This window comes from Uloborus diversus, chromosome 2 (genome assembly GCF_026930045.1).
Source record: "Uloborus diversus isolate 005 chromosome 2, Udiv.v.3.1, whole genome shotgun sequence".
NCBI lineage: Eukaryota > Metazoa > Arthropoda > Arachnida > Araneae > Uloboridae > Uloborus > Uloborus diversus.
In genome coordinates, this window is record NC_072732.1 from 185,860,685 (window position 1) to 186,004,863 (window position 144,179).

The 144,179-nt window shown below is 32.1% G+C and overlaps 2 protein-coding genes across 2 annotated transcripts; both read left to right on the forward strand.

The window, feature by feature from the left end:
- Window positions 1-8,620: 8,620 nt before the first annotated feature.
- Window positions 8,621-50,079, forward strand: LOC129217561 (RUN domain-containing protein 1-like). Its single transcript, XM_054851886.1, has 17 exons — window positions 8,621-8,773; window positions 11,306-11,442; window positions 13,337-13,481; window positions 17,900-17,989; window positions 20,132-20,239; window positions 21,311-21,463; window positions 23,728-23,818; window positions 26,017-26,075; window positions 27,480-27,554; window positions 27,647-27,783; window positions 31,164-31,269; window positions 32,618-32,713; window positions 34,338-34,448; window positions 38,354-38,446; window positions 41,807-41,904; window positions 44,663-44,757; window positions 46,723-50,079. Exons 2-17 carry the CDS (start codon window positions 11,318-11,320, stop codon window positions 46,827-46,829), a joined length of 1,689 nt encoding a protein of 562 aa, XP_054707861.1. The 5' UTR covers window positions 8,621-8,773; window positions 11,306-11,317; the 3' UTR covers window positions 46,830-50,079.
- Window positions 50,080-52,660: 2,581 nt separating this feature from the next.
- Window positions 52,661-108,116, forward strand: LOC129216708 (oxysterol-binding protein-related protein 11-like). The gene is made up of 21 exons (XM_054850924.1): window positions 52,661-52,768; window positions 59,672-59,703; window positions 59,907-60,012; window positions 63,099-63,146; window positions 66,328-66,409; window positions 70,723-70,802; window positions 72,547-72,840; window positions 73,275-73,316; window positions 74,558-74,638; window positions 75,311-75,387; window positions 80,075-80,115; window positions 82,388-82,512; window positions 85,981-86,066; window positions 88,248-88,329; window positions 91,838-91,982; window positions 95,684-95,794; window positions 95,894-96,054; window positions 97,028-97,141; window positions 99,502-99,663; window positions 102,583-102,648; window positions 108,066-108,116. The coding sequence occupies exons 1-21, from the start codon at window positions 52,661-52,663 to the stop codon at window positions 108,114-108,116; spliced, it is 2,094 nt and encodes a 697-aa protein (XP_054706899.1).
- Window positions 108,117-144,179: the final 36,063 nt, after the last annotated feature.

Genomic DNA, 144,179 nt, shown 5'->3' on the forward strand with positions numbered 1-144,179 from the left:
AACTTGCAACTTTTTATTTCTTTATTTTTTCAACTTTGTACACGCATTTATTCGAAATGGATTTTCCAAGCTGACAATATACATATGTCAAAATTTTCTGCAAATATACTTGTTTCTATCAGAAGCAACGTAACTTGGTGTTGATATTCAGTTAATATGTAAACAAGTTTATTGAAACAGGCTTTTAACTGAACTAATCTTATATTTTCCGTTTCGATTAAATTGTTTCATACGCTAGGATGTGTTATTTTGATCAAAAAACATTCCTTGATGGGCTTCCGTAGTTCTGAGATAGAAGATTAGATTTGAACGCCGGAAGTCGTGGGTTCGATACTCAAACATTTCCCCCCAACTACGCCCCTGCAATGTTATTCAAACAAGCTGGTTCTATGCGTAAATGAAAAAATATATATATGTTTTTTTTTTTTTTTTCAGTTGTCTTTAAGTTTTATGATATTTATGCACACATTGTGGTTAAGTTAACGGTATTTATAATTTCTGGGCTTGCGAAAGATTAATTTTGAGCAGTGGATACACAACGTGCTTTTGCCAAATGCTCTGTGCTTCTTTGTTTATGCTTAAAAAGGGCAACATATCTTGAACTACATATTTTTTGAACTCCTTGGGTTTTCTGTTAATAAGCTTTCAGGAACTCTGAAACTGTAACATAAATTGAATTAAGGGGCTGTCTATAAAATATTATGCAAACTTTTGAACACATTCCCCCCCCCCCCTCCTCCTTGTTACATGGAACGCTGATCAACATGAGCATATTGTTATAAACAACACGTGATGTCACACTTCTTGTTATCCCCTCCCTTCCCCCTGTCACAAAACTGTCACATTGATTTCCTAAAAGAGCATACTCAGCAAAGTGTTGATCTAAATTTAACATATATGAGGTTTTAAGTATTAAAGAAAGTTGGTAAAATGGTCATTCTATGAAAAGTTTTTTGAAAAAGGTTACTTTGTCATCAATTAATGCTTTTTAAAATAATTTTTCAAAAGCCTAAAATGATGAACTATTAAAGCCCCCCCCCCCCACACACACAAGAATTATTAGCAGCAGAAAAAGCTGAAAATGGAAAAGTAGCCGAATTCCAAAAAAAAAAGGCTGTTTAGATATTGAATACATTTTTTTGATGTACAACATACAGTATTCATGATGTTGTATATTAATCATTCTTTAATTAACGTTTTTCAAGTTGAATTCCTGTGTAATTTTTCGAGAGTGCCCACCGAAAGGGGGGGGGGGGGTTCGGAATCATAGTCTCATAGTAATGATAGCTTTTCATCGGCTGTAGTTATAAATAACTGTGCCCTTGAAATTTTAAGGGAGATGGAGATTTTTTTTTTTTTTTTGAAGTTTTCATAATTGAAGGGGGTAGGGCACCGTCTACTTTGGGGGATGGCACCCAAGCATTCATGTCTTTTTAAAAGCATAAATTTGCTCAGCTAAGTTAACATTAATAATCTGGTATTATGTACTTTAATTTGATGTTATGTCTTTGAAACATATTGCAGTCATGTTTCCCGTTTTCTTAAGTAAAAATGTTTATTTATTTTTTAAAATTTCATTTAATTCTTATTCAAATACAATAGTAATATTATTTTTTGTTTCGATGTAATTGTAAAATGAAAGTTCATTTATTTATTTGAATACATCTTAAGAGTTAATGTTTCAATACAATATACGAATAGTTAAAATGCGATTAGTTAAAAAACAATTTCTAATGAAAAATAAAACTGTTTATTTATCACTTTGTTTTAACATGATTGTAAAATAAAATCGTGTTTAGTTATTTGAATACTTTGTAAGACTTATAAATGTTTTTATGTTAAATACTATGAATTAAGCGCAGTGTATTTTTTAATGTATGATTATCGGTTCCTTTTTATGTTTTCAAATGAAAAAGTAGAACTTGTAATGCTACTAAAATAACAGAAGTCAATAATAAATAAACCAAATAGTTTTATTTAACCAAAATATTAATCGAAGTGCTCACTTCCCAATATCATTGTGGATCGACAAACGATGACGTCATTTGCTAGTTGGATGGCCTTCCTGTCTCGAAGGCCTCGTCTGGATCCACAAAAAATCGATTGAAAAATTCCCCGTTTCCATGCAAAAAGAGGTTCTCCCATTGTATCAGAGAAAGCGGTTTGTACCCAGCATCCTTAGCGGCTAGTAGACGAACTTGTTTGGCGTAATGTTCTGGGTAAAAACACCGCTTTCACTCCAGAAGCTAGCAGGAGTTGAAAGATACAAATACAAATACAAATACAAATACAAAAGTGACGACCAGCAACAGGCTCTGGGTCCAGCTAGACTGGTCCTAGTCAATTTACAATCCCCAGTGAAGATCAATGGCCCTCTTAAAACTGTCTACTCCTTTGCTCATTACCACCTCTTCCGGTAAGCTGTTCCAAGGTTCCACTACCCTGCTAAAATAATAATTTTTCCTAATATCCATGCTAGCCTGAGATTTAAATAGCTTAAAACAATGACCCCTTGTCCTATTTTCAGTGCTAAACTTTAGCCCCGTAACATCTTTCGTTTTAATAAATTTAAACAGCTGAATCATGTCCCCTCGGTCTCTTCTTTGCTCAAGACTGTACATTTTTAGCCTTCTAAGCCTGGAATCATAATCTAAGTGGGAAAGTCCACTTATTAGCCTTGTAGCCCGCCTTTGAACCCTTCCCAATACATTAATGTCTTTCTTAAGATAAGGAGACCAAAACTGAACACCATACTCTAAATGGGGTCTTACCAAACTTCTATATAAGGGCAGAAGAGCTTCTTTAGATTTATTTGAAATAGATCTATCGATAAACCCAAGCATCTTATTGGCTCTGTTGCTAGCAATGCTGCACTGTTGGCTAAACTTTAAATCCTGACTTATTAGGACCCCCAGATCAGTAACTTTGTCTGCCTGACTAATGACTGAACCTTGCAAATAATAACTTGTACACTTATTTCCATGCCCTAAATGTAGCACTTGACATTTCCCAACATTAACAGCCATACCCCATTTATCAGCCCACTCCGTAATATGATCTAGATCCTCTTGCAGCTGATTTGCTTGTTCTTTATTTTCTACAGTCCCCATAACTTTGACATCATCAGCAAAACAATTCATGTTCCCAGAAATATTTTTGTGAATATCGTTCATAAAGACAATGAACAAAACAGGCCCTAACACTGATCCTTGAGGAACCCCGCTTAAGACCTCACTCCAATGGACAGTATTCACCTGACGTCACTGCGGGTAAAAACCCCTCACTGCAGTGCATTGTGGGAACTGTAGCAGACGAAAATCCGGCACTACAGCGTATAATAACACTTGCTTTTGTGTGGCTTATAAACTCTTCTTTCTATTTAAAAATGGCTGGTTTTTTACGTTTTTAACTAAGAAACGTTGTAAAAGAATGATGAACGATTCATTTGATACGAAATACTCTCTTTATTATCGTATTTTCATGGGTTTAAGCCTCTTTGGTTCCTTATCAGAAACATGGTGAAAACTCGAATTCTATTTTTATTTTCCCAGTTTCTCGCCATTTTTCATGCATTCGTAAGTCTTTTTAAGCCCTAAACATGTTCATTATGCGCATGAAGTCCAGTAATCCTTAAATAAAACGAGTTTCTTTAGCACTACTGACACTACGTAATTGGTCAAAATACCCGCAGACGGACAGCTGATGGGAGCGTTGCCAAACCGTGAATAAGGTCCATTAGAATAATTTCCCCTTACAACTACTCTTTGTTTCCTTCCGGTCAGCCAATTTTTTACCCAAATGAAAGTTTTCCCTCCTATTCCTATATAAGCTAATTTGCTAAGTAGAGCAACATGCGGTACCTTATCGAAAGCTTTTTGAAAATCAATGTAAACAACATCTACAGGCTTCTTATTGTCCAAAGCCATGGTAACTTTGTCATAGAAATGTAATAAATTAGTTGCACAAGATTTACCTTTCCTAAAACCGTACTGAAAACTAGTCAATAGATTATTAGTCTCTAGAAAATTTACTATCTTAATTTTCATCAATGTTTCAAAAATTTTGCAAACCACCGAAGTTAGACTCACAGGTCTATAATTTCCCGCACTCCCTTTAGATCCTTTCTTGAAGAGCGGTGTAATGTTAGCCAGCTTCCAGTCCTCTGGCACTGTCCCCGAATTATAAGAAGCATTGAAAATGTTTGCGATTACATCTGCTAATTCCTCCGCACATTCAACTAAAATTTTCGGATAAATATTATCTGGCCCCGGAGCCTTAGTCTCTTTAATTTTTTTCAAATGAAGTAAAACGTCATCCCTGGAAAATACAAAGTCCTCAAGCTGTACTATAGCTTGTGTCTTGTTGGTGTCAACTGTTGAGATACAGTTATCGTTAAAAACACTCGAAAAAAAGTTATTAAGAACATTAGCAATATCACAATCGTCCTGAATTAAAATTCCGTGCTCATCAACCAGTGGCCCAATATGACTATTTCGAACTTTCCCCGAATTAGCGTATGCAAAAAACCTCTTGGGATTCCTGTTTATGTTATCTGCCAGTCTTTGCTCCAACTCTCTTTTCTGAATCCGTACCAAATACTTAAATTTACGCCTTGCCTTACAATTTAGAGCGTGTTTAGTTTCCCTGGAGAACCACATTGGCCAAATTTTAGCGTTGACACCCTTTCTCCTAAAAGGAACATGATCCCTAACCGTATTCGCTAGATTTTCCTTAAACTCTGCCCACTGAAGATTCACATCGCTATTGTCCAATCCAGAAGAAAAAACTGCTTTCAAACTCTGCCGAATTTGAATTCTACATAAACCCCGCAAATAATCGCAATGCGGTGAAAAGCAGGATTTTTCGGGGTTAATTGTCCATGGAAACGGCCCTAGTTTCGGCACCCAAAGTGCTCGGCCCCTAAAATGCTCGGCGCCCAATGTTCAAGGCGCCTTAAAGTCCCTATATATATGGACCCTTGTCCTTGTCCTACATGGGGACTCCGCCCCTGCTTAGCTCCTCATCAGAAACATGGTAAAAATTTATTCTCTTTTTATTTTCCCCTTGTCTCGGCAGTTTTCATGCAGTCAGTAATTTCATGATGCATAAAAAGTCAAGTGATTATTAAATATAACGAAGATAAAAAGTTGAAGTTTAAAAACAGATTATTCCAGTCATTTTTGTAGAATACACCTTTGTTTTATACATTGTCCATTAGGGTGGGGCGAAAAATGAAAAGTTTTTCCGATCAACTAGTAATAGTTGCCAAAAGTTGTCTTATGTGATAGTTATCTAATGTGCAAAATTTGACGAAAATCGGTTAATATCTTCAGGGGGCGCTGCGATCGCAAAGTTTTAACATTGTTTTTTTCCTATAATATCATGGTTTCAATGTAAAAATCATGCTTTTTTCTAACTTTAATTTCACCTTTTTTAATTCTAAACGACATGTATGTATTAAGAACATATAGAATAGCTTCCAAAAGAAATTTGGTCACTAAACGTTAGCATTAAAAGAAAGCAATGCATGGTTTTGTTGTAAAAACTCCGTAATTTGAAGAGACACTGCCGTCGAGCTCTTAGAATCATGTGAAATGCCATTTAAATACGTCATACAACCTTGAACTCTAACCGAGAAAAGTTCCAGACGCATTTCTACACCATCGAGTGCACAGCACAGTGTATGTTTATATTTTCAGTGCATTGAAACGCCATCTCTAACACCATAATGAGCGGAAAACATTCGAAGGATTATTGTGCTAGATCGAAAGTAAAAACAAGGAAAATGTTAAAAGATTCCATTTTCGGAACACCAAAAAATTTGTCTGATTCTGTGTTACCTACGTATGAAGATGTATTTAAGTATTATTTATTTCTTGCACACGAAAAGAAACAGTTTAGTTCTTCCAAAGAGCCCACAGTGACTGAGATAGCAGAAGATGTAGCCACGAAGTTAGAAGAGATATGGCATCGTTCCTCTATTCCTATAGTTTCACATAAACGAACCGTTCAAATGATTCAACATTTTCACGGCAAGTATAAAAACCTGAAGAAAACTATGAACAAAAAATCTGTTAAAACAAATGCGTTTAACGCAAAGATGCAGTTATTTTCATCCGAAGCTCGAGAAAAACTTTTCGACATCGCTTGTTGTAAATGCCATTTCAGTGCGTGTAACTGCGACAAGACTCGCAAAGTTCCTTCCAAAGAACAACTTTTTATTTTTAATCAGCGTGGTGATAGAAAAATGTTTATTGGAAACATTGATATTCAAACCACAAGAAAATTAAAACTGAGTTTTGAACGAAAAAAGAAAGAAGAATCAAGAGCGAAGAGGGAAAGTATAGTTAATACCCGTGAAGAAGGTTCTGAAGAAACAGAAATTGATAAAGAATATTCAATAGAAGGTACGGACGAAAAGGATCCTGAATTTATAGTTATAAATTATAAAGCAAGCACTTCGCAAGCAAGAGTCAGTTTGAACAAATGTTCTAAAACGTGTGACCGATACGGTGTTTCGAATAGATCAGCGGCCGGGTCGGCATCATCCATATTAGAAGACGTGGGCTTAATTTCTCATGAAACATCTTCAAATATAATCGATCCAAGCAAAGTGAAACGAGAGCGTAAAAAAGTGAGAAAAAATCTGCAAGCTCATCACCAAGGGTCAAAATGTGCTGATGTACAAGGTCTGTTCTTTGATGGCCGAAAGGATAGTACATTGTTCTTGGAACAATCTGTGTCCGGCAGTTATCATCGAAAAATAATTATTGAAGAACATGTAACACTGCTTATGCTGCCAGATAATAAATACTTAGGACATATTTCGCCAAATCGATCAAACGCAGAAGGAATTGCAAACGGCATACTGGATTTCATTGTCGAAAACAAAATTGATATTACTCAGTTGTGCGCCGTCGGATGTGACGGTACTGCAGTAAATACCGGAAGAAAAAGTGGCGTGATTTTACGCCTTGAAACATTCTTTCACCGACCATTGCATTGGTTAATATGCCAGCTTCATGGCAACGAATTGCTGCTTCGCCATTTAGTAGAATACTTGGATGAACCAAGTACTAATCCCCGAGGATTCAGCGGTCCTATTGGCAAAATGTTGATAGGCTGCGAATCACTACCGATAGTGAAATATAAAGCCGTTGAGTGCAATATTTAAAACATGCCAACTATCGACCGAGGGGACCTAAGTACTGACCAGAAATATCTACTGGAAATATTTGAAGCCGTTATTAGTGGCAACTGCTCCGTACACCTTTCTGAAAGAGTACCTGGTTCCTTGAGTCATTCTAGATGGCTCACGACAGCCAGTCGGATTTTGCGTTTGTACATCGGCACAGAATATCCAACAGCAAATTTAAAAATGCTTGTTTCATTCGTTATTAAAGTTTATACACCTTGCTGGTTTCTTATTAAGTGCAACTCAGCATGCAAGGATGGTGCACGAAACTTGTGGCACGTTATTCATCTCTCGCGTTATTTGCCAGACGACCTGTTACATGTCATCGATCCAGTCATTCAGCGGAGCGCCTTTTTTGCACATCCTGAAAATATCTTGCTGGCGATGTTAAATGATGATCGAAGGCATGTACGGCAGTTAGCTGCTCGTCGGATTTTGAGAGTACGAGACACTAATTCTGTGAACAATAATGATATCCGTACTTTTACCATCCCTGAGCTTAACTTTTCTTCTTCCGACTATGTCGACTTGATCAATTGGCAGTGTGAAGAAGTGCTTATAACAAAACCTCCTATAACAAATATACTAACTGAGGACGAGCTATATGACTTAGTGAAAACCGGAGATGTTCCTCATTTTCTTCAAAACATGTGCAAATTTCCTTGTCATACTCAATCTGTGGAGCGCTGCGTAAAGTTGGTGACGGATGCATCTCTGGCCGTAAGTGGAATAGAAGCCAGGGATGGTGTCATTCGTGCACGTTTAGAGGCTCGAAAGGAACTGCCTTTCTTTGAAAGTAAAAAAGACTATTTTCGTAAAAGCTCTAACTGTGACACATAAATTTGTATCACGTATGTAGTGTAAATTTTTACAGATTTTTAAAATTGTTTATTATTGTTTGATGCTGGAAATATAAATAAATAACATAAAAGAACTTTTATGGGTTATTTCATATGCTTTCAGTGCATGAATAAATCTTATGAGTAAAAAAATGCAATGATATAAGTTAACAGCATTATTTTTCGTATTTTAACCATGAAATCCGGGAAAAAATCTATAATAAAACTGTGTGACCACAGCGCCCCCCGAAGATATTATCCGATCTTCATCAAATTTTGCACTTTTGCTAACTATCACCATTCACCAAAGACAACTTTTGGCAACTATTACTAGTTGATCGGAAACACTTTTTATTTTTCGCCCCACCCTATTGTCCATTGCTGGTAATATAAATATTTAAAAGTTCATTTCAACATTTACAGTTTTAGAGTAGTTCAGAAACTTTTCGCTAAAAAATTGTATGCATTTACTTTTCACGTAAGTGGCAATGTTTGAAATCTTCGCTGATCTTTAAAAATCGCTTCTTTCAGTTTCGTGACGTACGATTGTTGATGTTTTAAACAGCTGGCATGGGTAATTAGAGTATTGTAAGATCCATTATTTCAAGCTGTGGTTATTCAAAATATATAATTATCCGCCACTCCAATGACCTATTTCGAAATATTTCATAGTAATTTATGTAAAGGTAAATGCGAATAAACTATGGAGTGCCAAACGTATGTCGATCTCTAAAAATATGTTAGTATATTTTCGTGTTTAATTTCAATTTTATTTATGCTACCTACATTATTTCCTGCATATTTTACTTTGAATATTGTCATTTTTTCGCATATTCCAATAGCAGACTCCTGAACAATGTTTATCAAACTATCGTTCTTACACATGTATTTTGTAAAACATAAAGTGTCAAAAAAATCAAAATACGAATGCATTTCATTGTAATAATAATGGCTCCTAGCTTCCGTTTCATTCTTCTTTTTGTTAAATTCACTGTGAAATTTGAGCAGATTGTGTTGGAGAAATTACAGTATCTATCCAAGTGTGTAGGCGTTAAATGTCAAATGGACTTACGATGCTACATTAAAGTTTTGAACGTATGGCATTGAGTAATTTCATGATCTGTCTTTAAAACTGATCAAGTATGATGTTTATTGTTTCATAATTTGTGTAAGTTAAGAGTTAAATGTATTTATTTACCTAAATCAATCCATTTTCTTAATTACAACTCTATTTTCTGTTTGTAGCTTGTGTTAGTGTGTGCAAAATGTGCTATTAAATTGTTCTCTCTGACTTTTCTGAAATTGGGAGTCTTCTAAAAGCAAACAAACTTCTATCAATTGAATACATTTTTCATTTATTCTTTATTTCGTTTAAGAAAGTTTATAGAATGTTTTCATACAGAATTAAATCTGGTAAAATGCTTAACTTAGGGAAAGCTAACCACTTTTCTTGAAAGTCAACTATTAATCCTCATTAACCCCACATGACAGTGTAAAATTTTAGAATTATAAGAATTCAAACCAGTATGTTGACCCCACATCATAGTGTAATACATTTGAACTCTCAATACAATCATGTTTAATTATGAAATTCGGGCAAAAATCAACATATTGTTCGTTAAGTTTGGTTTTCTATCTAATTACATTAAAAATTTCATGCATAATAAGTACATTAAATTGAAGTGTCGTGAGGGATCGTTCGCAAGTTTCCAACATTTGCTTGCAATCATTCAGTGTGATTCATTATATAAACAGATTATTTGTGAACGACCCCTCACGACTCGTTGCCTATCAAAGAATTGTTGAAATTCGACTCATTAGGTCGCTGATAACTTTCTGAATTTTTCAGATATTGAGCTGGATCTTTATTATGAGTTGAAGAAACTAGCTGTGTTTTAGATTGTGAAAGTTATAAATTGCTATCGTGTATGTGCAGTGAGAAATTAATTGCTTTAAATGTCCATATTTAAATAAATTTTCAGCATTTTAACTTCAAATTTTAGTATTATGCTTCTTTTGTATGCTGTCAAGTTTTCTAAAAGTTTTGCAATATTTGATGGAAAACTTTGCACGTCAAAACCTTCAAATAAGCCAAAAACCTTCAAATAAAATTCGTAGTTTTGAAAGAAATGCTCATATGTTCGTAAATATCAGTGGTACTTGCTCAAAAATATGTAAAATAATTGTACATAGTAAGCTAACTAATTGCTGAAGTTTACAGCTTATTCTCAGCTCTTTAGGATAAATGATGATCAAAAACCACTTTTGTTTTCCTCAATTTGTTACTGATCCCCTAAACACAAGAGTAATGTAATTTTTATTGAAAAATGACAGCTGAAGCATACCTTTTACGTGACTAAAGTTTCAAAGCAATTGAACTTTTATTTCTTGAGAAATCCTTTAAAATGTGAATTTTTGAAAGTGTCCTTAATAATTTGGCCACCCACTGTACTAATAGTTACATTACAATGTGTTCATTAGTAATAATACTTCATAAATATTGATAAGCATTCCTTCGTTTTTTCAGAGTATTGCTCCTTCATGGTTATTACAAGTAAGGGTTAATACAAAAATATTTCGATTTTTCATATTTTGTATAATTAAGTTCAACCGTATTTTGGAATTTTAGAATTCAATCCAATATGTTCTACCTAACCAAGTTGGTAGGGTCATAGAGGGTAGTCATGCGAGTTCTAAAGCCCCCCTCTCCCCTTAAGCTACTGAATGAACTAAAACTGCATTTTGTTGACTGAAATTTTGATAATCTTATTCTAAACTCCCTTTTGTGCTCGAATATTACCTTTAACTTAAATGGGTCCCCTCCAAAACCGGAGGCCTGGTCGGCCCGTTTATTTAAGAAGGCTTAATTTATAGTGTTATACTTTTATACTATATCTGCTACTGCGAGTATTTCTGGCATTACTTAAAAGTATCTTTTAAAATCAAAATGTTAATGAGTACTACAAAAACTTTTCATTGCATTATTTTACACAAAAAGTCTTCTCATTAGACCTAATACATCAAACTTGACAGCTTTTTTTTTTTTATATATTACGTCTGCTGTCGTCTTTTCACACATGAGGCGTCTTGCAGAATTGAAATGGCTCCAGAGGGCGTGAGGGCTCAAAAGTCATGACTTGACATTGTAATACAATTAGTTTGATTTTTTTTTTTTTCATTTTCAGATGTTTTTTTTATCTTGTTTGTATTTAATTTAAAATGAAAAAAAAAACTTTCTTTCAGTGTTATTCTTTTATCCTTTATATTTTAGAATTGTATTGAAATGGATGAAAACTCAACCAAGACCGATCTATCATGCAGCGACTGTGAGCATTTCAACCCTCATGATGAAATGCCTTCTTCAGAAGAAAGTTTGAATTATCCTCTATGTAAAGAGTATGAAGAAAAGTAAACATTTTCAACTTTTTAAAAATGTAGAGTTATCCTAAAACTAAATCAGTCCAATCAAATAAGTTGTTAAAAAAATGTAATTGTACTGCCGTGCTAAGCACAACTGTTGTATCTGCAGTGGAACTGAAAATGATCATCAAAGTTTCACAACTCGCTTCTTTGATTTGTGGTTTAATATATTGTTCAACTCATTGCAGTCACTTTGTAAACAACTGGTTCAATCTATGCGAGTGGTTGCTTTTGTTAAAACTTTTGTTTCAAATTAAAGATTCAAGCAAATTTGCTTTTAAATAACCCTTTCCTATACTAGGTTCTTTTCGCTGTCAGTAACTATTTCTAGTCATGTTTAGGGGCATCTGCACAGATACGACAAAAATAGGGTTGTGAAACGCATTAAATGTGTGTGTATTGCTAAATAATACTGCCAACATCTTCTTTATTTGGGCTAAAAGACTCAGCTATCGCTTTATGTAGTGAATGCAAATCTAGCAGAATCTGCCTTATGAAAAATGTCATCTTCAAAATTTCAGACATTTAGAACTGTGTAAACTATAATAATTTTCTGTTCTCTATATTCATTAACTGAGCGTGTTTGTTAGTTTTGACAGCAGATGATGCCTAATAATTTTAAATCAAACATGGATAAATAGAATTAGTTGAATTTTTATATGATCATTTACATTTGTGACAATAACATTTTATTTTCTAAATTCATTTACTGAGCATGAAAACAATTTTGACAGCAGACAATTCGAAAAACAAAAATATAATTGGCTGTGGAATGAAATGCTTTTTTTTTTTTTGAAAAGAATCAAATATGAATATTTTACATGCATTTTATTTGTAAGAATTTGCATTTTAAATACCCACCTATAAAGAAAAATTTGAATATTTACGTGAACATTTTTGCTAGGTCGACGAGTGACAGTAATTCAATTTTGATAAAATATGTTGTGGATACCACATTTATGTTTAGCAGGGCAGTACACAGGTCTGCTTATGCCAGTTGTGCTAGACCTTCTGCCTGTGGGCCACATGCAGAGCCAGATAATACAGAAAAATGCATGAATTCTGTTTGCAGAAAATTTTCAATTTGCAGACAATTTTGATTTATATAAATATTTTTTTTTTATTTATATCTTCTTTTTTTCTTTTCTTTTTTTTGAGGGGGGGGGGCAAGAAACAAATGTCGGTTGTCATTTTTGGGATCCCCAATTAATGATCCTGAAAAACTAATGTAAATATAACTGAAAAACCATGCAGGTTAAGAAATTGAGTATGCAGACAGTTTTAAATTTTATCTAAATCTTCCCGCATGCAGCCTGACAAGTTGATTCGTATGGCCCACTTTGTTCAATGTTAGAAATCAAAAACTATGTTTAGTCACAATTTAAAATTTGAAGCCAAATATACAGAAATTGGTTTCTGGAAAATAGATGCATACTTTACATTTATAAAATAAGTGACTAAAATGTGACTAAAGTGAAGCAAGAAGTATTGTGAAGCAAAGGTGACTATGGCAACTATTTTTGCCAAAATATGGACAAGAATGACTTACTATCAATTTAAAAAAACTATTCAAGTGAAAAAAAATTAAAATACATAGGCTTTTTTTTTTCTTTTTTGTAGAAAAAAATGTAAAAAGGAAAATAATTGTAACCTTGAGACACGTGTCTGTAGTTCTCTGCAAATTTGTGTGATTCAACATTGTAATATTTTCATATCAACATTGTAATTTTTTTAATAATAATTTTTTAAGCATAGATGGTTTGAACTGAAACATTACACTCTTAACTGTGGCAGTTTTTTGTTTTGGCATTTGTTGTCAAAACTAGTAAGAGGTAAGATTGTGTCTTTTCTCTCAGCAGTAATTTTTCATTTGAAATTTTAGTGTTTTGAGTGAAGCAGAGAGATTGAGAAGATTAGAAGAAGAGCAAGAACAGTTAAACTCCTCACTCATTGCCTTAACGACTCATTTTGCTCAAGTGCAGCTGCGACTGAAACAAATTGTGGATGCCTCTCAAGAAGAGAAAGAGGTGAATATGAATCATTGCTTTCTGTATTTTTGTATTTTATCCATGCACTAATTTTTATTTTTAACATTTAATTGAAGTTTTTTGCATTTTTAGAAGTGTTACATTTTTTTTCATCTGCATATTCTTTTAAATGAAATATATTATTTCAATTATTAACATTTAAATAGTATATTATATATTTTCTGTGTAATTTACCAATATGTATAATTTTTCCCTGGTTGTTTTTTTTTTTGTAGTTTTTGTTTCAGTTCAGCTTATTCAGGCCGTTGCCTGAATAAGCTGAGCAAAGCAGCTGTAGCAAAGCTGCTCTGAGCCTGCTTTAGAGCGCATAAAACTTACGACAATTTAAATAGGTTTTGAACATAGCTAGAGCCTACACATAAAACACCACCCTTAGCCACCGTTATATTTGTATTACTTAATATATTTCACAAAATATTAGAAAATGAGACATATTAGACGTAATAGATAACAAATTGTTTAATAATGGGAAATAAACTACACACACATACAGTTCTTAACGCTACTACTAATCTATGAAAGTAGCTCAACTTGTTAGATGGTTAATTAATTACCAGTTAGCATGGGCGCCCATATCCAAAGTTGCAAGGGGGGGGGCTCAAATATTTTCCCCGTGGTTTAGCTGAATATTTACCCCGTGGAAACTGATTTCAAGACAGATTAGGGTCATTAAAATTTGACATTTTTGATAAGTTAATCATTAATGGCTGGAGAAGAAATGTTTTTACATTTTTGCAAAGAAAAAAGTACTAAAAGCAAGGAAGTTCTAAATTTCAAAGGAGGGCTCAAGCCCCCCCCCCCCCCCCTTGCTTCCCTATATGGGCGCCCTTGCCAGTTAGTGACTGTATGTTCCCCCATTCTTCCTCTACATTTATCCTCAAATATCCTCCTATCATTTATCCTGCCCTCGTAAAAGTATTATACGCATACAACTTAAAAAGCTAGTACATTGTTGAACACCATTTATAGATGTATTTATCCCTTAGTAATAATACAATGATTTATACTCTCCAGTTTCTGCTTAATGGTTAAAATGAGATAGCAATTCCCAACACTTTCTTTGGTGATTTTATGCCTCCACTTCCTCAACTAGTACAACTACAGCCCCTTAGAAGAGCTTACCTTACTCAAAAGAGATATTCTGTTATTCTTTTGTAGGAAAAAATTACACTAGCAGATAAAAAAAGCTTATTGCTATATTTGAAAAAAAAAAAAAAAACGTGATGTAGTTAAGCCGCGAAAGTCGAAGAGCAAAGTAGTGAGGGACTACTGTAATTGGTTTTGTATATAATACCAAACTATCCAAGGAGAAAGTATGAACATAATAAACTCCTGATTATCAGGGAGGAGGGGGTATCCGCTTTGGTTTATTCATGGTCTTTCAGGCTTCAAAAAGTTTTTTTTTTGTGTGATGAAAAAATTTTGAATGTAGAAAAATGCACCAATTTTAACAAGTGAAAAATCTATTTTAATATGTCATTCCTGTTTGTTTCTTTTCTTTCCAATGACATCAAACCTCTTAGGTCAAAGAAACCTGAATTTTACTTACATCTACACACTTTGTGTGTAAACGAGTAACTAAACCAGCTTTGTAAAAAAAAAATCTTCTCCCCTTCCACCTACATGTTTTTGGTCATCCTAACTTGATATGTTTTAGTAGATCTATTTCCACAATTTTCTGCGTATGTATGTAATATGTCTACTTCTTTTTTCTTTTTTTACTTGCAATGTTATTGCTTTTAGCTGCAGTTTAATTGCATGCAGCAGTGTTATTGATTTTTTTTATCTCTTGTATACACTAGTATAGTTTCTCCCTTATTTAGCTGATTATCCGGGAAATTTTGAAGCTGACCTGAGGTTGCTGTGCCACGCTAACTGCAAATAATCAAAGGGATACTTTAGTGACAAATCGGCAATAATATTTTTTTTTTTTTGTTTTTTTTTTGTTTTATTTCCAAGACTTTGCACTTGAAAAAAGATTTGAATACTAAATAAATGTATGATGTGGACAAAGTGGATTTTATTGGAAGTGTTTTCCACAAAAACATTAGCATGTAAAACTGGAAAAAAATGTGTTGGGACATGCAGTGCAGAATTAAAGTATATCAATATTGTGTCATGATAATGTTTCTGGGGCATGATCAAAAGCAAAAACTAATGAATATTTTTTTAAAATTCAGTTTCTAAATATTGATGCTGTATAGAAATTAATCAAAGGACCAATAGTTAAAAAATGATTATAGATGGCAGCTTTACTTGAAGAAAAACCGACATTGCTGCAAAAGATAACGAAAAATGTTTAAAGACTTGTACTGTTTCGAATTAATCAATGAAGAAACAGTGCAAGAAAGGATAAACAAAGATTGAATGTTGGAATGCTCTCAAATTTTGCAAGGATGTCACAATGAACATCACTTATTTTTTAAAGTTCAATGAATATTCTTTTGACATTGAAAAAATTCAAATAAAAAGCTTTTATCTTCTCTTTTTGAGCTGAAACAATGTCATGTTTAGGGATCTCTGTGTATTAAAATATTTTTAGCTGCCAGTGTGAAGATATACTCAGTTTCTCTATGAAGTTATTTTTCCAGCAACTTGGTTATGGCTATTCAGACTGATAAGCCTGAAACAAGGCCGAAACTGTAGTCTCCAGATTATGCTGCTGTGGGAAGGTGAAGCAGCAGAAATGAGTCCTTGAAATATTCGAAGAAACGTATTTTGGACTCCATACTAACAATAGGGATACATTGGAGTTTGACACTTTATTTTTCGTGCTTTATTTTGAACAGAAACCAAAAAAGCAAGCTTCTGAAACAAAGTACAAATGATAAAAAAATGCAAAATGTAAAATTCGCAATAGCTGCTTTTAACCTTCCCCACAATAATATGTGACTATGTTGTTCAAAATTTTCTTGCAATTCTGCCTTAGCTCTGCCTAAAAAATGGCTATTTGTAACTTTATATATAAACTAGAGTGAAAGAAATTAAGAAGAGCTAAAACAATATTTTTTGTGAAATGTTTTTTTTTTAATGAGCTAAAACTTGAGCAGATGCTTTTCAAAAAATGAAATTACAGTCGAACCCTGACTTACGCGAGGGATGCGTTCCAAGACCCCCTTGCGTAAGTCGAAACTTCTCATTGTGGAAGAGGGTATGCCATAAAATATTTCATAAACATGCCTAATTATTTTGGATGCTTGTTAGCATCACCTCAAACTGTTTTAAACCATTCCTTAATAGTACATTACCGTTTCTTACATAAAGAACTGAATTTTTATATGTATTAAAAAGCTGTTTAATCAACATAAAATACTGTTACGATGCACAAAATCAGTGATCATGGGGAAAGAAAGACATAAAATAAACCAGTACGGTACGTACAGTATATAGTTATAATAACATGATGTACTATAATAACACTGTACAGTAGATCCAGTAATGATATTTGTAACTTTAATAAAATAAGATATTGATGGTTTATGCTGCATGATCAAATCGTTATTCTAATATATTTTTTAATTCAGTTGCTTCGCTAGTACTTTTATAACGTTTCCATCTATGCCAATGCCCCTCTTCCCGGTTTCTTTAATTCTCAATACAATAGCAGCTTCCATTTTCATAATTTTTGATTTTCGCTTAGACACTACTCGGCGAACTTTTATTGATTTTCTTTTCTTAGCTTTTAATTGTACATATGGAAGATTCACTCACACCTAATTGTCGTGCAACCTTCGACGCATTTTATAGTTGTTCAAGTACTTCAAGAACCTATAGCTTGTCTTTAATGTTAGAAACTTTCTCTTTTTCTTTCTGTCTTTACAAACTTTGCATGAAACTTCCCTTAGGCGACATTATATTTCATCAACTTTCGCATTTAGAATGAAATAAATAAATGGTAAATGAGGAGTAGATATTTGTATACACACACAAAGCTATGTTCAGATCAGTACCATGTTTGAACTCCTGCTGCCAGTGATGCTAAAGGAATGAAGGTCCATTCACGAAAAAAATCTTTTAAGTAGCCAATAACGAAGCCGATACTTTCACACCGCGACTCCCTTCTGAAAATTTTCGTGTTGCGGGTGAGGAATTTGCTTTAGGTCTAAAATTATTTACTGGGGAAAAAAATTGCGTTATAGCCATTTTACGTAAGTCAAATCGCCTTGTAGCGGGAGTCCACTGTAGATAAAAGAGAAAGACAAAAAAAAATTATTTCAAAATGAAGATCACAATAGTTGTGTAAGCATGTCTGTATATATAGTGTAAACTTAAAACATTATTTTGTTTTGTATATTATCCATTTTACTTTCATTCCTGTTAGGTATTTATTTTATTTCTGTTTGATTATTGACTTTCTGCTATTGTTATTCTTTTCATTAAATTGTGCCTACTTTCAGAATTTACTAAAAGAATTGGAAGAATTTGCTTTTCGAGGAATACCAGACATCAGGGAATATGAAAATGGATTGGATCTTACACAAATTATTGTAAGATTTGATGTTTGATTTTAAACTTATAGTATTTAATGGGCTAACAACATGCATCTACGTGAAATACACCGCCAGCTCAGTCATTTCCAGCCAAAGACTGCAGTTTCGTGCTTATTAGCACTCATCAGCCCGGCATAGGAAAGTGACTGTAGGTTTTCCATCGCCAGCTCAGTCACTTTCCTATGCCGGGCTGATGAGTGCTAATAAGCACGAAACTGCAGTCCTTGGCTGGAAATGACTGAGCTGGCGGTGTATTTCACGTATTTCTGATTTAGCCCTGGCTAATGGGCGGTAGTTTATTGAACATGCATCTATTTTTTAAAAATATCTTTAAAATGTAGAAATTATGCCTTTCTAATATTAAACTTTTAACCTGAACAGTTTGAACTGCCCCACCAAAGCATTTAAGTAGAACACATGTGGTAATGGTAACATCAGGGGTGCCCCGTAGAGGGATCATGGCGCAGAGTGCGCCATTGAAATTTTTAGGGGGTGTTTTGAGGAATATTTTTCTCTTTTAGGAGGGCTCTTGCCTTTTGGGAGGGGGGGTTGCTTCGCCTTATTTAGGGGAGTGCCTCCTTGGTCTTGGTGGGGAGGCACCCCTCTCTCTCTTTTGAACGTTCATATTAATCACGTTTATTGAATACCACTCCCACTAAAAGGGTATTTGAAATTGTTACTTTTTATTTTTTAGAAATGTTTAAAAATGTATAAAATACAAACATAGTTCAAATGCAAAAGTGACAACCAGCAACAGACTAAGCTCTGAGCCCCGTTGGTTCTAGTTGCTTTATCAGGAGACTGAAGAATAATAGCTCTCTTAAAGCTATCTACCCTGCTTGTTACAGCTTCTTCCAGAGGCGAATACAGAAATAGGTTTCGTGGGTGGCAATCATCGGAGAATGGAAAGTGGCTCACTCTCATTCAATTTTTCATAGAAAGTTCTCATGAGGTCATTTTTATTTATTTACTTTTTGTGTTCTTTGCATGCAGTTACTTAAAAGTACAGAAACATGATGTAATATTTTTTTTCACATCTGGATGTAAAATCTAGTTTCACAATTAGCTTCATTGATTGAAATGTCATGTGGTCTTACACACATGTACACACATTCAATTTTGTTAACGACAACTTCAGCAGCGACAACAATTCAACAAACGTACACACATTCAATTCAAGTTTTTTTTTCAATAATATTAATTACTGATTCTATTAATGAAAATGTAATGGGCAGTATGAGAGTTGCGGCACCTTTGAATTCGAAATTAATATTCGAGTGAATTCGAAAATATATTATTTCTCACTCACCTCCAACTCCAAATCACTCCAATTGCAAACAACAGAGATTTTATTGAAATATGCTTTTTGTTTTTTTATAAATATAATTATAGTTTTAAAAAATTTATTTATATTTGGGACAAATGAGTAAAAAAATATTCAATGGGATAGTTAAAATTAATTTTATCCCCTGCTACTGGCTTCTTACTCTTATAGTAATCTTTTCCAAGTGCCTACAACCATTTTGAGGTGGTAGTTTTGCCTCATTTCTAGATTATCTTGAGATTGGAATATTGTTTGACTTGCTTTATTATACGCAAATCGATCTTTAATGTTTCACAAATAAATCTTTAACTGAATCTTCATAAATGAAAGTTTCATTTTGTGACAGAATGCTGCTACCCTCTGTTCATCGAATCTCATGAAAGATTTGATTTTAGAAATGCTATTTCGAACAGCAACAGCTTCTCTTAATAGCTTCATCAATTGTAACATTAGATTAGTTTTTGTCTTTATTATTCAACTATATTTATTGGAGTAAATTTTATAACTTTAAAAGTGTTAAATAGTAACTATAGTTAGGACAATCCTAATCTGGCAGCATTGTGAAGGCTATGCAGAGCCGAATCACAGCCTTACAATGCTGTCAGGTTAGGTTTGCCTCAACTATGATTTAATGGATGTATATGGAGAAATTTGCAAAAATTCGAATTCAGGTGTTCATCAATTCTGTATCTGCACTGACAAAATATGATTGTATGCATACAACTAAAACTGAATGATAAAAATCAAGGTTTGGTCATATATGTCACAATAAAGCTTAAATAAGGTTAAATGTATAATTTCCTTTTTTAAATTAGAATGAACAAACTCAAGAAGTTAAATTAGAACAGCAAAGAACAAGACAAAAGGAACTAATAAACAAGTTGAAAGAACAGCTTGAAGACTTGGAGCACTATGCCTATGAAGTACTTTGATATTTTTTTACTTTCTTCTCTTCTTATTGTAAAACTTTAGAAACATAATTATTTTTACTATGGTATATTTGCATTTCAAGTAAACTGTATAAAAAGTGAATGTATTGTCCCAACTCCATAGGTAAGATTCGACCTAATCTTCCTACAGTTCCTAATTGTTTTTAAAGTGCCTTAAAATTTTCGAATTTTCTCTAAGTATCCGAAAATTTTCATTGTTGTATGCCTCTTTTTTTTTTTTTTTTTATAGTTTGCAGATAACGAAATTTCCATTTCAATTGTACAGTTGTATATGTTAGAAATCATTCGTCTGTCAATGAACTGCACCTGGTAGTATGTCAAATCAGATGCCAAGATAGAGTTAGGTTATCTGCTTTAGCACAAGTCAAATTAACTTCTATTAAAATCACTGTTCAGGAGGGGGGGACTCAGTCAAATTTGTTTTTATGCATTTGTAAAGTTAAGTTCAAAATCATTTTATCCCAACATTTGAAGTGCTCTATTAAGTTCTAAATTGCAGAATTTGGGTGTAATTAAAAAACACCATGTATGTTTGCATTTTTCACTCTGCAAAAAACATATTTTTGCTTGCTTATTATATTTTTCGATAAATGAGGCAGTGAAAAGCGAAGAGATGTAAGTGGTCATTTTCCAGCTATGAGCAAAACGCATTTAAGTTCCGGTCTTAGGTGGGCTATCGTTGATTTTTTTTCTAAATATTGCTGTATAGTGGCACCTACCGGAGCAATTAGTATAATCTCTTGCCCCAAGACAGAAGAGAGATTCACCTACCATTTGTACTGGTTATTTCCAAATTTTTAATTTGCCACTTACATCCCTTTGCTACTTGCTGCCTCAAATGCTTTTAATCGAGAGTTTAAATTTGCATTTTGCTCAATGTTCATCTTTAATTATTATTTTTAAACTATTAAATGTTGATCATTTTCACATTTTTAAGCTTCAATGTGTAGTTGTGAAATGTTGTGTACCAAGAAAAAAACTGCATGACATACATAATACCTGAGCATTAAAGAGTTGTTTATGTATTATTCTTTTTCTTGCTAGACTGGTGAAGCTGGTATGCCACAAAGCATGTTGCTTGAGCGTCAGTCAGTCATCATTGAGCAGTTGAAAGGAAAGTTACTGCTAAATCTGGATGAATTAGAAAAACTGAGTCCAGATGAATTGCGTTCCCATGTAGATTCTGCAATTAAAGAGGTAGGTGAAATAAAAAGTTTAGTTTTAGTTTTTAGAGAGAAATTGAATAGCATTTCAAAATAAAAATTGCTTGAAAAGTTGAGAAATAAAACTGATTTCTGTACTAATGTGTTTTTTCAAATATTTATCTAGCTTTACTAATTATTTAACCCTAGATATTTAATAAGTTCAAAACATTTATTAATGTTATTAAAAATCAAAACCTTCCAATTTGTCTGCTTAACATATTCATGGTACTGTATAAAATTTCATTATTTTTAAATATCTTAACTATTGCAAACTTAGAATTCATATTAAAATTTAAAAGTTATTAAAATGTAAAAGTTAAAAGCTAAGAAGTTGGATTTAAAAGGAAAAATCTCTTGATTTGTTTATTTCTTTATGCAATACATTACTTAAATTAACCAATAACTTACAATTGCCTCAACAATATAAAATTGTACCAATTTAACTCAATGTTAAGAGTCAATTGATTGCTCTGTTACATTTTGAATCAATATAATTGTATGATTGAACTGCGTTAAATGGATTAATACTGGGTTTCAACTAAAATTCTTTTAACTACACCACTGTTTTTTTACTTCATTTTATCAGAAAGTTTCTCTTTTCCTTTCAACAGCTCAAAATACAAAAATACTTTTGAAAATATTGTTTCAAAATTCCTGTAGTGCATAAAATGTCTTCAAGTATTAACACAAATGACTTAAGGTATCAGATAAAATTTATGGTATTAGTTTTCACTTTTGTCTTATCTTTACTACTAATAAAGCTGGATGTCCGTGACATGCATAGCGCCTAGACTGTTCGGCCGATTTTGATGAAATTTGGCACAAGATTAGTTTGTAGCATAGGGCTGTGCACCTCGATGCAATTTCTCAAAAATTTGATTTTGTTCTTTTTTTATTCCAATTTTTTAAACCCATTTTTCACATTAATTTGAATAGAGAAATATTTTATTCACATTTTTAAGTTTTAGCTTGAAATTTTGTGCATCAAATGAAGTTTGTTCGAATTTTCTACAAGCATTTGTACAGCTGCAGGAATCGTTTAAGAAAATCGACATCCAAGGCTAACCTCAAGCACGCCAAACAATTTTAAATAATTAAGCTGAAGAATAAAATCAAAAATTAAAGATAATTTCTGTTTTGAAAGTAAATTCCATTTAACTTTTGTTTGTTACTATGGTTACGTCTTTTACTCACGTTGATTGTTTCATTATTATTACTTTTTTTAACATTTTCAGAAACGTACTCATTTTTGAAATCAAAATCCTTTTCTTTTATTGACAAAAAAAATAACTTGAACCATTTAAACAGTTGAGAAAAAGTCGTCTGCTTTTATTTTCTTAGTTTTTATGTAATTAAATTATTAAGTAAATTATTAAAATATTGTTATTATAATGTTCTTTTTATTGTATTTAATTTTGGAACTATATCTTATTCTGTATTTTAAGCAAGGAAGGGCAACTTCTTTCCCCTTTAAGAATATTTCTAAGGCTGGTTCCTGTTAAGTTACATGCAAAATTTTTAAATTTGCCAAAAATATGAAGATCTTGAAAAAAAATTACTTAATGCCCAGTAGACATTAACTGTAAATGTACAGGTGAACCAAATGACCCTATAATTTTCTAGTACAGGCAAAGCTGTGCAGGTACCGCAAATATCGTATAGAAACATTGAAAAACAAGGGAATGTTAGTCATCTCAATGTTCTCGAATTTTCTTTTGTCATCAAATGAATATGAGAAGTAGATGCATGAGAAATAGAATATTGTCTTAACACATTTTATTTAGTTCTCTATGTATGATTGTAGGCTGATACTAATGTTGTAATTTTTAATGCACCTTTTCACTAGGCATGTCTTTTTTTATGTTTATAACTTCATTTGTATTTTATTTCTGTCAGATGTTTCTAACAGACTCTGCTAATAGTACTAAACTCTATTTTTTATTCTTTTAATATCTTTCAATTAGAGCTGTATTTAATTTTATAAGAAGTTGTTTATTATGTTATTAAAAAATTAAGTGAACTTTGCGTAATATGTAATTGAATGGGCTGATAACTCTATCATAGCTTCCAAGTGCATAATGTTGCCTAGTTAAGGTAGAGTTTGCTGTGTGTTATATTCCACCCTTTCATTTACATTTCTATTTAACATTTACATGCATGAAAATTCGACACTTTTTTCTCATATTAACATTTCTTTGTTCTCACTACCTGTTTCTTTACTAACATCTAACTTTTGTCCTGAACTTTTGCCTGAAGCTTGTGAATCCAGCAAAGATGAAAGAACAATTGGTTTGCCAACTTAAAACCCAAATTTCTGATCTTGAAAGATTCATTGAATTTTTGCAAGGTATTATGCTCTACTGTATTATATTGTGTTTCATACTACTATCTAACTATTTTGTGGTTATTATTATTATTTTTCTTTTGTTGTTGTTGCAGTATTTAAAAAAAAGGTTCCCCCCCCCCCCGGCACTAAAAAAATCTTATACAGGCCTCCCTTGTATAACCCGGTACTTGTAAACACAATTTCAATATACAGTGAAGCACCGTTTATAGGTTTTTGAAGGGACTGTATGAAAAAGCGTATAAATGAAAGAACATATAATAGTTATAGGTCAATGTGTATTAGACTTTGCAGGGACAAATTTTTAAAACGTATAATTGATTAAAAGGTATAAAAGAGAAACGTTTAAACGGTGCTTCACTGTAACATGGTACGAAATTTGTGACTATTTTAGCAGGCATGGAAGATTGATTTTACAAGCTTTGGAAGATTGAATTTTATTTTTATTCTATACACTTAAAGAAATGGATGATATTAACTCTAAAAAGGTTTTTACTTCGTTTTTATAAAATTAATACAAAAAATTGGGTCTGTCTCTGGCTTGGAAGTTTAGCAAACTTGTCTAACACTAACTTTTAATTTTTTTTAAATTTATTTTTCTCATCAGGATTCTAAAGTAAAAAGATGAAAATTATTTTGTTTTGAATACATTGTAAGAAAAGAACATTAGAATTAAACGTAAGCTAAATTTTGCAAAGGATGAATAAAAAGAAATGTAACTGAAACAAAATATAAAATTAAAATAAATAGAATAATTCTATTTATTTTATTTGATATTTTGTTTCGCTGCTGTTGCTCCGAGGAACTTTATTAATACAAAAAGCTCAGATTTTCTTTGATAATATGCATTTTGTTTTTAGTAAGGAAAGTTTTCTAGCTGTGCATAGTACTTTTAATTTGTGGGACGTAAAAGGATTATGTATTGTTTATAGCTAATCTAGTTGTGGGGCAGTTGTATGTTTTGGTTCTTAGTTTTTGTTTGAACGTTTTAATGAACCGAAATTTTAGCAATTACAAAATCTGCACCTTAAACTGGGTTTTGATATAACATGGTGCATATTGCTTGATTTGCTTTATTTCAGGGTCTCGTATAACACAGTTTCAATATGAAACGAAACAAGTTTCAATGCAACATGATACATATTGGCCTGATTCATGTTATGTACATGCTTAATTAGTTTAAAAAATAAGTTTTGAAAAAGTTATTTAAAGTATAACGCAGTTTTGATAGTACACTGCATGAGTTAATCGTGTCATCCAAGGCACACCTGTAATTAGTTCTTTTCATGTTCAAAGAATGGACTCTTTTTCTTGTTCAAGTACTGTATTTAATGTAGTAGGATTCTGTTATTTAAGATTTAATGAACAAAGCTTCATGCTAGCAGGTTATATGTTTGCAATCACAAACTAGATGTTTTAATGTAATTTTAAAATTTTAAAATATAATGATATTAATAGTATTATTTACTGATGCAACATGATTACATTCTTTTTGCTAGAATCACATACAGGAAGCTGAAGTTCGGCTTAAAAACCAAGGATAGTTTGTACAAGGATTGAAATTTTTTGTTTCATTTCCCACCTCTTCAAATTCAAGTTTAGAAAAATACAATGGAAGCTGCACTTACTCAAAGAAGAGTCGCATTTGCTCACCATTGTAATGTTTAGTCAGGGCTTAATTTCTTATAAATAGAGTGCCCCCATGTTATTTAGAACTCAATTCATGAATTAATAATCCAAAATTCTGTTTCATTTGAAAAAAATAAGAAAAGAAGAACATAAGCTGAGTATTGTCATCAAAGTACCAATGCTTTGCGTTTTGCTCAGTTTCTTAAATGAAAGTTTATTTTCCTTAAAAATAATTCTATTTCACTTGCTTAAATTTAAAAAACATTGAAAGAAACAAGCACAAAACTAGTTCAGAAATATTCTCTGTTGCAAAGTTTTAGCTTTCCTTTTAAAACATTTTTTTTATAGCAATAACCATCATTATTTTGTTTTAATAAATGAAAAATAAAACCTTGCATGTGCACTTAAATTTTAGATGCTGATGTATTTCACCTTATCAAATTAAATGTAGTTAGGCTTGAAATATAATTTTCGTTTTTGAGGTCTAATAAATTGTGCTGAAAAATAGAGTGAACTTAATTTCAGATTTAAATTTATTAATAATTCATTTACTATTTTTCTTTTTAACTTAGGTGAAGCTGTATCTAATGGTAAACCTAGATGTACTTGTAACTGTCCAGTTCATAGAAAAGTGAGCTATTTTGAAAAGAATTTATCATAAATTTGTTAATAGTTTTAATGTAATTTGATTTGATTGTACAAGATTGGTATGAACTGCTTTTCTATCTTAGAAAGTACAATTTATGCATCATATTGTTTTTATGTTCTTTTTTGCATAGTTATAATTTGCTCAACGTATTTGCAAAAATGAGACACTTTTTGGCATGTATTGACACCTGGAATGTTAAACTTTCTCTTTCAATTGTGATACAAATGAATATAAAGAACAATCATGTATCATAATATAAAGTGTTAACTTTCTTAAATTTTTTCTTGTATTTAAAAAATAATTCGTACTTGTTCCCCAACTGGTACAAACTTTTTCTTTCTTTCTTTCTTTTTTTTTGTGTGTGTGTCTGTGTGTGCATGATTTTTTTTAGAAAGTTGATACCTCATATTATGATACATAATGGTTGCTTACACTCAAAAATATCACAATTATCACAGCCCAAGTTTAAAGTTCATTGAATAAAGTGGAAATATATAGGTAAAAATGTCACATAGGTGAAAATGGATTGAACAAGTTGTAAATAGAGATGTGATATCTATGATAAGGCATCGAAATGTTTTAAAACAAGTTTTTTTTTTTTTTTTTTTTTTTTTTTTCCCCCCCACGGAACTCTTTTCTGGCGCTTGTAAATAGTTTTCTTAATTTTAAAAATGATTCCAATTAAAGATAATCCAAATACCATATTTTGCGAGCATTGAATATTCGATTAAGATCACAACAGAATATTCTAGGGAATACCAAGTATTTAGTTCCTGCCCCATAATTTACTGTTATTAAACTTTGATAATAATAATTTATTTATTTTTGAACAATATTTAGTGTTTCATATATGCTGTAAAACTTCGGAAACTCAAATACTGCAAAATGAAATATCCAAGTGTTTGCTTTTAATATTATTAATTACTTTTTTAAATAATTGAAATGTCATTGTTTTCTTTTTAACTGCATGTTTTATTTTAAGAATTAGCAGCTGACTGACTTTAAACTTTTATGAACACTTAATATTATAAGGGTTTTTTGTAATTTCTGTTTCATATTTAAATGAGTAATAGTAATGTTTATGTAATTAATGTATCGTAAGATTTAAAAAAAAATAAAAAGCAAAAACATTTAACTTTAACATTGGAAGATTTTTTCTTGCACTAAAAATACTTTGAACATGATGATATTAGTAAGTAACAATTTGAATTTTTTTTTTTTTTTTTTTACCATGGTACTGTTCTATAACTTTCATTCATTGTATAAAAATATGATTGTTTACCAATTGTCGAATATTTAAATTTGTTGACTTTTCGGTTGCCAAATATTAAAGTATTTGGCTCTACCGAATATTTGTACATCCCTAACTTCATTGTATATTTTTAGAATCATAAATGTCATTCAGACTCGGATGCACAAAGTGATAATTATTCAGCAGGAAATAACTCGATGAAAAATACAGTAAGTAATTTGCTTTTTGAACAGTATTTTCCATGGCCAGTGTATCAAAAATGTGATCTCCATTAACTAACTGATTGGTTGGTGAATTTCAGAAAGATAGTGGCACAGCTTATCATATTATGCAGAGAGTTCTTACTTTGTTGCAAGTTTTCACTTTTGCTCAATTTGGATGTGGTAGACACAATTTCCAGAAAAATAATTTGAAGAGATCAAAAGTAAATCATTATGGGTAAGTTTTGATGTTGTTGTACTCTTAATAGTGTTTTGGATTATATTGCTTTTTCAAGCAGGAAGGGAGAACATAATTTGTTCTAAAATGTACCATATAACTTGAGCTCTTCGGATTGTATCACATCATTTCATGCCCATTAATGTTCCAATAGCAGGGGTGCCCACTCACCCCTAAGAGCAAGGGAGCACCTCCCTTATTATCGTGAAATTCCCTCCAAAAAAAACAAGAGCCCCCCCCCCCCAATAAAAGGAAAAACTACCCCTTAACCCCCCCCCCCCCCAATTTCAATGGCACAGTCTGCGCGATGCCCATTTTGAACTCTGATGTTATTTATCAGTCTTAATGAAAATGAGTGTTTATGTGGTTCTTGCAACAAGGCCCTCAATTGTATTTTCCAGACCTAAATATCGAAAAATTAAAAAACAAAGTCTTTGACCCTTTCTGGCATTAAAGATGGCTTAAAATTTCGCTCATAGGAATTTCCATGGGAGAGCTTCCTAACCCTTTTATCTGCACTATAGCATAAAATTGATTTCAGTTTCAGAAAAAAAAAAATGCCCCAGACAAAAAAAGGGCAGTGTGCTTTTAGTTAAAAAGGCACTTTTTGACAGAAGTTTTGTGGTATAAAAATGGTGATTTTTTAAAACTTTTTGGTATACTAGGTGCCTACAACGTCCAACTGTTTTCAATAGGAATTATTTTTAAAATATTTAAATATAGTGCTAAAAACATTCAGATATATTCTAACCCGATTCATGTGGATTAGTGTTTAAAAGAAAGGAGTTACGTTTCAAGGATAGGCTTGTGTGAATCTTTATCTTAAAAAAAAAATTTGCTTTTATAAAATTTTGTTGAAACTTTTGAGAGGCAAGAAAGGTTTCATAAGTTAAGGGTCAAAGGTGGTTAGCTTTCAAGCGGAAGGGAACAGTGCCTTCCTGAAAAATCTTTGGGGAAAACTCTATAAGGAACCCACTTGCCTTTCTTTTTAATGTTTCCTAACATATTATAAGAATATGTTTTAAAAATGTCAAAAAATTCCAAAGGAGTGTCGCCAGATTCCCTATGGTAACTAAAAGTAGTTTAAAATTGGGTCGAGTAGGCTTCTGTTTTGAAATGCATCCGAATGTGCTGAGCCTCCTTCTCTCTCTAACAAGACCAAAGATAGTTTTGCATTTTTAAATAGTTCAATGTCGACACAATTTTGTAGACAGGCCCCAATGCTACCCTGTTCCATTGATTTTACCATGGCTAGCTAGCTTAAAATTGCATTTCTAATACTTAACATTTTGGAGAATTTCCGGGAAGAACCCCTGACTGTCTATTGTGCAGAAAGATACACTAAAATGGACTTCAATGTTGAAAAAAACAAAAAGGTAAGAAAACAAAATTTCGGGGGAACTCCTTCTTTTCCCTCCTTCCTATGTTGTCAGTATAGAAGCATAAAGATGTGCCTTTTAAGACTTGTAACCATTAGTATCCTTCTTTCAAGGCATATAAAAAATAAGTCATTAGCTTTATTTTACATTTCATAATTTTCTTTTTTAAGAACTTTGAAACTTGATTAATAAACTTAAAGGAGAAAAGGAACTAGCGGTAGTTTAATGTCTTTGCTCGACCTCGGACGAATCGAGATCCGGCACTGTTTAATTAACCTATTTAATTTACAAAAGTGGGCCAAAATATTCTTTTGCCGACTGGGCCAAAGTCAGCTAGTCCGCCCCTAGCTGACTTATGACTTTACGTCATCTGTTATTTCCAAGTAAAAACTATAATCCAAATAATTCATTAAAATAATAACAAATGTTAGATTTTTTCCCAGTATTAGAAAATTGAAATTACTTCTTTAAAAACTAGAGATAGTGCTAATAAAATTAAAATTGAATTAATTAAGTGAACTTTTTATTTTCTCGAATTAAAAAAGAAGTAAACATGCAGGAACTTGGCCATTCCCTACTTTTCTTCTCCCACTTCTATCACAGGAAGTTGTAAAGGAACTCCACAGCATAAGGGTGCTGTAGGAGATCTGCAAACATGTGAATGAATTCTTTTACTTAGCTCTGCTCAAATGTAAGCATTAATATTGCATTGTCTCCAGAAGTGATTTGGAAAACCTTTTTAAAATATACTGTAATGACATGGATGGGGAGCTCGATGCTTTTAAGAGGCTGTTCAATATTTTCATGTTTTCTAAACGTTTTGATAAAGACAAATTTAACTATTTATACCTTGGATTTAAAAAGAAAAAAAAAAGCCTTATAAAGAAGTAACTATTCAAAATAGAAGATATAAATTGAATAACACTAAGCTAAACAAAAACATTCCCAGTCTCCTAAAATGTCCCTTAATAATACTTTATACTTTGTGTGTCTCATATCCTTTCAATAGTGATTCTGTTTAAGATTTAATCAATACCTTTCAGGTGCCTTTCATAATTTGAATTCCAAGAAATGATAGTTTGTATGGTATAAGATGTTTGTTTTCATGATTTTGTAAATATACAGCTGAACTCATTTAATACAAAATGCCAAAAACTGGCCAGTGTTTTCGTTTTAGCTGTTATATGTAACTGTGACCAAGTAAACTGGCAAGAGTTATCATTTTTTTCAAAAAGAAGAATTATAACCAACAATAGACAACAAGTAATAACCCACAATGGCAGGTACAGTTTTTTCTCCAAGAAAACTGAAGCATCCATGAGTTAACAAGCTTCAAGACTTTATTCTCTATTTAGAAAGATCAACATATGAGGTAGTGAGAAGCAAAGGGATGCAAGTGGCGAAATTAAAAATTTGGGGATAACCAGCACACATGGTAGCTGAACCTCTCCTCTGTCATGGGGCAAGAGATTGTTCTAGTAGCCCTGGTAGGTTGCTGCTGTACAGCATGATTTAGAAAAAAAATTCAATGAAAGCCTACCTAGGATTTGATCTTTACACGCGTTTTACTCGAAACTTAAAATAGTCCACTTGCATCCCTTTGCTTTTCACTGCCTCATATGTTTCTTGATGCATGGCTGTTTTTCTGCTTTCAACAAAATAGTGAAAATTGTCATCAAAGAGGTGACAAATTTTTCTTCATCTTAGCAGAAAGTTTTATTTTGATGCTCATAATATGCATGAGATTTTCAACATAATTAAATAACAAACCAAACTTTCCTAACAAAATGTTCATTTTAGCCGAGATTTCAATTTTGTGTTAACTGTGGTCATACTAAGAAAGTTCAAATGTATTTTATTATATTCAGGTGAAATGTTTTCACATATTGCCTATTCTTTTATATATGACGTTTACTTACAAGACGAACGTCATAACAATCATATGCATTTGGTACCATATATATATTTAGCCCTTAAATGTTGCTTATTTTGTGATTACAGTGATTTACGAGCTCGACTGGAAATTGCTATAAATGAAGTAGAAAAATGTGCTTCTGAGCAAGAAACACCATGTGAAGATAGTGATTATACAAGTGATTCTGAAGATGTGAGAAATTTTCTTTTTTAAAGCTTAATATTACAAAATAGGCTCAAAACATTGTATGAAGCATACCATTTTTTAGCGTCACTAAAAGATTTTTCTGTTTAAATGTTGGGATTTTGAAATTAAATGGCAAAAATGTTTGAATTATTAGAAATGCCACTAACTGCGAGTTGTAGTCGGTATATTCTGATAATTCATAATGGTTTAAACTCTTCTAAAGCACTTAATTATCTAAAGGTTCTGTTAAAGAATAGGTACCTCATTTACTTTCTACTTGGAGACAATAGAAAAAATGCTTAAAGTAATTGACAATTTCTACAAGTTTTTAACAACTCTGGAATTTAGAAATTGACGTTGTTGAATGTTGCCAATTACAAAATATTTAGTTTGCAATAGCGATAAATTAATTAAAATTTCCAAAAAATAAGAAATGAGGCAAGACACCTTTAACGGAAAAGAACGAAGAATAGATGCTCTATTTGGACAACTCAATATGTATTTCTAAAAACAGATATGGTTCATATAATCACTTTTCTATGCTTACTTTGGAAAAAAAAATTAATTCCTTTAAAATATTTTTCATGTTTTTATTTATTTTATTTTAGTTTTTAATGCATTAAAAGTCTTTATTTAAGTTTATGTGTATGTGGATAAAACATTTTTTTTTTCATTCATTAAGTTTGAGTGTTAGAAGCTGTACTCGTATTGTGGGTTCAAACATATATAAATTATATTGCTACATTTCCAAGTCGAAATTTTTGTTGGATGCTCCACATCCATAAACGCTTTTTGTGTGTGTGTGTGTTTTAAATGCTCTTTACTATTTTTATTTAAACTTCTACGGGTTAAGAAACTCACGAAGACTTAGTTTTTCTGCTTCATGCAATGAAAATGTCGAGTCAAACAGTAGTTTTACCTTTCAAAAATTAATATTTTAAAATTAAATGTAATTATCTAGAACAAGAACTTCTATCTGGAAAAAAAAATTAGTTGCAATGAGAGTCACATTTCCCTTGCAGTGTGAGTAACATTAATAGTTGTTTTCTTCATTGTTTAAAAACATTGCTTTCTCTGCTTCAGCGCAATCCAAAATTTGATTGTTGATGAACCATAACTGCATTTAAAAACACAAACTCATGAACTGAAAAAAGAAATGTACATAAAAACTAAGTATAAAAACTTCTTTTTCAATGTAATGTGAGTCACACTTGTGTGCAACATGCTTGTATTGCAAACTATAACTAGTGCAAAATAGTTATCTATCAATTAAAGTGCAATCTCACTGGTGTATTTATATATTTGCACATATATAGGTGTGTTTATGTATTTTTATCATTTGTTTCTTTATTAGACTCCTATTGTTCAGTGCAATGAGAAATTAACTACAGCTGTACGTAAAGACCTGTCATCAGCTATCAGAGAATTGATGCAACATGGTCTTATGCCAGTAAGGAGATTTTTTCTTCATTCCTCTACCTCCTTTCCCCCCAACTTTCCTGAGTAATAAGACTTTTTAGTAAATGATCTAAAAATGTATTATGATTAGGATAGAACAATGCACTATTTACTGTAAATAAAGGAAAATAAAAGATTTATCTAAGGATAGCATGCTGTTTTTACGGTATTCCAATTAAGCAGTGTTAACAAGTGCTTTTTCCTTTAAAAATATGGGAAAATAATAAGAAGAAAAATAATAAAACAATAATTTTCAGTTAATTACTTTATTTTCCCCCTGTTATTATGATTCTTAACAGTATTCTAATAAAACAATTGTTAATCTGGCTTGATAATGTATTTCTTTTATTCTTTTCTAATGTGAAATATATCGCTCATTTAGAAAAACAGTGCCACAATACACAATTTTTAATTTTCTTCTTTTTTTTTCCGCTTAAAGGCCTTCAAAGGACGTTATCTTCTTTGAAAAACAATGACAGATTTTTTGTTCAAATATTAATCACTGGAGAGCACAGCAAACTTACTTTTCTTAATTGCTTAAAGAGTTCAACTTCAAACGCTTCTCCTGAAAAATTTCATTTCTTCGTATTGTGGCACTCATCTTCCAAATGAGCGATACCGGATTACATACAAAATATTTTTGTGTAAACTAATAATTGTGAAAAGAATTGATGACCGTGGAAGACATATTATCTGTAGTCAGCAATATTTAGTATCAAGAAAATTGCTGAAATAAAAGCCAAAAAATACGTTGATGTGTCTCTGATAATTCTTACTGTGGCTTTAGCTGAAAAGCACTCATCTATGTCAACATGCACGTAAAACACTCATTTTGATTCTCATGTGAACCTGAGTTCCTCAACCTTCTCTAACCCATGTCCACCTTTTGTGTATCATTACCTATGCATACCCCCCACAAAAGGACTTTAGTTTTATTGAAATGTGTTGTCTTTGTTCAAGTTTTATTGTTAACCTTTAAAGTTCAATTACATAGAAATATTTCAAATAAAAAACAATAAATATTATTTTGATGGAGGTTATGAAGTTTTCATTATTCAAAAATAAAATTTAAAAAGCCTGTGGAAATTCGGAGCTTGTCCCCCCCCCCCCCCCACACACAAAGTATTTGTGGCTTCACCTTTGTAAAATATAGCTACAAATCCCCCTCAACATTAAATTGTTTTTATTCTCCCTCTTCTGGTTAAACCCCATATCCTTATTTTTTTTGGATAAAGTGAGATGTCATAAACCTCAGAAGAACCAGGGTTGCAAGCACAGCACAGCGCCTGCTAGCTCTTTGTATTATTTTCAGTGCTGGTCCCGAAGTTAATTTTTAAAAAGCATTGCAATACTTTTGTTTCAGTGTAAGATCTCACAATATTAATCAAACTTATGTCATATTAAAATTCCGACATTATCATGATAATTTATTTACTTTTTAGCATTTAACTGCATGCCACAGGGAATTGCGTATCCCCTGTTAAAAGCCACTGATATAGTCTCTATAGATAAAATGGTCATGTATGTCTTATTTTAAAGATTTTTGCTATGGTTAATGTTTTTAAGTAATTGTTTTTTGAGTTCAAATAAATATATATGATGTATGTTTTTCAAAGATAGGTCAGAGTACTAGCTTAGTTCCTTTTGGGTGTTTTGCTGTTCATTCATCAGAAAGTACAAAAATGATGCATGCTTGGGACCTCATTCTTAAATACTATGAACTAAAAGTAAGTAAATTGCATCAAGCTTTTATTGTTGAAATTTGTTGTTAAAAATTCATTTATCAACAAGTACATGCTCTATCTATGCATACTTGTTATTATTCCCTTCGTGTTTTTGTTCTGAGCTGATTATAATCTTTTTAAAGTTCTACAAAATAATTATTATTTCAGAATCAGGATTTTACATCTCTTTTTTCACTCTTTTCAAATCAGAAAGCTTTTAGACTAGAGAAAAAAACATGATAATCAGTTTCACTTCATACTCATTTTTACCATCAATTATTAAATGACAGTTGAGACCTGTTGATATATTAGGGAATTAAAGGGGTTTTTTTTTCAGTTGTAGTTTTGTAGTTTTTATTTTTAATCAACAATGTGATTATGCCTGTTATGAACAACCTTTTGGTGTGTAGTGCCCGAATTTTCAATCCTGGATAAAAGGAAATCAATCTGTTTTTGAGCAAAATATCATTTTGGATATTGCACTTTTTTTTTTTTTTTTTTTTTTGTCTTGTATAGATCAGAAAAAAGGAAATCAGATGGTACAATGTCAGGTGAGTATGGTGGGGAAAGCAGCCTTCTACAGCTCATTAGTTTTTTTAAGCGTTAGCCTTGAGACAGTGTTGTCTTGCATTATCATGTTTCAAGATCATTCCCAAGATCTGATAATAGTGGAAATATTCTCGCGAAAAATTGCACTATCTGTCCTTTCTGTCTATTGCTAAAACACTTTTCATGGGACAAAAACTTAAAAATTTGTCTTGTATCCAAGATGCCACTTCCATATATTTTGTTCAAAAAATCAATAGATTTTTATCTATCCAGAATTGAAAATTTGCATACTATAGTTGGGGCAAGTCTAACCTGGCAGCATTGTGAAGGCTACACAGACCTTAATCACAGCAGTACTATACTTCCAGGTTAGGTTTGCTCAACTATAAATGAATAAAAATTGTTGGTAACGAGCATAATTACATCATTGACAGGGTTCGTACGCCCTTGAAAAACCTTGAAAAGTGCTTGAAAAAAAAAGTTCATTTTCAAGTGCTTGAAAACCTTGAAAAAGTTTCTTAGTGCTTAAATTCTCTCAAAAATCAACGAATTGTGCTTAGAAGTTTTAAAAAAGTATTTCACCAATGCAATTTTCTGAACATGTGTTCAGTATGCAACGTCGCGAAAAATTGCTTCCGTGTTTGGGATTTCAATCCTTTTGCATCTTGTAAATATTTTGAAGTTTTTTACAACCGAAAGATATTTTGACATATGGTACCTTAGATTAGTTTATTTTTTGTTTGATTTCATTAATTAACAAAGAAATTAATTTGGAAACCATGACAACATTGAACTTACTCGGGTTTCGCGGAAAATTGCTCTTGTGTTTGAAATTTCAATCTTTTTGCATCCTGCAAATATTTAAATATTTTGGCTAATCAAATGTTAATTTTGCATATGCTACCTTAGATTAGTATATTTTTTGTTTAATTTTAATAAAAAACAAATCAATTTATTTCATGGGAAACATGCCACGTCGAACGAACTCAGACTTTGCGAAAAATTGCTTCTCGTGTTTGAAATTTCAATCTTTTTGCATCTTGCAAATATTTAAATATATTCACTAATCGGATGTTATTTTCATATTTGCTACCGTAGATTAGTATATTTTATGTTTAATTTCAGTAAAATATAAGTTTATTTTATGGGAAACATGACAACATTAAACTTAATTCGCGAAAATTTGCTTCCCTTGTTTGAGATTTCAATCCGTTTGCATTTTGTAAATATTTTTATATTTTTGGCAATTAGTAGTTATTTTGACACTGCTACATCAGATTAGCTTATTTTATTTTTTATTTTAATAACTAAAGAGTTAGAGAATTTATTACCTTGATCTTGTTTAATTATTTGCTTATTTATTTTTGCAATTTTGAATGATTATCTTTACCTAATTTTTGGTCATAACAGATTTTTTTTTTAAATTTAAATTTCAGCAGTTGAGCACCTAACAAATTAACTTAAAGTTTGTATTTTAAACATAAAGTTGATTTATATAATTTTATTTATAAGTACATCATTTTTTTATGTCTGCTAAAATAAATAAGGTGTATAACAGGGGTGGTTGTGTTATGATTATTCACTTGAAATCCAGTAGTGTTCGTTTTTATGCTTTTACCTCCCTATATCTCCAATTTTCCCCTTTTCCTCAAATGTTCAAAATTACTACTTTATTAAGGTTGTTGGTACTTGGAGCTTACTGAAAGAGGCTTTAATCAGCAAAGGGGTAGATAGCTTAAGGAGGGTCATTCATCTTCATTTGGATCTAATAAATTGACCAGTACCAGCCTAGCTAGGCCCAGTGCCTGTTGCTGGTTATCAACAGGCACTGGGCATGGTATTTCTATGCAGAATATTTTGACTTAATAAACTATTTTATGAATTGTATGCATAGCAAAAGCTATTGTTGTACATATGTATATTCAAGTAATAGGGGTCTTAGTTTTAAAAATTATTCCCCTCCCCCCCCTTGACCCATTTTGCTCTTTGAAACTTTCAGGTAATTTTTTATGAACTCACAAATCAATTACACCTGAATATTGTTGCCTTTCTAAATTTAAATTCTAATTTCAACAATAACCCATTTTTTCCCAAAATAAAACTACTTTTGTCATAATATATGTCAACTTCTTGTGAATCTTTTCAATTTCGAAATATGGCTCTATAAATCTGAACTTGCACATTTATTGTCTATTGCAAATTAATCAATGAAAGCTGAATAGGCTCAAGTTTGCATTCAGAGTATTTATCACTGCTTAAGCTGCTTTTGTATATTTTGAGGTGTAGAGACTGTACTGTGGACTTTTATAAACTTTTCTTACTTCCTATTTTTTAAATTTACTTGAGGACAGTTGAAATGCCTTATTGGCTGAACAGCTAATAAATACATACGAATAATTGATTTGCATACTTATAAATGATTTGCAAACCTAATATTTTTAGAACTTAATAGTGCAAACTGAAATAACTTTCTGGGTAGGGTTTTTGTCCTAACCGCCCTTATATTGTAATAAACCACTGTATAGATATTGGAAATAAATGTTGAAACCGGGGGGGGGGGAGAGGGGGAGTGACTTCAAAAACTCCTCTCTGGCAATGCCATTGAACTTGGGTATTTTAGTTTCTTCCCATAAAAGTTAAAAGCACTTATGAAAGGTTTTTTTTTAAGTATTAATTTGTTGATTCTAGAAAATATACAAACCTCTGACTGCTGCAACCTTTGAAAAACCTCAAAATTAAACCTCTTGGTATCTGCTTCTCTTTATGACCAAACTTTTCAAACATTTTCAGAAAAACTTTCAACGCAGTAGATTTTTCACCAAAGTGTCTCTCGTTGTAGAAAAAGCAATTTTGTTTTCCTATACTTTTTTGTATTATTGCCTTATTTCTATGCGTTTGTAGTAAATGAAATCTGCATACAATATTTTTAGTACAAATTTATGATATTGCCTTGAAAACAAAATTTTTTACCTTGAAAAGAACTTGAAAAGTGCTTGAATTTTTTTCTGCCTAAAGGGTATGAACCCTGATTGATCAAAAATAAAATCTTTATAAAAAATTTATTTAAAAAAAAAGACATGACTTTCAGTTCTCCCTAATGTTTACTGATAATTTTTTTAGTACAAATATTTTGAAGTATAAATTATAGGAATAAATAATGTTCATCATCCTTTAGAAATAAATATGCAGTACTAAATATTGTACCCTAGCGAAAATATGCATTTCGTTTAATAAAAAATTCAGTTGAATGAATTTCAGTCTTTTCTTGTTTCTCTCTTTTTTCTTTTTTTTTAAGTTATAAATCAGTTTTTTCTTTGAATACTCATTTTCTGTTTCCTTGTTTTTCCATATAATTTTAGAATGGATATCAGTATAATGCTTCTCCTGCCAGAAAATTATGCCAAAGCTTTAATCTTGAAATTGTTGGAGGATTTGCTACAACTCCCAAGCAGGTGAGTAACTGCACTTTATTATTAACTTCATTGTAATTGTCAGTATAGGAAAGCCTTCATTAACCAAAATGATCAGGACAGAACCACTTTCGGTAAGTGAAAATTTTTGGATAAAAGAGGGATACTTAAAATGGCTGTCAAGAGAATATTCAAGTTTTAACTTTGCATTTAAACAGAAACACATACATATTTACAAAATGACTGCTAAATGTGATATATTTAATTATTGTTGATAGTTATAGGAATACAGTCGGACCTCTATATAAGGTCGTTCCTCACGACTTCACAAAACTGACCTTATAAGCGGGATGACCTTATAACTGATTGGTATATGTTTATTGATAAATAAGCATGTATACACATTAATTCTTTGCAAAATTTAATATGTTCAAAAATATCAGTTAATAAGGTTATAATTGGTTTAATCAGTTTGAACCAATTAAAATTCTTAGGATCAATAATGAGTTTTGAAATTATTTTTTAACACTTTTATTCAGAATAAAGCTGCATACAAATATGCCCTAGCAAAGAACTGATGTACATTGTACAAATTACTTTGCTTAAAATTATCATTAATAGAAGATTGATGGATTTTTTCTTCAATTTAAGCACTATGTATTATACTAAGTATTTTCTGAAAATTTTCTTCGGCTTCTCATGACTGGTAAAAAAGTTTGATATGTATATGTTAAGTGCCCTCGTTACTGCTTCATATTTTAGTATCACCTGTCCTAATACTCACTTTCTACTGCATTCTGTGCACTACATGCTACATTAAGAATTTTAGAATTACATATTTAGAAAAATTGATTTTTCACTTTTTAAGGATTGTATTTTACAGAAAATTCTCAGAAGTGAATCTGCTGGGCACTGAAATCATTCAAAGAAATCAGACAGAAGTGGCCTTATAAGCGATTAATGTATTATGACCTGACCATGTATGCAGAAATACATAATATAGAATTCTTATTCAGTGAACTGGGACTTTATAAAAGTGACCTTATATGCGAGGTGACCTTATAAGCGAGTGACCTTCTATGGAGATCTGACTGTATATTGTTGATAAATATATTACTATAGCTATCAACAATGAATTTGTTTCAAAATATAGCACAAGTGATAAAATATAGTACATAAGACAAAAAATACTAAACTTGAATCGTTTTGTGTTATCAATAATGCTGTTCAATTCTTTTCTCTTTTTTTTTTTTTACATGAATACATAATCAGGGATGTAGTTAGCAAAAGTTTGGGGGAAAGCACCTTTAGGTTTGGAGGGGCTCACCAAAAGAAAAAGTGGTTTGAAGCCAATTTTCCTTATTTTTATAATAAAATAAGTATGTAGGGGGGGGGCACCGTTTCCCTGCATTCCCCTCCCCAGCTACAACTCTGTATGTAATAAAGAAATGATTACTTTATGAAGAAAATACTTTACCTTCACATTCCAACGCTTTCGAATTTGGGAGCTAACAAATATTTGTTACAGAGCTCAAGAACTGATGGCCTTGTGAAAGAGGGGAGAGAGAGAGAGAGAGAAGTGACAGAAATGCCATAATAATTTATTCCTACAATAGAGATTTTTATATCCGGTGATCTTAAAGTAATATTGCTTATTTTCAAAAATTTAAAAAAAAGACGACTTTGGTTAAAATAGTTTCAAATAATCAAGGTTCTACTCTAACCTTTTCAATGTGCCTTGACTATTCAAGAATCAATTGAACTTACTGCAGTACAACCTTGATATCTCAAAATCTCTCGGGAAGAGAAAACAATTGAATATTTATTTTTATTTTATTATTTTTTTTTTTTTTTTTGAGTTAGCACAAGGTGTTGAAAGAATTTCACTATCAGTTCTCACAATTACGCACACATATGTTATGTACATAATATTGCATATGTACAGTGCAACCACTTTCCATAATAATTAGCAGATTATGCTTCATCATTTTACTAAATTGGAAAGATATTTACATCTCGGTTTTAATGTAACAATATCTAGTATTGAATTTTTAGCTGGCTCCTAGATTTTGTTTAACTGGATTGTTAGCTGCTTCTGAATAAGCAGACTTCCTAATTTTTATTTTTGAACAATTTCTTTTATCATAGTTTTTCTCAATAACTTGATGGTTTTTTATTGTTGTGGAAACTACTAGAAGGGGTTTTGAAATGAAGAACAATTTCAACTTTCTTTTCTCATCTGCAAACATAAAATTTCAAATTTTACCTTCAACCTATGGCTCATTCAAAATCTTTTTAGCCAGCCATTTCATAGGAGTTAAATAAGTAGAATGATGAGGATGAGGCCTTATACCCATATGCTCCTGTCATCTGGCCCCAATCTCCTATTCTTAAAATTTGTAAGGAAAACAATGAAAAATTACAGGAAAATGTATCCAGAACTGATTCTACTACTTTGCTTTCAGCGATATAAAATGAAATTAACTATAAAACTAATTTGTGTAAGATAATATTATATGTTGTTCAAATAATTTTGTTAACTAGATATAGTTTTGATCAGTAATGTTCCCATCAATTTTTCTGAGGGTATATTCCTAGTAATCCATTTTGCACAATATGTGTTTGCGATCATATACATAATATGCCCAGAAATTCTTGAGGGTAAACTCAAGGGTGATAGAGTTTCGGGTTTTTCAGGGAGGAGAAAAAAACTGATAAAAGAAGGGTTTCATGTTTGCCTTTTGTTTTGAAAATTAACATCCACTGTAACGATTAATAATTACTCTTTGTGTGCAGCTATAAGGGTCCCTTGGTAAAAATTGTAACCCGTAGCTAAATCATTTCATCGGAGAAACAACAGGAAATAAATTCTGACCCGTCGTTTATCTTTTACTTCCCACTATCACCCTTGGGAAACCACTGCAAGGGAATGCTTTAGAAATAACTAGAAGGCTTCTGGAATTTCTTTAACTTTTTAATTCAAAAACGAGATGAAAAAAAAAACTGATTACATACACTATTAAAATATGTTTACAAAAAATTGCTGCTAGTAGGCATTGTCTTTTAATTGAGTAAAGATAAGCTAATGATATTGTACTGCTTGCATATTTTCAAAAGGCGTGGATTTAGTAAGTGTTAAGAAATATGAAGAAATGAGGTTACTTGTAGGATAATGTAGTTAACATAAATATACTATTTTTGCTTTATGAGAATTTAAAAATGCTATGATAGAATCTGAATTACAAATGAAATTTTTTGAACTTTAAGGGTATGCGCTATGTGTCTAAAAAATGTTTGAGAGTATACGGCTGTGTTTTGGTGTTTGTTTTTAATTACAATTATTATAAATATTTGGTATAATATTTTATATTTATTAAACTAAACTCTCTTTTCTATTTCTAGTCCCTTCTCAGTGCCATTCACAATATTATTAGCACACATACTCCTCTTAAAAGATCTGCAGATTCTCATTTTAAAGCATTTATTTGTGCTGCCTTGAAGTAAGTATGCTATTAAATTATGAATAATCTAAAAGTTGATCTTAAAACCAATGAATTTTTAAATGCATGTATTTAAGCCTCAGTACAAGCAAATACTTTCACTTAGGCCTGGATCTATAACTTTTGCCCCCACTCCCACCCCTTGCAGAAAATCAGCAAGGCTCCTAACCTCCTACATTATTGATTCCCCCCACACACACAAATAATGAATTTTCAAAAGAGTGATTTTTTTTGTTCTTAACTGCTTTGATACACCTGCCTATAGTTTGAATTCATTTGATTAAATTTTTATTTTTTTTAAATTATTAATTTTAGGTTTTTAACTTGCCTGTTTAAACATTTCTATAGTTGGGGGAACCCTAGCCTGGCAGTGTCCTAATGCTGTGGTTAGGAACTGCATAGCCTTTACAATGCTGCCAGGTTAGTTTCCCCAACCACAGGTAGGTTATGTTGGTTTTTGATCCTGATTTTTGAAAATTCATTTTATTTATAAGTTATGTCAGCAGGAAAAAAAAATCACCCATAGCTTTAACTCTTCTCCTCCCTCAAGATTCAACCAATCTTGTAATTTCAATCCAAGTTTTAAAAAACTCCAATTTCTAACAAGTTACAGTTGGCTCTCTATTTAACGACTTTCAAGGAACCACAAAAAATCGTCTCTAAGTAGAATGCGTCCTTAAGCAGAATACTTCTAAAACTGCTCTGGAGCATCCGGGGATGTGAAAAGTCGTCTTTAAATAGAAAAAATCATTAAATAGAGCGTCGTTAAACACAGAGTCAACTGTATTCGTATTAGTTAAGATTTGCTGTTGTTCTTACGCAACATGTGTTGAGTTTTATTGTTCCTCAAATTTTTACTAAAGCATTACAATAACATTTTCAACTTTCAAAATTAGGTATAGATTCTTTTAATTAATTAATTATTTTGGTTTCTGGGACCATGGACCCCTTAATGCTGTACACCTCCCCACACTTCGGGTAGGTAGATCCAGGCCTGGTTTCAGTGCTCTGTGCTGTAAGAAAGCCTATGTTCAGTTAAAAAGTCAGTAATCCAACGTTATGAAGCACAAAAATTGCAAATGTTGCAGACATGTGTTTCGGTGTTACAAGGAACACCTTTTTCAATGCAAAGAAATGTGAGCTTCTGAATGAAAAGTCATCCGAGAAAAGCAACACGGTGGAACAGGAGAAAGTATAAATGTCAAAAAATAGAAATTAAACAAAACAAAAAAGATAAAATGACACCTGGAGGCAAAATTTATTATATAATTCCATCAGGAAAAAAAAACGTTAAGTAATAAATTTTAAAAGAAAACCCATAAACAATGCAAAAAATCCAAAAATGAAACCACTCTGAATGAATTAGCAACAAATTTAACAGCGGGAAAAACTATGTATGGAAGCAATGTATCAAATGGAGAAATGCAGGAAAAAACAGAGTGAAGGATAAACATATTGGAAATTAGTTAATCACAAAATGAAATTAGAAAGCAAAAAGTGAAAAAAAATAAAAGTAAGAAATGTACGACGTTTACATAAAAATAATAGAAAAACTGAACCAATTTTAACAAAGGAGTCCACACAGAAGAAAAATAGGGAATTGCAGTAAGATCGTTAACTAAATTAGAACGGTTCCTCAGGATGTAGAAAGATTCCCAAAAATCAAGATCCAACGAATTGGGGCATTTTTGGATAATTTGGTAAGAGTTAAAATCAAAAGAGTGATTCGATTCCCAACAGTGTTGAGCAATACTGGATTTATTCAACTGTTGTTTTCTCACATAGCTTTGATGTTCTTTTAACCGAAATTTCAAAGAACGGTGGGTCTGTCCGATGTATCAGAGTCCGCAATTGCAAACAATTTTATAGATCCCACAGCCATTAAGAGGATGAATAGAATCTTTAAGAGAAGAGAAAGAAAATTTATTAATTGGAGAAAATACCACTTGGAATTGGAATCGCTCCCAGAATCTTAGCAACCTGAAAACTAATACCAGGGAAGAAAGGCAGAACAACTAAATTCTTAGTGTTAAAAGTTCTATTAAGAACAATAGTTTGAGATTTTTTGCAAAGTTTTTTTCCTGCATTTCTCCATTTGATACATTGCTTCCATACATAGTTTTTCCCGCTGTTAAATTTGTTGCTAATTTATTCAGAGTGGTTTCATTTTTGGACTTTTTGCATTGTTTATGGGTTTTTTTTTTAAAATTTATTACTTAATGGGTTTTTTTTCCTGATAGAATTATATAATAAATTTTTCCTCCAGGTGTCATTTTATCTTTTTTGTTTTGTTTAATTTCTATTTTTTGATATTTATACTATCTCCTGTTCCACCATGTTGCTTTTCTCTCGGATGACTTTTCTTCCAGAAGCTCACATTTCTTTTCATTGAAAAAGGTGTTCCTTGTAACACCGAAACACGTGTCTGCAATCATTTGCAATTTTTGTGCTTCGTAACGTTGGACTACTGACTTTTTAATTTTCAGCACAAAGGTATTTATTCGTTACCTATGTTCAGTGTTATCAACTAGAGAGGAAGACAAAAGTTGATGTGATTTGAATAATTTTTTAGACTCTTTGTTGTGAAAGTTCTTTTTTTTTTCTTTTTAATGTTTCAGCCTCTTACACATTTATCTCCTTTATCTTGTCTTTAAGATGAAGTTGACAGCATTGATAACACCTTGTTTGCTGTAATTTCAAAAATGTCATAAAGCATTGAAAATTAACATTTCACTTCATTGTTTTCTTTTTTTACTAGTGAAAAGAGATTAGTTACTTGGCTGAAACTAATTTATAAAACAAGAGTTCTGTTAGAAAGATATTATCAGCCATGGAGTTATGCATATAAAACAGGTAATTATTAATCTCAAAATGCCCATATTGTTGTCTTTTTTTCTGCTAATTTTAAATGTATTTACATGTTTTATAATTTTAATAGATTTTATGAAAATAAAGCATCTAAGTCAAAACTTTGTAAATACTAGTTGCATGCAAGTAATTTGCTAATAAAGGGCCAAAAATGAAAGAATGTAAAAGAATTAAAATTTTAGAATGTCTTGAAGTTTTCAAAGTCTTGGATTAATTTTCAGCATTTAGAAGAATATTATTAAAGGCGTTCTTAAATAACTTTCTCTGTCATTAGATCTGCCAATTTCGTTTTTAACTATTGACAAAGACAAGATTGAATAACAGGAATTATTAAGTTAATTTTGGTACTAAAGTTAACAAATTCATTTCTAGGCTGAACTTGTAATTTCAAGCATAGAAAGCATAGTTTTGTGGAGTCTGGGTTTTTGAAACTTTTCAAATGTTAAACTTTTGAAGCTTTCTTTGATTCAAATCATCAGTTTAAAAGTGTTTTTAAAAAAAGCGATTTTCACCCTATAGCTGTTCAAAATTGTTTTTAAATACAAACATACTAACTTGCAATATGTAGAACAGATTAGTGGTAAATGTAAGTTGTTCTCTCTTTGTGTGCAATGCATTTATAATACAACAAAAATTAATGTCTGGGGATTTTTACTAAAGAAAACGACTAAATCTATTTTAAATTTCAAAAAGTCTTGTCCCAAATAAATTTCAAAATGAAAAAAAAAAAGAACCTTAAAAATAAAAAGCAATTATAATAATAATAAGCTAAGGACTTTATAAGCTTGGTGAACACTAAAAGTATGAAATAAAATAAGTATATTATTTTTTAATTCCCAACTCTCAAAAATTGTGGTTGTTCTTCATATTTAGGTTAATTCAAAGGAACCAATAAAATTTTTAATGAAAATTTGAGAGACTATATTTGTGGTATACTGCCCTGGGAAGCTAGCAATTTTTTGTCATCGATTTTGTTTTAACTTTTTTGTTCAAACTTGTGTATTCAGTTTATGCTGAAAATAAAGCATGAAAAGGACATCAAATTCCAGCACTTTACTGTTGTTTGTAGGCAATTGAAAACATTGTTTCTTCAAATATTTCAATTTATAAACATACCGCAATTTATCTGCCCATGGCAATATAGAGGTTTGTACTTAATGCTTTTACTTTACTTTTTGCTACTGCCTATTCCTTCTTCTCTTAATTTTTAGCTCTAGTTTTATTGGCTGGTTTAGCCTTAGCCTGAATAAAAAGGTATTAAGATCAACTGCAATTTTTTGGTGTTTTAATCAAGAAGTGCACCTAATTAATTTCATACATTTTAATGTGAACTAAGCTTATAGAAATAGTTTTTCACTTTATTATTATTTTTTTTATTCATTATGAGCCATTTTGTAGTGTATCAACATTTCCATTTATGAAATTTTCTAAAGTTACTATTTTGGTTTAAGTGGCAAAAATAAAAATAAAATTTAAATAATAAATGCTGTTTTTTGATTGTGTTATTGAAGAGAGGAAAAAACACCAAAGTTTTACATTTTCTTAAGTGATAAAAATAATCTTTTTTTTAATCTTAAATTTATACTCTTATTTTTGGAAAATTAAACTAAAGAGTTGATATTCAGTAAATCACCGCCCAATAGCCAGAGCTAAAGCTGTCTGCACTAATTCTATATTAGCTACCAGTTTGTTTGGCACTCTTGGCTTCCTTAAGAGGTTTTCCATCTCCAGCTCAGTCACTTTCCTATGCCGGGCTGATGAGTGCTAATAAGCACGAAACTGCAGTCCTCGGCTGGAAATGACTGAGCTGGAGGTGTATTTCATGTAAAGAGTTGATGTATGAAAACTTGACTTTGTGTTTCACTGGAAACATTATTTTGTACTTTTTTTTCTGCAGTATTTTGATGTTTCAGTTATCATTACTGTATTAGAAACCTATGTTTTCTGCAGGTTTTGAAGATGTCCTGAAATCTCTTGACAGAATTAGCCATTTAGACTTTGATCTTCCAGTTGATTTGGCTGTGCGACAATTGCAAAGCATAAAAGATGCATTTTAGTTATTTTCATTGAGCTTTGAAAAATTGTAATACAATAATGCCAACTCGTTTCCATCCAAAATTATTTTTCAACTGATTTAATCAAATGATTTCTGTTAATGATAAAATGATCTTGGTGAAATTAATTAATGTATTACATGTTGAACTGTTGCTCTAGTGAATTTTTAAAGCTAAACATATTCATCCATAGGATCTTGCAATCATTTTTTTACATGATATGTTTTCAGTTCAATAGATGAAATGCTTTCTTTTGTTTCTGCAAATAAAACTACTAAAAATTCTTCCTAAACTGGACGTTGTATAAAACTAAAGTGAGAAACACCTTCTGATTATAAAATTCCTTTAGCCCTCCTTAAGGTTGTAACACTGTAAGGTTCTAAGCTGCAAATATATTTAGTTCAGTTCACTCCATTAAAAAAAGTATTTTATAGTGTAATGTAACTAGTGAAATTCAACCTTCTTGTTATCCAGTTAACACTATAGCTATTTGAAACACATGTAAAGCACCAAGAAGCAAAGGGATGTAAGTGAACCGTTAATTTCAAAAACCAGTTAAGCAATAAAATTTCTAATCATAAGAAAACATTTTTTCCATCTCATTAAATTATTCAGTCGCAATTATAACACTTTTTACTGAAAGAAATATATTTAACTATGTATACATTTTAGTTTGAAATATTGTAATCCTTATCGAACATTTTTTGAATAAGAGTAAAAATGCTTTTCTGAACTTTTAGAGCTTGTCTCTCAGCTGGTTTTTGAAATAAATGGTTCAGGTGATGAAAATAAGTTTGAAGTTAAGGAATGCAGATAATGAAATAAACATCACTGTGTTTTGCGGTAATGAGATATTAGTTATAGTTCTGACTAGTGGTGTTATCCAGCATGGTATACCGATGCGATTTCTCCAGATTGTTTGCTGTTGTGATTCAATGTGTGGGGTCGGTCTAGAAATTCTTTTCCAGACCACACTCATCGTGAGAAAAACATGTAACGCGGGTGTTTTATATCTGTCACCAGTATGGGAGCTGGATAAGTATAAGACCACACGTAAATACGGTTTTTGCTCCCCTTTTCTGAGAAATGTTCGAAATTAGATCTTCAGAATAGCTGAATTCTATCCGAAGCTGGACATTTGTTGTGCACATAAACTTTCTCCGTTTGGTGTGATATGATGTCTGTGACACTATAGGGAACATTTTTCAGCCATCTTGTCAACGCAGTTGAAAACCACAGACAGCAGGAGGAAAAGATCTTAACGCATTTTGTCAACATCGTCTGACTATTGTAAACAGGGGTGCATTCCCCACCAAACGAATCCCCGTATATAAGAGAAAGTAAAGAGGTCAAAAAGGGGGAGACACTCGTAGAGCAAAGATGCTCGTGAGTCGCGGAGTGGCTGACGCAGTTCAAAATATCTTTGTAACATTAAATAATCTGTAATTTGTAATATCGCTGTAAATATTGATATGTTGATTAAACGTCTCTAAAAGACCATGCATTCTCTTGTCGTCTTTACACAAGAGGTGGAAACGGTACAATGGTTTAGAAAAACTTCTCAAATGAAAGTTTCTGGGCGATTTGAAAGAGCTTTACTCAAAAATTTTCTGTCGCTTGTATGTCCCTTTGCTTCTTGCTTCCTCAAATGCTCTTCCACATAGTTGTGCCACCCACCCTGCTTTTGCAGTAAAAATAATCATAAATCTTTACACTAAGATTTTTTTGTTGGTGTAGGGAAAGGGGTTTTTTTTTTCTTCTACTTCCATTACCAGTAAAATTCTGTATAATAACTTTTCCTTACCATTATTTAGCATTTGTGCAATTGTGTTATATATTTCTACTGCTCAGATTTGTTTTTGTTGCTTCATAAAAAAATCCTTTATTTACAATTTTTGTGTTGATTATAAAGCTATGAATATTTTGTAAGGTGGTGAAATTGTCTAATGTATTAGAGTTAGGCTCATGTAATTGAGATTTTGATTTTTATGCAATTGTGATATGTAGCTATTAAGTTTTTCAGCCGTATCTCAATATCCAATTGACACTATTTTGGAACCCCAAACTAAGTTTTGTACAAGGGAATTTTTTCAATTTACATGATAAAACTCTGAATGTTACAGAATCATAAAATATGAGCATGCATATGTTACTAAACTAATAAGAGGAGGCATAAGACATATTAGTAAAAACATTTTTTTTAACTCTACGGCACTTCCTTGGGTGATTAAAAGACTTTAATTAGTACTCTTTTGATTAAAAAGAGGAAAAAAAAGCAAGCATATTGAGTGCCAACAAACTATGATTTGATTCAGATAGATATGCATGATTCACAACAAGTAAATCGCAAACTAGATTGTAATGCTGTTTCCAAATTTGTAAACTTCTCAGGAGAAATTTGGCGAATCAGTAAATATTTTATTAAGTTATAGTGAACTCGTATCAAGTCTGTTAATTGTATTATGTTTTGATTTATAAATGTTCTTCCACCTTGATTGTGCCCCATACCCGCAGTAAAAATAATCATAATATTGAGTCATTAATTTGACTGAGAATCTTTTTTTTTTTTTTTGTAAGAAATTTAGTTTGACTATTTCATTTCCCGATTAAATTTTATATAAAATTGTTGTTCATTTACGTTTTTACTCCTAATGCATTTTGTTAATTGTGTTACGCATTTATCCTGTTTTCATATGTTTTTGTTCTTTCATAAATATTCATATAGTTGCATTTGATGTAACCCATTAACTTTGCATATGATGATAAAACTATCGAAGTTTTGAATATACATTAGTTCAATTCATCTTTCACTTACGTAAAAAGACTTACGGTATGATTTCGTATATTCGACAGTAACGCGTACCTACTGAGATTCAAGCTATTCTCATGAATACTGTGTTGTGCTGTTCTATCTCGTAGTTGTGCCAACCTCCCCCACAATGAATTTTCATTTGTGTTCATGCATTTTCTAGTTAAACTTGTTATTATTTAACAATTTTACATGTATTAGTTTAAGTTATGCTATGCATTTATATTCTTTATGTATGTTTCTGTTCTTTCATAACCATTCATGTATTTGCATTTTGTGTACATTGCTTTCATTGATTTTAAAGAATGTATAAAAATGTTAAATTTTAAATATTTAATTCTACTCAAAATTTTACTAGTCATGTAATTTATAGAATTGTGAAAGTTAACAATGATAAAAGAATTTGGTCATTTTTATGAAGTTTATTACAAAAGAGGAGTTGAAATTTACCAGTTTAATCACTGTAATTGGTTCATATTTCTGAAATTTGAACTCAATAAAAAAAAAATGATTTTATTTATTTTTTGGTTTCTTTATTTCCTGATGTGTTTCTTTTCTGATTTTTACAAATTACAATAATCTCATGAACTTAGAGCATATAAGTACTGGATTGTCCCAGCTTGTCCATTGATTTCAAGTTAAATTGAATTTATGAAAATAACTATGGTTAGGGGAGAGTCCAAATTCTTCCATTAAAAAACTATTTAAGGCTGGCCCTAACTTTTCTGTGCATTACTCTGATAATTTATAGTGAGGTACTTCATTCCTAAAAAAAACGTTCTGATAAAGTAACAGAATTATTTCAAACAAGTAGTGGATTAGTAAAGTATTTTTTGTCCCTTACAGTGAATATTTAAATTATACTCTTACTTTCTTGTTCGACTTAATGCTTTTTTCAAAAGAGGTCACAGAATGTTTAGTCCTTAACCCTTCTTCTATCAGGTTTTGAGCTTCAGTGACAAGTCCCTACCTTATTTGTACAACAAATCCCTCAAGGAAAGTGAAGAAATGAATTCATAAGAAAACAAAATAAAAATATAATTTAAATATGCTTTTAGGTTTTTATTCATTTTCAAGCTAAACCTCTTTTTAACATGAAAGTGGCCACGTTTTTTTTTGCGATTTTTTTTGAAGTAATTTACTTTGAGTATATACCCCCCCCCCCCCCCACCCCTCCTAAAAAAATCGAACAGCTAAAAACATTTTGTTTTTCCTCGATCATGCATGCTGGTGATGAAATGCACCTGAAAACTAGCTTATTATAGCGAGAGAACAGTGGCAGATTTACCAAGTCACAATTGTGAGGACTCTCCCAAGACATAGGGCACTAAAAGAGGATCCAAAAAGCACATGAAAAATATTTTATGTAGTTTAGTCTAATTCTAAGGAGCCCCCAAAAATTATTGTGACAGACCTCCAAACCTGTGAATCCGCCACTGCAGGAGCCGGTGAGGAAAAATACCACTGGATATCATTCCGTACACACGTTTTCGGTGCGTCTTTGAGAAAGGTAGGTTGCTATATTTGGTGTCTTATGAAATTCTTTTATCTTTGGCTCTTGGATAAATTTTGCAGCAATCGCCACCAGTGCATGGTAACAAAATGTTATGCATGGTATAAATTTTGTTGATACATAGAATGTTTTAGGAGTTTAGTTTTACACATAAGTCTTCAAAATATTATTTTAAACAAGTGCTATGAGCAAGGACAGACTGAGTTCTAGCCATGATCTCAATTTCAAACAAGCATAGAAATGACACATTAATCCCCCCCCCCTCTCCCCCGACTGTTCCGCCTATGGTCGTCGAAAGCTTAAAAGGAGAGAGCCTGTAAAAGGTTTACTAATGTGGAATTTTTCATTTTTTGTAATATTTCAATTTTGTACTTTTATTCAATGTCGTAGCCAGAAACAGGTTCGGAGAAAAGTTTTAGTATTACTAGCTTTGTACAGTCAAAAATAGAAAATTTCCACATTTCAGGAGAATATATTCCTAATAATCGTTACTTTGGCGACGTCACTGCCTTTAGTAAGCAGTTTTTAAACTGACAATAATGAATAATGATAGATTCATTCTTGAACAATATGAGAGGCAAAAATATTCACCTACTACAAATGAAATTATAATTAACTTCTTTTCTGGAGGGAAGGAGGCAATGAGAATTTTTTGACCAGGTTTCTGTCGTTTTTTATTATGGCCCTAGCTATAACACAATTACTGACGTAAAACCCCGATTAGAACTCGTGCTGACTATTAAGTTTTTGCCAGGCCCGTCATTTAGTGGGGTCAGTGCCCCTCTCCCCCATCTCTGGCTGGGAGAACTTTTTTTTTGAATAAAAGTAAATGTTTTTTGTGTGTGTGTGTGTGTGTGTGTTTTTTTTTTTTTTTTTTTTTGCTCTTTATGCAATTTGCACTGAATATATACCCATTGCCACCCTCTGAAAAAATTCTAAATGAGGGGGTCTTACGTAAGCACCGGTAATTCATATGAAATATGCAGAAGAAAACCACTCGGGTCTGATGTCATCAAATCAAGCGGCTGGTAGCAACTGGTTTCTCTATGCGAACATACCCTTTAACATGGGAAGAGTTCGCTACATCCGATATCGCGTAGAAATATTGTCCTATGTTGTTTCAACATGTTGTTCTTACGTTGATTACATTTCGTGATGATTGGGTGATTCCCTTTAACTCAAATTTAAAGTTGCGCTATGCCACATTACCCTTTCAAATACTTTGTCCCTAATGTGTTATCCTTTATGGATTATGCACACACTAAAACGTATTCCCGAAAGCCTCCTCCGAATGTACGATACTTGATTTATTTTCCCCGGGCACAAACCTTGTCCTTGCTTGAATTTTCCGTAGCGTTGATGCACTTGATGAGAGAAGCTAATTTTTAAGTTCCAAGATTTCTCAGCTACTTCTTTTGCCCTTTTTGGCTTTCCTCATTCTTGTGATCCATGATCCGTAAAGTTGTGCCATTTATTTTGCATACCTTGATGGCAACTTCCTTAACGCCTACTATGGCGTATTCCTCAAAAGCAGACGATATTAACTGTTTAATTAATGATGTTCCTGAACTCACCGAAGATGAAAAAATAACGCTGATTACTGCCATGAAGAAGGCAGAGGTATAACTCATCTATTGAATGAACGAGAAATAAATTTGTTCATGTTTTGTTCCTTGTTGTCTATCATAATTATTTGACATCGCCTCTTTCTTGGTGTGTCTGTTTTGCTTATGCCTGATAGGATTGCTTATCCTTATTTACCTTCCTTATCTTATTGAATTAAGCAATTGATCTCAGTCCTTGTGATCAGATTCACATTTTCCCCCCTATCTCTTTTTTTTCCCTTCTTTTTGGAAATCAGTGCTGATCGTTTTATCAATTGTTTTCGTACTGTTTTGGTTCGTTACTTTCATTTGTTTTGTCCTGTGTTTTTATTTCGCTATTTCTTTTAAGCATTCAGTTTTTTTTTAAATTATTATTATTATTATTTTTAAACGAATACAATGAAATCTTTTAAATTACACTTAAAGATGACACTAACATAAAGAAACACTTCATTCTAAAATTTATGGATTATAGGTGTACAGTAATGTTTCCTTGAGCAATCGATTCAAGCTAATTAGCAATTTGGTATTGTGTAAATCCTACTGATTTTGCTTTTGATATTATTTAATGTTTTTATCGTTTTTAATTTCTTTTTGTTTTTTTTTTTTTAATTTCTTTTATATTTTTACTGATGATGTCAAAGTTATGTGTAATTTTGAAAAATGAATCAGCTTCAAGAAGTTTTAGGTTAGCTTTCTATGTGGACTGCTACTGGGTGTACGTGGGCGCCTAGATATGAGGTCATGGAAGGTCCACCTTGACCTCCCAAAAATCCTTGTTTGACAAATTTTGTCTGACGATTTCTCAGCAAAACTTGGAGTTCTAATCAGCAAAATTTTCAACATTCGGCAAAATTTGGAGTTCTATTTGGCCAATAGAGGCTTGCTTTCGGTCTTCCCAAAAATTTAAGTTCTGAGCATCCCTGCCTGTTGTTTATTGTTGGAAAATTTCTATGTCATGTAAATATAAGCATAGAAGTTATTATTTAGTCTCACTAGCAGAGCGAAAATAGTTGTTGATTTAAGGCAGTTGTTTCCAAATTTTTAATACCTCCTGCACCTCTCCTCTTTTTCTTTATAGAAATTAATTATTTCCCACCCCCTCAATGTTATTAATCTAAAATGATTTATGCTATTACATTGTTTCAGTTTATTTAATGGTTAAAGGGTCATTTCACAGTGTTTTTGACATTTATGTAGAGTCCATAACGTGACCTTTTTTTGCCATAACTTTTTTATTTACCGTTTGATTTGCAAATTATTTTAATATGAGTTGGTGTGCTGGTAGGAGAAGCTCAAAATAAAATAATATGCTAATTAAACAGTAAAGTAATATGTTATGGCAAAAAAAGGTCAAGTTACAGACTCTACATAAATATCAAAAATACTGTGAAATGACCCTAAAGGGAAACAATACCAGATTTTTGTTATGGATTATTCAAATAGTTTTTACATTTATTATGATGTTACATTTACAAATTGTACAAAATTTTTGAAAAATATATAATATTATTAAAAATGCTACATTAGCTAAATACTAATGTAATATCAATGCAATGATCGACACCAATTTAAGTTCTTTTTTTTTCTTCGCTAATTTTGCAGATTCAAAAATGATGTTTTGCTAAGCGCTGCAGTAATGTCCCAGTTATCCTTCATTAATGGGCCAGTAGATAATAGGGAGGGTCATAGAATGAATAAAGGGTCATGAAGAAATAAAACATAATAGATTAAGTTCATGAATCATTGCCATTGATTTATTTTTCATAATCGATTTTATGCCACTGGGGGAATTCCTCCAGTCAGAGACAGAGTAAGAGATCAGGTGCACTAACTTGACGTGCTCAAACTGTCAGCTGACACATAGGGGAGAGTGGTAATGAATGGGCCACTAGCTAAGTATGGAAAAGTATTTGCATAAAATTATTTTAGATGCCACTAATAGATGCAGAGGTATTTGTTCTGTTAAACTCATCCTATTTTCAATTGTTTGAGAGAAACCATAGTAGGATGTTCAATAATCTGATTGAAAAGTAATTTTTTACCTTTTCATTAAAATAAGCAGTAGCTGAAGAGTATTGATTATTTTTTTTGGATATATGTATATTAGCAAGTCTTTCCATATCTGTAAACTAATTTCAAGATGTATTTTGATGTTATTTGAATTTAATGTATTAAAGGAACTTGAATATATTGCAGAAGTATAGGTGGGGGTGAGTGGGCCACTATATCATAGTTATGGATGGGCCACCAAAATATGATTTTTCTTCCTTTTCTTCTGATTTTCTCTTTAATATGAAACATAGCTGGCTGTCAGATTTATATTACTGTCTTGTTAGAATAGGTTTATAGTAATTTCTAAAAAAATAATTTGCACATTTTAACCCTAAGAAGCATAAGCAGGGCCGGATTTAAGGGAGGGCAGGCGGTGCTACTGCCCCTGGGCCTCCACAACAAAGGAGCCCCCATAATAAAATTTTTACAAAATATCCTAACTTTCACGGGTCGAAAGTATCGGATATATACATATATATCAAAACATTCAGATATATATCAAAGTACCGGATATTTTCAAAAATATGATGATCTTTTTGAACCCTGATTAGGGGCCTCCACACTTCCAAATCCGGCCTTGAACATAAGTGAAATTCTATTGATGATTAAGATGAACTGTCCAGTTAATGACCACACCTACCAGTATTTTACCATTTTGGATTTGATATGAGTGATTCCATTAACACTTTTTTCCATGAAAATATTAAATTTTTTGAAAGCACTTAAAATTTTAAATATTAAAAAGTGTAATAATATGTAAAAGTAACTGTAATGAAATTGATAAACATCTTTTCTTATATTTTTATTTATTCGTGACAATTTTTTAAAAGAAATTTACAAAATAAAATCCAAAATTAAGTCTTTCTTTCCTTACTCCAAAGTTCCGAATAATGTGATGCAATACTTTATGTTCTTTCTTTCTTACAATCTCATTATTTAGTCATTTTAATGTTTTACTAACTCTTTCAGTGTGCTTTTGTGTCATATCATGTCATTCATTTTGTCATATTTAGTAAATAAAAGATTAACTCCACATGTTTTCATTGAATGCATTTAGTGGCCCATTCATTACCTTCAGTGGCCCATTCAGCCCCATGGATGGGGATGAATGGGCCAAGTTTCTTTATTTTTATTTTCTATTATCAGTCATTATAGACATTTTCTACTCCAACTTTTATGACTCTTTCATACAACCGAATAAGTGAAGTAACTAAAAAACCAATTATGAACTAAAAATAAGTATTCGAAAAAATTATAAAAAATAAAAACCAAAATTTGGTCAATTCATTACCACTCTCCCTACACTCACTGATTCCTGCTAGTTATTGGCAGACTATTTTTGAACGATTTATGTTGCCTTATTTAATTATATAAAAAATATAAACGCTGCTGGTATGGTGGATATCCCAGAATGGTATATAATCGCAGAGTGGATAACCGGAACTCTACTGTACTTGTTCCCTTATCAATAATTCTGTGCCTTTGCAGGGGCCTCGCCACACAGATTGAGAACCACTGATCTAGAGGTGTTGTCAGCTTTTAGTTTAGTCACTAGCGCAGCCAGAAATACCTTCTGGAAGGGCTTTTTTGATCAGAAATACCTTCTGGAGATGGATTTTTGGCCAAAAATACCGAGTGGAGAGGTTTTCTGATCAAATACCTTCTGAAGGGGTTTTTTGATCAAAAATACCTTCTAAAAGGCGTTTTTTGATCAAAACAGCCCTTTCATATCCATAAGCTACTGTATTAGAATTTGCATTTATGTTAAAACCAATACCTCAGGGGGGTTTTAACCCTCCAAACTCCCCCTTCGCTGCACCACTGGTCAATAGTGCAAAAGAGTAAATTATAATATAAATCTATCAAGATTAGATTTATTAGTAGACCTATTTCAAATAATTCTCAGGTTGTTCTGAATGCAGAAGTTTGGTTTGACTTCAATTGGGCATGCTGTTGAGCTTCAATCTCATTAGGAGATGCCTGTAAATGATATCACAATTTGAAGGGATATTCATGAAATTATAACAGTTTGACAAGGGGGGGGGGGTCTCAGAAAGTAACATCACACATTTTTTATGACAATATGCTTGTGAAAAACTATGATGAGAGGTAAAGTGTGACATGTTGACGGAGGAGGAAGAGGGTCATATATGCTGAAAAAAAGTGTGACATCATTTATGAATAACCCCTTATCTTAAGAAATATATCACTTTAAGAAAGACCTTTTGAAGAAGAACTACTAGGTTATTGAGTGAACTTTCAATTTTTTTCATTTTTATTCCAGACAAAATGCTTAATGTGTATGCTCTGGAGTAGAGAAAAGTCGGAGGTAATCTTATTCAGTTGTTTAAATTTATTAAAATAAAAGATGAGGGGTAACTCATTTCATTAAGGCCAAAGCAGAGCTCATTCTTATCAGTAACCATATATATTCATGCATAAGTTTATCTCCTGCATTTAAGGGAAATATTGGGGAAAATCGAAAATCTGCTAATAAGTCAAGTCTTTATTTTCTGAAGAAAAAAATCTAGAACATTTTGCTGTGATATTTGAAATAAAAATTTTGAGAGATGAAATGTAATGAGCATTTTTCCATCCAAAATGTGCAATTTTTATACTTATGTACAAAATGGTTTCATTTCTGTGGTCGTGATTCTTGTTGAGGGTTCCTTTTGTGGTTATGATTTTTGTTACTTAGTGCGTTTATTTTGATTTATATTCAAGAAAGTTTTGCAACGTAGCTATATTACATTCAATTTTTAAAAATGAGTTTTTTTTTCACCTGACCAACTATCGGGAAAGTTCGCTAATCTGGCAATTCCCGCACTTTTCGCTTAGTCGGGCTTTTATTGCTATTATTTAGTCTATTTCAGTAAAACCATGTAAAATTACAGCAGAGTGTGTGAGTATTTACTTCTCTAGCATAAGAATAATTTGAAAGAATTAGACGAAAACGAGGAAAATGTTCAAGTTTTCAAGTGTTTTTTCAAAAGAATAGTTCGAGAAAAATTTTCAGAAATTCTACCCCACATATAAGTTAATCCCCTAAATTTTCAACCTTATTTTTGCACTAAAGTTCTCTACTTATACTCGAGTATACACGGTACTTAAATCCCAATCTTATCTTGAAATTAGGAAAAATTACTACTTTAATCAGCAATGCTCAGGATCAAATGTTTAGCAGATTATAAGAATGTTTTAGTTTACTTTTTTTAACTCAGCTAATTTGTCAAAGAAATTTAATATTGCTTCAAAAATCATTGGAGGAATGAAAACAAGTAATAAAATTGTGTACTGTTCTGTTATCTTTTATTTCTTAAGCAAAATTATTCTAATATGAACCAGGGGTCAATCCAGGCTAAAACTAGGTCCGCTTTGCGACCCCTTCACAAAATTTCACATTCCAAAAGAGGCCCCATTTACAAAATTTTGCATCGTAAAAGCGGCTCCATTCCCTACGTAGCAGATACTCAGTAATTAAAATTTGTTTAAATGTACTACTTTTTCAGATCTTTGATTGAATATAAGAATTTTAAGGATCTTTAATTTTATATATTACATCATTTGCTCTTATTATATTCGTTAGAGCCTTCTCAATAGAGTATGACACCTGAAAATGCTTTGATATTACGTTTTGCCAGGAAAAAAAGGCAAATTAATTAAAATTTCTTTTTTACAAAAGTAAAGAAAGTTCACAAAAATATTTTACTTTTCACAAAATGCGGACTTAGGAAATAAAACCTGGATCAACCCCTGTGAACTATTTACTAAAAATACGTTCATTACTACTCATCAAATTTTATTTGCAAATATGCTAAACATAGTTGCAGCAAAAAAAAAAAAATGTTATAACTCTTACATTTTTGTTTTTGCTGAAATTTTCATTGAATTTTTTGCTGTGACATAATACAGTTTTATCAATAGACATATTTCTCTCAGTCGCATACTTTTCTCGTAAGAGGTTTTCCTGATCCTCCTATTGTTTCTTCTCCATCTATTGATATATTGTGTCCAATTCAAACGACATTTTTAATATAAAAACAACTAATTAAGTTCTTATGTAAATTCATTTTAAAATGAATTTTTTCTCTCCCCCAGTTAAAATGAGTGAGGGGCTTAGTGCTCAGAAATGCTTAATTTTCATGTGTCCAAATAACTATGAAACTTGAGACAAAATTACATCCAAATCTTTTTTTGTGAGAATTTTTTTCATGTGGTATGTGAAAATTATTTATAAAACGAGCGGAAATTATTTATAAAATGAGTGCGAGGTAGTATCTTCAAGTGCTGACAGGGGCATCCTGATGGGAAGTCACTGTTACTTGCCAAAAATTTCCTTAATGTTTTCGGGAGTTGGTAAAATTATCGTCACTTGGTTTATATTGATTTCATTTTAATGTAAAATTGTAGGTTATTTTCTACATGAGACTTTTTTCATGCAATCCCTATTCACCGCATTAAAAAAAAATTTTTAACTGTGCTGCGAAAACAACATTTTCTGTTAGTGCATAAGATGACAGATGCTTTAGGAAGCATTTTGGAGATTTAAAAAAATGTGTGATGAAATACAGTAATTGAATTCAGATGTTTTTATGTGCTGAATTTTATACATTTAATACACAATTTAGGTAAGTTAGAGTGGTTTTTATATGATGTATGTTCAAATAGAGCAAACGGTGTCGAACCAGGAAATTTCTAATAGTTTACCCTTTAGCCGATCTTACATGAAAACATTCAATGGACACTCACTGTCTCACTGTGTGAACCCCTGATGTCAGGAAATCCATTGCTCGGGTTTACCGGTTGATCTATTCAAACATACCAATTGTTATGAAATTTAAAATATATTTTCTACTTTTTTCAGGAGTTAGATGCTGAGGAACGAAATAAAATGAGGTAAGCATTTAAATTTTCTTCACTTTTCCAATGTTGTGTGTTTTATCATTGTTTTCAGTGATAAGTAAAATATTTTGTAAAATCAACTCATTGCATCATTTCTTTTAATTTTTGATAAGTATTTGGAGATTAACTTTATTTCTATATTTGTTTATTTTTCAAGCTATGGTTTATTAATTTAATGTTAGTTGATTATTTTTCAGCCGGCCTTTGGAAGGTCAACTTTATAAGTATACAAATGTGGTGAAGGGTTGGCAGTATCGTTGGTTTATACTTATTCCAGAAACTGGTATTTTAGAATACTACATGGTATGATATTTTTGTTTGTTTTTTTATTTATCAATTCAATTTGTTTATTTGTTTGTTTTTTCAATTGATGTTAACTTCTTTTTTAAATTAAGAGTAATATTCAAGAAGCCTAACCTCAAAAGTTAACCTGACCTTGTAATTTGTAACACTCTGGTGTATCCTCTCTTAATCACTGCTGCAACCAGTGACAATCTGCTGTTTGCTAGCTGAGGATTATAACTGTAATTAATAGGGTTTCCAATTTCAATCCCCTCCAGATCTTGTTTGATATTTAACGGGTTTTAAAAAAGTGAAATCCCGCAAGATTTCCAATCCCGTAAAGATTTTCCATGCAAATATTTTCGAAGTTTTGTCCCTCATAAAACAAACATTTTCACAAGTACCATCTGAAGTTTGAATTACCTGCCTCTTATATCTGCAAGAAAAGCAAGAAAAACTCCTATATGATGAACAATGGATTTTCCGTTTAAAAACACAATAAAAATAGAGAACATTTTTGAATGAATTGGTATTCTCAGTCATGGTTTTAATTTTCATACATTTAGCCTGCCTAGAAATTATAAACATTTTTGAAAACCATCACTAAAATTTGAAGCCCAGAAAATTGCTCATTAGAAAAAAAATTGAGAAAGTGTAGAACATATTGCAAAACCTGCTGAGTAGCCTGAATGCAATGTTGGAACGCTTCAGTAAACTTAAGGACTACACTCAAAACATTTACTTACTAAAAGTTCTCAATATTTTTCTCAGAACAAGAATGTAATGAAAAACCTGACATTATTAATACTCTCTAACATGTAGAAAGTACCTGCCAATGTCTTTGTAACTGTGAATCTAATATTATAAATGTGGGTGGTACCTTGAAAAAAAATTATGTTGAGTGAATTAACTAAGCAGCACGACTCTGAAAGAGGTGACATAAACTTGGATGAAATACAGGATGACTTGCATAACAGTGCCATACATTAAGCTGCACAAGTTTTTGAGTGTTTCTTTTAACTGAGATGTTAAATTACAGACATGTGATTTTTCAGTATTTTTACTAAATTCAGTATTTTTAGAGAGAGCAAAATACTGTACGTAGAAAAAAAGAAGGGCATTGTAAGTTAAATTCAACATGTTCCAGTTAATTTAATATATCCAATTAAAACAATCTGCTAAATAGATACAAAAATACATGGGAGAGCTATCAGTTGCAGTAAGTATACTAACAGTATTGTGTTAGTTCACACAGCCATGCAATGTCAGTATTTTTGATCCTGTTTTGGTTATATGTCTGAAATTAGAGTAGTTATCCCAAAACGTTTACTTCAACTTGGTGCAACCAATTAGCGTTCACCTTCTGCTGTAATGAATCAACTGCACTGATACAATGCCCAATGTTAATGAAGCAACAAGGATGTTCTCAATGCAAGTTAAATTAGATAGAGCAATACACAAATAAAATAAACATTGTTTTTGACCAAAATTTGCAGTTCTTAAGCGAAAACCAAGCATGACCCCTAGGGTGGTTCAAAAAAACTTTTTTTCAGCTAGAGTCCAGGATAGCCCCTATTTTTTTACACTTACTAATAGTATTATGCTGTAAAAGTTTCAGCTTCTTACTCAAATTTTAAGAGGGTGTTCAATGACCCCTTAATTTAACATTAACCGTAGCATAGAAAATGCTACAAATTTAGAAACATTTAATTTCTCCAGCTGTTTTTTTGTAAATAATTAATTTATTGCAATGTATATGCATAATACTAGTGTATATGTCATTGTTTGTCATGTCGTTGTTTTTTCAATTCAATGGATTTTTTTAACCCCCCTCCCCATAATTACCAAGTTTGGGAGCAGGGGTTGAGCACGTTCTTTCTGTTTAAATAGGAAGCTAAAATTCTTCCAGTATATTATTACCCACAAGTCTAAAAATATGGAGGGGTGTCCCGTTATCTAGGAGAAACTTTTTTAACATGTATTTTTGAACCACCCTAATGACCCCCTCAAGGAAGGGAAGATCTATTTCTGAAGGTGATGAAGTTTGTCGGGATCTTGTGCTAAATGTCTACAATTATTTAATCTCGGTAAAACCAACTGCAGTGGAGCCACAGCTCGTATTTTCATCAAGTGCATTATTTTTTGTTTAAAAATCCTTTCCCATGTCATACGAGCGATGCTTTGTTAATATGCATTAGATTGTTTTAGGGCACACTTTTGAGTACCAAATGATAGTTGCCAATTGGGATGTGACTTTGTAGTATTCTATAATTGGTATAAGGAATTCGAGGAAACTGCTAGTTCAAGTAACAAAAGCAGTCTTTCCTAAAGAGTACAACTTTTTCTATTTAATATTAAAATTTAATTTTAAAAGAATTAAGTCAATCCGGAACCCAGGGGGATTGACTCTTTACAATACCGAAAACCTGCGAGATTGAGTTCGGCATGGGATTTGAAACCCTAGTTAACGAAACTTGCTGAAAGTTTTTTCTTGTATTTCTTTCATGTAGGACAAATACTGATTGAAGGAGCTTTACCTAGCATTCCTCCACCATGTGTGAAACATATTTATTATCGAGCTGCATTGCTTGCATCAAGTATTAAGAGCCTGTTACACATTTTATGGACACAGTAGGCCTCTTATTGACTGTTGCACAACTGAGCAGAAGCCCATAGGGGGCTGATTATACATTTTTGCATGCGTTATAAGTGGAACTTGGTTGTGTCTTCGGTTTTAATTTTCACATTTATAAAATTTTTATTATTCTTTCCAAGCAAAACAGAGTCTTAGGTGTGGTACTTTTATTTGTTGATAGCTAAAATTGCATTGCATCTACTAACACTAAATGTAAAAAATATATGTAAAAGGTGAAAGTGAACTGTAACACAATCATAAGTTTTAAAAAAACATTTAATGGCAGTTTTTTTGTTTTTTTAAGTGAAAAGATCCACGGATAATCTGACTGCCGATAATTGGGAGTTTACTGTATTAGTTAATGTTTTTAAAAATCAATTTCAAGAAATCATAAAACAATATTGGTGATGTTATCAAAAAAAATCATGTATATCCTTAAAAACATTGTACATGTAGCTTTATTTTTTTCCAGCTGGATGAAGTTAAGAAAAAAAGGCCAAGAGGAGCGATTTTTCTGGCTGTAAGTTGTTACTTTTCTTTTCATTCTCCTTTTTATTGCTTTTTTTCTATCTAAATATATTTATTCATTTTTTGACATAGAAAAGGGAGAATTCATAAAAAGTAAGATAAGTTTAATGTTGAGAAATTATTTACGTGCAACTTATTATTTTGTAGCAAAATTGATTCTAAAATTTACAAGTCTTAAAACATCAATTTAAAAATATCTCTTCTGGTTACATCAGCAGAAAGACGGAGGTAGGGGGCATTGTTATAAGTTCCCTTGAAATTTTTTGAATTAGAGGTTGCAAAAGAACTATTTTAGTTAATCTTTTGTCTTATTAGGAGAAGGAGGAGATGCATGTATGAATAAGAGAGCTGCCTGGAAGAAGTTTTCAAAGTTGAAGTAAAATATTGTAATTTTCAGTATCGATAGAGAATAGGGAAGATTTGTGGGTTCCCTCTGAAACTTTTACAAAATGGATGTTAATTGTCTGCTATCTTTGACGATGGTAGGGAATCGGGCTCCTCTGGAACACTTACTGAGACTTAAGTTCTAAATGCACATTGTTAGAATATCTTTGGTGACGTTAAGAGAATTGAGTAAGCTCGAGGGATCTCTCCCGAAATATTTCAACACTTAAACACAACTCAGGACATGTTTGGTAATAATAGAGGAAAGGGGAGGAAGAGGAGATTGCCTCCTCTTTTTTATAAAATTGAAGTCAATTTAATGGTTTCTTTGATAGGAAGAGTTTGGGAACCCTCCCCTAAATGGTTTTCAAAATTTAAAAAACGCAATTTTAGGTTATCTTTGGAGATGCTAAGCGGTACGGACAAATAGAGATCTTTCTTCAAAAATTTTCAAAATTAAAATCTTTCAGCCGCAATTTCAGACTATCTTTAGTAATAATGTTAGGGAAAGGGTGGTATTTCAAGGAGCCTCCTATGGTAATATTTGAAAAGTAATGTCCTGAAAAGGCCTAAATAAATGCATTCTTAGGACATTAATTTTCTATTTTTTCTCCAAACAAATAATTAAACCTTATTTTAAACTGTTTGTTATTATTAACTCCTTGCATTGCGGAATGTTAAAAACATGAAAAAATTTCACGCATCATAGAGGTTTCTTGCCCCTATTTTTCTTTTTTCCAAAAAAAAAGACAAAAAAACTTTACACTCAAAAGCCGTTAAATAATTGTGAAAACATTTAGCAAACGACTAAGGTTTTTTTTTCTTTTTTTTACCAAGTATCTTATACATATAAAATCTGAGTATCTATCTATCTATCTATCTATGTCCAAGCTTCTTTTCCCGAACGACAGTGAACTGACCATCGAACCAGGTATCGATGGATTCGTCATCTTCCCGTCTTCATGTTTGGCTATTTATCATAATCCTCCGATAATAATTAGCGGAGATATCAATTAAAAACTGTTAATTATGACTGTTAGATTTCAAAATCAAATCCCTATTTTTCGAAGGCTTTCCTCCATTCAAATTATTATTCAGTGCTTCATCTCAACTTTCCGTAACAATGCTTTTATTAAAACTTGTAGTTGTAGCGTGAAGAAAATCGTTAAATGAAAGATTTGTTGCCATTTTGTTTCTCGAATATAAACAAAAAAATTTTGGTTTTTGTTTTGGGGCTTTCCTTGCAATCGGGGTTTTTAAAATGTTTACTTTTTGGTTATTTTCCCGCAATCTGTCGCAAAATTTTACTGATTTTTTTTTTTTTGTTCAAGCCTGATTGTTGAACACGCGTCACTAGACATAGCTATTATTTTCGAGGTGCACCGTGCACGTCGTAAAGTAAATGAGTGATTTACAAGTTATTTGAGTTCTTTGAGGGTTTGTACCTGGAAAACGGATTGATGTAATTCTTGTACGACCATGTGGATAGAATCCATCCAAATATTTATCTGAGTGGTATGTTGCATTAATAAACTCCCGGGCAACGCCGGGTAGTAGACTATTTTATGTAAAAAGCGGATTGTTATTGTGCATAAATATTTCCGATATAGTCTATCAGATGTAATTCAGTTTAACGTGAGTAAAGATTATAGTTGATAATGCATATATTTTCCCCTTTTGTGCTGACTGAAAATGTACTCATAACTTGTATCATTGATAACGATTATTAACGTTGATGAGGTGTTTTGGCAAAAATATGTTTTACTGGTGTTTTGCAAACCTTGCTTTACGCGCATTTATTTATTCCTTAACGCGTTAGAAACTAGTGTCAGTGTACTACAAAAGCATCAACTGGACTGCTCTTACATTTTTTAGGTAGCCCGTGCAACGCCGGGCACGCAGCTAGTAATAATAATAATAAATGAGTGTATTAATACATAAATAAACCTTTACTTGGTGTGAAAAAACTGTTACAAAAAATACTTAAGTATTAAAAATAAAATAAATTATTGTGATAATTATACAAAAATAATAAACATTGCTGAAAAGTTATAGAAAAGTTCAAAAATCAGTCACTAATTTCAAGCAAAAGATGTCGTATAAGATATGTTTTTTATTATCATGGCATTTTCTTTTTTTGAGAAAAGAATTTTTTTTTTTACCTTACACGAGCAAAAAACTCTGAAGTCCAGTTACATTTTTCTGCAGGTCGGTGCAAATCCACAGGACCACTCATTTGTTACAGTAACAAATGTGTGTACAATACGCAGTACTGTTATCATTTTTATTTCTGTGTTTTAAATTCAAATGGCAAGCAGTAAAATTTGAACTGATATATTGCACCACACTGAAGTATAGGCTGCAAGTACCCATCCTTGACTGCATCAATTTTTCACTTATAGTTCTAACTATTCAAATGCACTGTTGAATTCCAAGCATAGTATCCAGCATTTGTTAGAAAACTTTATTGGATATAATCTTACAAATTGCAAAATTTTCAATCAGTCTTGTAGTTCTGGTTAAAAAGGTAGGAGGAAGTTTAGATACAAGCATAAGATAATAAAATGGGAGGGGAGTGCTTGTGTTAAATTATTTAAAAAACAGGGTAACACGGTTGAAAAATTAAAAAAGACACCGGCCCGTCAAGCTACTTTCCCCTAGACTACAACCACTGCTTTAATTACAAAGAAATCATTTTGTTGTGAAATTTTTGCATGAAATCTTTTTTCTTTCAAACAACTATAATTTTACTGCTTTATTAATATGAATAAATGTGTATGTTTTAAAAGGGAGCTGTGATATCACCAAGTGATGAAGATGGTCAATCTTTTGCTATTAGTGCTGCGTGTGGTGAATTATATAAGTTAAAAGGTAATAGTTATTTACTTCAATAAATAAACTGTATATTTGGTTGAATGACGGATTTGAAATGAAACTGATAAATTTAGTCTTGGACTTTTTTTCTTAAATTCCCTTTTGGAGTTCTCAGCATTCCTCAATCCCCCTTCCCCCCCCCCCCCTGAAAAAAGATAAGAGCACTTGCATGGTTGCCACACTTCCGTCCAAGGGACGGAATTCCGTCTTTTCAAAAATTTCGGCCATCGGATTTTTTTTTCCATGTTCAAAATGATTTTTATAGATGAAACAAATCTTTACTTTTGAATCTCTCACTCTCAAAAAAGGTCTTATTCTTCTGAGGAAAAAAAACTGGCCCATCTGCTAAAGTTAAAAAGATAAGCTGTTTTTTTTCCCCCAAAAAATAATTAAATAAGTCACTCAATCTGTTGATTTCAACCATTCTTCTCTTAATCTGGAAAATTTTATTAAAGTTTTTATCACACTGCATCTTATAGCCAAGAATCTCATACCTGAATTTTTTTAATTACTATTTTTTGTATGAAATATGAACTATTTATGTAACATGAACTATAAAATCTGAAGCTTTTTTTCTGCAGTAGCAAATAGTAAGTTTTTTATTGTATTTTATTATTAAGTTCTTTTTCTGCTTTTACCTCCTAAAAATCTTGAACAATGATATGTTATTTTTTTATTTAGGTTTTAATTTTTATTTAATCTTACAATTTGGTTTTACTATATCAAAAATTAGCATTATATGTCTAAAACATCAACCAAACTAAGCGCTAACATTTTGGTGTCGCGAAATGGAGCCACACGCTTTTCAGTCCTGGCCAGTTTTTAGAGTGGCACCCATGAGCACTTGCTCTTGCCCCCTTTTTTATAAATTCCATTTCTGTAGACAGTTACTTTCTTCTTCAATTGGAAGGTCTGCCTTGCATGTCATGTTAATAATAATTGGTTTTGTACTTAAAATTTATTTTTGTCATATAGATAATTTTATGTATTGTCAGTTTCAGGCAAATTTTTCTGCCATTTGGCCCCATAAATTAGTAAAGTGATATGTCCGAGATATTGAGTTATCAAGGTTTTGGAAAAAATACATTAGTAACTCTCACAACTACATGCACATATTAAAATAATATGTTTATTAATCACATATTATTACACATACATATTATTAAACATTCGTTACATACACATACAGTGGCTCCCAAAAGTGTTTGTACACCTACGACTTTCAATGAAATAGGCCCTTATCCATTGGTTAGAATTAATACTTCAAAATAGGTATTTTATTATAAGATCTATGATCTATTTTTAACAAAACTACATGAAAATTTTTAATAAAACATTAAAACTTAATTTTTTAAAAATCAAAAACCAAAAAGTGTCGGAAATTTTATTGCACAAAAGTCTTCGTACACTTTGAAAAAATGTCAAAAAATTAGTAAATAATCTAACTTTTTACTAAGTTATTATCAGGGGTGATTGTGTTCCGGTATTTTACTGAATTTCCGGTATTTTCTGACATATTTCCGGTATTTTTATGTCTGAAAATACCGGATTTTTTTTTTTTTTTTGTTATGCTTTTATCTCCCTACCTCCGCAATTTTGTTAAAATTATATAATACTCATCAAATATACCTGCAAGAGCCTTAAGATGGACAAATGTCAAGATAATTTTTATAACACCACCTCAAAAGTAACTTTGTAACCATTAAAAATTTAATCAAATGTACACAATATTTTGACTCAGAACTATTTAATACTATAGCAAAGGTGCACTTAAGTAATAGGGGCCAAATATTACTCCCCCCCCCCCCCCCCCGTTCTCGCTTTGAAACTTTCAGGTATTTTTTGATGAATTCACAATCACCCTTGTATTATTTAGTAGAATATCATGCAGTAACAACAGCTTTTAAACGTCTGGGAATAGATTTCATTGTTTTTTCTTTCTTTTTTTATGCAATTTCTGAGTAAGTGTTCAGCCGCGCTACGAGTGTTACTGTTTCGAGTTCGCTTTTTGTTTCAATGGTGTATTTTCATAATCTAGCCACCAGATATCTCCAAATATGTTCCGCCAGTTTAAATCTGGCGATTGAGGAGATATGTGTAAGCTTAAGGACAAATTTTGAGGCACCAAGCGTCTTATCGTTATCTTGATAAAAAACAAAGTTGTTTCCGAATACCAAATTTCGGGCTAATAGTTTGAAATTGTTTTTTAAAATACTTAACTAAACAGCATAATTCATTATTTCACCAAAAAATTCCAAATTTCCAAGTCCTGATGCTGAGATGCACCCTCTCACAAGAACACCTTCACCGTCCTGATTAACTGATCCAACTAAGTTCTTAAGATTAAATTCCTCATTTCTTTCTTCCATTTAAAATTATACAACAATTTAACTCAAAATGTTGAACTTATTTCCATCTCTAAGTAAGACGTTGTTCCAAAATGTTTTGAGCTTATTTATTATTGATTTTACAACGGAAAGCGTAAGCTTACTGTTTTTCGCACAAACAAGAAAATTTCTGCGGGAAGAGGTCCCATTTAATCCAGCTAATCAGAAACCTTGGCGAACAATTTTAGGTAAAAATTAAACGTAAAATGTTTCATTCAATTCTGCAGAAACTTTTTTAGTTCTCAAATGTGTATTTTTCATGTTTTTTTAACTGTAAACTTCTGATGACGCTTTGTTAACTTTGCCAGTTGACCTTTTCTTACCTTGTTTTCCATCCAATTCTTGTCTTCAATGCATTTTATCAAGCACTTCACTATAGAACGGTATAAATTAACCAATTTAGAGACATTTCAAACCAATTTACGGCTACCATGAGAGAAAAAATTCAAATTCCGAATTGTGTTTGTTGTTTTCTACGCATACCTGCCATTTTAAAATAATAAGCAGAATATTAAGGTATAAATACTAAAAACATTAAAGGCAAATGACTTTATAGTATCATTACAGTGCAAAAATAATAAAAAAATTACATATGATAATTTTAATTATGAATTTATTCGAAAATATTTCAGTGTACGATGACTTTTGTGGCGTATCTTTTCTCTGTCTCTTCGTTTTTTGACAAATTTCAAAAATAAAATCCTGCAATATTTTGAAAAAAAACTACTGGGTTTTATTCAGAATGGCATAGGACTGGTGTGAAAAAAAATTGGACTTCATATTCGAATTCAGTTTTGCGTTATTTTGGTTTTACTGAAAAATTTCAAGGTGTACGAACACTTTTGGGAGCCACTGTATGTTATGTATATTTATCTACATACTATGCAACTATTTTGCATTATCATTAACAAGTTATTCAACATTTAATAGATTAAAAATTTATTTACATCCTTGTTTTGATGTAACTAGATCTAGTATTCAATTTTTTTTGCTGGTTATCAGAAATTGTTAAATTGGATTGTTAGTTGCTTCTGACTAATCAGATTTCCTATTTTTCATCTTTAAATAATTTCTTTCGTCATAGTTCTTCTCAATAACTTATGGATTTGTATTATTGTGAAAAGTGTACTGGAAAGTTTTTTGAAATCATCAGCAATCTCGACTTTCTTTTTTGAACATCAAACTTAAAAATTTTATCTTTAACAAATAGCTCATTCAAAAGCTTTTTGCTTGAAAACAGACAAAAAATTGACCCCTGTTCTCAAAATGGGCAATGTGTTCCGAAGAAAAGTGCAAAAAACCTAAACTTGGGGGAAAACATTCAGATAAAAAAGACTACATCACGCCTCTCATATTCTTACTCCCTTATTATCTCGCCTCCATCCCTATTCTTAAAATTTCCAAGAAACAGAATAAAAAAAAACTACAGGCAAATGTCAGTGGAACTAGTTCTACTACAAAAATTGGCAAGGAATAACGGCAATTGAAACTTGCTTCTGAGTGAAATTTTCGTCATATCAAGGGTTTGAAAAATAATTTTTGAGATAACTATAGGAAATACCAAGAATTTTATGGAAAATGAAGAGGAATTTTTTTTTTCCAGATATAAAGGATTTTGAGTAAAGGTGATTAGAGATATAAAGGTTTCATTGCATATGCAGCCATTAGCACAACCTGAATTATTTCTTAGAGGAAAGGATCATAAAAATCCCCCTGCTGCACTTTTATATACAGTGAATTGTGGATTGCATATATTAATGAAATGTATATTGCATAATCAACTTTTATTAGTATACATAACCACATAATCTAATTTCTATGAATAGGTAATTCATTAAATATTTCATCTTAAATTTTCTAAAACTTCTTAAAAAGTGCTTCTTATGTTTTTATTTATATGTGAATATTCTTAAAAATTCATAGCTAATGATGCAAAAGAGAGGCAATTCTGGGTCAATAGAATACGAGCTGTTGCAGAGCATCACACTAAAAATATTGCCGAAGTATGTTTCTTTTCATTACTTTTATTTTTAAGTCTTAGATATGATAATTTCATGAAATGATCTGAAGGTATATAACAATATCCTGTGTTTATATTTATGTTGATCAGAGTGTATGAATTTTGCTATAAAAAACCAGGCCAAAACCAGGCCAATTGTTAATCAGGCCAGTCATTTTAAATTTTTTAGGGGGGGGGGGGTCAAAGGGTACATACTCAATTTATATTGTATCATAAATAACAATAACCATGCCCACAAATATAGAAATACATTAACTTCTCAGCTCTAGTTGTGGGGGTTGGCAATTTCCCCCTCCTGACCCCCTAAATGTTGGGCCTGCTGTTTTTGTTGTGCCTTTTATGATTGCTTGCATGATTTTTAAACTTTAACATCTATTCCTTTTTTATAATTTTTTAGAGAAAAAAACTTCTTTTTTTCATAACCATTTTTTATTGTATTTGTCAGTTATGGTTTTTTTTCTTTCTTTCTTTCTTTCTCATGCTATTGCTCTTTGTTTCATATTGCTCTTTATTTCATACAAACAAAGCGAAGGTTAAATTTCTAAGTGTACAGTTGGACCCCGGTTTAATGAACTGCCATTTAACGAATTTCGCGATTTAGTGAATTTTTCTTTTCTTTTATTAAAATGAAGGCAAAAACGCCTATTTACCTAATAATAAACATTGAACTAACAAATTATCTTAACAGCCACAAAAAAACCCTTTTCTTTTTTTTTTTTTTTTTGTTAATTTGAGTTAGGAAATATTGAATTGTTTTCCAAATGATTCATCCATTTTGTCCAAAGCAGAAGACTTTTCTTGGAATCGGCAATTTTTAATGGGCAAGGGAGCAATTAATGAATAGCCATTCTGATACAGAAGGCGATAATGAAACTCCCATTAAAACTTATTTTTTCAAATGCTTTATATGTCCTGGAAACTAGAAACATATCTTATGCAGCAGGCTGTAAATGACACAGTATTTTTTTATCTCCATAAAGTCAAAAGAGAACTATTTTGAGTCGAGCATGAAGAAAATTGTCAAACATCTACTACTCAGTACTTTAATTTTTCAAATTAACTAGTGAGAAAAAAAGTCAGAATGCTGAATAAAATGCATACACTTTCTAATCATGGATATTTTTGTGCAGTTGCTTATTAGGGTTTTAGATAAGGTAAGTGCCTCTTTTTTCTCACCCCGATATTACGAATAGCCCCAATTTTACCTATAAAAGTTTAGGTCCCGATGAATTTGTTAAATAAGGGTCCGACTGTATCCGTTTAATGACGGTTTCAACTCAGTTACAGATTGGATGCCAGAAATGGCTGGAGTAATTTTTAAAAATAAATAATGATGATGATAAAAGCTAAAGATCTGATAACAGGCCTGCTCATTGATAGTTCTATATCTATATAACTTATGCCGTATTATTTGCTATAGCATTAAAATCATTCATAACTTTTATTTCTTTCTATAGCACTTACTTAACAGAATTTCCTTTTTTCCAATCTAGAACTTGATTAATTGTTACAATTCTGAAATGTATATTACTGACTTATATTGTAAGCGAAATATGGGGTCTTTATGTTCAGCTCTTTCTAAGTTTTCATCACTGCTTTCATTTGCAATTCATTTTTCAAAATGGAAAAGGAGAACGTAAAAGGAAATGGAGTTGGAGATGAAAGCTTACAAAAATTAATTAAAGGTTAATTTTTTCGATAAAACTAACTTTTTTTTTACTTTCCAGAAGAACCCTCCTTTGCCTCCAAGAGAATATAGGCCTGCTTTGTCTGTGATTGACATGAAATCATCAAATACGTCATCAGACGGCCACTCTACGTGGTACGCTGGTTTCAATGCAAATTCTATCATAGATGCTCATCCTACTCGTAGAAAAGTTACGAAGCGAAAGCAAGCTCCGGCAGATGCTCACAATGCTGCTGTTCACTCGGCTTCTTCTATTGCAGAAGCTCTGAATAATGTTCGTGATATGTTATGTCAAACAGAAGATTTTAATAGTACTTTGTCAAACAAAATAGAGGTAATGATGTAAAATTATTTACTAGATTTTAAGACTAAAACATAAATCTGTATAATATAATTAACACCCATGTATGACGTGTAGATATAGCATAATAACTGAAAATTTTGCAGGTTTTTTTTTTTTTTTTTGCCATATTTGTCATCTATTGTACATTAACTTTGTTGTACAAGCTTGCTTATTTGCTTTCCGCTGGAAATAAAGCACAAAAGAAACACCAACATTTCCCTACTATTAGTATGGAATCCAAAACATGTTCCTTAAAATATCTCAAAACTCATTTTTGCAAATGCTACCCTTTACCTTCTCATGCAGGCCTGGATATATTAAATGTATAGAATAAGAATTAGGTATATATATTTCTTGTTCTGTGTTATTAATATGTTAAACATTGCTAAACTGTTTTTATTAATATTATTATTATTTTATTTTAGGCTCTTCCATACTCTGGAAATGGTCCAAAATGCTGTGATACTGTAAGTTTATCTTTTATTTTTTAACATTTATTTATTTATTTATTTTTTTTTAATTTTATTTATTTTTTTTTTCTTTTTGCCGTTGATGATCAATTAATTTTCAAATAAAAACTTCTTCTGCATTCTATAGAAACACTTCCAGGGTTTTCTATGATTTATTCTGTTTTACAGTATTAACATTTTATGTGTAAGTATTTTGGGTAATGATAAGAACATAAAAATAATAAGTATTGCTGTTACCAGGGTTAGCCGATATATATCATGATATATATCCGATATTTATTTTGAAAAGATCATGATATTTTGATATTTTCAATATTTATTTTTTACTACGGTATTTTCAATGTAAAAATTATATTAATCATAGTAAAATTGTCCATTTATTATTAAAAATAAGCAAAAAGTTATGTACTATATTTTTATGATGTATTAATTCATCATTAATATAACAAAGTAATATAGTAATCCTTTTTATTTTATGTTCATAAAATTATTAGTAATGTAACAATTTTATTTCATATTAAAAGTGCCTAATTAAATATTAAACGTTGGTCAGAAAAAAGAAAATGTCTAATGACTGTGCACCGACTAATGCATTTTTTATTTTTAAATCATATAACTGTGTAAAAGTAACGAACAGAAGAAAAATGAGTAAAACAGCAAATGCTGAATTAACCCCTTTTAAAGTAGATTGAAATGTAAAATGAAATACAGTAAAACCTGTGAAGTTGACCACCTGCCTCAGTTGACCACTGTTTTCAGACACAGAGTTAGCCCTAATCATATATATCAACCTCTGTAAGTTGACCACCTGCTTAAGTTGACCACTAAAGTAGTGCACCGCAAGTGGTCTGCTTACACAGATTTCACTGTATTAGATATAAATAAAGAAAGAAACTTTCATTTTAAGTCTGCATATTGTAATAATAATAGTATAAGAAAAGAAAGAGTAATTTAAGGATGCATTCACTTATTGATGTTTTTAGTTTGTGCTGCTTGAAATATTGGATATATATCAGAATATTGGATATTTTCAAAAATATCATGATATTTTTGAACCCCGGCTAATATAATCTTAATTGTGTTAAATATTTCTTATATAGAAATGATTGGTTGATTCCCCCCCCCCTAACTAATTGCTGTGTACTTAACTTTGCTTTTGTTTGCATTAACATTCTAGTTTTTCAAAATGTATGCTTTGTGATTTAACTGATGTTTACATAATACATTTTCTTCCACAGCACTTATTACTGCTCAAAGCTACATCAGCTGCAACCTTGCGGACATTGCAACAGTGTTATTCAGTTCTGCAAAATCAACAAGTAAGGAGTTTATTTAATGAAATGCTTTTTGAATTTGAAATTCACTTAAAATGTGTAGACATTTTGATAAAAGTTCTTCTCTTATAAAACTGAGATTAATTTGCAGTAATGTCTTACCTTGAAAAGTAAATCTTGCTTAGTTTATTAGAACTCCTAATTTCTTCTGTTGATGTCACTTCTTTGCTTGTATATTCCATATTTTCAAACCATCATATCATTGTTTTTTCCTTTTTAAATTCATTTTCATATTCAGTTTCAGAATGCTCAAGGACTTCTTGGCATTCTTTAAAATGTCTTCTAAGTAAAAAGCAAGTTTCAAAGAGATTGAGTAAGAAATCTATAGCTTAAAAATTTCCAAGAAAACTCCAAGTTGAATTTGAACAGAAACTGACATTTAAAAAAGACCATGCATTGTTAACTTCTAAATTTGAAAATTTGAATGACATAAGCTCCTAGGATAATGCCCTAGTTGCAAATAAACCTAGATAGTCCAACAACAAAGAGTATTTTTTGCATTGATATCTTATTTCGAAAATATTTTTCTAGTAACGATTCTTCAGTTAATCATACTTGCAAGAGCAAAATATGTCTTCTGTAACAAGTGTGTAGTTGATGTTTTTATTTTTGGTAATATATACTATTATATATATTTTCTTAACTTTTCATTCATAGGTTGCTGTAAACTTTCCTAAGTCCTTAATTGATAGTAAACCAGATAAAATTTTCCTAAGAAGTCTATCGAACCAGAGGTAAATTACTAATAATATTTTTAGCTTTGTAAAATGTCTTCACTTTTTGATTCCTCATTATTAACAATTAACTTTTGTTAATTACCAAAACTGGCCCTTTTTTTCAGTAAAACAACATTAAATATTTTAAATGTGCTTTGCTATAGTAGTATCAACATAATTTTGAAATAAACTATGGGTAACTGCAAATTGATATATTGTCATTTCTTCACATGGATAGTTTATTTTGTGTTTTTATGTATTAAATACAGAAAAATGGATTAAGTGTAGCATTGTTGCAAAAACTATTATTGAACTAAGTGCAAAACATTGTTTACTTCACTACTGAAACTCATTATTTTACTTTCAAATGCGATGGCAGATTTACTGATTTGGGTGATCCTTGCAATCCTTGTGTCTATCACAGGAAACATTTATCATGTGGGTTTTTGAATCCTCTTTGGGAGGAGCCTCGCAATTGTGACAGTTGCAACATGGTAAATCTGCCATTGTTCAAAGGCAGGCAAAGGAATAACAATAGTCATTTGGGGTATTGCAATGCTATTCATTTAAAACTATATAATGTTATAAAACCTCTAAAACTGAAATACTGATAAAAACCCAGTACCATAAAAATAGTTTTCATATTAACTCTCTTATTGTTATGGCTTCTATTAAATCAAATGTGCAGAATTTGTGTGTTGTGTCTTGTTAGTATTTAAATAGATTGCTAAAAATGATTGTGATTATTGTCCTTGAGCTTTGTGTTCTCATATTAGTAGAGTTATCATTTTGTGCATATTTACGTTCCTCTGTAATGTTTTGTTAAATTTGTACCTTTATGGATCTCTAACTCATGTTTATTTTAATTTTTTAGGGATATCTCAAAAAATACACTCCCTTAGATAAAAATAGGTCTTTTATTTTAAGTTTCATTTGAACTCTTAAACAAAGTTAGTGTATTGTAAAAAAACAGAATTTGAGATATGAATCAGTTTTACTTAATTATTCTGAGTCTGTTACTTTGTTCAGATTTTGTTAATAGTTACATTGAAAATATTGTTTTTTGATGCCTTTATGATTCTTTGATTTCATTTCAATAAGTTTCTTCAGTTACTCTTTAAGTGGTTAAAACATTTGTTTAGATTTTAAAAAAACATTATTAAAACCATTTATTTAAAACCATTTTCTTTTTATTTTTTATTTATTTATTTATTTTGATGACATGTGCTTAAGTCTAAATGTTTGCTTCTTACTTAATTTTTTATTTATTTATTTATTTTTATTTTACAAAATTTATAAAATTTTCAATGAAAATTGAGCAAAATAAATAGTAAAACAATAATATTTATTGACTAAAACGAGAAGACGTCTTTACTTTTACTGATTAAAACTTATTTGAAGTGATGTCCAATGCTTCAGATTTACACTTTATAAATACAACCTTTGGGGTAAAATATTTACCGTTATATATTGTGTGAACAGTAGGAATGAGAGGAGCAGCATTATAAGTCACATGCATGCTAAATTTTAAATTGGTTCCTCATAAACCCAAAGCACAGTTTTGTAGTTACAAGATTTTCAAAACTGTCACAGTTACACCAAATCACTGACACTAATGCACCAAAACACAGACATAAACAATGCCATTTAAAATGACAAAATGTGCCTAAAATTTTGTAAAAATCTACGAAACAGAAAACCATAGCAGTTCTTAATGTTTTTATTTTTTAATGGATAAGAGCCATATCTATGAATAAATTTGGATAGCAATGAGCTTTGTACTAAAGGGCCATCATGTATACCTAGGGCAACCCCACTTTATTTGAAATTTTTTATGTTCTAAATATTATTATTTAGTTAGTTGGTTTAACCGAACAATTTTTATTTTGTATCCTTTTTGAAATGGAGTAGAAAATTGTGTCAAGTTATAATTCGAGTTAAAATTGGAAAACATCATGATGTAATCGGGAGTTACCTTTCACAACTTATCTCTTCTTTGTGTGTGTATGTAAAGATAAGCTAAAAACTTCTCTTTGAATTTTAGTTTATAATATTTTGTGGCACCTTTGTTACTAAATGAGGTATAAAATAAGTGTCCCCTCTGTGTTATTTTTTCAGTAGAGGACATTTTGTATGAATAATAGAAAGTGTAGAAGCCCAGTGGCTCAATGGTAGCGCCTCGCGTTCCCCCGCCACAAGCCCGTGTTCTATTCCCGGGTTGGACATGTAGACCAGTGCCAATAGCTTTGAAAATGGTAAAAAGTCGAAAAAATTTAGAACAGGATAAAACCAGTTAGAAAGGTAAGAAAATCTAATAACATTAATAGGAAAAATAAATTACGGGCGAGCTGAGTTCGGGAAGGGGGGTGTAGGGGGGTTTAAGGGGGGTAAAACGGTTTATCACAATTTCCGGAAAAACTAAGAGTCCTATCGAAAAAAACAAAATTGCAAAGTTGTTGGTGATAAAAAGATCTACAATTTTTGTATTTGCACTTTTTTTCTATAACCTCAAAATATATGCGAAAAATTCAAAAAACCGACTTTTTGGTTTTCTATTTTTATCTCCCACAAAAAAAATTTTTTTTTCACTAAATTTAATGAAAAGTTACCTTATTATGTCCCAAATACACTGTAATTTTTTGGATTTAAAATATTTATTTTTTCTCCTTATTTTGATTCAGTAGTAAAAAATCATCAGAATTTTCAATCAAAAATTCTCACGTCAAAATATCTGATTTTTTTAAAAAATCGGAGCAAGTTTTTTTCGTTGGAATCTCTACTTTTTGATGGTATAAAAAACAATATACAATACTATGGAAATTTTTCGCAAGAAATGAAGAAAATCAAAAAACTCGAATTTGAAAAAAAAAAAAGTCATAACTATGTAAAAATTTTAAGCTCCTTATTAAAATGTACACTTTAATTACTCGAAAAATGAAATTTTCCATGTGACATTGTCACAAACTGAAAATAAAAATATATTAAAATAATTAAAAATCAAGCTACAGCATGCATTTGTTTTATACCCTTCTCATCCATCATTAGACGGTGACTGCAGTGCCCCCTATTGTTCTTTGGAGTTACGAATAGCAAGCTACACTGTAGGATGGGATAAATGAGTAATTTCCGCAATTTCGAACTGTGTAACCTTGAATATTATGAAAAATAATCAGTTTTCCAATTGTGTTTGCTGTTAATTATTGTGTTTGCTGTTAATTTAATAAATAGCTTAAAATTTTACATAGTGATGATTTTTTTTTTTTCAAATTCGAGTTTTTTTGATTTTCTTCATTTTTTGCAAAAAGTTTCCATAGTATTGTATATTGTTTTTTTTACCATCAAAAAGTAGAGATTCCAACGAAAAAAACTTGCTCCGATTTTTAAAAAAAATCAGATATTTTGACGTGAGAATTTTTGATTGAAAATTCCGATGCTTTTTTACTACTGAACCAAAATAAGGAGAAAAAATAAATATTTTAAATCCAAAAAATTACAGTGTATTTGGGACATAATAAGGTAACTTTTCATTAAATTTAGTGAAAAAAAATTTTTTTTGTGGGAGATAAAAATAAAAAACCAAAAAGTCGGTTTTTTGAATTTTTCGCATATATTTTGAGGTTATAGAAAAAAAGTTCAAATGAAAAAGTTGTAGATCTTTTTATTACTAACAACTTTGCAATTTAGTTTTTTTCGATAGGACTCTTAGTTTTTCCGGAAATCGTGATGAACCGTTTTCCCCCCCTTAAACCCCCCTACACCCCCCTTCCCGAACTCAGCTCGCCCGTAATTTATTTTTCCTATTAATGTTATTAGATTTTCTTGCCTTTCGAACTGGTTTTATCCTGTTCTAAATTTTTTTGGTCTCAAACATTATTGGCACTGGCCTAATGGTTGACTCAGCCGTTAATCCCCTCAGTGGGTCGATAAAATGAGTACCAAGCGTACTTGGGAACCAAGCACTGGGGATTCTGCATTAGGCTGACCACCTAACGGGAACATCTGCCTTGCACCCTAGAGACCCCTGATCAGGAATACTGAGTTGGACACAGTAGGTTTTGGCCCTCACGGGCTGTCGTGCCACAGGGTAGGTTAATAGAAAATGTAATTTAAAAAATTTTAAAAAGCTAAAAACAAAAGCTAAATTTTTAAGAATACCTGAAATACTCAAAAATCATGCTTAAGCAGAGGAACAAAAAACAGAAAAAAATGCTAGAAAATGTTCAATAAGGACATTATTAATGTAATCTTTTTACCCATGGAATAATCTACTCAACTGGAACTGCTTTATTTGGTAATTAGGTCTTGTTTTCTTTTTTTTTTTTTTGGGCGTGATGTGTGAAGGTGGCAATTTATTCAGAGCACAGGAGTGCACAATGCCTTAAATATGAGACCGTACAAACTATATGTATGTATAATGTATATACTAACATATGTATGTATAAAGTTTTAGTGCTTCATGGGGAGTTATGTGTTCTGATTTTTATCCTGTTTTGACTATGCTACTGCTAAAGCACATATAGCACTTTATTTTTCATGATTTATGTCTTTTCAGGTCACTCTTACTATATTCATGTCTTTTGACTTTTGCAAAAATTTGAAAAGCTTTTTGATTTAAAAATGTTTTGCGAAATAATTTATTTCAATGTGAAATGCTCTTGAGTGAAATTTTGTTAAGATAACTCTGACTAGATTTTTTTAAACTTAGTTCTTCACCTCAAAGGTCTAGGGAAACTTCTGTCTCTATTGGTAAGCAAATTTAGAAATTTCAATGATTAAATATTGAATTGCAATGTATGTACAATAACTTTTTGATTACCCACAGGAGTAAATCCGCAGTCTTTGGCATTTTCAAAAAAATTAGTAATTCTGGTGATTAACTGAATGTAGATAAATGCACCCTCTTTAATCTAACAAGTGCAAAATCTATTTTTAAATATTCATATTTCCTTCTTCCCCCTCCCTTTCAATTCATATTAAACCTTTTTTTTAAACTACATTACTTACTGCTTCAGATCTTCACTAATTATTGATTTTTAGATCTACACTACCAGTTTAAACCTGATTTTTTTTAATCTACACTTCTTACTCGCAAAATAAGTGACCAGGCCAGTTTTGTTCAAAGAAACCCCTAACCCTACACGTTTTTGGTGTAACCTAGCAATCTGTTTCAGTTAATCTGTTTGCATGATTTGCTTACATATAATGTGTAAACCATTTGAAAAGGAGCAATCCCTTTTTTAGCATTTACAGTGCCCTCTCACTTATACGCGACCAAAGGGGAGAGCGAAATTTTTGCGCACAAGTGAGATTCGCGCATAAAAGAAACACCCCAAAAATAAGCTTAAATGCAGTAAGTTATCAACAGTTATAGTAATACTAATAGTACACTACTGATACTAATGAATAAATATGCACATAATTTTCATTTATGCATTGTAATTTAATAAAAATGTAAAATTTGAAGTTGTACGTTTTGTCATTTTTTATACACTGTACAGTATGTAAGTGAATTCCACAAAACCTGAAAACTGTCGCGTGATCAGTGTCATAGTCTGTGAGGATACAAAAGATCCTCGATACGTTAGGTTAATGCTTTCCGCTTCACCACGACTTTTAGGAACGTCAACCTTTTTGCATGAAACCCGTTCTCCCCTCTCAATGTCAATCACAAGACTAACTGCACCCCCAATTGCACACTTGCGTGAAAAAAATGCTTTCTTGGAAACATTTTGAACATTGGAATAAAGGTGTGTAAAAGCATTCCAAGAGACATCAAGAAGGGTACAAATCTACCGATAAGCAAAGCGTGGATAGGGGATTTAACCAAAACTTGAAAAAAAATTTATGGCGCATAAGTGAAAGGTGCACTTTAGGTTTTGCATATAAATGAACAAGAGTTAACATTGTTTTCCTATATTGCTGGCCTGGCCCGTGAGAAAAACGCGCATAAGTGAAAAACGCGTATAACAGAGGTCGCGTATAAGCGAGAGATCACTGTATGTACATTTTTCACTTTTACTGTTATTGTTTCTAGCTATAGTTTAAATATATGCAAACGTTATTGACTTTTTAAAGTTTTTGCATATCTTAGTATAGTTTATGCCTACTTTGCGGATTATCTACAAAGTTTGCTTATCTGCGGTTTCCATGCCACCCTCTTCCGTAGAAGATTGGGAGTTTACTGTATTCTATTTTATGTATAAGTCATAATTAAAACGAATTCTCTCATATTGTTTTTTATTCAAAGTGAAGGGGAAAAATATAAACTTTAAAACTAGACTGAAAAAAAGTGTTGTTTTGCATTTGAGATTTTTGCATTGTAGTTAAAATATGGCATATTTAAATTTTAATTTCTGAAAAACTTAAAATAGGTGCCATAGTTTTCTTTTCTGATCTAGTTTATAAAGTGCTGGCATGAATTTCCTCACCGCATGTTTTTTTTTTTAGTGAGACTTTTTTTTAATTGTTGCCAAAAACAATGAAAAGTAACAGTAATTATAAAGTTTAAATACTTTTATTTTTTAATTGTTGCCAAAAACAATGAAAAATATTGGTAATTATAAAGTTAGTTTTGTTAATAAACTTAAAAAATTACTTTTTAAAAGCAGAACCTAAACAGACATATTTGTGAGTTTAAACTTTTCAACTGATGCGAGTTTCTTTGATTCAAATCAAGTCATCTGTTTAAAAGTGTAATTCACATGGCTTAAGTTCAGCCTTGAAATTAGTTTAACTCTTATTCGCAAAATTAACTTTATACTTACTATTAATTTTCATTGTATTGGGAAAAATTAAAAAGTGGATGTCAAGTATTATTTAGTTTAATCATCATTTATAATCAATTTTAACCATTAAAATATACGATTTTCCTAAGAATATGCTTAAGGTCAGGTGCAGAAAGAACAAGAGCATGGTGTGAAGCACACAATTTTTTCTTCTTTTTGTTTTTTGTTAACATACACAATGAACAGTGTCACTATTTCTTGATTATAATGGCTTTGTTTCCCAATACATGCAGATCCTAGTGGTGAAGTATCTGATAATGAAGACATAAAAGAAAAAGAAGCTTCAATTGAAGGAGACAGGCATACTGTGATCATGAATCTGATGTCCCACTTGAAACTTGGCACAGATTTGACGACAGTTAGTATTTTTCTTTTCCATACTTTATCTGTATTTTAAATTTAAGTTTTATGTTTTATTTTACTTATTGTTTTTATAAACTAAATATGCTTTATTTCGTTGATTTCTCATAATGCTTTACATTTAATGAACAATTAATATTCATGTCCCGAAAGAAATTTTGATTATACTGAACAAGGCCAAACTAAGACTTTTGAGGATACTGGGCATAAACTTCCTTTGATGCTCCCTTCCCCCTCCTCCCCTAACTTATACTAAATATTAATAAAATATTTTGATACTTTAGGCTAAATGTGGTAATGTTGTGCATTGCATTATAAATTACGAAAACAAAAAATATGTGATGTCGTCAAACTTTTGCCTGGTAGCAATAGACATAAACTAGGGGGCTATCGCCCCCTGCTCGCTATCGCTCGCCAACCCCCGGAACTGCTTACGCAGTTCCCTGTGGATCGCTTCGCGATCCATGCTCGCTTCGCTCGCTCGCTGTATGCCAATACATTAGCCTAGCTAAAATTTTCCGTAAAAATTAAAGTTGGTAATTGCATTTAGGTCACCATCCATTTAACCAATATGAAAATTACGTTCATAATGTTAATTTGTCTGCTTTAGCCAGATTTTCGACAGTTTAACTTTGCTGTATGTAAGATGACTGCCTTGGCAATGTGCACAACTTTACCATTATAGATACAAAAGTGTCTGTCATTGCTTTGGAGAGATTGCACTTCTACCTGTTGGTCCGCGGAAGGTATTTTATTTCCCTTCTACCACCCATTGGAAAACCAATGAAGGCATTCCCCTATCCGCCACCTGGGGACGCGCCCTCTAGGGGTTACAGGCTCCCCCGAGGGATGTATTTACATTATTTACACTCTTATATATTTACATATTTACACTCTTATATATTCTAATCTGAGAAAACTTCCTCATATACACAATTAAAAATGTCCCGTTTGGGAGCCACAACTGACACTGCTTCAAAAGATCTTGTTCTTGATAATGCCACATAGAGCTGGCCATGACTAAAAACAGGCTCAGAGAGCACCAAACATATTTTCTCAAACGTTTGTCCTTCTTGTTGTTATTCTGAATCCTTGCCACGTCACGAACAAAAAATGGTTTAACTAAAAACGCGAAAACTCGCCAAGGCTACTTTGCTTGCACAATACTAAAACTACTATAACCCTAAACAAATTTGGCGAAACCTTTCAGCTGAGAATAAAAGGAATAAAGTAAATTCTTTCTCGGTTATTCATTTTGAACTGAACTGTCGTACTGAAGCAGAGAATAGACGACGCTCAAAGCGCCTACGCGTTCAAAACAACATTGCCGATGAACATGATTGTGGAGCAATGTGTGAAGAATGCGAATTTTGTGGTGCTCCTTATTGGCAGAAAGAGCGTAATACTGCAAATAAATATACTAAATGTTGCCATGACGGAAAGGTGCGGTTACCGGCATTGTGTGACGCACCTGATCTGTTGAAGGAACTGCTGACTGAAAATTCCCCAGCCGCTAAAAATTATCGGCAGCGAATCAGAGAATACAACTCTGGAAATGGCTCGTCTTAAATTGGATTCAAGAACGGTTTCCTGCCTTCTTTGAGCTTTTCTTTGCTGATTAAGGTTGAAATGGGCCACAGCCCGACTCAAACTCATCTCAAAAAAAAAAAAAGTTCGTTGAGTATTCTGTGATTCAAGATTTCAAAACAACGTAGAAGTTTGTTTACATGATTTATCGGCGAAGTGTTGCCAACAGAGGTTTAGAAATTCACCCCTTCATTTGCCGGCACGTAAGAGAATTATATATATAGATATCAAAGATATCTCTTATATAGCATAAAATGCAATAAAATGTAAAATTAAGCCTGGAGTTGCATTGGGATTTGTAAAAGAGGTTGTAATTTTAAGTGGTTTTTTTTTTTTTTCTTAAATTAATATTTGCTTTTGCTATTTTGCCATTTGAATTCGCTCCATTTTTTAAATGCTTTAGTTATAGATTTGGTGCCCCTCAAATGTTGGTGCCCTTGGCCCGTGACCCATGTGCCCATGCCTTAATCTGCCCCTGATACTGAAGCACTCATGTAACATCATCCAAAACAAAGCAACATAGGCTTGTATTCATATTGTTCTAAAATTCTTTTTACAAATAAAATCGTTTTCTTTCTCTCTCTCTCTCTTTTGTAAAAGCGTATTGCAATTCGTTTGATATTTAATTATAAAGCAAAGGAAAAAAATTGTTGCCGTTAAGTATATTTAATAAACTTAAATGTATCAAGGGAACAGCACAATAATTTATCTATATCAATTAGTTAAAAATATTTCTCCTTAGTGTAGAAAATATTGGAAACTAAACACAGTGGTTCAAAAGCCCATAAGGGGAAGTCCCACTGTACTCATCTTAATTTTTGTAAGTAAGGGTCTGATGTGCTAAGGCAAATGTTTTGGTTAAGTGGTCAGCCGAACGCGTAACCCCCAGTACTTAGTTCCCAAGTATACTTGTTAGACATTTTATTGACACTCTGAAGAGATAAAAGGCTGTAGAAAATGTTTCTTCATTATGTTTCATTACAGTTCATACTCAATATCAGGAATCTAATTTACAAAGACTTGTGTTTTTATGACCAATTTTCCTATTCTTGAAAAATCTTTTATTGAAGCAATGTTGCAGATCGAAACATTTTAGATCATTATAATATACTAAACAAGGAAAACTTCTTTGTTTTTTTTTAATTAATTTATTTATTTGTTTTATTACTTCAGATTTCAGAAAAAATGTGCTTCAAATAGTTCAAGAAAGGACTTTTTATCAGATTTAGTTTGTATTTTTTGTTTGTGGGCAAGGCATATCACACTGAATTTTTTTATTATCTCCAAAAAGTTAATTTCTCTGGTGCTTAAAAAAAGTTCTTGGCTCCTATGATTTACAATTCTTGTCAACCTAAATCGCATAACTATTTTATGAATTCGTTTTTTATTTGGATGTGAATATTTCTAACAGTCACAATACATGATGGAAAGAATTTCATGCGAATGAAATTTAGGATGAAATTATGCTATGAATTCCAAAAAATTTTCATCTATTTGTAGCTGTAGAAAATTCAAAAGACAAAATTACAAAAATTTTAATTGACAATTTTTTTGAGTACATTCATTTGACTTTTGGGCCATTTCACAGTATTTTGGACAAATGTAGAGTCCGTAACATTGCACTTTTTTGCCATAACTATTCATTTACTGTTTGATTAGCACATTATTTTAATTTGAGTTTGTGTGCTGGTAGGACAAATTCAAAGTAAAATAATGTGCTAATCGAGCACTAAATTAAATAGTTGGAACAAAAAAGGCATGTTATGAACTCTACATAATTGTCCAAAATAGTGTAAAATGACCCTTTTACTGTATGCTTTATCATTCTCATACTTTTAAAAAACCTTCAATATTTACTTTATTTGTCTTTTACAAACAGGTTGTTTTACCTAGTTTTATCTTAGAGCCACGATCACTTTTAGAAATGTTCGCTGATTGCATGAGGCATCCTGATTTTTTAATTAGGTAAGCAATGCATGGGTCTTTTTTTTTTAAATCTTCATACTTAATTCTCATTCGCTCTTTTAGGTTTTTAATTTGTTTTTATGCATGAATCTCTTAATTTATAAATTTTCATGATTGAAAAGTCATTCTTTTTTTATATGTTTTTTCATTTATTTATATTTGTAATTTTCATCTGTCCTTGTATTGTTACCGCAACACATTTGACTTTTTCACTATAATTGGTATTTTTTCTTCGCTAAGTAAAGTTAATTTAAGTTATATTTACTGGAGCATTTTGCTATAGCTGAAGACATAAACTATTAATAAGACCTTTAAATAACAACTAAATTCTATTGCATTTATTTGTTTACTTGTTTTTATTTATACATTTGGATGATGTAGTAACAGAAAGTTTTATGAAATATACCGTTAATCATTAATTTCTAACAAATAAGTGTGAGATTGGTATAGTCTTCAAAACATATTAGTATACAGAAAAATCTGAAATTACTTCTAATGTGTAGAAATTCACACAAAATAAAGTAAAAGAAGTGAGCTCCAATCAGCTGTCATACAAATTAAGCTCACCTTTAACATAAATACTTGCTAGGTGCAGATGCACTACGAAGTTGAATTTTTAAAAAGTTGAAACTTCCCAATTTATCTAATGAAGCTTCAAATTTTACTGAATGATAAAAGACAAACATGAACATGCATCTACATGTAATGAAAACAGTAACTGGGCATGGTTTAAAAAAGCATCTGAATAGTAGAGACATTAAAAAATGCAAGATTGCAATACAGTAGACCCTCGTTTTCCGTGGGGGTTACGTTCCATGGAAATGCCACTTAAATTGAGACCTAATACTAGTGTTAAAATAGGGATTTAGTTCCTTAGATAACAAAATACTTCATTCTAGTGATGACTAGTTGTATAATAAGTTTAATGTAAACTTATATCGACTTTTATGCACAAAATGCATAAAGAAAACATAAATTAATTTTGTGTTCTGTTTATAAAGAGGAGCTAGCAATGATAGTCTTTTGGCAGTCATTAAGAATTTTTCTCTGTAATTCTTTGCAGAGCATTAACGCATCCATGATCACTTGCGTTATTTCTATGATAGAATCTTCCTTCTCTAACAAAGCAGAAAGGTCGTTTCTATTGTCTAGGAATGACTCAAAATGTTCAATGTGGTTTCAATTTTTGGTTGTGCATCACCGACGTCAGTATCCTCGTTGGTTTTGGCCTCCTTTCTCACACCTAAAAGCTCTTCTTCCAGTGAGTTCTGAACTGTGTGAGTTTAATAACTTGACTTCTGAAAAGAGCTCTGGAATCAATCGCATAAAATGTCTCCAGTGGCCCAAGCTTGATTATTAGCGCGCCAAAGTGCAGTTGATTACGCTTAATCTGCAATCTTTAGGAGTTTGGATTTTGAAAAAGGGGAGAATTTTATCTGTTTGTATTGCTTCATCCGCATAAAACCGAAACTCATCCGCGTAAAATAAAATAAAGGTGTCAAATCTTAAACCGTGTAAAATGAGAGTCTACTGTACTATCCCCGAATTCGCTCATTTATGAGGTAAAATTTCTCAGATAAGGACATTTTTTTGAAAGTCATAGTGACCCCTCATTGGGGTGCCCCTGGCGAGGTGGGTATCTTACAAAGTTACTCACCTTAGGGGTGTCATAGAGCTTGATAGAAATAGCAATAATGTTCCAAAAAACATGTTGTGTATTTTTGCACTCCGATATTTATAAAGCTTGTTTCACTATGTTAGTTTACTTATTTTTATTTTATTTTATTTGTTTTTTTGGCATATATTTGCAACATATGTTTATCCTCTTTTTTGATTTGGCGATAAAATAGGAAAATAAATTAATATTTTGAACTTTAGTAATTTTCATAAAGTAGAATACCTTTATAAGGCTCATTTATAAAACACAATTTCCTAAACCGCCTTTTGCGCCCATACTTATGGGCATAGGAGGGGCCATGGCCCCTCCTATGCCCATAAGTATGGGAAGAAGAAATATTTCTCTTCAAGAAATAAAAATATATAGTGTAGTAGGGTTTTTTCCAGAAAATCATTTAAAAATCTTTTTGAAGAAAATATTTTAACAGTATTACCTAGAAGTGAGTATTGTATCATAAAAATTTTTTAGAAGTTCTTTATCAATGTTTCATTTTTGCTATTTAGGATACCTGATTGTCAATCACCAAAGTTGCGGATGCTAGCTGCAGTGCAGTGGTATCTCACATCTTTTCATGCCGGAAGAGAGGTAAATCAGAATTAATAGTTGTGCAAAAGTAGTAGCATTATTCTAAGGCACAACTTTTTATAACAAATTATTTTGAACGACAGAATAAATGATTAATTATGCAAATAATTCTGCTCTATTTCAAGCTTACACCCAAATTGTAAGTATTTTATTTTAACAATCAAGCTGAAATAATGCATTCTTAAAAGTCCTCAATTTTTAGGAAGAAAGATATGTAAAGGAAAAAACTTTTTTTTTGTAAATGTCTTTAGATTCCTATTTTTTCTGAATGTTTTTTCTACCATCTTTTTATTTCTCAAACCTAACTTTTAACCTCTTTTTTGTTCTTGACTTCGATTAAAAACCTTGTCCAACCTACCAACCAAACCATCCAAAATAGAGCAAAGCTTTGGTATGAGTGAAATTAACAGGCATGAGTTTGGCTGAGTCCTTAGATTTTGAGTGAAGTATATATACAGTGGAGGGTCAAAAATCTGAACAGCTTTAGAGAAGTGGTTCTGGGGATTTTAGAATTTTGTGGATTTCAGGCCACAAAGAAACAAATTCTGAGCTGTGTATCTTTAAGTTCAGGGGTGCCCCCCCCCACTAACTGCAAGGGTGCAACACTCCCCCCCTCCTTTAATATCCCAAAGACCCCCATCCTCAAAACCAAGAGCCCCCCATATGAGAAAAATACTCCTCAAAACAACCCCCCTAAAAATTTTCATGTCGCAGCGCAATCTGTGCCATGACCCCCCCCCCCTAGATGGGCACCCCTGTAAAGTTGGAAATATTCAAACAATAAAACTGTGATCACAAGAAAGAAATCTTCACAGATTTGATAGCTTTGTTTACAATTAAATTGTCTAAATCATCTCCGTTTTTCTATTGCATCATTTTTATGTCCTCATATAAATCATAGCCAATGATCGAGTAACCCGCAAGATTCAACAATGAAACTCGCGCCACAGCATGATAATTTGATAATATGTTTTGGTAATGTTTAACATGCAGGGGAAGGCTTTATTGTGACAAGACTGAACTCGATCCGGTAACTTAACTGTTTTACTGGTAAGACTGTCATTTCAAGGGAATGAAGAAACAAAAAAATGTTCAACAATGAATGCTACATACTGGAGTTTAGGGTTAATCCACTGTCGTTAGGGTTACAATTTCAACTATCAAAATATCACCAAACAGGCAATGGCTTCGTTCAAATGTGGGAGCAATTTTCACCCGTCATACCTTGACAGGCGACTTTCTAGTTTTTAATATATGCAGTTGGGGGGGGGGGGGGCTCTCTGTTTAATGACACTCGATTTAATGACTTTCTCTGTTTAAAAACAGCTTTTCACAATCTCAGATGGTCCACTATAGTTTTAAAAGCATTCTATTTAAGGACACTTTCTACTTAAGGACGATTTTTTGTGGTCCCTTGAAAGTCCTTAAACAGAGAGCCAACTGTACCTTTGTGCTTAAAAAGTAAAATAAGAAATGACAGCATTTTAAAGCCAGGTGTGATAGTGTACGCAATTAGAAATTTCTGAAGACAGTGTGAAATTTTCGAAAACTAAGAGAAATTTTGCATAGTAGCTAAACAGAAGCTCAGCTCCTGCCAGGGTTGCTATTTTGTCCACTTTTTTGTAAAAAGTCCGGGACGCCGGAAGAAACTGGACGAAATGAAAAATAAACAGATTATACATACATAAATTTATTGTTATGGTGTAATAATATTAGTATATTATTCTAATACATTTTCTATTATGAATTAATCATTAAATTAAAATAGAATCATTAGCTTTAGAATTTCATAAATCTAAAAAAATTTAATTGCACATTGGTGCAATTAATTTTAGATCATAATTTACTTAAAAGTAATAAAATTTAACAATGAATATGCTATTGGGCATGATTAGACTATTATATACAATAGTAGAAAATAACTCAATGGGAAAGTCTAATGAAATGCTTGGAGACATACATACAAAACAAAGATTTATAGACTAAAAATATTTTATATCTGTTACATTTTTTGAGTTTTTATTGATGTCACTCCATAGTAAAATATTTATGTACTCACATATTTTATGGATATGTTAATGTCATATAAATTAAGAAAAATTAATACTTTAGTTTTGTTGTGGGTACTCAGAACAGTGTACCGGAAGAGGCTATAATGGGCAAGAGAGTAGATATAGCTTTAAAAGGTCCATTAATCTTCATTGGGGACTAATAAATTGACTAGGAACAGCCTAGTTGGACCTTTTGCTGATCGTCACATTTGTATTTGTATTGCAAGAACAGATTTCACTTCATGCCAAAATTTCTTTTATTAATATCAAGTAGTTTTCCTTTATATATATATATATATATATATATATATATATATATATATATATATATATATATATATATATATATATATATATATATATATATGATTTGTTTTGAAACTCTAACCTTTAAAAACTTTTTATTTCTACTTTTTAATTTTATAAATATGCACTTATTATGGGCAATAAACCTCCACATCACAGATAAACATTAAAAAAAATTACAGCTGATGTTCTTGTTTTATAAATGCTATTACATGCATTATAATTTATTTTAACACTCATTTGACTTATTAACACACTTTTATAAACTTCAACTGATCTTACTTTTTTTTATTTTCACTTTAAAATATTTTACCATCAATTGTTTATACACAGATTTATGTATGCTATTTTTATATTAAAATATTACTCGAATAGGAAAAATATATAATTATTTGTTATTTTCAATCTTCAAATTTTTAACTCAAAACTTTAAGTTTACTGATGAAGTGAACGAAATGGACAAATTGACATTTTGTCCGGGAGTTTTTTTCCGGGGTGGACAAAATAGGACAACCTTGGCTCCTGCACTTTTCAAATTTAGGTGATGTCGAGGTTTCCGAGAGTTCAGCGTTTTTTAGATCAATTTATACATACTATCTTTTTTTTTCCCCCCATTTTGAAGATTGATGTTTTGAAACATAGATGTTTTTCAATCGATGTCACATCTCTGTGAGCAATTTTATTATAATTTTCAATTAAAATCCAAAAACATCGACATCAATGTCACACCCCTACTATAACCAGTTATAAATTTTAAAAATATGCTGGAACTTATGAACAACTAGTCAGTTCATAAAATTTTGAGTGATTACTTACTCATCGATGGTCTTACGCATCATTGGCTGTTCTATTTTTTGAAGTTGAATAATTAATTCATCCAATTCAGCTTCCAAAGGAAGACATTTATAATAACAAACACATCCAAGTTTTCAGAGATTAATTTATGAAACCTTCCAAAATGAGCACTCTTTGGTAATGATAACAACAAATTTTCACCTTTTTCATTCTACAATTTTGAAATTGAGTTTTTGTTTTAGTATTTAAGCTGTTAATTCATGTGAATTTTATTGATTTTAAACAGTATTAAATGATTTTTTTTTTTTTTTTTTTGCTTTAAACGTATTTATTTTTTTGAATGGTTATCTTTTTAGGCATCTGCATCCCAAAAGCCCTACAATCCCATATTGGGAGAAATGTTTCGGTGTTCTTGGAATGTTTATGATGATGATCATGAAAGCCCTGAAAAATTATATAAAGTTACTTATGTTTCTGAGCAGGTTTCGCATCACCCGCCAGGTAATTTTTTAGCAAAATTTCGTGAAATATCCCTTAAAAAATTCTGTTTCTGTTGTAAAAAATTGAAGTGTATTAAATGTTCAGCTGTATATTGAATTTTAGAATCACACTTATTAGTACCATATTTTATAAATGAAACGCAAAAGGTCTCGCTCCGTGAATTCATATGAATTAACTTGTTAAATTCTGTAATTGGGCACACTAGCATTAATAAGTAGCAAAAAGTATAAATTTTGTAGATGTGATGAATTTCAATGATAAAATCTTTATATCTTATACATATTATTAATATTATTCTTTAAACTTCAATTATATTTTTTCCTTCAAATTTAACAATTATTGTTCAAGAAGCATTTACATTAATTTAATTTCTCAGTCTGCTTATTCAATGTTGCCATTATTTGATCTTTTCTTTTACTTGTATTTTAAAAGTAGCACATGTGAGCACTATAGCTCATGTGAGCCTTACGAGTCAAAAAATAACTTTCAAAATACAGTCAGACCTCGATATAGGGTCATCCGCTTATAAGGTCACCCCGCATATAAGGTCACTATTCTAAAGTCCCGGCTCACGGAATAGAAATTCTATGTCATGTATTATCAGATATATGGTCAGGTCATTATACATTAATCGCTTGTAAGGTCACTTTTGTCAGATTTCTTTGAATAATTTCAGTGCCTAACAGATTCACTTCCAAGAATTCACCGCAATATACGATCCTTAAAAAGAGGGAAGAGGTTTTTCCTATTAACGTAGCATGTAGTGGACAGAATGACGTAGCAAGTGAGCATAATGACAGTGATACTAAAATATGAAGCAGTAATGTGGGCACTCAGCGTGTACATATTGCATTCTTTTACCAGTCATGAGAAGCTGAAGAAATTTTCAGAAAACAATTTGAAACCATTGTGCTTAAATTAAAGAAAAAACACATTAGTCCTGTATTATTGATAATTTTAAGTAAGGTAAGTTGCACATCAGTTGTTTGCTTGAGGATATTTCAATGCAGCTTTACTCTAAATGAAAGTTTTAAAAAATCATTTTAAAATTTCTTATTGACTCCAAAAATTTAAATTGGTTCAAATCTATTTAATTATAATAACCTAATTAACTGATAATTTTTAGCATATTAAATTTTGAAAATAATTAACGAATTACATTTTTATTTATCAATGAATATATATGAATCGGTTATAAGGTTAACCCGCTTATAAGTCAGTTTCGTGAAGTCCCGAGGGGTGACCTTATATCGAGGTCCAACTGTATTCATTATAGTAACTGATACACCACAAGAAAATGTGCTTTTATTTTTCAAATCCTGAAGTAAAGTATAGAAGCCTCATTAACTAATAAGGATGAAAAAGGATGGAATTCATTTTTTCTTTCACCCACTGGTTTGATCAAGATAGGATCAATTATGTGTTTGATATCTATAGCGCTAAAGGGTTTGGGGCCCTGCTAGGAACACTGCCTGAAAAGTTTTCGCGTCAGAGCTAGAGCTATCTGTTGGTACAGATGCGTAATAATATTGCGGTTCCAAAAATTTGAGTGGTTTGGAAAGACATTGTGATGTAGCTTAAAGTTTTTCAAACAGTGTAAACTCTGATTTCCATATATTTTCAGTTTTAGACATGTAAGCACAGAGACTCTTCTTCCATAAAATATGGTGCTTTTCAGGGTTGATCCTAGAACTCATGATACTCCCAGACAATTCGACTTCCTCCCTCCTCACTAGGAGTGTGACATCGATGTTGATGTTTTGGAAACATCGATGTTTTTGTTAAAACATCGATGTTTTTGTTAAAATATCGATGTTTTTCACATCAATATTAAACTTTCAATATTTTTGGGACGTCGATGTTTTGGGTTCGATGTTTTTTCAATGTTGATGTTTTTATATTTTAATTGAAAATTAATATTACCCCACATTAGCCGGCATGCTGGAAAAAGGCAAGGTTGACCAGCAAGCCGGTATATTTGAATTTTCCGGCATGTCTGATAATTTGAGGTTTATTTGTAACAAAACAAAAGCAAATTTCCCCATTCAGTTCCAATTCAGTTCAGATTTACACTAATTGGAATGTCTCCCTTCAGAAAGACTCCACACATCTCATTAAAAAAAAATGGGCTATTTGGAAAGCGTCTTCAAAAGGTCTACCCCATAATGCATTACGGATGTTCAAAGAGCCACTGTTTGAATATAGAAGCCGTGGATTCTGAAAGAACTAAGATATTAAGACAACACAAGGGCGCCCATATACAAAATTGTAAGGGGGGGGGGGCTCAGATATTTTCCCCATGGTTTAGCAGGGTGTTTTCTCCATGGGAACCGATTTCAGGACAGATTAGAGTCATTAAAATTTGTCATTTTTAATAACTTATTCATTAATGGCTGGAGAATAAATGTTTTTACATTTTTGTGAAGAAAAAAGTACCAAAAGCAAGGAAGTTCTATTTTCAAAGGGGGGGCTCGACCCCCCCTTGCTCCCTTATATGGGCGCCCTTGAGACAACATTGAGAGAGGTGTCATTTTCGGATTTTCCGGTGACTCTTACCAAACTATTCCTGTGGTTCCCTTGATAAACGCTTACAGATATATTTTAAACCTTTTTTAAAGTCGTCTTCTTTTAAGAACTCTGTACTATCTCTGAACCTTAAGAACACTTTTAAGAGCACATATTCATTCTATTAAAATTGAAGATGGTATTACAATATTTTCGTTGCGAAACTTTAATTAGTTTTATACATGCAATGGAACTGGACCTCAAGTAAAATCAATATGGAACAATATGATTTACCATATTATTCTTACTGAAGCAGCAGCAGGTCAGTTCGGAATATTTCTTGAAATGATATGGTCCTTGCACATTTCCATTTTCAATATAAGTAATTGCAATTTCCAAAGAAAATTTCTTATGCCATCACCTTCATCAAAACTGAAGGTCAAACGTGCAACGTTGTATATAGAAGATTATATTGCTCACGGGGAAGTAAAGGTTGGTCTCTCTTGATTTGGAAATGAAGTGAATCAATTTCTTTTCTAACCTCATAAAAACGAAACAAAAAATGTTGTATACCATGATATAACACAAAAATCTGCATACTGTTTATTTAGGACAGATAACTTTTCAACCCGAACAAGTTCGGGACAAGTCCCTAGTATACTGATAAAAAGATCGATGTTTGAAAACATCAATGGTTTTTGGTCGATGTATCAATACCATCGATGTTTTAATTTCTTACGTTGATGTCCCACCTATATTCCTCACACAAAATAAATCTCAAAATTGAGTTTATGATTAACTTTTATGAAACAAAAATTTTACTAGTGTCAATATCATAACTTATGTTTCAAATGAAAACTGTGAAACAATTCTTTTTTTTTGCAAGTATGATTAAATTACTTTGTAAAACTTTCTGAAAATTACATTCCTACACTGATTTCAGTGTAGAAATGTAATTTACTCTTCTTGTCAGAGTTTCACTTGACAATTAAATTATTTTATTTTAGTATCTTGACTTGCAACCTCATGTTGTCGACACCTTAGCGTTTTCATAATGTTAGCGAATTTAAATTTTGCAAAGCATATAAAAAAGCTCCATTTATCACTTCCGATTTAAAGTATCAATATATCGAACTTTTGCTGCCATTTAAATTATTTTTTAAGAAAATAATATTAGCTTTCTTTCATTATTTTAGTTTCTGCATTTTATGTTGAGTGTCCCAAAAAGAAAATTTCAGTTAGTGCTCATTTAAGTGTGAAATCAAACTTTTTAACCTCATATGTAGCTGTAAATTTCATTGGTGAAGGTACGTACCTTTAAAATTATTTATTTTCTTTAGTTCTATTATTACATTTACCCTCCTTTTATTGTGATTTGATTATTTCATAATACTATTTGTTTTTAGTGGTTCTTCATTTGCCAACATATGGTGAAACTTATGTCTTTACATTACCCAGTGCCTACGTCCGTTGTATTCTCACTGTGCCTTGGATAGAATTGGGAGGAAGGATATCTGTAACATGTTCAGCTTCTGACTACAGTGCTTCAGTTACTTTTCAGACCAAAGTAAGCTCTGATAAAAAAATTATTTCACACCTCAAGTTGAAATAAATGAAAAAATTTTTTATGAGGGATAAGTTTTAATTTAACTAAAAACTTTAAAAACAATAATACAGTCCAACTCGCTTAAATGAAACCTAAAGGGACAGTGATATTTGCTCTTTTTAACAGAGTGGTTAAAAAAAAACGAGTTTGCAAAAATCATAAAAATTCATACAGATTTACTTTTTTTCCAATTTCTCTACAGTGCCGAATAAGTTGGTTAATTTACTTTGAACTGTCCCGTTCTATGTTTTATTGTCTCGTTCTTGTGGTATTGTTTTTAAGTACTCATGGCTCAAAAAAACATCGTCATTTGGTCCCCTGGCTTCAAAAAAATTCTATGTATTTAAGTCAAAAATAAATTTTGAGTGTTCACTAAGTCTATTTGCTGATGCAAAATCTGAACTTTACAGCATGAAGTTCAGTTATGCTGAAATTTCTGAGTGCATGAAAATTTAACATAAATACTAAATCCAGGGCCATAACCGGAAAATAATTTCAGGAAGGGTTTAAAAACTTTCATGCGGAGCTTTGCGCTATTTGTGCTAATGTTCAAGCTGTCGGGTTATCTGTTATGAAAGCGTTTTATGCAATCACTATACATATAAAAGACATTTGAGTTTTGGAACATTTGTTTTTTTTTTTTTAATTTTTAAATATAAACGAACATTTAAATGTCAAACCGAACTTTTCAGGGGGGGCTTAAACCCTAAGCCCCCCCCTCCCTGTATACGGCCCTGACTAAATCTTGCAATTTTTAGAAATTCTTAAAGAAAATACTTTAAGGATTTTAATGAGAAAACTGATAAATTTGTTTGATCATAATTTATTATGTTTTAAAGTTTGGGACTAAACTATTAGATATTTAAAGATGCAAAATTCTGTGTGGTTACGTACTCCTTAAATAAGGTTAAAAATGTGTCTTCATACTTTCCAGCCACAACAAGCTGGTACTCCTCATAGAATTTCTGGGGAAATTAAACACCAAAATGACACTGCATACCGAATTAGTGGAGAATGGAACAACTCTATTCAGTTTGTATCTAATGAGGTACGTATTGCCTTTGCACATGTAAATTAATGTTTCATATGTAGATTCTTTTCTCTTTTCTACCTGATTGATCTGTCTGATTGTCAGTTATCTAGGCAACCTTCAGATATGGTAATCAATTTCTTCACTACTCGTAAAACTGAAGAATATTTATTCACTATTGTTTTGTATGTAGATGCATATAACAGGCATGAGATTCTTCGTTGATTTTCCGATAATCCCCCCTTCCCCCACACACACACATATTTTTGTTTTAGTGTGTGAGTAAAATTACGAACGATGTTCTATAGCAGGATGATTTTTAAAAAGGATTTTCAATGACTGACTTTATTGAGATTGAAATTATGAGGAGAAAAAAAAATGGTGCACAAAATATCTTTACAGTTTCACTTTTTGACCCCCCCCCCTCCCTTTTTTTTAAAATTTGACTCTTTTAATCTCTAGTTTTTTTATTCTTTTCATTTCTCGTCTAATTTTTGAGCATCAATGTTTGATTTTCAAGTGTTTCTATCCCTCTGTTCTGTTTCCAGCATCTATGTGATGAAATGAGCAATCTTTTTGCTTGCTCAGCAAAAACTGAAAATATTGGCTTGGGAACCTTCTGCATTTGTCTTTAAAAGTGTAGGCGAATAACATTTAACATCATTTTTATTTTATTCTAAGTTTTCTAAACCTTCATGTGAGTAGAAAGAAAGAAGGATCAGCACAACTTGAATACTATTCAACTAAAAATACGATTTAGATCTGATTATAATGTTTAATTTTTTTTTTAAATTTTTTAGAGCATTTGTATAGTTTTAGTGGATAAAAAAATATTCAGTGCTGAAAAATATGTGCCTTCTGTGCAAATTCAATTTGCTGCTTCATCTTTATATCAAAGTTTTTAAAAAAATGTTCTTTTGCCAAACCACACTAAAAACAATGCTTTCAACAATGAAATTTTTCTTTCCCTAAAAAATCTGAATTCTTGTATGCTATTAATATTGTAAAAGAAATTGGGTTGGTATTTTTTAAAGAATTATAAATAAAAGAAAGAGAAAATACATAATTGGAGAAAACTATTTCACCAGCTACAGAAAACTTATTTTCTTCAAACAATCTTCGACTCCAAAGCAGTTAAAATTCAATTGCTAATTTAGTTTCGTATAAAAAAATGTCAAGCTAATATAAAACTGAAGTCTTAGATCTTTTTAATACAAATTCTGTTAAATATGGGTTGTTTGATAATTTGTATGATTTTTCCCTTTTGGCCAATCTCATGCCTGATATATGTAGTTTTAATTCCTCATGGAAGATTTATAAGCCCCTATCATCTCCCTGGTCACAACAATGTAAGGTGATTAGAGAAAAAGTTATAAAATTTGTCAGAAACAAAACAGAAGGTCTTTCTGATACAGAATCTTCTATTCATCTATATGGTCAGTATAGGCCAACAATCATTATAACAGTGGTTCTGAACCTATGGGTAATAACCCCCTAGGTGAAAAGAAGAATTTCATGGGAGGTGACTGTGTAAAAGATTTTTAAAAAAAGGGAAACAGATCATAATTTATTCAATATTGTAATATTATGGTCGCATGTATATACTAAATAACAATGTCTGCCAGGCACATCATTTAGGGGGGTCAAAAGGGGTCAATTGAACCCACCACTGCCCGGGCTTTGAGAAATCAATGTATTTCCATTTATGTGGATGTGGTTTTTGCTGTTTTTTACTGATGTTAGCCCTCTTATTGGTGTTGTGAAAGTGATAGATCTGCAAAACAGCCTCTCCTAGATCATCTCAAAAAAATGCTAGCTTATTTCTTTGCTTCATGGAGTTCATATGCTCTAATAACACTATGTTCAAAATACATTTTTGTGTAACAATGCTAAATTTCATATGTGAAATTCTCTTCATATTTACTTAATAACTGGTTTCAGTTATTGTAATCAGCCATAGTTTCTTTATATTAACCACATGTAGGCAAGAGGCAGGGTTGTCAAGAGCTAAGTGTTCCCCTTGTCATTTTGGTCACCCACTCCTCATAAAACTTGTGAAATTGATACTGCTCTAATTTGAGCCGGGCTCCAAGTTTCCAACTAGGCTGTTATTACCTCTTGTGAGCCCTGGGGAGAGGAACGTGACCTCTTGCCAGTGTTCAGAAGGGGGCGTAGAGCCCAAAAGTTTGGGAACGCCTGCACCACAACACTTTGCAGACTCATCTTAAGCTATACTTCATTGCAGTCTAAATATAAAAATGTGAAAATAAATTCGTGTAAATCTTTTTTTTTTCCTTTATTTTCTGTTTTGAATTAAAGAAGTGAAAACTGAATCTTTTCATCACAGTTTATTTTTAATTTTGATACTTTATCTTCAGGGTGTTGTTGAAAGTATTAATGTGCCTGAACTCAAAAGGTTTCGTAAACATGTTCGTCCCCTAGACCAACAAGATACGTTTGAGTCACGAAAACTGTGGCAGCTTGTAACAAAAGCTCTCATTGATGAAGATTTTGTAAAAGCTAATGAAGAAAAACAAAAAGTAAGCATTTATTTTATTTTCCATTTTAAGTTAGGCATATTATTTTATACTTATTTATGTATTTATTTATTTACTTAAATATGAAATGATTTAGTTCAGAGTGTAGAAAATGGAACCGTGACTCATTCTCATAAAATTAACTACTGACACGTAATGATAGTATTGCTAAAACTAAATTGTTTATTCCAGACTAGTGAAACATCAAGTTTTGTAATTTCAAAAAAACTTTTATCATCATTTTAAATTCTGCAATTAGTTTTGAAATACTTTTTACTGAAAGAAATATAACTAAAAGTGTTTTCACACTTTTAGTGGAAAATATTGTAATCCTTTTCGAAAACATTTAATACAATAGTTCCCAAATTGTAAGGTGCATCTCCCTAGGGAAACATAGACAAATTGCAAAGGGGGCACTGGAGCTGTTTCAGACATACCATTTCTAAGCATACCCACAAAACTTAAATCAGTGTCATAAATAAAAATCAGCAAAACATCATTGGTATGGTATTCAAGTTTAAGCCCCTAACTTCTTTTCTATGGCACCTCGGTTTGAGAAAATTTGCTTTATAAAACAAACTCATTTATCTCATTAATAGTCAGGGTTCGAAAATATCATAATATTTTCAAAAATATCGAAAATATCCGATATTTTGATATATATCGGATATTTTGACATATATCGGGTATTTTGACATATATCGGGTATTTTGACATATATCGGATATTTTGACATATATCCGATATTTTCATTTATCACAAACTTAAGCCTTCAAAATAGTAAATGCATCCTCAAATCACTTTATTTTCTTATATTATAATTACAATATGTAGACTTAAAATTAAGGTTTCTTTCATTTTATTTATATCTAATATTTCATTTTATATTTCTATCAATTTTAATGGAGTTAATTTAGCATTACCTGTTTCACTCATTTTTCTTTTGTTAGCTACTTTTACAGTTATATGATTCAGAAATGTAGCCATAAGACATTTTCTTTTTTATGAGCATTGTTTAATATTTAATTAGGCACTTTTAATAAAAATTAAAATTGTTGCATTACTAATAATCTTATGAATATAAAATAAAAAATAAAAAAGGAATATTATATTACTTTATTACATTGATGATGTATTACTGCATCATAAAAATATAGTACATAACTTTTTGGTTATTTTTAATAATAAATGAACAATATTACTAGACTAATATACTTTTTATATTGAAAATACGGTAGTTGAAAAAATAAACATCGAAAATATCAAAATATCGTGATATTTTCTAAATAAGTATCGGGTATATATCGTGATATATATTATGATATATATCAACTGATATATATCGGCAAACCCTGTTAATAGTATACTAATAATTCTGTAATGTTGCATTTTTACATCGATTTTTCTGTAGCTTTTAACCAACTCAAAAAAAAACAATAAATATATACATGTAGTTATCAAAATAATGGAAACACTGACAAGTGTGTTGGGAATTACTACTCTGACGTAAATGTTATGTTAATAAAGGTGCCTGCTGATTGTAATTGCTCACATTGGTGAATCCAGATGGTGATTGAGTTCTGTGGTCACTTTTGCTGCTATTATTCTCTATTTAGACATTACAATCGGGTTCAATACCCGTTGATGTCTTTTACTGAGCTTCTTTTTCCGTCCACTATTTTGTTTTGCCGAGCTTGTCTTACTGCGCTGTGTGTATGCTGTCATGACTTTAGGTACTGTCCCTCATGAAACGCACAAAAGCTAAGATGTTTCAATAACACTTGCTCCAGCTAGACGCGCTCAAACAATTTGGCCTCTTTTAAAATTTGAGAGGTCCGACATTTCACGCGCTTGAAAAAAATCCAAGACTTCCAGAACCTCAATTAAACCACCATATACTAACAAAAAATATATATGTAAAAAATATAATAATATAAAATATTAAATATATATATTTTTTAAATAGATAACTCGTATTATAATTTATTACTTACGAAGCACATTCAAAAATTCACTTTTATTCATAGGTGTTTCCATTATTTTAATAACTACCTGTATGTGTTTGATGCATAAAAGATGTTTAATATAAAACTAGTGGTCCCCACACGGCTTTGCCCGTAGTAGAACAGTTCTTTTGATTCGCCTGTATATTTACAAATAATGTATGGTAAATTTCTCGCCAATTGGCTTGCCCATGTTACGGTTCCACGTTATGATAACTTAGTAATTCACTTGTCTATCTTATGATAATTTTGCTCGTCAAAATCGAATTTTCGAGAAATCGCTTTGAGTTGCACACCCTCATGCTACAAACTAACTTTGTGCCAAATTTCATGAAAATCGGCCGAACGGTCTAGGCGCTATGCGTCTCATAGAGATCCAGACATCCTGACAGACAGAGATCCAGGCTTTCAGCTGGATTAAGGTGAAAGATATGTACATTCACATGATATATATCCCTCACATTTTATAAATTGTAAAAATAGCATTTATAAAATTTGATTATTACAAGAATTGAAAGGGGCAGAACAATTTCTTGATGAAAAAAGAGGGTTGCAGACATAAAATGTTTGGAAACCACCGATTTAATATGATACAAATATTATTATTATTTTTTTTTATTTATTCATTAATTTATTTGAAATTCATAGGCTTTGGCTTTTAACTGGTTTTTGAAATAAACTATTCCATTGACAAGTTGATTTTTCTGTGATCAGAGCTTGTCATTCTTTTCCATAAGGTAGTACTCGATTCAAAGAACTGCCTTTATTAACCGTGCTATGGGTCCTTAGGAGTATTCATGCTACAAGTATGGAGTAACTCTTCTTATGTGCTGTTTTATTATATTATGTATGATAAAAGTTATGTGGTGCTTTTAGCCACTTAATGGGCGTATTTGATACATTAGCAATTTGATTTTAGCTTGAAGATCAACAGAGGGAGGAGGAAAAGAAGCGTGTTGCATCTAATACTGAATACAATGGAAAGGTAAAAGATTTTTTAAATATTTTTCTTGACTTGATAATGTTCTATACTTCCATTTTTAAAATATCCTCTGAAGTTTTAAATACAAATAAAAAAAAAAATTTTTTAATGCCAAAAAAGTACTGAACCATTCGAATTTTAATTTTAAAACCCGAAATTGGCACTAAATGACTCTTTCTACCTGAAATAACTATCTGACCAGTTCGATTTTGGCGCCAATCGAAATCCCACGAAAAATATCTAAAGAGCTCACTCACTTCCTTCAAATTTCAAAAAAAAAAAAAGGCTGTAAAATCACTGGCGAAAAATTAAAAAGCACTTTTAAGCCTAATGGAACTCTCATTTTCATATCTGAAAATTATCGTTTGTGCGATCTCATTTTAAATAAAACCACCACTTTTTTCCCTCAACTATGTCTAAATAAAATTTTGTTTTTGTTTCAAGATAAAAATTTCCCCTCTTGATTATTATGTATTTGGCGATTTATCTCTTTTTTTAAAAAGATTTTAGTTGCATTTATGGAGGGTTGTGTTTAATTTTTTCGGGAACTTTTGATTTGCTGTTTTCTTTCTTTGAGAATGATTATTCTGACGGGAAATTTCGTAGTATTTTTTTTTCTCTAATTGAAGCCTGATTGTTGAACCTGCGTCACTTGACAAAACTTTTATTTTCGAGGTAGACCGTGCACATCCGGGAATTTTTTCTTGCAGCTAGTTTTACAATAAAATACTCTAAATGCGAACATTTTGAAGTATTTTATTGTAAAATCTCTTTTTACCATGAGAGGGAAACCATGAGAGAGCAGAAGAACAAAAAATTTTTAAATGTGTAAAACTTGAAAAACATGCTGTACAAAAAAATTTTAAGCAACTGTCATGTATTATGAATTATTATAAGTAAAGTAAGCAGTAAATCATGTGGCTTTGCTTGAGCATATTTATATACAACTATATTTTGAATTAAAATTATTTTTAAAAAAAATAATTTTGTAATTTCTTATTGATTACATGGATTTAAACTAGTTAAACTCAATTAAAATTTAGGTCCTAATAAACTTTTTTTTTTTTTTTTTGAATGTATTAAACTGTAGAAAGAATTATTCTTTTCAATTACATTCATTTGTGAACAAATCCATATGAATTGCTTTTAAGTAGGGCTCGACCGATGGCATTTTTTGGCCGATGGGCCGATGCCGATGGTTGGCCGATTGTTCAGAGATGGCCGATGGCCGATTGTTTTCCTCCAAATGGCCGATGGCCGATGCCGTTGGCCGATGGCAAAAAAAAAATCTAACAAAACTAAATCAATAAGATTGTCAGGGATTCAAAGGATCATTGATTCAATTCACTTCACTTCCTTTCTACGAATAAGGAATTGTAATCACAAAAAATAATCAGATTTCGACCTAAATTTCTATTTTACGATCACCCAATTTAAACTTCACAAGTTTTTTTCGGCATATCTGTACATGCATATGTACTTAAAAACATATAGATGACCGAAATATCCATTTTGAAAGCCTCCTTTGTTCATTATCAAATTCCCTTGTGATGTCTTCATGCGCGTAAATATGCGTCAGTCAAAAACGTTATGAAATAGTAAGTTGAAAACTCAAACGTACGTAGTATGATCTAAAAGTTCGAGGACAAGTTGCATAAAACCTTACCCTGAATAGTTCACATTACCGAAGTACATTTATCTACAAAATAGTCACCTTGAACGACTATGCACTTCTGCCAACGTTCTTATAGCTTTCAGAAGGACTCCTAGAAGACATTTATTGCAACCTCCTGTAAGGCCTCTTGCGCTGCTACTTTAACTTCATCGTGGAGAAGAAGGCGACTTTCATGTTGAGGATACACGGGTCGATTGGTCAATACTCTGATATGACAAAACAAATAACATAACGTTTCGTCGGACTTAGCTCCGTGTGACTTTTACCTGTTCCCAGGAAAAAAACATTTGCATGAACGCCGCTTTCCTCCATCAGGAGAAGATAAAGCTTCATCACAGAAGGTAGCGAAAAATGGCTTCCAGGAGTGTTTCCAAAAGTTATATGAACACTGGCAGAAGTACATAGTCCCTTAAGGTGACCTTTTGAAGGTGGATGTGCTTCGGTAATGTGAACTATTCTGGGTAAGGTTTTATACAGCTTGTCCCTGAACTTTTGGATCGTACTACGTACAATCTGAATAGGGTGTAGTTATGCTTCTCCTTTTTTGACTGCTGTATGATGGGAGACAAAGAACAACAGCCAAAAAAAAAAAGAAAGAAAGAAAAAAGAAGAAAAGGGAAGAAAAACAAAGAGACTGTTTAATAACCAATTGATTTGATTTTTTTAAATTGAACATATAACTAATATTTCAATAATATTAAAATAATAAATGGATTTAGGTACACTAAACATAGTTAAAAAACATTAAATTGTGTTGTTTAATCATTCAAAAAAAAAAGAAGAAGAAGAAAAAGAAGAATAAAACTGTGAAACCGTCAAAAAATTACGCAATTAAACTGGAAAGATTGCACGTAGACATTTTTTAGTCATCAAATTAAACAAAAAAGGCAACAGATAAATTACAATATTAAATTATAATACGAATATTTTTTATACTTATTTAAAATTTATGAATAGAAAAGTTTGCATTTTTCATAAAAGCTATAATAGTGACGTAAAATTTGCGGAAAAAAAATAGCCATGAAAAGAGCGAGATTCTTAAATCGCAGCTACAATAAACAAACTCACCAAATGAATAACTGAATACATATACTACTTGATCTGATGTTTGTACGCGTAATATTGAACAATTTGATCGTATAATCTTTTATGAAGCACTACAAACAAGTTCAAATTAAATTTTTCAATATAACAATAATTTTCTGAAATTTAAAAAGTTGCATAATAGAAAATCCTTGAAACTTTTCTATAACATATTATCAAAAATATGATGAAAACGAAAATACCTTATTCATTGATTTTATATAAATACATAAAAATAGTTACTTACAACAGAAAAAAAAAAGTCAATCGCTATTAATGATGCAAAAAAGATGGCGCATTGCAAATTATAGGTTAAACAAGTATAAGAAATACACAAAATGACATTTCTTGACAAAAACAAAATATTTAAGAAATGCTTGAAACGACGAGGGTGGGTTTGGGGTGTCACCCTCTAATTTTGGAGTAATTCACAACATTAAACTTCGGCCTCATTTTTTAGTACAGAACCGCTACCACCAACGCCTCGAAAGAGTTTCTGAATCTACTTCAGCACTTCCTAAGAAAAAATTCAAAAGTCCCTCTGATTTCCGGATTGTGTCACCATTCAAAACGTCTTTAATCAATTTCTTACATTAATGCTCTAAATTCTTCCTAAACAATAGATAAAGCTTGAAAAAAAAAATCAATAATTTTATCAATGGTGTTAGTTTTAAACAACTCAGAAGTACAAGTAGAGTTTAATTTCAGAAATTAAAGGAGTGGGAGGAAGGGCACGCAAGTGTTCTTGGAAATACAACGAGCTGATGTGTGCATCACATGACTTCCTTTTACTCCAATTTAATGTCATTTCCTCATTATTGGCAATTTTAATGTGATTGAATTGTTTACTCTCTAAATATCACCAACAGTGGCCAAATTGAAACCAAATTTTTAAAAAAAATGCCAAATTTGTCGGCAAGTTGGCAATAAAACTTGGCGACCAAAAGACTGATATATCGCCTAGTGTCGGACAAATTATAACAAAACTTGAGTTTACATCAAAATTAACAATGATTTCCCCCCAAAAAGGGACAAAAGACCCTCTTAGGAACATCAGAATGGGACCAAAAGGGAAGATGCACAACTAGACCCCACTAGGAGTCTACGTACCAAATTTCCACTTTCTAGGACATACCGTTTTTGAGTTATGCGAGATACATACACACAACACACATACGCACATTACATACGTACATACAGACGTCACGAGAAAACTCGTAATTAACTCGGGGATCGTCAAAATGGATATTTCGGGTGTCTGTACGTTCCTAGGCATATATCCACGTGTGATCGGGTCGAAAAAAAAACTCAACATTCATTCGCGGGTGAGACAAATGGAAATTAAGGCCGATTTTTGAGTGAAAATTTTTTCGCGAATACAATACTTCCTTTTTTTGTAAAAGGAAGTAAAAAGTAGTCATAAAAAATAGTTCAAAATAATCATAAACATTCAGAAGAAAAACCCTTTTAAAACTTTCACCCGAGTTTTGTTTTGACGTTCTGTGGCGGATTTAAAATATAGCAAATGTTGCAATTGCGCGAGAGGCCCCATAACCATAGGGACACCGTAGAAGTTACAAAAATGTTTTTGATAAATGTTTTACAACTTCTGTGATAGAGAAATAGGGCCCCGAAATGTATTTCGACGGGCCCTAAACTTGTAGCTCCGCCGAAGCGATACAGAGAAGACTGCATTCATATTAAAATTAAAAATTACCGTCGGTTCAACAGGAATCTAACAAAATGAAACAAAACCGGTTTTGCCATCTCATATTTGTTTCCATGGTCTCCAATTCGGCAATATATCATCAAATAATCGTCAGTCTGAGACGTTATATTAGTTTTGCATTGAAATAAGTAATTAATAGCCACAAAAAATGAGTAAATAGGCTTTTTAGAACACCCGATTGAAAACAAAAAAGGGAAGTGCACAACTGGAACGTACGCAAACCCCACATGCAAAAATTTAGCCTTCTACAGCTTACCATTTTTGAGTTATAACTTATGAGAGATACATACGAATATCCAGCCGCAAGAAACAACGAAATAATTAACTTGTTTGGAACCTGAATGCAGTAGTAAAAACTCTTTCAGGGGTGACTAAAATAGAAATTCATACTGAAATTTAAGTAAACAATTTTATATAAAAACAATAACTCCCTTTACTTTGTATTAAAAAGTAAAATAACAAAGGTCCTTTAAAAAAAAAAAACATCAGCCAATTCCATCGGCTTTTTGATGTTTTTTAAGGCCGATGGGCCGATGTTTCCTGCAAGTTAGCATCGGCCGCCGATGCCAATGGCTAAATTGTTGAACCATCGGCGCCGATGCATCGGCCAGGCCGATGCATCGGTCGAGTCCTACTTTTAAGGTCAGTTTCGCAAAGTTCAACTTCCAATGCAAAGTCGCAAGGTCCAATGTTTTTTTTTTTTTTTTCAAATATTCTTCAAATTTTCAAAATACTCTTGAAAAATAAGTAATTGTATTTGTTACTAAATTTGTAATTGTATCTAATGCCAATGCTTCTTTCTGTTAAGTTTCTGTGTTCTGTTTTCTTTTACTTCACTAGTTCCAAGCTTAATTACTTCACATTTTCAACTGCATTTTTTAAACTGAAATTATTTAATTTCTAGTTATTTAGATTATATGCATTTATTTTCAGTTATTTTACAAGGAGAATGATGCATGGAAATACAAGTACCCTTTGCCATGAAATAATAGGAGTGAAATGAAATCAACTCCTCAGGTGAATTAATGTACAACTATCCAGAATCAGTGGGGTTCTAGTCCTATACACTATGCAAAAACTTCTACAAAAAAAGTGTACAAATTTATTACTATTTTTGTAATAACTGTTGTTTGTCTTTCACAATCATTAATTATAATTTAACCCATGTATCATCTCAGTGTTGCGGTTTTTATCTAATTTGTTAATTTATTGCTCTACTTAATTGTAGCTATTTTGTTGCAGCTATTGTGTTGTTTATATGGTATTTAATTTGTCATATATTAGTGTTTCCTTTAGTTAATAATGAGACCAGTGTAGTATTACTTAAGTCCTTTTGTTTTAGTTATTAGAACAATAATGTTATATTCATTTTCTGTTAATGTTTTTTTAAGTAATTCTAAAAAATTATTAGAAATCAAAGGCTTTCCTTTTCTTTTACAATGAATATTTTAGAGCCTTAAGTCTTAGTGCATAAGCAAATTGGAAACAGTTGATACTTACAAACAGGTTATTCAGATATATTTTCCTAAGATGTTCTAAAATGTTTCATTTTCTTTACCGGATTTGCATATTAAAGGGCTGGGCCTGATTACTGAATAGACTGTGACCTAAGGTCCCCACTATTTAATGGCCTCCAAATGGCAAAAATTGTTTTAGTTAATGGCTGAAAATATTTTATCCAATTGCTAAAATTGTAAAGTTTGAATACAGGGGGCCCCCAAAAAATTACCTTGGGATTTACCCTTAATATCTTAATCAGATCCTGTGAAATGGGAATAGCTCTTTAAAAAATTCCCATAAATAGGGTAATTTACAAGAAAGTAATAATGCAATGGAGCTGAAAGACTTACGATTTCCTATTTATCTCTACAAACACAATTAGTTAAAATTTACATTCGGATTCATCTGTTGTTGGGCATAAAATGATGTAAAATATCAGCAATTGGACAGTCTCACTGCATCTGCATACAGTCATGAAACCCATTATTGTTAAGCCAAGTCCAAAGTTGCGGTAAATAGAATGAACCCTCTGAGAACAACTAGGGTAACGGCACCAGTAACAGACTTGCTTAAAATATCACTCTCCGGTTTACTCAATTTTCTGAGCCTTTTAATGCATTTAGACTTTTAAAACTATTTTTCCCTCATGCAACTAAATCTCAGCTTACGTTTGGCTGCTTCTCTATCCTCTGAATTAGTTAATTCTATTTTTATTTGCTCAATTTCGAAAAAATGTCCGACCCCTCGTAAGAGACACCGACAATTCTCATGATACCCAGCAACAGATAGGATGAGTAACGGACAAAATACCCTTTTTCTCTTCAGAATGTGCAACAGTTCTTTATTTTTAGATCTAAAACCTTATTAAATTTAAATGAACGTGAAACACCGGCAGACTTGATGGTGGCTGTTCATAACTTTCCGCCATTGCCTTGTAAATACCAACTGACTCACAAAATTCACTCTGATAACACTGGTTGCAACGTATTAATGGGTCGCAGCAACATCAGTTTTAGACGCCTAAAATTCTTATTTAAATCCAAACTTACGACTGTCTATTACTTGACCCTTGTCTGTTACTGGTGCCATTACCCTACTTCCAAAGTTGAAGGAAGCCAATAGAAAGCAATGTTCCCCACTTTTTATTCCCAACTTTACCTCAATCCAGTTCTATCACTTTCCACGGTGTTCTGTCTTGAAACAACCAATTTTGTTAAGTTTTTTTTTTTTTTTTTTCATTCTTTATGCTTTAAGGAGGGATTTATGTCTTATTTAAAACATGAAACTTGTTTTAATTTTTGTTTCTAAACTTAAACCAAGTAAAATGAAATGACTGAAATTAAGCATAAACTAATTTAAATGTTGCTACATTTTTTTTTAAATTAAAGCACTTATTTGTTATGTTTTGTTATGTTTTAGATTGTTTTATTTCCAAAGAAACTCATTGTATGTATACTGTTGTCAAAGTCCTAATAATAAATCTATAAGCTACAGAAAGTTAATTCTAACGCCTTAATTGTTGTTATCATTACTACATGCTTCTTTTATTGATGTCAAGTCTCCATCTTTTTTCGAAACCAATATCGGACTGGTTGGCAGAAAATTTACATCAATCATTCTTAATACTGAATGAAGAATATCGGTAGTTTTAGAAGGTTACAGGACATAATTTTCAGTTGAACATAGTATGGGTGACATGCATCAGCTTCATCACTGCAGGCCGTAGGTTGGAATATAATTAGGGCAAACCTAACCTGGCAGCTTTAAAATGCTGTGGTTAGGATCTGCATAGCGTTCACAGTGCTGCCAAGTTAAGTTTGCTCCAACCATAGGTGCTTCATTTCTTGACACCTCTAAAACTGATGATTGAATTTTTACGTGTTTTATTGGTATATCGCTTAAAGTGCATTATCTTAAAACCAGTATTTTGTAGACAAGTGTTGTTTGATTTTAAATGATTGAAATATTTTATAAATTTTGATGTTATTTTAATAAAAAGTTTTATGGTGCATAAAAAGATGAGAGAAAGAATATTGCTCTACTCTACATGACCGCATGTAAGTGTTAAAGATCAACTAAGCTTCAAACTTCTTATAACAATTCTTGCAAACATGCCAGTAGAAAACTGCACTCACTCATTTTGAGGACAGCATAAAGCTTTTATAGTCATAATAATGTTAATCCCTTTCACAGTGCAAAATAATCTCAATCAAAATCTCAATGTTGTTCAGCTAACTTTTGACATTGAAACAAAAGAATTACTTATAAAACTCATTTGTGGTTCTGCTTGATTTCTTTAATGCTCAGAAATTTTTACTGTATTCTTTGAAATGAGTTCTAACCAGGGCTGCAGAGTCAGAGGGTAAATGATTGACTCTGACTCTTTTACCCCAAGATCAGTCTAGCTCTGACTCCACAGCCCTGGCAAAGTTGCGGGCTCTGTAGGAAAGTGACGGACTCCAACTCTTGGAGTTTAAAAAGTCTTCGACTTCCAACTCCGTTTCCCCACACTCAGTCCCAACTTCAATTCCACAGCCCTGGAAAATTTGCAGATTCATAGGAAAAATAATTTACTCCAACTCTTAGAATTTTAAACAGGGCTATGGAGTCGGAGGGAAAATGACCTTCTCCGGCTCTGACTCCGTCTCCAGGAATTTTAGAACCTTTGACTCCAACTTCTTTACCCCAAAATGAGCCCAACTCTGACTCTTGAAATTTTAAACCTTTGACTCAAAATCAGTCTAACTCTGCAGCTCTGGCGGAATTGCAAACTCGGAGGATAAATAACTGACTCTTAGGGTTTTAGAGCCTTTGGTTTCCAACTCTTTTACCCCAAAATTAGTAAAACTCCACAGCTCTGGTTCTATCTGCTAAAAATTATGTTATTAGATATCAATTAGAAATAAACTATTTCCCACCATGCCCTAAATTACATCTTTTGACAGCTAAAAGAATCTACTATTCATTCTAAAATAAAAATTATTTATTCGAAAGACTTTTCAAAACTAGCAAAAGTACTTCAACTCTTTGTATTGGGCTTGGGGGGGTGCAATAAACCTGTGCAAGAACAATCATCTCCATTACTTCTTTGCAAGCTTTATTTTTTAAATGGAGTATAATCATTCTGATGATTATTTCATTCATAATGCTTTCCTTATACTGATTCTAAAATGTTTACGAATACTTGAAACAGTTGCTCAACCAAGACAGTTCTTCTATTAAGTGTACTTCTGGCTAAATGCACTGTAATAAAAATTAGTTGTTTACAAGATTTTGTAAAATTTTAAAGCCATTATTTCTTTGCATTGAGTTTTATGTATGTATTCTCATACTCTGTCAAAGAAAAAAAAATGAAATTACTTTTGAGATTCGAATTTTTGAAGTAGTTGGTAGGATCATGTTTAAGTTTGTTTTAAATGTAAAAACTTTATTAGTGTTACTCGTATTCAAAATATGAACTGTTTTATCCATCCTTTTTTCAAAGTATTTGTAAATACATTTTTAATGAATTAACATAAAACCACAAGTTGTTGACACTGTACTTGTAGTTGACACTTATGAAAAGAAAATCAATTTGTTTAATGACAACAGCGCATATTTTGCAGTTGTTTAGTGCAGCGGTTCTTAACCTGAAAGGGGGGGGGGGCATAGAAGAATTTTAAAGGTGGTGTGAGTAGATAAAAGATAAAATAAAGTATTACAAACCATAACTTTCTCAATTTTGTGGTTCCATGTGACTATTAAATAACTGTCAGTACTCTCATTAGTGAAGGAAAGTGACAGATGTGCACACCAATTTCACTTAGATCCTAGTTTACCTCAAAAAAGAAAAATGTGTTTTCTTTCTTTTTTTTTTAGTTTCTTGATTTTCGAATAATAATATGCTCAAAATCATATTTTGTATTGTAACAGTAAATTTAATGTGTGAAATTATCTAGATTTTTTCACTTATTATTTAGCTTCAGATTTGTCTTGTACTACTTGTATTAACAACACATGGAGGGGGGGGTTGCCCCATTTGCCCCATGTCAGTGCTCAAATGTGGGGGGAGACATAGAGCCTGAAAGGTTTGATGTAATTTCCTTGGAATCATCATTTATGTAATAGTGAATTCACTGATTGAGTAACGCTGACTTCACCAACTATGAAACTCATGCTGCGGCATGATAATTTTATACTATTTTTTTGTAATGTTTAAAATGCAGGGAAATGCTAAATTTTGATGAGACTGAACTGAATCCGGTAACTTAACTGTTTTATTGGTAATACTCATTTTAGGAGTATGAAGAAACGCAAAAGGGGTCAACAATAAACACTATCTACTGGAGTTTAGGGTTAATCCACCAAAGTTAGGGTTAAACTTTCCACTATAAAGTTATCATCAAACAGGCAATTGTAGTTGTAATTCAAATGTAGTAGCAATTTTCACTCGTCGTACCTGGGCGGGCAATTTTCTTGTTTGCTAAGAATAAGCTGAAAGGTAAGCATATCAAATTTAAACACCATTTTATAAATTTTATTTGAAAGAGCTTTTAACTGTTATCTACTAGTGCAATGTCAATTACTAGTTGTTTTATCTTACAATCGGTCTGTCGATTTTTGTATATTTCAATTGAATCATTTTCTTGTGTTTGATCCTAAAGTCTTGATTTATACTGAAACATTTGCTCAAAATAAAACGAGATTTCTCTTTCTTTCTTTTTTTCAATGTATTTCAATATAACTGTATAGAAAGCACAAATAACTTCTATTTCTCTATCAATTAGCAATTATTAAAAAAAAATGTTTTATTACCATCTTCATGGTCAAAAATATATTTGCTTTTAATATATGTACAGTTTGTTTTCTGAATTACATGTTTAAATGTTTATGGAACCGTGTTCTATTTTTACATCGACTTCGATACATTTTTCATAGCTTTAGTTTCAAGCTACAATTGTACAAACAATCTGCAAAATAATGTAAATAAAATTTATTGAAGGCTTGAGAATGCATTTTTGATTTTATTCTTAATCGATATGTTTTAGTTGTCCATAAGGTTTACTTTTCATTCTAAATCAAAATGTTACCTGCATTAAGAACACTTGGCGTAAAATTATTGTACCCTATGAATTTAATTGGCATTTAAAAAAGGGTACATTTAAAAAACATAAAAAGAAAATTGATTTACTTAAAAACCAACTCAATCTTATTTTTATTTGTAAAAACAATACTACTAATTTAAAAAAGAAAAACAAAAATGACGTCAAACAAAAAATGCTATACAAACAATTTTTTTAGAAAGGATAAGCCGACAGAGCGTGAAAGGTTTTTGTTCTCCCCTGTAATTTAAAAAAAACATTGATTGAGCTGGGTTTGATAAAATACCTCATATGAAGCAATTGTTTAAAAAAAAAAACTTCAGTAAGAAATGTGTATTGTAACATAAAAATAATATAACAACTTGTAATCATTTGACAAATTCACATTTTTTGCAGTCAAGACTTGTAGCCAAATAATTACTCTGTTTCTAAAAAGTTTTTTTTTTTTTTCAATATTTAAAAGAAAATAATTATTAAATAAAACAAAAAACCTGACTGCATAAAAACCAAAAAAACTAAAAAGAAAAATGTATAAGCCCTGTAGTTTAGAATGTTATTAAGTACTACTGAATAACTACACTGTTGAAATAGTTTTATAACCGTACACAGATAAGACAAATCATAAATTCAAAAACAGAATAGAAGGATCAACAGTCGGGGACCATTCATTTCTGATTCAAGGAACCCCCTTAAAATTTGAATGAGGCCCCGACTGTTGATCCTTCTATTCTGCTTTTGAATTTATGATTTGCCTTATCTGTGCGGTTATAAAACTAATTCAACGGTGTAGTTATTCAGTAGTACTTAATAACATTTTAAACTACAGGGCTTATACATTTTTCTTTTTAGTTTTTTGGTTTTTACGCAGTCGGGGTTTTTTGTTTTCATTTAATAATTATTTTTTATTTAACACATTTTAGTTAATTTTCATTGACTTAGTTTTAATGATTATAAGACAGTAAATTTCGCAATATGGACATTTTGTTGAGAGAGTTTATATGGTGAAGTTTATTAAGTAACTTGCAGTAGGCTAAACTACTGATAATTAGTCCCTCTAGGGACCTAACTCGGCTTAAAGCTACGTGTGCTTGACCTTCAGCAAAAATGCACGAACTTGAGTCAACCACAGCACAACTACATAAACAGCCTGTATAACTCATGATGACGCGAAATCGAAAACTTCCTTGTCAGTCAAATCTTTCTCGCAAAACTAAAAAAGCCTGTCGAGAAAGTGCACGTCGCGAAACTCAGTCCCTTGAATCAAGGCAAAAACAAATGCAACATGTTAGAGATAAAAATCAAATTAGTTGACTTTCTAGCTTTTGGTGCTTATTGCACGGGTTTATTTTGATGAGGACTACAATCTGAATGTCTTGCCTTCGTTACGCATAATATATTTTTTATTACAGTACAGAAAACATATAAAGAACACATGAAAGAATTTACATCAGAAAGAGGAGAAAGTACATCCGGAGCAAGGGTGTCTTGACCCAACTCCTCAAGCAAGAGAAGCAATCGCTTAGACCACTCGGCCACTGAGACCCCAATGACGATCTTTTCTGTACATAGTGTAAATAAATTCCTGTGTTTTTAATCAAGAACTGTGTCGTCCTTTCAAGGAAATTGGAAGTCGCACCGGATCCGTTACAATATGCTAGTCTATGTAATTATTCTTCATTCCCTTTTTAATATGGGATCTTCCAAACCACTCCTCTTGTTAATGTTACTAAAGATCGTCTGCAAACTGCGTTTAAAAAAAACTTGTAAAAGTTTCCAGGGGAGGGTCCCCCACCTCTCCTTTTCGCCAGCATCGTTCAAGATTGGCCGATTTTGATAAATAAGGTGTCATTCGTTTCGTAATTGAAACACGGGTAACATAGGCTATATTTTTGCAGACTTCAGCAATAGGAAAATTTGATTTAACCTTATACTTCCTGATTTTAACCAATTTCATTCCTTTCTCTTTTTAGCACGGGTTTTAAATAAATATAACAAAAACTGTAACCATTCTACGGAAAAAACATCATTAGGTAAAGAACAATTTAGGTGTTGATTATTATTATATTCTTATTAAGTAAGATCAATCTTTTAATATCTAAGTTGTCTACCAGTTTTATGTAGTAACACTGTAATTTAATTTATCTTTCATGTGTTTCAAACTAAGCTGCTTGCTTGCAAGTATATAGTGCTCAAGCTATTGTATTATTCGTTTTTACCCGACTACGGCCAAGTCAAAAGAAAGGGTTATGATTTTAGCAGTCTATATATGTTTGTATTTACGGTTGTTTCACCGCAGCGCCAAAACTATTCATCCTATTTTGATAAATAAGGTGTCATCCGTTTTTTAATTGTAACCCGGCTAACATAGGCTACATTTGACACTTACAGTCCTAAATCTTTTAAAAATATCTTCGAACGATACGAAAATCATCCACAAAACTTGGATGACTACACTGTAAAAAAAAAGGCCGAAGTTACTGGCTATTTCAGTGGAACGTTTCGGGATTTCGCAGGTTTTCATCCACTTCCTGAGAAAATCAAGTATATTTTTCAAACAGTTTCCTGAATTGCCAAAACCTACACGAATGCAGGGTTTTCATTGCTGTGAGAAATATTTTTTTCGCTACCAGTTTAAAGACTGACTTAGCTTGTTTATTAAGTGTGTCGGCGTTACCACGATTACTGTCTGTCCAGACTGACTAATGTATCGGTAAGAGCGAATTAGTCAAGGATCGCTTCAGCTTTGCCAGGAGTATGCTTAGTTCTTGCTTGCAGTTCTGTCGTGTCTGCTTTAATGCTTCTGGAGCTCTGTTGGTGGAGCGGCGAGGTTCTAATTAATTAATTAATTAAAACCCACCTACCACATTCTTCTCGAAGGCTCCCGAGACATGGCTGGCTTTAACAGAGGAGATTTCCCAATTCTTTAAAAACTTTCAAAGACCGTTTCAGAAAGGTTACTGACTTTTGGCGGAACATTTTTCTGTTTTTCACCCGACTACGACGAAGTCAAAAGGAAGGGTTATAATTTTAGCAGTCTATGTATGTTTTTGTATTTACGTATTATCCACCGTAGTGCCTAAACTATTCATCCGACTTTCGTGAATAAGGTGTCAATTGATTCGGTACTATGGCTTAAGTAACGTACGCTATCAATCGACTTCAACAATAGGAGGAGTTGATTTTACCTTGTAAAACTCGATTTTAAAGGATTTTTTTAGCGTGGGTTTTAAATAAATTTATTAATAACCCGACTAAGGGAACAAAGGGTGAGAAACAAGTTTGGTGTTGATTACTATTATAGTCTTATTAAGTAAAATCAATCTTTTATTGTTTAAATTTTTTATCAGCTTCATGTAATAGCAATAAATTAAGTTTACCATTCTTATATATCAAACTAAAATGCGTACCGTAAATTACTCACGTTATTATTTTTTGTCCATCTTAGATTAAAACGGAAAATATTTAAATAAAATAAAAGATTAAAAAACTAAATCCCGACTACGGCAAAAAAAAAAAAAAAAAAAAAAAAAAAACCCTAAAAGATAAGAAAAAAAGGTAGGTGCTGTTTAATATCATCGTCCTATTGAGTAAAACCAGTAAATTGATACGTTAGATATTCCTATTTATTTAGTTCCATTGAAACCCTCTGTTACTTTCGCATTAATCTATCTATATATATAAAAATGGACTTTGGTAAATTTGTTCCCTAAGATCTCAGAAACTACCCGGCAGATTTGGCTGAAACTTCCACCGTTTGTTCTTTTTGGTACTGGGGAGGTTTGTAGACCAGGTCGATAAAAATCCGATTGATAGTTCCTTTTTTATTCTAATTTGTCCAAATTTTTGCATAAATACCCCAATATGACGGTTAAAAAATACGTGCACATATTAAAATCATATGTCCATCGAAAGCGCTTATTTTTCTGCTGAAGATGGTATCTGTTAGAAAGTTCTAAGTTGTATGAAAAACGAGTTATGGGCTTTTTTTGTTCCATGTTCGAAGGCTTTCCTCAACCCAATTCATTATTTAGTGTATCATCTCAACTCCCAGTTCATAGTTAGAATTGTTGAATGTTTTTGTGTTTCGTCTGGACTGTTTAAGGCTTTTCTCAAGTCAAATCTTAAAGTAACGTTTTTTTCCCCAAGATTGGCTAATAATAACTAGATGTGGTTGATTATTTTCCATTTAAACGGAACTTTAGTGTAGTTAATGTTTTTTTTTTTTTTAATTATTTGTGCTGATTGGATTTTTTAATCATTATCCAATCTAACAGCAGAAACCTCGCCAAAATTTATGCAGAAAGATTTCAGTAGCGGATGCATTTGACAGTTTTTTTCAACTGTCGCGGTTTTTGAAGTCAAAGACTACGTAATAATATTTGTCAGCTTTCACCATGTAAACAAAATATCGTCAATCAAAGAATCTTTAAAAACTTTTTTTACTGTAAAATAATCTAGCAACTAAATTAGGCAAATCCATAAACAGCACAAAAACTTTGTGCACAAATTCAAACCATCGCCAAATTTTACTACTTATTTTGGAAACATTTTGGATGAAATTGTTTAGCGCCATTTTATGGTGACCAAAAGTATCTTAGCATATGGCGACAATATCTCTTTAACAAAAATTAGTAACATACCGTTTTACAAAGTAAGGAGGGGGAGCAATATCCAAGGTATCCCAAAACGATTCCCGAAAATTCGGTAACATTTTAAATCGCACAAAGAACCCACAGTAATTGAAATTTCCCAAAATAACTAAAGCAAGTTTAAGGGGATCACGGGCACGCGGCTACATTTTTTTTAAAACAGTTCGTTCTTCAATAGACATACAGAGAAGGTAAGACTTCATGTAAAAAAAAAATAATAATAAGTATTAACTGATAAATCTTTTTAAACATGTGAAGTTTAATTTCATATTTCGGAAATTCTTCAAATTTGTATACGCTTAAATTTCGTGTTTTCGTTTCTAAATGAATACTATTTTTCTCTTTTTACTTACTGCTACTTTAGTTTTATGAGTAAGGAAGAAGCTAGATTTTAATTCACGTCAAAAAGGTGTGTTTTAAGTTCTTTCACTTAAAACAGAAAACGAATGCAAGTAACGATTGTTTCCATAATTATTGCTAACCCAGGCAACGCCGGGTCTTTTTGCTAGTCTTCTATATATATAAAAATGGAGTTTGGTAAACTTGTTCCCTAAGATCTCAGAAACTACCCGGCAGATTTGGCTGAAACTTTCACCGTTTGTTCTTTTTGGTACTGGGGAGGTTTGTAGACCAGTTCGAAAAAAATCCAATTGATAGTTCTTTTTTTATTCTAATTTGTCCAAATTTTCGCATAAATGCCCCAATATGACTGTGAAAAAATGCGTGCATATATTAAAATTATGTGTCTATCGAAAGCGCTTATTTTTCTGCTGAAGATGGCATCTGTTAGAAAGTTCTAAGTTGTAGGAAAAACGAGTTATGAGCTTTTTTTGTTCCATGTTCGAAGGCTTTCTTCAACCCAATTCATTATTTAGTGTATCATCTCAACTCCCATTTCATAGAACTGTTGAATATTTTTGTAGGGCCGTGGTAGCCTGATCGGTAAGGGTTCGATCCTTGCTGGTCGAAGACCCACCGTCGTCATTAAAGGGGACTGGGCGACGTTAAATATGCTCGTGGTCTCAATGTCCTCCAAGTGAAACGATACCTCTGGGGGTGCTAGCACCAGGTAGCTATTAGCTCTTGGACTAGTTCTAAATTCTCATTAACTGCTCGATCCGGTGATGGTGCTGCCATCTATCGGTATATAAAAAATAATGGAGGCAAGGCACTCAGTATGCAGACCTCGACATAAATGCAGTTGAAGTCAGTTGTGACTCTGAATCGATATTTTTGTGACGAGCGCCTGCATCCTATAGGAAGGGACTCTTACTCATGTCTCATACGATTGGATGGCGCGTACACGTGACTTCGTGACGCGAGGACTTCTACTCATGTCTCATTTGATTGGATATTGAAACCACATGACTTGGTGACGCAATTCCCGCCGTTGTTCCGAATGATAATTCCGCGCTTTTCGCGTTTTCGTTCTGAATGTTGAAAACTGTTCTTAATAGGTATTGCTCTGCTCGAAATGAACATGGAATATACTTGTTGTATTTGTGGTGTAGGATTTTATGAAAATAGATATTTGAAAAGCCATCAAGCTCGGATGCACAGAGATATTGATGAAGAGAAAAAAAAACCGGAAGGGGAAATCTTAAATTGTGAGCATTGCGGGAAATTTTTTTCTTCTAAGAATAGTCTTAGTAAACATCATGCTAGATTTCACAATGTGAAAAAGTTGACAGTTATTTGTCAGGAAGAGGAATGTGAAGAAAAATTTCGAACTGTTATGGAATTGAGGCAGCATCTTCAAGAAGATCATAAGATAGAAAATATTGGAGAACATTATGATCTTGAATTTCAGAACTCCTCAGGTTAGTCCATTAACTTTCCAAATGTGTCTATATGTATTTGTATGTTAAATAAATATGCTAATATATCTATTAATATAATAAATAAATAAATTATATATATATGTTACATTTACGAATACATCAGATGTCCCTCCCACCCTGAAATGATATTAAATCTCTTTAAAATTAACCCCCTAAAAATTTCAATGGTGCATTCTAAACCTCGCCCCCCCCCCCCTTGTGGACACTCTTGCAGTAGTATTTTTTTAAAAAAGATATATATACATATAGGGGTGCTCAGGCTGTGCTGAAAATTTTTGTCATTGTTCCATGGGATCTGGTCTTTTCTTTTTTTGTGGGGGAGGGGGGCAGAAAAGGGTGTTCGATTGCTTTTAAGGGGATGGAGAACAACTATATTATACTGAATGCCTTTGTTGGAAAAAATATTTGGGAGAACTCACCAAGAGAAAAGGTGGTTTAACACCAATTTTATTTGCATTATTTTAAAAATAAAAACCCAAGTAATTTGAGGGACAGTAAACCTCTGTAATACCTCCTACAACTACAGAAGTGTATATATACATGTAAGAACCGCCGCTCGGTTCTTATTGCGAATCTTGATTTTCACAAGTTGCAGTGTTGTGCCGTGATAATCCACCACGTAGGAAGAGGACAAAGCTACATTCACAAATCACATCTTTATTTTTACATGGAATATAACAGCAGGAACTTCTCTTAACTAACCCCCTGTTTAGTTGTGCCACGATTTTTATATAGGGACTATCATTAAGAGATTACAGATAATTATCCCTCGATCATGTGATCTCACGTGATCTGTATAGGAGGAGCAGATTGCAATAACGAAATATTATTGGGCTTTGCACCGCAGACAGAGGCTGGCTTAAGTCTGGAGGGAAAAAAGTGTCTGGTAGGTACTTTAAGGGGAATCTCATCTGAGCCTGGAACATAGCCATATATGGTATGAGAAGCATTTAAGTGTGTAATAAATAATGTCTGTGACTCATACGCGCTGACATATAAGTGAACAGAACTTAATATGGAAAAGGCCTAGCAAAGAAGGGCCTTATCCTAGCAAAGAAGGGCCTTATACCAAAGAAGGGCCCCCAGGCCTTATGGAAAAGGCCTGGAAGCTGGCTAACATAATGCCACTCTTCAAGAAGGGGTCTAAAGGTATTGCTGGGAATTATAGACCTGTAAGTTTGACTTCGGTGATTTGTAAGATTTTCGAAACTTTGATCAAAATTAAGATCATAATGTTCTTAGAGACTAATAGTCTGTTGACTGGTTTGCAGTATGGTTTCAGGAAAGGTAAATCCTGTACTACTAATTTATTGCATTTCTACGACAAGGTTACCTCAGCTTTAGATAACAAAAAATGTGTGGATGTTGTTTATATTGATTTTCAAAAAGCTTTTGACAAAGTACCGCATGTTGCTCTTCTCAGCAAGTTAGCTGACATTGGAATAGGAGGAAAAACTTTACTTTGGGTTAGAAATTGGCTTACTGGTAGGAAGCAAAGAGTAGTTGTGAGAGGAAATCATTCTAATTGGAGTGATGTTTTAAGTGGGGTTCCTCAGGGATCAGTTTTAGGGCCTCTTTTGTTTATTATATTTATGAATGACATCAATGAAAATATTTCTGGAAGCATGAATTGTTTTGCTGACGATGTAAAAGTTATGGGGATTGTCGAAAATGAAGAACAAGTAAAACAGCTGCAAGAGGATTTAGATCATATTACTAAGTGGGCAGATAAATGGGGTATGACAGTTAATGTAGGGAAATGTCAAGTGCTACACTTAGGTCATGGAAATAAGCGTATGAGATATCGTTTACAGGGTTCAGTCATAAATCAGGCAGAAAATGTTATGGATCTGGGTGTCTTTATAAATCAGGACTTCAAGTTTAGTCAACAGTGCAGTATTGCTAGTAACAAAGCCAACAAAATGCTTGGGTTCGTCAATAGATCTATTTCAAACAAATCTAAGAAAGTTCTTCTGCCTTTATATAGGAGTTTAGTAAGACCTCATTTGGAGTATGCTGTTCAGTTTTGGTCACCTTATCTGAAGAAAGATATTTTTGTATTGGAAAGGGTTCAAAGAAGGGTAACTAAATTAGTAAGGGGACTCTCAGATTTAGATTATGATACCAGACTTAATAGGCTTAACATGTATAGCTGGAGCAAAGGAGAGTCAGAGGGGACATGATTCAGTTATTTAAATTTATCAAAATGAAAGATGTAAATGGATTAAATTTTTGCGGGGAAAGCAGGACAGGGGTCATTGTTTTAAGCTATTTAAATCTCAGGCTAACTTGGAAATCAGGAAAAACTACTACTTTAGCAGGGTCGTGGGCACTTGGAATAGCTTACCGGAAGAGGCGGTAATGAGCAAGGGAGTGGATAGCTTTAAGAGGGCCATTGATCTTCATTGGGGACTAATTAATTGACTAGGACCAGCCTAGCTGGGCCCAGTGCCTGTTGCTGGTCGTCACATTTGTATTTGTATTTGTATAAAGGATTTTTCATATTACATCCCCCCTCCCCCAAAGAATACGACAGGATTGAAGAAGAAAAAAAAATGAAGACGGGAAATTATCTGCAACCTCTTTCCTTTTTTTTTTTTTCAATCTTCTGAAATGTTATAACATTATACACATTACCTATACAATAACACTACAGTTACTAATAAAAACACAGTACAATTAAAATGACATTGTAGTTTGAGGTCAAATTATGTAACACTCAATACTTTTTGTAAGTTCTCTACATAATTCAACATATGTACTCAACATTCTTTCTTCTTTTAGCTCAACGATGAACAATAATATCATTTCACTCGTGAGATAGCTTGAAGTTGCTCGGTACATTATATTTCCTCAGTTTAGATATATGAACTGTTTGTGTTTTTTCTTTGGTATGCGCATTCGGTTTGTTAATTTCATAATTAACATCTGAAATTTTTTGAAGAATTTTATATGGTCCACTGAATGGTTGAGACAGTTTTCGAGAATTAGAGTATTTGAATTCTTCATATATGACAGTGTCATTTGTATTAAAAGTTTTGTCCACAAATCTTGCATCGTAGCATATCTTATTTCTTTCGTGGTATTCTTTAGTTCTTTCAACTGCCAATTTCCTTGCTTGTTCGACCGGAGGATATATGTCTTCTTTTATTGGATTTTCAAAAGGTACAATACCATACATTAAGTATGAGGGAGGAAACTTTGTTACTGAGTGTGGAGTCAAGTTGTATTCTTGAGTCACCTGCTCCAGTAATTTAGGCCAAGGAACTTTTTTAGAAGTTTCATTTACTTTACACTTTAATCGAGTGACAATTGTTTGGTTTAGTCTTTCCACTTTGCCATTACATTCTGGCCTGTGTGCTGTAGTCAACAATTGTTTAATTTTATTGTGCTTTAGAAACTTCTTAAAATGGGAAGACGTAAATGCCGGATTCTTATCACTCAAAATACTTTTAGGCACTTGTACGCTGAAGACTTGCTTAAGAAAGTTAATGTATGTTTCAGAAGTAATTGACTTTGACGCAAAAGACCACATATATCTTGAATGATGGTCAATGATTAATGTCATATACTTTTTAGTGGAGTTGTAGTAATTGAAACCAGCTACACTATCTACTGCAACAAGATCAAATGCTTTTTCAACCGGAGGCATGGATTGTAGCAGGCCAAATCTTTTTTGCCGAGGTTTTTTATTTACCTGACACGTATGACAATGCTTGTTAAAATTAGTTATGTCTATTGTTATATTTTGCCAATAGTAAACAGGCGTAAGTAAATTAATTGTTTTTTGAATTCCAGAATGTCCAAATTTTTCATGGACAGTTTTGAGTAGTTTATATCTTAAGGAGAATGGAACAACAATTCTTGTAAAACCCTTTCTACGCAGGCATAAAATATTATTAATTTCAATGAAATTACCCGTTAAATTGTCATTTTTTTTGAGCCTCTTTAATTTCCTCCAATTGCAGTAGATGTGAAGCTTGGGTTCCAGTAACTGTTACTGCATCTTCCTCTTTTAGATTACTTTTAGGTATATCTCTTGAGAGCATATCAGCCTCAAAATTCATGGTACCTTTCGTGTACCTAATATCATAGTCATACATGCTTAATAACAAGGACCATCGGAACAAACGTCCTTTTAAATTTTTTACATTTTTGAGCCAAACTAACGAGGCGTGATCAGTATGTATGGTAATTTTTCGACCAAAAAGATAGTGATGAAATTTGTTTAAAGAATCGACTACAGCAAGACATTCCAGCTCCGTAATTCCATAATTCTTTTCATAATCCTTTAAAGAGCGGGAATGGAAAGCTATAGGATGTAAGGTACCAGAATCATCAGGCTGTTTTAGTACTGCTCCCACTCCAGTTTGACTCGCGTCAACACAAATATGACATTCTTTGCTGGGATCAAATATTTTTAAAATAGGTTTACAAATTAATGAATTTTTCAAAACCTCAAACGCTTCCTGGCATTCATCTGTCCATTGCCAAGTTGTGTCTTTTTTCCGCAAACGATTTAATGGATTTCTAATAGTCGCATACTTGTTTATAAATTTGTGATACACATTTATTGACCCCAAAAATCTTTGAAGAGATTTGACATTGGTTGGTGGTTGCAATTTTTTAATAGCTTCAATATTACTATTATCTGGGGTAACAATTCCATTACAAATTTCATAACCTAAAAATTCAATTTTTGTCTGTAAAAAGGAGCATTTAGAAGCTTTTAGCTTAATGTTTTCTGTCCTGCACATTTCAAAGATTTGTTTAAGGTGATTTAAATGTTCTGTAAGAGTCTCGGAAAAAATAATTATGTCATCAAAATAGTTAGTTGCAAATTTAATTTTTTGTTTTGTCAGAATTCGAGTTCTCTGGAAAATACTTCCGGAATTTTTCCAACCAAACGGTAATTTATTCCACTCATATAGGCCACTGTTAGTGACAAATGCAAGCTTTTCTGTATCTTGGGGATGTATGGGTATATGCCAATATCCCGACGCCATGTCTAATTTTGAGAAATATCGACTTTTTCCTAATTTATCTATGAGTGTTTCTATTAACGGCAATGGTTCTGCATCTGATTTTGTAATTTGGTTCAATTTCCTGTAGTCTATGCATAACCGACTTTTTTTATTTTCGTCTTTTTTAAAAACTAGGGTAACAGGTGCACTATAAGGACTTGAGCTCTCTTTTATTATTTTTGCTTTTAGCAATTCTCGAATTTGATTGTCAATTTCTTCCTGTTGTTTAGGGCAGTGCTTCTCAACCTTTTTTACTTTGCGGCACACTTAAGAAATTTCTAGATCAACGGGGCACACTGAACCTAACTTCGTAATGGTAATATAAAAATGTTTTTATCATTCACTGGTAGAAAGACGGGGGGGGGGGGGCTTTTTTAATATAAATAAAACAATTATAACTAACGTAGTGTATTTTAATTTATTCAGAAAGTAGAAATACTTCAAATGTATTGAGGTTGATAATGAACAACAAAACTACCTATATCAGACTTTAAAGAAAATTATGCTTCATATGTTTCAAAGCATTTCCATTAAGCATGTCCTTAAAGTGTGCACACTGCAATTAAACGATTTATCAAAAATGTTTCAAAAACGAAGCAAGCACCTATAACTTCCGTTTGACACTAATAACACACTTCAGCCTACCTTGAGGAGCAAAGACGCTTGATGTTCGGCTCTATCCTGGAAAGAGCTACATGAAGTTCTGGTTCCAGGCTTAGAGATGATTTCTTGCTGTTTTTTTATAAGTGTGAGGGCTGAGAAGCTGAGTTCGCAAAGATATGTAGTTGAAAATGGTAGCAGCACATCAATAGCAAGAAAAGAGATGGTGACATACTCATTTATAACCAGCAACCAAAATTCGTTCAGAGCGGCACTTCGCTCAACATTGAGTACGGTCGCTCTTAAGGTCCATAAATTCTTCTCGCGGCTTCAAAGAAAAGTCTTTAACTGATGCATCGGCAGATAAAGAGAATGGATCGCGAATCCAGTCATACCGTTCTATGTCAGTATTCTTGAAATAGTGCTTAAACTTGTTCTGAAGTATGACTAAATGATCCGCTACCACATTCAGTAGCTTTTCTGCCATGCAATTTCCTTCACATACCACGTTGACGGTCTGTTTGAACATGTCCAATGAGCCACGATCTACTTCTTCTCTCCACAGCTGAATTTTTGATTTGAACCCGTTTAGCTCGTTCATACATGTAACCCAAATTCTCTCCTTGTCTTTACATTTTCCGATTCAATTCGTTAAGGTGTTCAAAAATGTCAGCCATGTACGTTAGTTTTGCCAGCCAATAGTTGTCTTGCAACAAACTGCTGTACTGCATTTCGTTTTTTAAAATCAAAAAATGGGGTACCTCATCCCTCAATTCGAAAATTCTTGATAGTACCTTACCACATGAAAGCTAGCGAATCTCTGTATGAAAAAGGAGGGAGTGGTGATCTGCCCCAATTCTTCACAAAGTATACGGCGAAAAGGCGAGAATTAAGCGGTCTCGATCTTATGAAATTCACGATTTTCACGACTTCAGCTCATCTGGTAAGTTCTTTGCCATGAGAGCTTTACGATGGAGTTAACAGTTTATGGTTTTAATTTCCAGTTTGTTAAGTCTCAGAATCGAACTTTGAGAAACTACGATAAAATGAAATTAGTATCGGAACTGGAAAAGAGGAAAACAAAAGTTAAAGCTTGGGCTAAAATTCTGGGCGGGGAGGGCACGATCTGTGACTGGAGGAGGCGGCGATATTCCCGTTTGTGAAAAATTTAGAAAAAATTCTGCATAATTAGTGCATTTCGTGGAAATTAGAATCCGTTTTCGCAAACTGAAAATAATAGGATCGTGAAAAGTTTAAAAGAGGTGGGGCAGAAAATCCCGCCTCTTTGATTCTTGGGTATGTCTTATTGCACATGACCGACAGGGTAAATTGAGAAGTTACAGAACGATACAAACGCTATTCGGTCGTAAGGTTAAAATAAAATACATCAAGGCTCTTTCTTTTTATACAACTACGAAAATACCGCGGCACACCGGGTTCCTTGTCACGGCGCACCAGTGTGCCGCGGCACACCGGTTGCGAAGCCCTGGTTTAGGGGACGTTTTATATGCCCTTAATGTCACCGGTAAGTCTAATGTTAACCTTACCCGTTGTGGTTCAATTCTAATAGTTCCAACATCATACTTATTTATCGTCATAATTTTGGAGCATTTCCTTCAGATCCGCATTTTCTCCGTTTTCCGATTCCCCGTTGATTGACTGACGTGAGGGTAGGCCTCCACCCCCGCAATCCAACACGGAAACCTTAGAAAAATGAAGAGGATCATTTATTTCGCTTCTCCAAATTTTCTTTTTTTCTCCTTCTTGATTACTGGTGCTATTAATTGCCTTTTTTATGCTGTTTTCAGTTCGATTTTCCTTAAAACATTTTTTCTTTTTAGTTTTGTTAACTTTTTTCCTACGCTTACTTTTCTTCAATTTAGTATTTTCATTTCCAGGATCATTATTTTCACTGTCCTTAACCTTGATTTCAGGCAAAATGTGCAAAGACACATCATTTAGCGCGGACTCTTTAAACCTAATATGGCATATGGTAAATCGGTGTCTAGAATAAAAAATTCCACCGGTCTAACGATATTACCAACTTTAAGGTGGAGCGTACATGTTCGGTTAAGTGTCAGAATTCCCTGGGTTTGCTTAACATTCACGATTGTTTTTTCTTCAATCGAGACATTTAATGTTTTTGCAATCACACTAGGAATAATGTTTAAGGTTGATCCTGTATCTAAATTTAAACAAATCTTTTGTAATAAACTCGAGTTTCTTTTAGTTTTAGTGTACACTTCATTATATAATTTATTTTCATTATATAATTTCTCTTCACTTTTGCAGATTATTTCGCCTTCTATATACCCGGGCACTAGTAATTGTCATGCTTCATTTGAATTTTCCTCTCCTTCCCTAAATTGTTTATCCGTATTCGGGGACTCTAGTAATGGTTCAACCGTCGAGGTATTTGGTTTATTTATGCAGGTTTGTCCCCAATGATATGCGTTAATAATTCCTCGTCGTGCGCAGAATTTACAAGGATTAGGAGGTAGCTCCAGTGTATAATGTGTTGTTTGTTTTTTTACGGGCGTTCTTTCACACATTTTGGTTTAAAACACGACGTTGTTTGTCCTGTGGTTGACTAAAATTATTTCGTGAAAAATTATTTCTACTTTGGTGAGCGTAATTAGGGTTTTGCCGAAAATTGTTTTGCATTTGGTTTCGCGGTACCCAGTTTTGATAAAATTGGGTAGGCCCCCTATAAGGACTTGGTTGTTGTGTCTTGGTCTTAAATTCATTTTTTGACATTTCATGTGGTACCTCATTAATTATCTTAGTGACCACTTGAAGCCATTCTGTGGGAGTTTGCGGGTCTTTAATTAGTAGAAAAGGTTTAATTTGTTGCGGTAACCCATCTGAGAGCCCTTCTAGAATATGTTTGTTACTGAGATTTATTTTCCTCCCCAGTTCTACTTTTTCAGTGAAATAAGAGAATAATTCTTTGGCGTTTCCCGAGAATCTTAAGTTCTGGAAATCTGTGAAACTACTCATCGGGGTGAAATAATGTTCCTCAAAAATGTCTATTATCTCGCGAAAAGAAGTGCAACACAAACATTGATTAATATAGATTTTTAAGGCGGATCCGCGAATAAATTTCTGAAATTTTTTTAACTTCCAGCTATCGTTTAATTTATTTAGGTTCGTTTCTTGGTTAAAATGAGCTAACCAAGCTGAGAAATTTATTCCCAACTCTGGCTCAAACAATAAGATTTCTGGACTACTACCCGTATTTGTTTGTTTTGCTTCATTTTCAGAAGCAGAAATCCCGGCTAAATTTAGTTCTTGCATTCTCTCAGTAACAGTTTGGCATTCCGCATCTGTGTTATTTACGTTTAATTCAGGCGATACCTCAGCTTGAGTTTCCGCATCTTTTCGATTTGATTCTTTGTTTTCCATTTTTGAATTATTTTTATTAGAAGGGACTATTTCTGGGTCATTTTCTATTTCAAGGTTTTGACTAGTTTTGCCACTACGCAATATCATTATCTCTAATTTCACCAAACTTTAAAGCATTTCTTCTACTTTTCACATTCATATTCAAATTATTTAGTAAAATTTTAATTCATATTCAAATTATTTAGTAAAATTTTAACAAATGCTACAAATTACAGACATATAAAAATAGTACCACAAAAGAGACTATCTTACTTTAAATCAGAACAGAAAACACATTTACATTACATGAAACATTTTTGGCAACCAAACAAAATACTACCATAACGGCATGAGCCTTTTAAAGAGATTGGCCGATAAATATTATACATATTTGCCATAATTAATGCAAAGAGATCATGCAAACCTTTCCCTAGAAATCACAATATAAACGAAAATACTTATTTGAAGAAAGTAAAAATAACATATTCCGAAATCTAAAAAAAATGTAACTCAATCACCAGCCTGATCTCAAGATTTCAATTGAACGAAAGGGAAAAAAAACACACAAGAGATCCTTGCAAATCGAACTTTCAACGAGCGAGGCCCCTCTTATCTGATCATCACAGTAAACCATATGGTGGCAAAATTTATCACCAGCAAGTGGATTCTAATGATGCTTTCGCACCCAGGATGGGTCACACACTCACATTCAACAGATGCCCTGAGCACCAACACTCGGAAAAATCTTCGCTGGAGTTCCACTAAAATGATCTCTGGTCTCCATCTGGCACTTAAAAATTTCTTTTTCTTTCTTAGGATATTCTGAAGTGGTTTCACTGTTGTCAGCGGTTAACTCCGAAAGACACTGTTTCGATGTCTTGAAGCAAAAAATCCTCTTGCGGATGAAGCATGGTATTATCTTACGCAAATCACTCAATGCTGTAAAAATTTTAAAATGCTACAGCTCTGCCCTCATTTATCATCCTACCGGCTTGTAAGAACCGCCGCTCGGTTCTTATTGCGAATCTTGATTTTCACAAGTTGCAGTGTTGTGCCGTGATAATCCACCACGTAGGAAGAGGACAAAGCTACATTCACAAATCACATCTTTATTTTTACATGGAATATAACAGCAGGAACTTCTCTTAACTAACCCCCTGTTTAGTTGTGCCACGATTTTTATATAGGGAATATCATTAAGAGATTACAGATAATTATCCCTCGATCATGTGATCTCACGTGATCTGTATAGGAGGAGCAGATTGCAATAACGAAATATTATTGGGCTTTGCACCGCAGACAGAGGCTGGCTTAAGTCTGGAGGGAAAAAAGTGTCTGGTAGGTACTTTAAGGGGAATCTCATCTGAGCCTGGAACATAGCCATATATGGTATGAGAAGCATTTAAGTGTGTAATAAATAATGTCTGTGACTCATACGCGCTGACATATAAGTGAACAGAACTTAATATGGAAAAGGCCTAGCAAAGGATTTTTCATATTACATACACATACAGGATGTCTCAATTAGACGTTTTAGAACTCACAATAGGGGTAGGGTGCATTCTGATGACTTGAAATCATATAGCAAGGCAGGGTTGGAAATGCTTTCCTAAAGTAGTTATGTAAACAGAGGCACCACAAAGGAAAGAGACAGTAAGTGAAAAATATTTTTCATAATACACATAAAAGAGCAAAAGGTACATGGGTCCAAGTAAGTGTTCAAAGTTTTTTCATCCAGTTCTAATGCACACCTCACATCTTCGGTGCATGAAAATCCAAACAGTCTAGAATACTCCCGGCATATCTCAAATTACTTGGGTTGGGAATGCATTTCTAACCCCACCCACATTGCAATATGATTTCGAGTAGTAAGGATGCATCCTACCCCTTTCAGGAGTTCTGAAACATTTAACTGAGACACCTTGCATAATTATGTGTAAGCCCTTATCCACAGACCTTGTAGTGCAGGGGGGGGGGGGGTTACAGCTCAAAAAGCCGAATTTCAAAAAAAATAAAAATAAAGGAACTTATCCTCAAATTTTAAAAGTTGAAAATATTTTTGTTATGTTTCAGAAAAAAAATTGAGAAAAAATAGAAACTCAACATGTATGAACAAAATCAAATCTTACTTAATAGAAATAACTTATCAGTAATAAATAAATAAATAATTTTTTAAGATTTAATCTGATGAATTCAAAATGTAAGCAGGTTAAAAAAAGCAGTTAAAATCTAACAATACTCAATCCTTTAAAAAATATGTTTTGGCAGGGGCAGGGGATAATCCAGTAGGCGTGGCTAGGGGCCCTGCTGCTTTTTTGCGGGGGCCCAATATTTATAGATCCGTGCCTGTTTAACAGGTATTTTTGGGGGAGGAGATGGGTATCCTTGTATATAGTAACAACTGGGTAGACAAGAGCAGGAATTTGGGGATAAATCCACTTGACTATAACAGGTTGGTTCTTGTACGGACTGAACAATCAAGAATAGTTAATAACCGAGCAGGAGGTAGATGTTGTTCTTCTCATTGAAGCCGAGAGTGCCAACAAACTAACCAGGCTGTTGGTATGTTGCATGTAGTTCTGCCGTAGCCCTGCCATAAGAGCAGTAATTTACTGCTTCGTAATTAGTTGAATCAAACCACTGCTGAGAACTGATGCTGATGAGCTAAATCTATTTTAGCTATCAGTTTGCTGGCCCTTGCAGCTTTAATGTGTTGGCGACTGTCTCCAGCTTGGTTATTCACTATTAAAGACTGATGAGCACATTACAAGGGCAAAGTGACTGTCTCTGGATGTTATAACAGAGTTGTCGATATGTTGCATGTTTTTTATAAATGTAGTTTGCTTCTGTTTTAGAGTAAATCTATCAAGTTCTACTGTCACTAATTAAAATATAATACTTTTAGATTTTTTTCTGTGGTTATCAGAAGAAGAGAAGAAAACAAACACCAAGTATGTTGTAACAACAGCTGAAAAAAATGCTGAAAGACTGCTGTTACAGCATTTACACTTGTAATCGCAGTGGCACCTACAAGCCTGCAGTTGGAGAAGATAGAACCAGGCAGTTAAAATGCCAAGGAACGATGAAGTTAGGCTTCCACTGCACATCAGGAATCATTGTAAGGGATTTCAACACCCATGTTAAAGTGACTTATTTTAAAGAGCACTATAGGCATGATAGTGCATTGTGCCACATTCCGGTTCCAGATTCTGAGAAAGCAATTATAGCAGGTAAATCATAAATTCTTAACCAAAGCATTACATTTTTTAATTCATACAATCATTAAAGCTATTTAATAGAAATGTTCATCCCAACTTTTGATTAAAACCTAAAATTTCCTATGATGAATGAATTGAGAGTTTAACTGAGGCTCATAAAAAAAACAGCTTGATTATAAACTTGTTATTCGTTTCACTCCAGTGACTTTTATATAACTTTCCAGTAACCAGGACCACTAGAAGCCAAGCAGGGACTTTCAAAACTTCACGCTATTCGGACCTGCCCTGTGCATACCCCTGAACATGTGCTATAATTACTAAATAAATTCGAGATTCTGTAGAGATTGGAAAACGAAATTAATTTTTTATGCTGAAATACAAGATTTTACTTATCAAAAAAAGAGAGAGAGAGAGAGAGAGAGAGAAGATATTTTGTAAAAAAAAATATCTGTAAACTAAGAGTTGGGAATATTCGGACTGGATTCTATGAAAATACGCTCTTCTAAAATCTTGTTTAGAGGGTAACTTTAATACTGTCTACTTCTCTTCAACATGAGAAATGTTTTCGTTGTTTTCACCCTTCATCAGTTGGGTACTATGTTACTTAAAATCTTATCAACTACAACAAAATCCATAAAATAATTGTTTCATTAAATGTTTATTTTACAAGAGAGCTCCAATTTGCAAATTTATATCACAATTATTATGTTTACTACCTCCAGATGTCCACTTTTTGATCATACTATTTGGGGGGTATGGTAGGAATGTATTCCACTTACGGAGTTATGTTAGCAAGGAAAATTAACAACGGTTACTAAATAAAATTCGACTTATCGAGTATTTCGACTCGACGAAATTCGGTTTATCCAAAGTAAATAACATTGATTCTCCATTCAGTTAGACTGGAATAAAGATTCACTTCGACTTATCGAAGGTTTCGGCTAATCACTTTCTGAAATTTCACTGTAGTAATGTGTTAACCTTGAAACTATCCATAGTAATATAGTATTTTATTGAAGTAAAAACTGCATGATTGTTTTCCCTAATTGTGCTTGAGTTACATTTTTTCCTTTTGTTTGTCTTTTTAGGAAAACTCTTAGAAAGAGTTACGGAAAAAAGAATCATGCAGGACTTCAGATGCACTTTCACGTCAGAACTTGAGAGAAAACATTTAGTTACTAGAAAGGACATTGCCAGTATCAAAAACCAATTTGGAATACAAAGTGTAATGGGAAAAGAGGCGATCCAAAATGATGAGAAAAGTGTTAATGCATGGGTTTTGAGCCATCAAAAAAACCCTGAGCTTAATCCTGTACTCTTTTATAAACGACAGAATGATGAGCACCCAGACCTTGAGTCAAGGGACTTCATGCTAATAATCATGACGAAGTTCCAACAACAAATGTTAAAAGAACTAGGGGGAGAACGCATATGTGTGGATTCAACACACGGTATATCCAGTTATGGATTTGAGCTAGTTACTGTTTTAACAATTAATAAATACGAATAAGGGGTGCCATTAGCTTACTGCATCATGAGCACCGTAAACAAAAAAAATTTAGTCTTTTATTTTAAATGTATCAAAAATATTTATGATTTTCGAACAAAAATTTTTATGAGCGATGATGCTGAATTTTTTTACTCTGCATGGACAGAGGTTTTTAATTCATTGCCTCAGCACTTGCTATGTGCCTGGCACGTTGACAGAGCATGGCAAGGACACATTAATCTGATTAAAACAGAAGAAAAAAGAACGATGATTCGTCATCTTCTAAAAACTTTAATGTATGAATTAGATCTAGTTAAATTTAATGTAATGTTAGAAAATTTCATAAAATTATTGGGTGAAGATGAAGATTTGCAAGAATTTCATAAATATTTTACAACATATTATTTTGGGCGTAAAGAACTTTGGGCATATTCTTATCGGGCTGGGGCAAAACTCAACACTAACATGCACATAGAAAGTTTCCATAAAAATCTAAAGCACAATTACTTGGAAGGCAAAAAAACAAAACGATTGGATATTACTATTCAAGAATTAATTAATTTAACAAATGATAAAGAGTTTGACAACTTCCGAGAATTACACAAAAGTAAAATTACAAAAAAATGTTCTCAAAATTTTAGAAGGCATAAAGAAGCAAAAAAAATACAACTTAGTGTACAAGAAAAGGCAGACAACAGTTGGGAAATAATTTCAGAAAGAAAAATATACAAAGTTCAGAAAACTCATATATGTAATGAAAAATGTGCCATTAGCTGCAGATCATGCACCATTTGTACAGATGCTTACAATTGTTCGTGTCATGACTACTTGATAGGCAACAACATCTGTAAGCATATACACTACATAGTAATAAGTTTATTTCATTCCCAAAATTTCTCTGGCCCTTTGACTACTATCAAAACCGTCAAAAATATAACATCCAATGATATAAAACCAATTGATTACTATAAGGCAAACAAAGAAAAAACATTATCAATATATTCACAATTATGTGCTACCACAGAAATCAACGAATCTACTGCAAAACAAATTCACACACATTTGAATGCCATTGAACATTTATTAAACGTCCCAATTAATGAAAAAAATAGTTCAGTTGATAAGAGGGTTAGAGAGCCTGCAAATAAAAAACATCACCAAACAAAAGCGATTCTTTTCAACCAAAAAAACAAGAGTTTCTAAAAAAGCAAAATATTCCAAACCGTCTGCAGCTGAAATTGATAATATCAAAGCTAATTTATTGAATCCCGAATTTCTTGTCTCCACAGATTCAAAAAGTGATCATTTATACTAAAATTGTGTTTGTCCTTTCAACTCTTTATTTTTTGTATATGTAATATTGTTTTTGTTTAAAGTTTTTATATTTACTCAAGAAGCTTATTTAATTGTGATTTTTGTATGATTCAATTGAATATTTCATGTATTGCTGAAAAAAACACTGTATAACTGGAATTTAAAATCTTTTTTTTTTTTTTTAATATCCTGTAAAAATGTGTTTTAACTGTTAAACTATTCAGTCCTGTTTAAACTGTCCTGTTAAAATATTATAATTCTCAGACATGAAATTGTTTTTAGTAAAACAACACAAGAACTCAAATAAGAGTTTTTTTTTTTTTTTTTTTTGTGTTGATAAACCAAGTTCATCTCAAGCAAAATGCTAGAGCAGCAGCAGTGTAACTATGAGTGGATGTTAAGAAAATTTCATTCATGATGATTAAAGGGTTGTTAAATGCTATTAGACTGAAATTTAATTATGCTGAGTTAATTCACGACTTAAAAGCTTTTTTAAACGTATTTATCAAAACTCGATTCATGATGAATATATTTTAAAAAAAAAGCATAGTATTTTTCAATTACGATTCATTAGAAGATGGAAAATCAAGTAGAATGATTTAGTCAAAATAGTAATATTACCTTCAATAAAAGCATGTGTTTAAATATTTGTTTTCTTTTTTTAAATTGGACACATTCACACATAAATAGGCCTTGAGCCTATAGCTGGTTATTTCTTTTGTATGCGAATGATTTCTTTTTTTTTTGGGTGACATTGATCTGTACGCAAATGTACACACACTCGCTTAATTTTACTAACCTAAATTCATAGAATTTTATTGTATATGTACGGTATTGTATTGTGTATGACGGAGTACATATTTAAGAGCAGCCGAGTTTTTTGGCAAATTTTCGAGATAGAATCAGTTTAAATTTTAAGGTTCAATTTTCAAAAACAAAAAATTCTGTACTAAATACTATATCTTCCTGTAGCTATATTACCAGATGTGACTACAGAGGGGTGTCATGTCCCCTCCTCCCTTCGCCACGAGTGACTAAACAGTCAAAAGCTACAAAATAGAACCAAAAAAGTCAAAAAATTCTCCCTTGACCACCTTTCCTAGAACCTAACAATTAGTTGATTCTAAGTTGTATCATGGATTTTTTTTAAGTACGTTGTAGATGCAGTATAAATACCCAGAATTCTATTTTAAACTACAAGTCTTTTTTCTATTGCATACATTGCAAAAATTCATGTAACATATCAATTACATATGCACCGAATAATATCAAACGTTTAGGAAAAGTTCAGACCGTATATTCAGCTAGATATCGAATATTTGTTTAAAAAATATTTGAATTTTACAAATTTAAAACAGAAAACATAATCTGTTTACGGAAAATGTATCTGCATTTCCATTTAGCATCGAAAATTTATCAACATTAAATTTAAAATAAACCGTTCAGAAGCAAAAACTAATTGTTACTATAAGTGGCTGATTTGGTTTATATCTGAAATTCTGCCTTAAGTGAATAATAACTTTCTTTCCTGTTCTTGATGTATGCTTTCATGATTGATGTCGAAAACATGTTATATTTCAAATAAATAATTTTAATACATTTACCCCACATACAAATAATATAAGCATAAGTTGCTTTAAATATCATAAAAAAATAAAACATTTTCCATATGATTTTCTGGCACATTAATCTCTTCAGTAACTGATAAATAATTGTATCATCATTAAAATAGAGTAATAAAATTGAAACATTGCAAAATATTTTTATTTTTCTCTCTTAGTGTACAGGATCATTGAACTTTTACTACAGTTATTAATTTAAATTTGATTGTTTTTAAACAATAATGTTCCATATGGTGTAACACTTAAAGTTAATCGGTGGTTTTTCTTTCTTATTACTATGTTATAATTAAACGAGGAAAATAGTTGGCTATAATGTGTCATAAGATTAAAGAAATATTAAAAAGCAACAAGATTTAAATTTAACATCTGAGCGTTTTCTCGAACATTAAAATTACTTTAAATGTGATAAAATTAATAACTAACAATTTGAACTGCGGTATACCTACATATTGCAACTTTCATTCAATGTTTTAAATAGTTTGCCAGATGTAGTTTACAAATTATGGAACATTTAAATTTGTTTACCCTTCGGTTGCCGAATATTAAAGTATTCGGCCGAATCGAGTATTCGATTGTCTGTTTCGTCTGACTGTTTGAGCGAGACCCACGTGATAACAGGCCAGACAACTCCCCCCCCCCCCCGCTTCGTTACGCCACCAGTAGTCGATCTTTGAACTTGGCGCGAAACTTTGAAAGCAGTGCAGTCTACCAGTTAAACAATAGTTCTTCTTTGTCTGGTTGAAATAGATGAAATAGGAAATATTAACTTCGGCTGCACATTTTTGAATACAATACTGTTGGATTTATCTCATCCTTTCCACGTACCGGAATGTAGAGGCAATTAAAAAATATATATATAATATAAGTGTCTGCTGAGTGAATTTGAGTCAGCGATTTCCGCTTCCGAACAACCTGCATGTGAAGAAAAAAAGCTGGGCTTCTCATGGAATAAGTTTTAAAGTTCGGAGGTAAGTACTTTTCTCAGATAAACAAATTTACATTTTATGCAGTTGAAGTTGAAGTTGAAGTTGAATAAGAGTCTTCAGACTCCAGGTTGATGAGAGGACTGCGTGAAAAACGCCTTGCCTCTGCTAGTTAAATTGAGCGAAAATTGAATAGAGGAGATTGACCAATCATGGGAGGATCTTAATATTTCTTCTTTACAAGGACTGGGATATTAAAAAAGGAGTGCTATCGATTCTTAGTGAATAGTGGCTTGAGGAAATTGAACGTCAAATTTTAAGGATTCTTATTAATATATAGGTTGATACAAAGCTTGAATTGAAAAAGTTACACAATATCATATAAAAGGAAAGATCAAATATGTATGCAAATAAGGAATGATTGTGGGAATTTATGAAATTAGCATAAACCTAAGAGACATGAAGAACGAAACCGAATCGAGATATAAAAGCAAGGAGAGATGAACAGAATATAAACAGGGCGAAAAGCCAAAAGGGATTACGGTTCTAGAAAAAACGAGGAGAGAACCGAACAATAATCTGGAGAGAAAGCGAGAAGGGGAGAGGCTAAAAAATCGTCAGAGCAATAAACAAGGTGTTTAGGGATAAGTTGGATGAGCAGATTTCTTTGATTATTATAACGATCACAAATGTTTAATCTGTGCCAGATAGTTTCGGGAGTATCACAGGAATTACAATTTGGGGATATTTCAAATTTTAGTTTAAAGAGTTTGTCTTTCAAGAGGAAACTGTCAAGGACTAGTCGATTTAAAAAGATTTCTTGTTTTCTGTTTTTAATCCAATGGATGCTTGATTTATCAGGGATAGTTCTTAGTTTGAATTTGTTGTAATATTTTGAGTTCATCCATCTTTCCTTTAGTTCATTTTTATGAGCTGATTCGATGTGGTTTTTACAGTCTTTCCAGGTTGTTAGCGAAAGTATTGGAGTATTATGGCCCATGACGGCTTCTCTAGCTAATTTGTCGGCTAATTCATTTAAATAAATTCCTGTGTGGCTAGGGACCCAGGTTACAATAATTTTTTTGTTGTTGCTGGCTTCTTGTAAGATATTTCTTGTGGCTACAATGAGTTTTTCTTCTTTTTTCTTTTTGTTCTTTAATGCTTCTATTGAACTTAAGCTGTCAGTAATGATAATGATGGGGTTTGATTTGTCGATGAGAAATTTAGCGGTATAATAGATGGCGATCATTTCCGCTGTAAACACTGAGCAAATGTCTAGTAGTTTTATCTTCCTATTAACTTTATTACTGTTTACAATGCCAAAACCCACTTTGTCTTCTATTTTTGAGCCGTCTGTTGCCCAGATATCAAAATTGCTGTGTTGTTCAGCATATTCTGTAAAAGATTGTTTAATTTCTTCTATGCAGGTTGCCTTTTGAAAATGTTCGGATTTTGTGATAAACTCTAGGTTATTTTCTTTCCATGGTGGTATATTAAGATTTCCCAGCAAGTTGTCTTGATTACTGACGTAATTTGATTTATAATTTTTTATGATACTGAGTGCTTTGACTTCTATGTCGCTCTTGGTTTTTAATTTTATATTGGTTTGAAAGTTGCTTCGACGATCACTTTTGTAATTTTGTTTTAGATTATATTTGACAATGTTCCAGGTCATTCTGTCTTCGTACGAGCCAAGGTGTGTGAGATGTCGTAATACATCGTTTGGGGTAAAAGAGTTGACTTTTAGGCAGCATCTAAGTGCCTTGTTTTCAATAATGGAGAATCTGTTTTTGTTTCTTTTCGTGTCTTTTGTCCTGCATATGTTGGCGTAATCAATTTGTGGGATAATGGTTTGTTTAACTATTGAGATAAGGTTATTGTTATTCATTCCGGTACTTTGTGCGCTAAGAATTTTAAGAACATTGATTGTTTTGATGATTTTTCTTTCGATTGTATCTGTGTGAGTTTTCCATTTGAGATTATTATTTATCCATAATCCTAGGATTCTGTGGTTATTATTCCATGGTATAATAGTATTGTACATTTTCACGTCGAAATTATTTTTTGATCTAGTTGCTGAAAGATTGAGGAGACAACATTTGGCAGGGGTAAACTCGAGTTTGTTTTTTGTTGCCCACTCTGTAAGTTGGTGCACTGTTCTATTAAGGGCTATCTTTGCTTCATCTTCTTTTTTGTGTTTGATTATGCAGGTGATATCGTCGGCATAAGCGTAGATGGAGCATTCTTTGTTTTGAATGTGATGTAAGTCGATTAAAAAACAGTTAAAGAGAAAAGCTGATAAAATTGAGCCTTGAGGCAAACCATACGCAAGGGATTTGGTGGTTGACATTGAGTTTCTCCAACTCACTTTAAAAGACCTGTTTGTTAGAAAATTATTTATCCATTTGATTATTTTTGTGTCAAGATTAGTTTTCAACAGTTTTCCTATTAAGATGCTTGTTCTGATGTTGTCGTATGCGCCCTTTATATCTAATGAGAGGAGGTAGATGGTATATTTGTCTGTTCTGGCGTCTTTTATATCGGTAATCAATTTGACTAGAAAGTCTTCAGTTCCTCTTTCTTTTCTGAAACCAAATAAAAAATTAGGAAAAATATTGTATGTTTGTTCCCACCATATCAATCTTTCAAGGATTAGTCTTTCCATTAGTTTACAGGTATTTTGAGTAAGGGCAATCGGTCTGTAATTTTCTGTGTACTTGTTGTCTTTTCCTGGTTTGCAGATGGGAATTATTTTGGACAATTTCCAGACATTAGGAATGATACCGGTAGATAGACTATTGTTAAAAAACTCTCTCAGCAAATTTTTCCCTGTAGCTGGTAAATTCTTTAAAATTTTGTTGTTTATTCCGTCTGTGCCTGCAGCTGTGAATTTTAAATTCTTAATTGCGAAATCTAATTCTTGGGCGGTGAAGTCTTTCGAAATGCAGGGTCTGTGAGGAAGTTTAGTCCAAATTGTGGGAGTTGAATCTGAAGATGGGTTGGTTGTTCTGGAATAGTGTTCTGCAAATAGGTCTGCTTGTGCTTGTGGCTCTTTAATCAAATTGCCTTTGTCTTCCAGAACTAAATTACTAACGTAACTATGTCTCGTAGAAAAACGTTTTAAATTGTTGACCGAACGATAAATGTCCTTGGTAGTTTTTAGATTGTGTCGGATATTTCCCCAAAATTTGTTTTTTTCTTCTTTGATTACTTTTCTAAATTTTGCAAGTTTCTTTTTATAATTGAGCCAATCTGTGATGTTGTTCGTGTGATAGGCTTTATTCATCGCTGTATTTTTTTCCTTTTTGCTTATAGCACATCTTCTGTTCCACCATTTTTGATGAGTTTTTGTGTCTTTAAAGGTGATAGTGTTTGTATTTTCTTCGACGACTTTAAGAATACCTTGGTTAAATTTAATGATGTCTTCGCTTTGTGTTGGATTTATATTTGTTTCGGCAATAAAATTACTTATGTTATTAGTGACAATATTCCAATTTGTATATCGTTTTTTGATGAGTTTGGTATCTTTTGCGTTACTTTGTTTTAAAAAGGTTGGAAAGTGATCGCTATCTCCACTTTCTTTACTTCGAAACCAAGAAAATAAGAGAATTAGGTCGGTGCTAACTATTGTGAGGTCGAGGATTCCGTCTTCTTTGCCTCTATTGCGGCGGGTTGGTTCTTTACTATTGATTATACATAAATTTTTTTCAAGAATCCAGTCGAAAAATTTTTTCGAGCTAGGATGGGAGATTCTGTCACCAATGCATGTGTTTCTGGCGTTAAAATCTCCGGTAAAAATAATATTATTATCTAAAATGTTGTTAAAAAAGTTGATAATGTTATCATGGAAGTGTCCGGGGGGACGATAACAGTTAAAAATCTTAATAGATTTGTTCTCGACAAAAACTTCAACTGCGTTGAATTCTAGGGTTAAATTACTTGTATCATAGAAAAGTTCACGGGAAGATAAATTTTTTTGTACGTAGATGCAGACACCTCCACCTTTATGAGGAAACGGTTTTTCTTTTGCATATGAAATGTAGTTAGACAATACTGGTAATTTGTCGTCGCTACTCCAAGTCTCTTGGAGGCAAATGATACTGGGGTTAGACCAAGATATAAGAAGTTTAAGAAAACAAAGGTTTTTGCCTACACTGCGGCAATTCCAATTAAGCAAAAAACAACCCATAATAAAAACAAAAAAAAACCCGTTAAGGCGTCGTGCTTCCTCCTGGTTCGTCCACATGAGGACTAGAGACTTGCATAGGACTACCAACGTCGTAAAAAAGGTCTTCTTTTGAGGAGTCGAAGACGGAGCATGAACTGAGTAAAATGTCTTTGTTTCGTAGAGCTCTATATTGTTCAATTAGTTGTTTTTCGTTATCACCCATAACATTTTCAGTGTTATCGAAAAGCCCGGTGAGAGCGTTTCTTAACGCGAAGAGTTCTGTCTTTATGTTTTTGATTTCTTCTTTTAATATGTTTATTTCGGAGTCTTTTTCTTTGATGATATTTAATAAAGTCTCGTAGTTTTTATTTTCTTTTGATTCCGTTTTTTGAGTAGGGATATCAAAGTTAGTGTTTGTTCTTACTGCATTGGCGTAAGAGGGTTTTATTTCAATTATGCTGCTATTTTTCTTGTTAATGTACTTTTCGTATTCTGGGCAATTTTTATCCAGAGCAGAGTGATTTCCCTTACAGCGTAAGCACTTTGGAGTGATATCGCATGTGGGGTGTTCCCCGCCGCAATTGACGCACTTTTGGGTTCCTCGGCAATATTTTTCAGGATGGCCTATCTTAAGGCATTTTCTACATATACTAGGCTTGTCGATGAATTTTTCAATTTTAAAGCGTAATCGGCTTATTTTTATGTTATCTCTATTAGTTATGCCTATTTCTTTTATCAGAACGACGGGAATGGGTTCTGTAGAGCCTTTTTTCGTAAATCTGATTAATTGGCTGACTATGATACCGTCTTGTTGTGCGATGAGGTTTTGTCAATGAAGTTATCGCACCGATGACTAATTTAATTAGTGCATTTTTAGTTGCAGAGTGTAACTGGAGTCCTTTTCAGAAAATAAAACTTGTATTTGAAATTATGGCTTTATTTCCTCCTTGGTGATATTATACAGTGGTATCCTTGGCGAACTATTTACATATGAAATATGATAACGTTAAAGTAAGTTCTCTCGAAGCATTAGATAGATTTGTAAAACAGGCAAAACCATTATTTGTAATTTGCATTATGACAAATGAAGAATCATTTATGCAATTGAAGTTACAGTTATTTAAACTTAAGGTTTGCTGATAAAGTTTACAGTAATAAAATGCCTATTCGAGAGCATAACGGCTAGCAGCCGACTTGGCTGACTATGAAACTGAAATACGGCGCCTTAACAGAGAGAGAGAGAGAGAGAGAACAACTGAGCTACAGAAGCAACATATATAGTCAGCCAGAGTCGTTTGCATATGAAATGCGCATTTCCCGATGTTAGAACGGCGGCCAATCAAATGGATAAGGAACTTCGTCATTTCATGACGAAAGGCACGCACGTGTCTAAGATCGGGAAATACGTTACATACATTGAAATTAGCATTCGTGACTTTGCAAGATAAAAGAAAATGGGGATTTAATTAATGCCAAATATATCAAAATAAACGTGAATTATTGATAATATTATTTGGAATTCCCAACAGGGCCCGCCTCTTGCAAAGCACAATGTATCTAAATATTACAAACAAAAATTTTTTTTCTACAAATGCAATTAAACTTTTAAAAAAATGGTGAAATCCTTGGCATGACATCGAAAATAGGTTGAAGCTTCAAAAGTCCTTTTTGCTTCAAAATGTCATGTCCGGTAGGCATACGAGAAAATGAAAGGTACAATTCAAAAATACATATGAACAAGTACAAATAAACCAAATTTCATATTCAAAGACAAAGTAATTACATTTGTTTAAGAAAGTTTTGTTTGTAGAAAAATTTGCCAAGAAACACCGAAGTGTTGTTGGACTTTGAAAAATTTTTTTTTTTTTTTTTTTTTTTTAAACCAAAAAGGTTTTCAAAAAAGAATTTAATTTTACTTTATTTAAAGGTTTCGTGAAAAGGTCCGCAAAATTTCGTTTCGTATTAACGTAATTTAAATCAAACAAATTTTTATCAATTAAATTTCTCAAGAAATGCAATTTTATATCAATATGCTTAGTTCTACAGTTCTCTATCGAAGAATTTGAAAAGTTAATTGCAGCTTGATTGTCACAGAGTAATTTGAATTTAGGTTTCAAGTTAATTAACTTTAAATTTACAATTTCATTCAAAATGTGAACAATCCAGATAAGCTCTTTCGCTGCCTCGGTTAACGACACATACTCTGCTTCCATAGTGGATAAACTGACGCATTT

What these genes read in the sequence shown, in the direction of transcription:
- LOC129217561 (XM_054851886.1), top strand. Translation starts at nt 11,318, where the DNA reads ATGGATGAAAACTCAACCAAGACCGATCTATCATGCAGCGACTGTGAG. An exon ending in ATAACTCGATGAAAAATACA is followed by an intron (nt 27,555 to 27,646) that starts GTAAGTAATTTG and finishes GGTGAATTTCAG; the next exon opens with AAAGATAGTGGCACAGCTTA. An exon ending in TTTATTTGTGCTGCCTTGAA is followed by an intron (nt 41,905 to 44,662) that starts GTAAGTATGCTA and finishes TTTTTTTACTAG; the next exon opens with TGAAAAGAGATTAGTTACTT.
- LOC129216708 (XM_054850924.1), top strand. Translation starts at nt 52,661, where the DNA reads ATGGCGTATTCCTCAAAAGCAGACGATATTAACTGTTTAATTAATGAT. An exon ending in GTATTTTAGAATACTACATG is followed by an intron (nt 60,013 to 63,098) that starts GTATGATATTTT and finishes ATTTTTTTCCAG; the next exon opens with CTGGATGAAGTTAAGAAAAA. An exon ending in GAGGAGCGATTTTTCTGGCT is followed by an intron (nt 63,147 to 66,327) that starts GTAAGTTGTTAC and finishes ATGTTTTAAAAG; the next exon opens with GGAGCTGTGATATCACCAAG.